This window comes from Hyaena hyaena, unplaced genomic scaffold, assembly GCF_003009895.1.
Source record: "Hyaena hyaena isolate Hyena2069 unplaced genomic scaffold, ASM300989v1 scaffold_43, whole genome shotgun sequence".
Classification (NCBI taxonomy): Eukaryota; Metazoa; Chordata; class Mammalia; order Carnivora; family Hyaenidae; genus Hyaena; species Hyaena hyaena.
The window spans coordinates 3,104,915-3,247,921 of record NW_024080675.1 but is presented as its reverse complement, the minus strand read 5'-3'; the positions used below and the strand labels follow the sequence as shown (position 1 = coordinate 3,247,921).

At 47.4% G+C, this 143,007-nt stretch overlaps 3 protein-coding genes across 8 annotated transcripts; 2 read left to right on the top strand and 1 right to left on the bottom strand.

Moving 5' to 3' along the window:
* Window positions 1-38,972: 38,972 nt before the first annotated feature.
* CAMK1G (calcium/calmodulin dependent protein kinase IG) lies at window positions 38,973-68,100 on the top strand. Of its 2 annotated transcripts, none has more exons than XM_039230110.1 (13): window positions 38,973-39,029; window positions 49,162-49,279; window positions 54,529-54,657; window positions 57,361-57,435; window positions 59,866-60,004; window positions 60,659-60,782; window positions 62,093-62,168; window positions 63,218-63,330; window positions 64,088-64,166; window positions 65,635-65,722; window positions 65,984-66,408; window positions 66,914-67,036; window positions 67,188-68,100. In XM_039230110.1, exons 2-12 carry the CDS (start codon window positions 49,191-49,193, stop codon window positions 67,002-67,004), a joined length of 1,428 nt encoding a protein of 475 aa, XP_039086041.1. In that variant the 5' UTR covers window positions 38,973-39,029; window positions 49,162-49,190; the 3' UTR covers window positions 67,005-67,036; window positions 67,188-68,100. The 2 variants fall into 2 exon arrangements, with proteins under 2 accessions (XP_039086041.1, XP_039086040.1); XM_039230109.1 differs by lacking the exon at window positions 38,973-39,029 and adding an exon at window positions 40,502-40,626.
* Window positions 68,101-69,009: 909 nt separating this feature from the next.
* LAMB3 (laminin subunit beta 3) lies at window positions 69,010-129,626 on the bottom strand. Of its 5 annotated transcripts, XM_039230073.1 has the most exons (27): window positions 129,586-129,621; window positions 115,687-115,976; window positions 113,260-113,365; window positions 110,067-110,570; window positions 107,047-107,360; window positions 105,601-105,666; window positions 104,684-104,838; window positions 93,729-93,843; window positions 93,118-93,191; window positions 89,157-89,348; window positions 87,466-87,529; window positions 86,862-87,055; window positions 84,857-84,977; window positions 83,937-84,125; window positions 82,156-82,311; window positions 81,603-81,799; window positions 81,183-81,294; window positions 79,909-80,287; window positions 78,580-78,740; window positions 78,242-78,462; window positions 77,760-77,957; window positions 77,274-77,418; window positions 73,128-73,335; window positions 72,557-72,698; window positions 72,015-72,191; window positions 71,138-71,291; window positions 69,010-69,523 (listed from the first exon to the last, which is right to left on the bottom strand). In XM_039230073.1, exons 6-27 carry the CDS (start codon window positions 105,626-105,628, stop codon window positions 69,387-69,389), a joined length of 3,519 nt encoding a protein of 1,172 aa, XP_039086004.1. In that variant the 5' UTR covers window positions 105,629-105,666; window positions 107,047-107,360; window positions 110,067-110,570; window positions 113,260-113,365; window positions 115,687-115,976; window positions 129,586-129,621; the 3' UTR covers window positions 69,010-69,386. The 5 variants fall into 5 exon arrangements, with proteins under 5 accessions (XP_039086004.1, XP_039086001.1, XP_039086003.1 ...); XM_039230070.1 differs by lacking the exon at window positions 113,260-113,365; XM_039230072.1 differs by lacking the exons at window positions 113,260-113,365; window positions 129,586-129,621 and adding an exon at window positions 129,510-129,522.
* Window positions 129,627-129,718: 92 nt separating this feature from the next.
* Window positions 129,719-130,707, top strand: G0S2 (G0/G1 switch 2). Its single transcript, XM_039230054.1, has 2 exons — window positions 129,719-129,861; window positions 130,009-130,707. The coding sequence occupies exon 2, from the start codon at window positions 130,027-130,029 to the stop codon at window positions 130,336-130,338; it is 312 nt and encodes a 103-aa protein (XP_039085985.1). The 5' UTR covers window positions 129,719-129,861; window positions 130,009-130,026; the 3' UTR covers window positions 130,339-130,707.
* Window positions 130,708-143,007: the final 12,300 nt, after the last annotated feature.

The following is a 143,007-nucleotide window of genomic DNA, read 5'->3' as shown; positions in this document are numbered from 1 at the left end:
CAAAAATAAATAAATAAATTTATAAATAAATAAATAAACAAACAAACCTGCCGTAGCTCACAAGTTGAGAAGAAATGACCCCAGCCACGGGGAGAAGAGTGTGAAAGGTTGTAAACCCAGCTAACCTCTACACTTCCCTCCAGAAAGTATAACGGTTAAAGGTGTGGGCTGTGGTCCTGTTCACCCTGGGCACTCGCACTGCCCCGCAGAGCAGTACGCAACATGTTCACGCCCTCTGATTTTGGCAGCTTTTCAGAAATGGAACATGCAGCGCCCAGTTCCGAGGCTTCCCTAGGGAGTCTCATTTTTCTCACCCATCCCTGAACTGATTTCATTTCCGGGCCCTTTTCCCAAGCTGGCCAGCATCCCTGGGAAATGCCTGCACTTGTCCATTGTTCCTTGGGAAATGCTACCCCTCCCTCCGTGCTCACATCAGCGATCAGCCAGCATCACGCACCACCGGGCATGTCCTCTCCATCGATGGACACAGTCTGGTGCCTTCTGCAGTTCTGGTTCTGTTTACACGTACTGAGTTTGCAGAAGCCTAAACCTTCTCTCTGATGCCGCTAAACTCTGGCTCCTCATTCACAACAACGCAATTCCACAACCATTGTTGTATCTAGGCAGCAGACACGGAGTGAGACTGCTCATTACCTGCAGAAGGGAAAGGTCACATGCACATACAACTCTCCTCTCCCCGGGGCCCTTGAGCTAAAGGTTCCCGTGGCCAGAAGTATGCAGCGCAGCAAGTTGCGCAGGCTGGGAGTGAGAGATCACCCGCGTGGTGATTTTCCCCAAGTCTAAAACACACAACAGGATCACGAAATAATCTTGACAGATGCCAATCCCTGATTCCACTTCTCCAGGCAAAGCAGCCATCCTACTCCCTCCCCAGTACGAGAGGGCACATCCAAGAAAAGATTTGGCTCCTAAGCTGACAGGTGGTAGCACAGGGCTAGATTTATTTAGAAATACCTAATTAAGCTCCAGAGTAAACTAGTCATCAAGGTGTTTAATTGGCAGTATGTGACCATTAGGAGCTAATTAAGTTGTTCCCTCACACTTTGATTAATGTTTACCATTCGGCCACTGCATGGCTGGGACAAGTTTAAGGAAAACAGAAGGCCCAGCTGGATGGGCCCTGGACCGAGGTCCCAGCCGTTCTCAGCACCGAGGCAGGGCCGGCAGATGGGCGGTGTGTGGGGCGCTGCATCTCCTTCCACAGCCCAAGCCCCGGAAGTTCCTCTAAATCCATTTAATAAGGGGTTATCGAGGCTCTGCTCCGTGCCAGCCAGTCAGGCAGAGAGGACAGCGCAGAGACTGGCTAAGCCGACGCTCAAATCCTGCCTCTGCCTCTTCCTACCTGTGTAACCAGGCACCACCTGGCCCTTGGGATTCCGATTTTCTTCTCTGCGGAATGAAGACAAGTAACACCTACCTCATAGAGCTGTTGATTCAAAATAAAAATCAGGGGCACTGGGGTGGTTCAGTCGGTTAAGCATCTGACTCTTAAGATTTCGGCTCAGGTCAGGATCTCATGGTTGGTGGGTTCCAGCCCCGCATCGGGCTCTGTGCTGACGGCACAGAGCCTGCTTGAGATTCTCTCTTTCCACTCTCTCTCTGCCCCTTGCCCGCTCATGCTCTACCTCTGTCTCTCTCAAAATAAATAAATTAACATTAAAAAAATATTTTAAAAATAATAAAATAAAATAAAAACCAGATGTCCTCAATCTTGTGTTCAAGACACTTCAGTGATTCTTGTCTCGGAGTAAAAGCTAAAGCCCTTACAGTGACATGAAAAGCTTTTCATGATTTATCTCCTTCCCTTTTCCCCCTCCCCCATTATTGCTCTATCTTCTTCTACTACTTTCTCCTCCCTGTCCTAGCTCTGGCCACACTGCTCTTCCCCTTTCCTTGGACACACCAACCAAGTCCTCTCCTGTCTCAGGGCCCTTGCACTTGCGGTTCCCACTGCCTATAATATCCTTCTCCCCAAATGTCCACAGGGTTCATACCCTCAGTCTTTGCTCAAGACAGCTTTTCAAAGAGACCCCCTCTGACATCCCTATTTCAAATTCCTACACTCTCCCCAACTAAAATAAAAAGCTGGTGAGTACTACCCCTCATTTCTATTTTATTTTTCCCATTTAATCTCATCTAACATGCAATATATTTCAAGATATTGTGCTTATTGTTTTGGAATGCTTAGCCCACTCTTATATAGAAAGTAAACCCTATGAAAGCAGAAAAAAAGTTTTGCCCATTTTGCTCCAGCTGCATTTCCATGCCTAGAACAGTGCTTGGCCCGTGGTAGACACTTGACAAAAGTTTGTTGAATAAATGAATGAGCATTAAATGAAATAAAGCCTGCAGAGTGCCTGGTGCATATTGGTGTAGTCCGTTAATACTCATTTCCATCTCTTGGCTCTACAGTAAGAACCGGACTCTCTGCCTCTAAGGACCTCATATCCACCGGGGGAACAACTCACCACACACACCTGTTGAACAAATAATCTTCCACCCACACCCCAACAAGGGAGCAGAGGAGTGAGGGACAAGAGCCCCCTTGTGGCAAGATTGAATTGTTGCCATCAACCGCCCACAGGACTTATGGTTCATCTGCTGTAGAAGTCATGCTCCACAGGAATTCAGACAAGAATGGCACACACTGGCCGCATGTAAGAAGCTTCTAGTCTTGGGCTCCACAAATTCCTTATAAAGGACAAGATAGTAAATATTTGGGGTTTTGCAGGTCATACAGTCTCTGTTGTAACCACTCAGCTTTGCCATTGCAGCCTGAAGGCAGCTGTAGAGAATATACCAACAAATGGCTGTGACTGTGTTCCAATAAAACTTTATTTATGGAGGCTAATACTTGAATTTCAAGTCATTTTCATGTATCACAAAATATCCTTTTTTTCTTGTGTCATGAAACATTCTTTTTTTTCCCCCAACCATTTAAAAACTTAGCTCACAGGTCATGCAAAAACAGTGGGTAGGCCAGATTTAGACTATAGTGTGCCCATCCCTGGTCTAGATAGGAAAGAGAAAATAAAATTCTGTTGCTTATCACTAAGGCTACAATATAGTGAAATCTCACAGTTGTTCACTGAAGTTGGGATTAACTAGGTAAGGACAGGAGTAGTCAGGGAAGGTGTTGGGGAAGAAGCAAGACTTAGGCCAAGCGCTGAGCTAGGGTTAGGAGCTGATAGACTAAGGGAAGGAAGAACTTCCTCAGTGTGAGCAGTAACGGTAGTAAGAATAGTAACGCTAATAACAATAACGGCTTCTTCCTCATAGAGAGGATATAGCAAGCCCAGCTCCTAGCAGTAACTTAATCTTCAGAGCTACCCTACTAGGAAGTAAATTTCTTTACCCCCGTTTTAAATGAGGAAATCAAGACTCAGAGGGCTAATAATTTGCCCAAATATGCACAGTCAGTAGCAGAGTCAGAATCTCAGCATAGGTTGTCTGCCTCCGCGCCCACCCTCCCTCCCTCTGGATTATTCCACACTTTGATCTAGATTCCCTCCCATTTCCTATGATCAGATGCAGCTCTGTCCCTGGTGTGCCTGTATTCATGTAAATAACCATTTCCTAAATACACTCAATGAAAAATCAATTACATAGCAAAGTGGCTGAGGTTTGGATAAACAACCTAATTGTTCCCTCTGGGGCTGCTGGCTGAGCAACCCCTACAGAGAGAAGAAAGAGAGCTAACATTTATTAAGAGCTCCACCTCAGACACTGAACATGCTTTCCCTTCCTCCTTGACCGAAATGTGTCAGATCCCCTCTGGCCCAGCCCCCACAGCATCCCAGGGCAGCTGCTGGTCTCTTACACCACACACAATAGGGCTAAGTGAGAACCCCATGTTCAAAGAAGACCTCTAACTAAGGCTAAACTCAAGAACTTGACCCACAAGGGTGACTTCCAGTTGCCCTACTCAAAGATGAATATCTAGCTGCCTTCCTCCAATTGACTGCATTATACCCCTCCAGGAAGGCCACTCTGCTTATACCCCAAATAGCCCCTTGGGAGAGTTCTATTATCTTATACTTAAAATTTTGCAATTAGACTTTTCTTCTTTTGGATCAGGACCCCATCCCTAGTTAATAGGCAAACATACCAACAAGGTGTATTTCATCAAATCTTATCAATTATTAACACTTTCCTGTGAATTCATTTTCAGAAACTTTCAACAAAACGGGTCATTCAAACTGAGCAATTGGCCAGAGGAGTTGCAGGATCTGGTTTAGGGCATAGTAAAGGAAAGCTGAAGACGGAAAAGTGGCCTCTGGCAAGGGATACCCTGAAAGGAAGATATGGAGTTCTGATGGACTGAACTTGCATGGGCCATTCTTGTTTGCTTGGTTTTTTTTTTTTTTCCTTTATTTCCTCCTTCCCCCCTCCTCCCCAGTTAGCTATTATCATCAGTCATTTCCTGGGAGCCAGATATGGTGGATAGCTGGTGATGCTTAAAGAAATAAGATACAGTTCTTACCCTGAGACTCACAAATAGTTACAACAGCATACAATAAGTGTTATAGGAACATATTCATCAGTGCTGGAGTAAAGTGATACAAGATATAGAAGTCTTGGGATGACGGAAGAAGCCATGAACAGGAAGTCAAGACACAAAGATTCTAGTCTTGGTTCTGTTGTATGTGTGTTTGCTGTATGACCTTGCATGAGGACCTTCCTCTCTGGGGACCTTGCTTTACTCATTCATTCATTCATTCATTCATTCAACTTTGTGCCAGTGTTGTGCTAAGCTCTGGGGATGAATACTGTGACTACATAATAGGTACTATTTCTGCTCTCATTGGTTTTGTAGGCTACTGGGGAAAACAGACATGAAAGAAATAATTTCACAGGTAATTCCCCTATAAAATAATGAAGTCTGGCTAGACCAGAGGCTTTCAACCCTGGCTGCAGATTACAATCACCTGGGAAATTTTAGGGAAGAAACTCAGTTGAGTAACTGGACATTACCCCCAAAGATTACAATTCAAACTGGGAGGGCTCTAGAATAAATATTTTTATAAGTTCCCAAGAGACTAATGTGCGACCAGGATTGGGAACCACAGAGCTAGACAATATCTAAAATTTCTTCCTGCTCTAACATTCTACCAGTCATTTATATTCTATGGATAATCTAAGACATATATTTGTATTTCTGTATATTTGCATGTGAGAGAGACAAAGGTACACAGAGATAAAGAGAGACAGAGACAGAGACAGAGAGAGCAACCAAGACCATGTAGCAGGTGGAAAGAAAATACAGGAGACCAGTGGGAAAATAATACACATCAACATTTCCCAGAGTTGGCCTGAGGAATGTTCAGTTGGATGTTTGTGCAGAGACTATTTGTCTACTTAATATTCTTTCTTCTTCAGTTATAAAACTCTGATTTAATTAGGGCAGCCATGTGCCCAGCTCTAGATTTCTATTTCCCAGCCTCCTTGGCAGCAAGCTGTGACCCAAGAGATGCCAATAGGAGTCATGGGAAGGAATTTCCAGGAAATCTGCTTAAGGAGGATATGCTCGCTCACCAAGGGGGCACATCCTTTATGCCCTTCACCTCTCCTCCAACTTCCTGCCTGGATCAAGGGTGTGACGGCCAGCACATCATTGGTCACCTGGAACTGTGTTGTGACATTGAGGATGGAAATAATGAGCTAAAGATATTAGAGCTGAGAGATTTTTTTAAAAAGCCTGGATTCTAGATTATATCATGGGTCATATTCACTTGGGGTGCCTACTTCTGGATTTCTTTCACTTAAAATAGAAACCTTACTTTGTTTAAATGACACAATGGAGATTATTTGACACTGATACAGGCATTCTATGGGGGGAAAAAGAGGTCCTTCAAATAAGTTTGGGAGACATTGCATATCACAGTATAGCTCCCCCACCTTGTCTGTCAGGACTCCTATTGGGGGCCCCTGGGTGGCTGAGTCAGTTAAGCATCTGTCTTCAGCTCAGGTCATGATCTCATGGTTTGTGGGTTCGAGCCCTGTGTCGGGCTCTGTGCTGACAGCTCAGAGCCTGGAGCCTGCTTCAGATTTTGTGTCTCATTCTCTCTCTGCCCCTTCCCCACTTGTGCTCTGCTTCTCTCTGTCTCTCAAAAATAAATAAATGTAAGAAAAGAAAAAGACTCCCATTTCACATTTGCCCACATTAAAGGTTCATAACGAAAAGACCTGTTCACTTTACTTAACCTGGTTCAGAACCTGGCTTTCCCCACCTTCCCTTGTCACAACACATACATACTCAAGCACAGTGCATACAGCATCTCTTAATATTGCATAACATTAAGATTCCTCAGCTCATTATTATTTGATAATCTCTAACAAAAACACATCAATACTCACCTGTTGAAATTCCAGAATACCTAGCATCTGGGCATCAATACCGAAACATTAGTCAAATGCTTCATACCAAATGTCACAGAGCAACCAGTTATGTGTTTTCTTGTCCATTTAGTTATTGGTGCATTGGAGAGACAAAGTCACAAGTGACCTTCTCAGAAACAACTCCAACAACCCAAATCCAAAATGGCCACCGTGAGTTTTCTCCCTCCAGCTGTCGATTGCTCCCAGCTCCATGATGTGTACTGACCTGTGTTTTCTCACTCTGGTCCACCTGGAAGGCTTCCAGAAATACAAACAAAAGTTGAGGCTGCTTAGGAACTAGCTTTCAGAATGAAGCTCTGTTGGGAAAACTATTTCTCTGGCAGATGTAGGAGAGTCCAAATCATCTGGCCATTAACTTCTCCTTCTTGATAATTAATTGTGAGTGTACACATAACACACAACCTGACCTATTCGGCCTTGGCATTTGGCTTGGCCATTTCAAGAGTTCCACAGAAGTCACCAATATTTTTCATACTTAAATTTCTGTAACGGCTAACAAGTCCTTTCATTTCAAAAGAAACTTAAACTGAAAAAAAAAAATCCTGTGGAACACTAACAAATCCACTAAAATTCTATATTCCTGATACTCTTTCCTAAGAACCAACCTTGCCAGAGCAATGGTTCTCCATCCTTTTACTTTTAACCTATCCATGTTTTTATATATAAAGTGAGTTTTTGTAGATGACATAGTTGGGCCTTGCATTTTTTTGTATCTTCTCTGACATTCTCTGTATTTTTTTTTAATGTTTTATTTTAGTTTTGAGAGAGAGAGAGAGAGAGAGAGAGAGAACACACGCACAAGTGGGGGAGGGGCAGAGAAAGGAAGACACAGAATTGGAAGCAGGCTCCAGGCTCTGAGCTGTCAGCACAGAGTTCAACGCAGGGCTCAAACTCACGAACCATGAGATCATGACCTGAGCCTAAGTTAGTTGCTTAACCAACTGAGCCACCCAGGCACCCCCATTCTCTGTATTTCAGTTCACATATGTAGACTATTTGTATTTAAAGTAATTATTGATGTAGCTGGATTAATATCTACCACTTTTTTACCTGTTTGCTAATTGTTGCTCATGTTCTTTGTTTCTTGTTTTGCCTACCTTTCTTTTTCTGCCATTTCAGTTTTAACTATTTTGTGTGATTCTGTTCTTTCTCCTCCTTTAGCATGTCAGTTATAATTCTTAAAAATTCTTAGTGGCTGCCCTAGACTTTGCAATATACATTTATAATTCATGTAAGTCTACTTTCAAATATCACTAAATCATTTCACAGGCAGTGTTAAGTACTTCTAAGAGAGATTCCTCCATTCCTCCCCCATCTCTTAAAACATTGCTGCATTCATTTCATTTAGTCATACACTATAATCACCCAAGGCACTGTCACCAGTATTGCTTTGAAAACTTATCTATTGGATCAACTGAGAATAAGAAAAATAAAAGACCTTATTTTACCTACTTATTCCTTCTCTGATGCTCATGCTTTCTTGTTATAGATCCAATTCCTGACCTATCATTTTCCTTCTCTCTGAGAATATCCCTTAACATCTTTTTCAGAGCAAGTCACCAACAATGAATTCCCTCAGCTTTTGTCTAAGAAAGCCTTTATTTCTCCTTTACTTGTGAAGGATAATTTCACTGGATATAGAATTCAAGGTTGGTGACGTTCTTTTCTTTCAACACTTTAAGTATGACACTGCCCTCCTCTTGTTTGTACGATTTCAGACAAGTCCATTTTAACTCTTATCTTTGTTCTTCTATAAGTAGGTATTTACACACTTCTGGCATTTTTCAGGATTTTCTCTTTACATTTGATTTTCTGCAGATTAAATATAACACAGAAGTGTACATTTTTGGATACTTATCCTACATATTATGAGCTTCCTGGATCTGTGGTTTGGTATCTGTCATTAGCTTTGAAAAATTCCTGGCCGCTATTACTTCAAATATTTCTTCTACCCCTTCTTCTCTTTCTTTGTGTACGTACTACCTTTTGTTCCACTGGATCAGTGTTTCTCAAAGTGTGTTCCTTGGACCAAGAGCATCAGCATCACTTGGCAAGTTGTTAGAAATGCAATAATCAAGCCCTCTTCCAGCCCAGACCCACTTACTCTGAAACTCTGGGGATGAGGGCCAAGAATGTGTTTAATCAAGCTCTCTGAAGAGGAGGGGGGAGGGTCCTTTTGCATGCTAAAGTTTGAAAACCACTACATCAAAGCAGAAAAATGAACACCAGGATATCAAAAAAGGGGTGATACAGAGAAAAGGGAAGTATAACAGCTGGAAACAATTAGTGTCTCTTAGAATTGTGCCCTGCTTTACCTCTCATTGGCTTTCTTATTGAGGTCGCTCATGGCTTAAAAGAGGCCTAAAGTAAAACATGGGACTAACTCCAAATGAGCTGCCAGCCTCTTTGCCTCCTGTAAGTCTGTTCCCAGCCAGTGGCTCCCAAATCAGGCTGCATATCATCCTGAGAGCTCTCAGTTAAAATGAACTCTAGACCGACTGAACCAGAATCTCCAAGGTTTGAAGCCCAGAAGACTACATTTTTAACATGAGTCTCTGGATTTTGATTCGGTTAGTCCATGACCTGGCAACAGAGGACCACTACTAGAGCCGCATACCTGGGCCTGTTGGCTGCTCTTCATGAAAGCCCTGCACAGCCCCATCTCCAAATCAATCCCGATATACCGTGGCCATATTTAAACAGCCACTGCTTCACCCTCTGTCCCTTCCTCTACCTTTCCTTTCTTTAGGTTGACCTGGGGTCTTTCACACCTTCAGAGATGAGCTCCAGAGCCAAGAGCTGAGTGCTAGGCTTCATGTGACACCCCCACTCTCCTTTGATACCATCACAGACAAGCCACAGTGCTCCCAGTGACATGGGATAAATGTCCTCACTGACCCCACTCCCACTAGAATGTAGCCCTTTCTCCTTCTTCCACATCCCCCAACCCCACTGAGGTCAGCCCTGTGGAAATGTGGCCCCACTCATAAGTTCCAATGAGTTATCCTAGTATAGCAAGTCCATAAAACTTGATCTTGCCCTAGACCCCAGTCAATATCTAGGGGCTCTGTTTTTACTAGCGGTATGTCTTCAGTCTGTTTTCTGGCTCCAGGCCCCAGGACAAAGGCTGGTACCTTGTTCCTTTCAAGAGACTGCATGTGAGGGCTGTCATGCCTGTTTACAAAGTGCTCCATCCCAGATCAGTGCTCCATTCCAAAGTCAGCCATTCCAGATCCCCAACACCCTCCCATCTGTCGGGACCCGACCCTGCCACTTTCCTGGTGCCAGTGGGCTCTGGAGTCGTGTGTACTGGGAGCCCTTGGGCATGGGTTGGGTTTGCACCAGTATGAGAGTAACTGGACCCTTTGGAACCTGGCCTGCCCCTTTTGATGGACTCATTCTAAATCTCAAGACTCCAAGCTTTCCTTCCTGCCAGGGGTGAGGGTGAGGCAAATGAGGCATCTGGGAAGGACTAGCTCCCAGGGTCAGGCAAGCACAAGGTCAGCAACTGAGAGCAAGTTAAATGTTATGCTCTACACTCCTCGCCCACCTCACCTCGTTCCCAGCCCTGCTTCCTGCTGGAGGTTGTCCTGAATGCTCCATGTCCCAATGCAAGACTAAAAGAGGGACACTGTCAATCCCAAGATCTCCATAGAGTCATTCAGCCAATAGTTCTTATATACCCCCAGGTTATAAGCACAAAGAGGCAGAGACCCTGCCTGAAAGGAGCTCAGCATAGTAAGAAAGCATGTAAACAAGAAATGATAACTCAAGGCTGGCTAGGACAGGTGCTAAGCAAAGGTATATGTGGAAGGGAAGAGGAGGTGAAATTAATTACAAGAGACAGTGGAGAAGGCTTCGAGAAGGCAGTAGTTATTCCTGGGCCCTGGACAACACACAGACTACATCTAGGGAGAGAAAATGGGAAGCTAACAGCAGGTAGAAAAGAGCACGAATCAAGGTGTGATGTGTTCTGCAACTAGCAGGTGGTTGGCATCATCAGAGGGTTAGAGACTTGGAGAGAACAATGGGAGATGAGGTCTGAAGGAAAGAGGACCAGATGGTGGAGAGCCCTGAATAGCCTGCTAAGAATGCTGGCTTCCATCTCTGGTACATGGAACATCCTGGAAGATTTTGAGGCAGGAGAGAAAGTAATTAGAATCAGCATCACAAATCAAGATTCAGAAGCTGAGGGTTATAAAAAGATCAGCAACAGGGGTGGGGGGTACCTGGGTGGCTCAGTCAGTTGAACATCCAACTTCAGCTCAGGTCATGATCTCATGGTTCATGGATTCAAGCCCCACGTCAGGCTCTGTACTGACAGCTCAGAGCCTGGAACCTGCTTTGGATTCTGTGTCTCCCTCTCTCTGCCCCTTCCCTGCTCACACTCTGTCTCTTTCTCTCTCAAAAATAAATAAAGATTTAAAATTAAAAAAAAAAAAAGATCAGCAATGGGAGAAGCAGTGGGGAAACTGTGTTAAGGACAGCCACTGAGCAGGGTCTGATTTTCTAAGTCAAGTGCAACAAGTGTCAGGAACTATGATCTGGGGGCTAGAAAAGTGGGCAGCACCAAGGAGCCTTCTTTGACAGGCTCCCATCAATCCCCAAGTACCAGCCAAAGCACAGGCCTCTGCAGAAAGGGAAACTAAAGCCACTAGCCCAGAGGCTCTGTGGGACAGCAACCTCCAGAGCTTCCTTTTGGAGACAGGACACAAGATGGTCCCGATAGGCTTTGTGGCCTGCTTCCTGGGGTGCTGTCTAGCTGTTTAAGAAGATCTCCTCTCTCCAGCCCAGGAAGCAAAGCACCTACCTCATACGGTTTTGGGTTTGGGATTCAATGGTCTGATCTATCAGAACCCCTAAAGAAGAATGCCCAGGTATCCTCCAAGCTCCCTCCCTGCCCTATCAGTCTGTGGTTTGAGGATCCCATGACTATTGGATGCAAACACTGGAGACTGGTTCTTGTAGGATTCCTTGCTGAAACATTCCTGTGTGTCTGTAATAAATGCACTCCCAATTCACTTCTCTCGAACCACCTCGGGAACTCCCAAACCCGGCCACTGTCTTCTCTCACCTGGACCATTGCTAGAATCTTCTGCCTGCTCTTCCTGTTTTTAGTTTTGCCTTCACTTTTCATTTCACCTTCTACAAGGAAGCCAGAGGAGAATTTCTAGTGCACCCAATCTTCTCAAGGCAAGTCCCTGCTTAAAATCCTTTCTGTTGCCTCAGTGGTGCCTTGAAAGGGCTCACTGGACCCTTCCTGTTGCACCCCCGCAATCTCTTCAGCCTTGGCTCTCGCCTGCCATCCCTCAACCCCCAACCTCAGCAACTCCAGTCCCCAAACTCCCGAACTCTCACCCACCTCTAAGCCTCTGCACAGACCACTCTCATTGCCTCTGCAGTGCTGGCCAATAGAAAAATGACAGAAGAATGCAAACTGGCCAATAGAAAAACGGCAGAAGAATGCAAGCCACTTATGCCATCTTAAGTTTTCTAGCAGACGCATTGGGGGAAAAAAATGGAAAGAAATGGATGATCTTATCATTAATAATGTATTTTATTTAACTCAGTCTACCCAAAATGTTATGGCTTCAACATGTGAATAAAGAATAAAATGTTGAGATCATTGACATTCTTTTTTCGGACCAAGTCTTCAAAATCTGATATGTATTTTAAACTTACAGCACATATCAATTTGGACTTGCCATGTTTATAAGTGCTCAACAGCCACATATGGCTAATGGCTGCCATATTGGATAGCATCAGCCAAGCAGTCTTCTTCTTCTCCATCCAGCGCACCATGCCTATTGTTCAGGCCCCTGCAGACAGAAAGGGCACTACCTCTTGTGACCGGGTGCTCCTCCTCAGTGCTCCCAGCCCGTTCCATCTCACACACCCAGTTGCTGAAGCCTGTGTTCTAATCCAAGATTGTAGTCTCCATGTGGGCAAGGACCATGTTTGTCTTGTTTGCCATTCAACTCCAGCACTGAGCCCCGCAGCAAACATACCCTGTAGCAAATCAGTGTCTGTTGAAGGAAGAATCATAGCTTCATGCGTCCCCACCCATCACTAGGAGACACTGAGATGCCTTGGACATTCCTTTAAAGATTTCCTCTTGCCTCACGCTCCCTTTCTCCATCATCTGCATGCACACATATGTGCACGCACACTCACCACACATTCACACACCTTTATGCTCAAAAACACTCTTGTCTTCAAGCACATATACACTCATATCCTCACAAGGATGCACACGTGCCATCCACCAGAACTCTCTCACATAGCCTCACATTTACAACTGAAGCATGCTCAGGCTTACACATGTTCACACATTCACAGTCCTGTGTAGCTGCACACACTCATACGCACATATACACACACACTTACATTCACAAACTTTGCAGAAGTTGATGGGAGGCCCAGAGAGGTCTTTTATTTGCTTGAGGTCACATAGCATGACAGGGGAGGGCCTGGAACTACATCCCAAGGTGATCAATACCATCAGGCAACCATGTTGCCTTTCACCGGACAAACAGGACCATACAGGGAACGAGTGTGTCCAAACGCATTAATAACGATTTCTGTTTGCCACCAGCCAGCGACTGATGCCAGAACCAACCATTAATTATGTTCCTGGGCTTTTATGCTATTAGAACAGCTCTCCCTGGCTGCCACTGCCTCACAGAGAATGACTGCTGATTCCTAGTGCAGGCAAAGCTTTGCTGACCCAGCAGTGGGCAGCTTGGGAATTAGCGCGCACTTTAGGACCTGGCACCTTATCATCCCAGAAGAGCAAAGGGCTGAACATCTCCACACAAAAAAATTAGATCACCCCCAGTCTCCTAGAAAGGACGCCAGGCTTATAGCCTGAGTGAGCAAAGCCATAGATAATGTCCCAGAGCAGTGGTCTTAAAACTGGAGCACACATCTGTGCTGTGTGACCTAAGCAAATAAAAAAAACATCTCTGGGCCACCATCTTCTGAAATATGCATGAGTGCAGTAAGTGTGGGTGCACATGGATGTGAGTAAGTGAGTATATGAGTGAGCATGAGTGTGTGCGGATGCCAGCCTATGTTTCAACATGTGAGACTTTGTGAGCATATGTAAGTGTGAGGGTGTGTTCGAAGGTGTATATGTATGTGTGTCTTGAGTGTATATGTGTGTGTGAGTGCAAGTCGTAAGCCTGAAGGTGTATGAGAGTGTTTGGGAGTATACAATGAGTGTGAGCTTATGAGTGTGTGTGCGTGTGTGTGTGTGTGTGTGTGGTATATAGATGAACAAAGACATTCCATACAATAGGACCTTCCAATGGGATTGCACATGTGGCTAATTTTAACAAATTCATGTTCTCAAATATTCTATTTCCTGGTGTCAAAGGAGTTTCCTTTTCTCATTCTGCCCCCTTTTTAACTGACCTTCTCCCAGTATTACAAAAGAAAGGTGTTTCCCTTATGCATTCCCAACCTTACTATGGTGTACTCTCCCAGGATATAAAATCCTTTGGGGCACCAAACAAAAAGGACACTTAAAAATATTATTTGGCGGTGGGTCTCCCTATTGATGAATGCAAGCACAATTAGCCCACCTTGGGACTTCCATTCCTTCCCTGTTTCACCCCTTTATTAGTCATGGGCTTTCATAGAAGAGGTCTTTAATATATTACAGAGTACGGGCCGAGGGCCTGGTGGCAATTTTCTGGAAAGGATGTCATGTCTGCATTCCTCAAGTCCTGTCAGAGAAAGCATTGCTTTTGACAGGGTCTGGGGAGAAGAAAGAAAAGACAACACTGTAAAGAATAATAAAGACTAAGAATGTTCTGGCCCTCCCCCCATGTTAAACATAAACAACCCTTTTAAAGGAACCAAAAAAAAGAAGAAAAGAAGAGAAAAGAAATCTTTAAACAGCATAGGTTTCCTAATTCTTTTAAACACAACTGAAACGTTTTCGGGGGCTACTAAATTTGACAAGTTGTACTGGATAAAACGCTCAGATAAAAATTTTATGTGATTACTTTTGAATGCATTATGCATTATTTAATAGGTAGTTAAAATCTACTTTATCAAATAACGAGATATGTATTCCAATTACAATCAATCCTTCGACCATTTTATCTCATAAAATGTTTAAACGTTTTTTTCCTCCTACACCTCCTATTAATCAAAAAAGAAAACTAAATGCTAGCTGCTAGACACATTTATTGTCAGCAATATATACCTTTCTCTTTCATAAATGTGTTGGAGAGTTTATCTCAATGTCCAATGAAATTAAAGGAGTAAGTTCCGTGTTTTCACTCAAGACTCTTATTTAATTACACCCAAAAGCCAACTCCAAAGTTTAGTACACACCTACACACATATTTACTAAAAAATGCTGTATCTTTCATTATGTTTTGTATTTCATAAATAGCTTATAATTTGGGCTGCCCATAACATTGAATTATGGCAAACTAAGTGATGAGAAACATAGATTTATTCTTGCTTTTATAACTTGTCATAAAACAGATTAATTACATTATATCTTTCATGATTTTAATCTTGACTGCATCTAGTAATCTTTCACAAGATTAGAAGTAATCCTTTTTAAAAAATTTTTATAAATGTTTTATTTATTTCTGAGAGAGAGAGAGAGAGAGAGACAGCGTGAGCAGGCGAGGGTCAGAGAGAGAGGGAGACACAGAATCTGAAGGAGGCTCTAGGCTCTGAGTTAGCTGTCAGCACAGAACCCGACGCGGGACTTGAACCCACGAACCGTGAGATCATGACCTGAGCCGAAGTCCGACGCTCAACCGACAGAGCCATCCAGGCATCCCAGAAGTAATCCTTCTTATGGTGGTTTTCATAATATTCCTCAAAATACACTGTAATGTTGATCTAAATTAAAAATTTAAGTCAGACTTTTTCTTAGAGCAGTAAGTCTGATTTGCAAACTGGTTTGACAAGGAAGACTGGCTTTGCTAAATAGGTTATGCACAGGCATTTTCCATAAATTGAATGAGCTAAATCTGAGCTCTAAGATTTGACAAAAAGGTACTTAAGCATGTAGTAAAATAAAAGCATTTTATTTTTTAAAAAATGGATTGGGAAAGCAGGATGAAATTAACAGTATTTAAATTTTCCAACACTGTCTTCATGAGTTGGACTAGACAAGGTGAAAAACATAAAAGATGTAATTAAAAGTCATTGAATACATTTTAGAAAAACTTTCTGGATATTTCAGAAATTGAGAAAGTAAATAGTTCTAATGATGGATAACAAATCCTTCAGGAAAACACTTTTTTCTGTCAACAAAATTGAAGGAAAAAATCATTTTGGATGATGGGTCACTGTGTGATTTGGGGCCCTGAACCCAAAGAGAGTTCAATTCATTAGTAAAGTTATCACAATAGGACATCTTCTGTTCCTATCAACTGTCCATATAAGCAAGATTTGTCACTGTTCACATCTATAAAGACAAAACAAAACAAGTAAGTTTTCCAAAGTAAGTTTTCACAGAACAGAAGTGATGTTGCTCTTTTTCTCATTCCTTAATAAGCAGTATTTATTATATAATTGGAAGAATCATGTTCATTTCATTGAGAAATAACATCCCAATACATTTTTTCTATTTCATTTTTGATTGGAAAATTGTTATACTTACGTTATTTTGATTATTTGTACACTTATAACAATGATAATGATCACTCATTCAAGAAGTAATTTTAACATTTGAGCCTTAAGGAGATATTTTAATATTAAAATTTCTCATTATACAAAACATTATGTGTGTACTTAACACTGCTGAATTACACACTTAGAAATAGCTAAGATTGATGGATGCCTGGCTGGCTCAGTGAGTAGAGCATGCAATTCTTGACCTGAGGGTGGTGAGTTCAAGCCCCGTGTCGGGTGTGGAGACCACTGGAAAAAAAATAGTTAAAATGGTAAATACTGTTATGAGTTTTTCACCATAGTTAAAAATAAATTTAATTTTTTCTGGCATATACATAATACTACATGTGTACATAATATTATTTCATACCTAATATTTAAGAAATGCATATTTGGTGACTGTCAAGTATGATGAAGCATGAAAACATACGACATTAGAATAAAATTCTGTGAGAGATAGAAGAGAAAGATGGGCTCAAGAAAGAGAATGAAATCAAATTTCCCGACATTAAGGAAAGAGTTTACTCATATGCTTTGTAAGTGGATGATGATGAATTTCAAATCACTGTGGACTTTAGTTTCCACTGAATACATTTAACAAGTGTTAATGGTTTCATTTTAAAGAGTCAGTATTTATAAATAATACTCTGAGGTTATATCTTGAAATAATTTCAACTTAGGGAGAAAACTGTAGATGTTAACTTAGGGATGTTTGAGGGACTTCTGAGATTTTAGGATCTGCTGGGAGACGAGGGACCAATCTGTGGGTCACTGCCTTTGGGACAAGATGAGGAGGGGTCCTGGCCACAGAGGCCACCCTGGGGCTTCCTGTGCGGTTGTGATTTTCTACCCTTGTTCTCCCCAGCTCGCTCCTTAAGGGCATTTCTTTTTCCTGGAGAAAGCCACGACTCTGTTGGCCAGTTTTCTAAAGGCATGGGATTGTTTTTGGCTAAACATTACATCAGCTATTCTATTGAACGGGAAATACAGTTGGGTCAGTTTTGGTTTTGTTTTTTTAATGCATGGACTGGATCATTCATTTAGGAATGAGAGGAGGTGGGGCCTTTATTTATTGAACATCTGCTATGTGCCAGGCTGTGCAGGATGCTTTATAGACATAATCTCATTTTCTAATAAGAATAATTAAGGTTACCATATTATTGTATTGACCACTTACCATGTAGCAGACACTGAGCCATAAACTTTACCTTAGTGAAGTTCATGAATCTTTACAATAACCCCATATACGGCATCTCCCATTTCACAGATGAGAATATGAGACTCAAATAAATCCTTCAAAGTTAAACAGCCAGTAAGTAAGAAAGGCTGATCATCATGTCAAAGTCCACACTTTTGACCTCAAGCCACAACAACTTAAAGTGATGCTCTCAGAGTTTAAACAAGTGGGCAAGTTCATAATTTCTAAGTTCCATGTGAGTCTGATTCATTCATTCCCTGTTTTGTTCCAGAGGCAAATCAAGGGACTGTCCCGGAACTACAAACACTCACATTTATCTAGAATTCTCCAAGTCCATTATTCGCCTTGCCTCTTTGCCAATTTTATAAAGTGGACAGAATTGATTTTGGTATGATTATTTTATTACAACTGATTTTTGCATTATTGTAATTATATAATTACTATCCTTCTCCCTTCTTTTTGCAAATAAGAAAACAAACCCGCTCAGAATCTTTTCTGACATCCCCCCACCCCCCATCCCATCAACATTCTCGGAATTCCTGATCCTCCAGAGCACTTCATACAGCTGTGGGAAGGAAGCCAAGGCAGCTGTTGTGACCCCAGGGCCCCCCAAGCACACAGGGCTCCCACAGCTGGACCAGGGTACAAATGCAGTCTTTCTTTCATACTTTTGGGTATGACTGAAGGCAAGAGCTCCTAACTGACTGTGGAGACCCTATTTGGCCAGTCTCACCCAGGGTTTTCAGCAGAAAGCCTTTGGGCCCCATCCAGGGGCAAAGGGAAGGGTATGCCTGCAGATCTTGAGGAAAGAGAGGTGTGTGGGGCTCACTCCTCACTGCCATTTCCTGAATAAGGGGGCTTGTCGCTTCACAAAAGAAAGGTCTTTGCTGCACTTCGCAAAAGAACCTGTTTTTACTAATTATGCCCCAGGCAATGGCAGGGGTGTGGGGAACAGTTGAACCTAATGTAAAACTTGGGGCTCCTGGGTGGCTCAGTCCATTAAACGATCGACTTCAGCTCAGGTCATGATCTCATGGTTCATAAGTTTCAGCTTTGGATCCTCTGTCTCCCTCTCTCTCTGCCCGCTCCCCACCCCCCACCTTTCAAAAATAAATAAGCTTTAAAAAAAACCACTTGCAAAATTCCCAACAGTGATCTGACTCAGAGAACCAGAGCTCTGGAGGAGCGTGCTAACGCTGAGAAAGGGGACCACAGACAGACCAGCAGGAGGTGGGGCCTCTATCCACAGGGAGCCCCATCTCTTGAGTTTCCTGCTGCGACTCCCAGAATTCCCCTGCTTACCCCATTTCCCTGTCCCCTGGAAGTGGTACATTGCAGCGGAGAAATAAATGGTCTCGTAGTTGTGAGTTTTGATTTCTTTTTAAAGGATTAGAGAGGAAGAAATAGCTTTTGTTTTCTTTTTTCCCAGTTGGATAAACATGACATCTGACCTGCAGGCTCACAAAACAACTTGACTTGCAGTGTGAGCTATTAGACAAGACAACAGCCTGGGGTATTCTCTCCTGGAATGGGGGAAGCCCAGGCTGTCCTTTCTTCTAGCATTTGTGGCAATCATCAGAAAAGAGCAGCTGTCAAAATCGCCTCCTGCCCCAATGGGGTTGCCAAGACGCCGCAGTCTTTATTTAATTGGTTTATTAATCTTACAACGCAGTATCAGCCTCTGTCTCATCGTGCCCCACTAGCTAACCAGAACTGGGTTTTGTAAATATGTTTAATTAAGCTCCAAAAGCCATGAGCCTTCTGTCTTCTTGGTTACACTCTCCCACCAGGCCAGACACCAGCCAGAAGTGAAATAAATGAATGGTCGTGTTTCCCTGTCCATTTGCTCCCACTAGGAGGTGATGAAGCTAGAGCAGGGCGCTCTGAGGGAAGAAGTGTCTTCCACCTCATCAGAGGTTTGCTGCTCCCCATGACTGGAGGACCACTATTCTGTGGAGAAACATGAATTAAGAGCTCCAGAGAGAGAAGAAAGAAAAGGATATCATTCAAGATTTTATATACAAATTGCTCCTTCTTCCAGCCGCCATCATTGTCTGGAATGAGACCTATCTATTGCAAACGAGTAGCCCTTTTCTATGATTCTTTGAACTCCTGGGCACAATGCCCCCACATTGGGGAGGGTGGGAATGTCCAGGGATGAGTCTAGGGAAGAAATGCATTACTGTATCTTCTACAACATCATTTTTGCAGCTGTTTGCACATCTGTCTCACCCAATAAACACAGTGATAGCAGGCAAAGACTAGTCTCTAGCTCAGTGCAGGGCGAATAGTAGACACTGAAGTTTTAAAAATGGAAAATAAGGAAGGAGAGAGAGAAAGGAAAGAAAAAAAGAAATAAGGAAGGGAAGAAGGGAGAGAAACAGAGAGGAGAAGCAGGTGAGTAAACGAGGAAGTTGGATGGATGGATGGATGGTTAGATGATGGAGGGATTTGGATAAGGGACTCCACTCATGATTACACAGATCCCATGGCTCTGGAAAACCAACCCATGGTTTTCTTCCTCAGGCTGTTCTTTCATTGGAATAGTCCCTTTCCTGGGAGGGTTCCCAGAAAGTGTGGTCAGAGACAGCTTATGTGAAGTCTCACAGCACACCACCAAATGTCAACAGGAAGAAAAAAATCCAAATCTGTCAACCAGTTGTTTTGAAGACAAGATGCTAAACAATCACTGCTGAGGCTATAGAGGTCATCTTTATATATCCATCTATTTTGTTTTTACTGAATCATGTCCACAGGGCACCGAGCACCCAGAATAAACAAAACTGCAAAATTAAATCTACCATCTGGACATTTCGAAACATCTGGATATCTGGCATCTTGTTGGCCTTGACTGGTTGTCTTATGGCATGGAGTTATAGCCCAGAGCAGCAGCCGGGCAAAGGAGGAGGCATGAAGAAGTCTGTTTAGAGTGACTGTACATTCTAGATGCCTGTAAACATCCAGATTTCAAATGCTCTGACCCCTTGTCAGGCTGAGTTCCAATTTTTAATTTGAAAAATATGATCATGCTAGAGACAGGGGTAAAGGAGAGAATATGAAGGAAAAGAGAAGGATGAAGAAAAGATGAAGGAAAGAGAGCAAGTGAGGAGAGGAGCTGGCTGGAGGCACATCTCTGAGCAGTGAGACCGGGCAGCTAGAGACAGGCCACGGTGCCACTTGGCATTTCTGGAAGGATGCTTCTTCCAGAGGCGCCGCCTAAGACCAGCTTGGGCTGTTCTCCTCACTCTGAGCCCAAGACCCAGATGGAAATAGCCAGAGCACCAGCTTTTCTGGGAGTTTATCTTACATCAGTTTTAGTAACACCCCACTTTTCCTCACGCCATATAAACAGAGAAGTAAGAGTGAATCTCCCCATTCTGCCGAGAAGGGAACTCAGACCGAGGAAGGGACAGAAGCTGTCCAGTGATGAGTGTAACAAGGGAAAGCTCTTTAAAGAGGAGGCTCCATGCCTCTGGGGACGCTTTCCAGAGGGAGATGTACAGAAGAGCCTGAACTGAAGTCATCATTTCCCGCTGCCCACATACACATCAAAAAGAGGCAAGACAAAGGGGGCAGACTGGAGGCTGCTTGGGAACCGGGAGAAGATTGGCACCACTTTAGACATGACCCCCGACGTACACACACAGCCACACATGCGCACACAGATGCCATATGTCTTTAAGATTCGTTTTCTTTTAAACCCATAAGGAGAAAACGATCCTCTCTGCGGGCCCTCCCCCCTTGCCTGCCAGCCTCACATCCCTTCTCAGTGGCTCCCTGCTCGCTGCAGTGTGTTTTTGTTTTCTGTACTGGGTGATTGATTATAGAAGAGCAAATTAGCTCCCACTGCTTTTAAGATGCATTTTCTCTCTTAAAGAGAGGATGATGTGAGCATCACTTCTCTCTCCCTGCTGCCTGCGGTGGCCCTTGGTGGCTGTCACTGCTGCTTTAGAAGGGCATCCTTGGAAGGGAGGAGGAGCGAAGCCCTGCCTCCCAGGTCTCTTCCTTCTAGGCCCAGGGCATCTCTCCAGGCTATTTTTACCCTTCTCTGTATCAACACATGTGAATCCAGCTGCCTAGCCCAAAGTAGACACTGTTGGATGAATGAATACATAAATGATGAATGAAGTATAAACACTAAGGTCTCAATGAAATGAATGTTCTCTCTCTCTCTCTTCTCTCTCTCTCTCTCTCTCTCTCCTTCCCTCCCTCCCCCACCCCCAGCTCTGGGTCCCATGGATCTTGCCACTCAATGTGCAGCCCCCAAAGCAGAGGCATTGGCCATCACCTGGCAAGGTTGAACTATACCAGACTAAACTTTGAGAAGCACTGCTATTTGGTCCTAAGCAGAGGCAGGAAGGTAGACAAGATGACCCCTTAAGATCCCTCACTACCTTATAGGTCTCTCAAATCCAAGTGGTATCAGATTCATATGGTTATGGAAGGTTTAGCTCAGGACTACAGACCCGGAGTGCTGGGTGGAGGGAGGGAGGAAGGGATTTCCACTCTTCCTTCTTTTCTGTCTAGCTCTTCCTGCTGTAGTGCATCTTCGGAAGTCCCAGCTGACAGATCCAGAGCACAGCATGGCTCTGCTCTAACTAATTGCCAACAGTTGGCTGTAGCTACAGATTCATTATTCAAAAAGGCTCGTTAATCTCCTAATGCCAGTATAGCCAGGGGCTGCTGATGGTGCCTGTCACCTGCCAGCACCCAGGTCCCAGTGGGGCACCCTGGGACTCTCTGGCAGTACAGCAGTAGGAAATACCTTCCCTCTCAGAAGGCTAAGCCAGTGCCTGCGGATACGGAGCCAGGCTGATTTAGAAACTGGTTAATCCCTGCCTCTGGCTGGGTGGTCCTCGGGCCCTGACCCAATGACTGAGGTGGGTGCGAGAACGGATTATAGTAATAGCAAGGGGAGGGTTATCCGGGACCTCTTGGTTGAGCTGAGATGCCCACCTCATAGCCAGATTGAGGAATCTGTCCCTTTTTCTCTTGGGTCTAGGAATAGGCTCTTAGTAAGCCTTTCAAAATGTGGTGCATTCTAGAGACATGGAAGAGGTGCATTCTAGAAAGTTCATGATGAAGAAGTCCTAAAAAGCTTTGGAGCATCTTGCCAAGTTTTGACTCAGAGGATCCAACATGCATTCATCCTCTGGTTCAGATAACATGATGTAAATGTTTTCCTGTTTTTCTCCTCTAAGTTCTGATTCTGTGGATTTGTTTTTCCAAAACTATAAATTTTTAAGAGAAGCAACGGATGTATTGTATCTTTCATACCTACCTCCTGGCCCTGCGAAGCCCTCAGCTACCCACCTAGACCCATGCCTAGATACAGGGGTATAGGAGAGAGTATGGGGGTGGGGGTGAGGGAAGGGGTGGAAGAGAACGAGGAAGACAAGACAGGGAGGGAAAGAGAGCATGAGAAGAAAGGAGCCGGCTGGGGGTACACCTCTGAGCATCAAGAATATGATGATGAAGATGCTTGATGAAGGTTGATGCCACTATTCACATCCAGTTGCTCTGGGTCCAGATGGGTGAGCTCCCCACCAGCCAGAGGGCTGAGGTGGCACAGCTTAGGGCTTGATCCTCTTTATTCTCCCAACATTTTAATTAAAAAAAAATTATTTTCAGGGGGCATCTGGGTGGCTCAGTAGGTTAAGCGTCCAACTTCGGCTCAGGTCATGATCTCACGGTTTGTGGGTTCGAGCTGCGCGTCAGGCTCTGTGCTGACAGCTAGCTCAGAGCCTGGAGCCTGTTTCAGATTCTGTGTCTCCCTCTCCCTCTGAGCCTCCCCTGCTCATGTTGTGTGTGTGTCTCTCTCTCAGAAACAAATAAATAAAACATTAAAAAAATTCTTTTCAGACAAAATTTGAAAGAATCATAGAGGAAATGCTAATTGTCTAACACAGATGGTGGGTATGTAGGTGTCCATCTTTTTTGCTGCTTTCGTTCTTCAAATGAACCAGACCCTCTGGCCTCTGTCATCTCCATCAGTATTGTCAAGGCAGATGCTAGCAAGCAGCTCCTCCCCAAAGTCATCCAAGTAGTTGCTAAGACAACACTGCCCTCTGTTGACCACAGGCTCTCACATCTCGGGGACAGCTCGGCCTGGCAAAGGACTCAGAAAGGGCAGCAGCGTCAGATTGTTCTACCCAGCCCTGTGCTTTGACCCTCCTGTGTCTACCCTTTCTTTGCCTAGGTGCCCCCTTTGTGCAGGTGGGACCCACCCAGGCACAGCAACAGGCACCAGGACTAACATCCAGCTAAGCTCAGACAATTAAATAATGTGCTAGGGCAGCCAGTGCCTTTGTGTGCTCATCTTTCTACAACCATTTACTGAGTATCTATCTGCTTGTTTGAGGCACAGCGCAAGGGCTGTGTGTGGTGCGAAGCCATAGCTCCACGCTGTGGGTAGATAACTTGACCACTTGGAGCCTCAGAGTCCTCCTATGAAATAGGGATCAGCCGCCTCTTTCTCCCCTGGGGTAAAGAAGGGCTCTAAAGCAGAGAGTGAGAACCAGTGCAATGAACCCAGTGCTTTCAGACACACCTGAAAAGAACCAGGGAGCACTCACCTTCTTAAAGCAACAGTGAACCCATTTCCAGGTGGTTTGTTGCCCTCAGGTAAAAACCCTAGGCCTTGGCATGTTCGATTTTAACCACCCTGAGGTAGCTGGTGCTTAATGGATCATCCCAAGTAGTGGCTGCCTATGAGGACAAGTCCCTGTGTAACTGGACCCCGAGAGAGCACTCAGGGATATCAGAGCAGTGGCTCTCAAACTTGACCTGTGCAGAGGGGAACTGGTAAAATCCAGATTGCCAGCTCCACCCCTCAGTCTCTGACTCAGAGCCTGGGAATCTGCATTCCCAAGAGGTCCCCCACATAAGTAGACCAGACTGAGAACTACCAGACTGGGCTGTGCTATGGTGATGACTCCTGAATTTCGGTGGCTTCACACCACAAAAGTTCATTTCTTGTTCATGCCACATAGGGCAAGAGTGTGGCTGTACTCCACGCAGTCACTGGGGGACCAAGGCTAATAAGTGCCCCACCATCTTACAGCTTCATCTTCCAGAACACCTGCCCTTTATAGCTGCTGTAACAAAGGAAGAGAAAGTGAAAAGTCATATTTGGGCTTTTAACCGTCTCAGCCCAGAAGTGACGACAGAAATCATATCCATTCACATTTTATTGACCAGAACTCCTCCCTTGGATGGCCTTGGCTGTGTTCCAGGTAGAAGTCACATGACCCTAAAAGGACAGGTGTATGGGACTTTGGAGAACCCTGGTACTGATGGACACACCACCCAGGCATCTCCCTTCTCACTCATGAGAACATGTGCAATCACATATAAACGGAGTGGTGGTTATTGGGGCCATATTTTCAGCCCCTTACATGTTGGTCATCAGGTGGTGATGGTGGTGGTGGGAAATAACTATTGAGTGCTCATATGTTCAGGAATCATCCTAAGTGCTTTTGTATATGAACTCACTTGTCCCTCACAGCAACCCTATATGGTAATCCCCCTTTACATTCTCACTGTAGAAATGAGGAAACTGAAGCGAAGAATGGTTATGTAGCTGTCGCAGGAGACACAGGAAGTAAGAGACACAGCAGGTGCTGTAACCCCACCAATCTGACATGAAAGTCCATGTTTCTAATGGACATTCTGCTCCATCACTGGGCGGTTCATTTTATTTTGTTTTTAATGTTTACTTATTTTGAGAGAGGGGAGCACAAGTAGGGGAGGGTCAGAGAGAGGGGGGACAGAGGATCTCGAGCCGTCTCCCCACTGACAGCAGAAATCCCAATGCGGGGCTCGACCTCACAAACTGCGAGATCATGACCTGAGCCAAAGTCAGATGCTTAACTGACTGAGCCCCCCAGGTGCCCCGGTTCATTTTATTTTTAGGAGAGAGTAGGGGAGACTGTACTGCGAAGACCTGGTTTCTGGATAAGTCCAGACCTGAATATTCTAAATATAAAGAGGTCTGCAGAGAGACCATCCCCACACAAATAGCTCTACTGATATACGAAGGAGTTGGCTCAAGCCAAATAAGTGAAAATGGGGTCCAGTTCCAAAAGAGGGTCCTTTAAAGCCTGCACTGATTCCCCACACTGGCTAGGAGACCAAGCAGGTTGTGTCTGGTCCTCTAAAGGAACATAATCTTCCCAGTAGCTGACCAGAGATCGGGAGGATGGGACAAGACATTTCTCCACTTTTCTCTTAGGATTGCCTCCCAGATCATACAGCTCCTCCTTAAATGGGACCCAGGAATTGCCTTACTCTCTCTTTTTTTCCTCTTTATCCCCAAAACCTCCCCTTAGCCCTGCTCTATGGGGAGAGCCACTTCAAGCTGTGGTGTCCTCACCCAACATCTGGGCATCTCTTGTCACTGTACCCTGGTGGATGAGGGACGGCCTCTCACTTGACAGTATCATACAAAGAGGCTTTAAGTCTTAGTGTGACTGAGGTGCAGCCCCAATGATTAAGGACTAAATCTTTCAGGTTTGAGCATCTACATGACATATAAGTCTTTCTGCCACTGATAGTGATAGGCTTTCAAAACTTCCAGGGATTAGGCTAGTAAAAACTGTTTTCTTTATTCTGTATTACCAAAGATGCCCCCCGACCCCACTCCACAAGAAACTGGGAAAAGAGGAGCTAAAAAAAATAGATATAGTTAGAAATGGAAAGAGAAAGATCTTACCCTGACACCCTGGATTCACTGAGTTTGGTTTTTTCCTTATGGATGGAAAGGATGGGACTAGGGGGTGGGGGTGGGGGGTGGAGGGGGGTGGGGGGTGGGGAATGGAGCAAAAGGGCCTCTGGCTGATCCATGAGTGACCAGCAGAGGGCGCTGGTCCTGTCCCTTAAAGAGTTTCAATTCCTGAGCTCCCACTTGGCCCCTCTTGATCATTCCATATTTCTGGGGGAACGTTAGGTCATCAAGAGGGATCTGTTATTGCAAAACACAGGATACTTAGTGCTTCAAAGAGAGTCGGTCTTTGGCCTCAAAATATCAGATTTCTTGCTTGGGGTTTACAATCCTCTCATTTCCTGTTTTTCTGAATAAAAGTTCAAAAACTTCTTGGCAGTGATTTTAAAACAACAGTTTTAAAGGCAGTCTGAAAATACTGGCTATTTTGTTTAGACAGCTATCAAAGATTCATGGTCAGTTATTCCATCCATCCATCTCTCTCTCTCTCTCTGTCTCTCTGTCTCTCTGTCTCTGTCTCTCTCTCTCTCTCTCTCTCTCTCTCTCACACACACACACACACACACACACACACACACACAAAACCATTCCCTCAACATTCAAAATTTCTGTTCACAACTCAAACCTATGTCTGCAGCCAGGGATGTGACTGAGGAGACAGACGACTGGGAATTTGCCGAGTGCTCAAGTAAGTTATTCTGTACTGTATTCTGTACTGAAGGGTCTGCAACCTGTTCAGGGGTGTGCTTAGCATTACCAAGGCATAGCTCTATCAAGTAGTGACTGACGCAATTCTTTCTGACCGAGTCACCAGGTGGTTAAAGGCATGGAAATGTATCTTTCCTCTCTTGCAAGAGTACCTGTCAAATGGACCAGCAGTGGGAACTGTGCGTTGAGAAACAGGCAACAACAACTCACTTCCCAGCTAATCCTGACATGTAAAGCATGTTGCATACACAGCTCCTGGAGGGCAACCCCTGGGCTCTGACTCCACACTGAGAATGCAAAAACAGGATGGAGGGTTTCACGCTGTCAGCAAATCTGCATCCTGAGAGGGCAGCAAAGGCAGACTTGGGGTCTGTAGCTCCCATCCCAGCTCATGTGCAAGGAAGGCTGGCTGGCCCTGATGCCTCCTTACTGCAGCCCTGTCCGGTACACAAGGTGACTTCAGGTAACCTTTTCTAGGCCATGCTCCTCCCATCTAATCAAAAATGTCTTCCCCAGGATCAAGTGCATTATGCCTAAGGATGACTGGCTCCTTGGCTCCCCTGCATGTTGACTCCTATAGAATAATCCTTCTGGTTTACCAAGACGTAGCCTGTTATTTCTGAACCCCATCAGTGAGCTTACATTGAGTTCTTTCTCGGGGTCTACTCAACCTCCATGCAAACAGACTTCTGGCAACTCCACCTCACCAGTTTCCCAGATGACCCCAGATATGTCTTTATCACATTCAGCATTTCTTAAGCATCTACTAAGTTCTAATTGTATACTAAGAACTAAGACTCTAAAGATGAATATGAGGGGCACCTGGGTCACTCAGCCGGTTAAATATCCAACTTCGGTTCAGGTCATCATCTCATAGTTCCTGATTTCAAGCCCCACATTGGGCTCTGTGCTGACAGCTCAGAGCCTGGAGCTGCTTTGGATTCTGTGTCTCCCTCTCTCTCTGCCCCTCCCCTGCTTACACTCTGTCTTTCTCTCTCTTAAAAATAAATAAACATAAAAAATTTAATATGAATATAATATGGTACATGTTCTCAAAGACTCTAACTGGGAAATAAGTCATCAAGAAGATATTTTCGACACGATAATCATATATTGAGTGACAGAGGCACATCAGTGGAGTAATAGGATGGTATGGGATCCTTCTTGTCTTTTCCAAGCAAGTCTTCTTAAGGAGTTGAAGACTGAGATGAGTTTTAAAGGTGAATAAATGTGGGATGGGTATTTCTAAGCAAAATAAGAGCACCAACACAAAAAAGCTCATGAAGAATAAAAAATAGCAAAGTGTGCGCAGGAATTTGAGCTAGATCTGCACTGTGCCACAGAGCTTGGATTTGATCTTGCAAGCAATGAGGAGCCATGGGCAGATTTTTAGATAAGAGTGACATGTTTAGATTTGCGTTACAGATCAATTACTCCAGCAGGGAGTGATTGGGAAGAAGATTGGGGATGGGAGGAGAACGAAACTACGGAAATAAGACCAAACTACGGAAAATAAGACCAATTCAGAACTCTTGCTATAATCAAGGCATAAGATGATAAAGTTAAAACATGGAGGAATGGAGCAGGGGCAAAATCAAGAAATATTTAGGAAGTTAAATCAGCGAGGCATGGAGATTTGCTGTCTGTTGAAGGGGGGGGGGGTAGGATAGGGAATCACAAGGGACTTGGGCTTCCAGATTCGCTGACTACAAGGATAGCACAGGATTCAGATGGAAGAACAGGTGTGGGGAGATGTCAGCCTAGATTTTATAGCTCCACTCCACCCCTAACCCTTTGCATTTATTACTACCCTCTTAGGTACAGTTTTACACATGCTGAATGCGAGGGGACCCTAGGACCCCTGGGGGAGGTGTTTATTCCTGTCCTTGAAGAATTCACATTCTGATAAAGAAAAAAGACATGTAGGATCCAAATTTGCCTAGACTCAACTATCTACAATCCCACAATCCATTGTCTACAATTCCAAAATCCAAAAAGTCCGGTATATCTGAAAAGAATTTTTATTACGTACACTTAAAGTAAGTTTATTTGATAGCAAAACTAAACAAAATTGGCTTCAGCTCACCACTTAACCCAACCCTTAACCACTTAATCAACTGTGGCCAGGAGTAGATTCTACAAAGACATGATGGCTCACACTGGAGTCAAGTAACAAGAAAATGAACATTCCCCAGCAGAAAAAGGGTGGAGGTGTGAACCCAGAAAGGGGATAGAATGCTGGGTAGACCCCACAGGAGCCATCCACTGGGCAATGGTCCAGGAGTCTGGCTTGTTGACTTGTGGACTCATGATACCCCCAGTTCTCTAGCTGCAATTGAGGCCTCTTCAATGCAATGCCACATCCACAGCCACAGCCCCATGCCAGGCTCAGAAGTCAGAATTGTCTTCCATAAGGAGACAGGATTCATGAGATTCAGCATCCAACCCTTCTCAGGGCTAATGCTAAACTCTTTGACTGATTTGCCAAATATTCATGCAACAAATGCTTCTCCCTGCACCCCATTTCCAACCTGAATTCCTGTGCTGGGATCTGTGCATTAAAACTATTCCCAGTGCCCAATTCCTCTGGGACAGGGGGACTTTCTTGCTTTTGTGTCCACCACCCCTATCTTGGGTCTAGAGTCTCACCCAGGTATCTCTCACCAAATCTCACCCCATGCTATCTTTCAGCCTGCTTTCCTGAATCCTAATTTATATGTGTTGAATGAATTAATAAATGTCTAGCTGCTGTATGCTAGGAAAATAAAGACAGTATCTACTCTAAGGGCCCCAAATTTATTGAAATAAATTAGTTTAATAATTAAAACTTTGAATATAATGGAAGAATGAATAAGGTATTGTCAAAATACTGTGAAAAGACTGAGCAATTTTGGCATGAAGGATTTCAGAGAGGAGGTAGAATGTGAGCTGTTCTGGAAGCATGGCTAGTAATCTACTAAGCAGAAAACAAGAGTGCATCCCAAGCAGAGGAAGGAGCCCATGCAAACGCATGTGGTGTGACAATCTCAGAACACTGGCTTCTCCTGGACGCCCCACTGCTGTTCCCTGCATCACACTTGTGATGTCCTCATGACCTCTTGTGGGAACATTGGGATGTGACAACTTGCTGACATCCCAGCTATTGCTCATCACTGCCCTCTCTAGATACCAAGCCCAATCTGGCCCATATCCCTTCCATTCTCAGCTGGCTTCCAGGTTATGATAAGGTCAACCTCACCTTACAGAGAAATGTACAAAATGAATGGCTTGGCTTGCTCGGCTTGTTTCAAAGGCCGCTACTTCCAAAGCGTTCTAGGGTTGTAAAAAGAATGGTGTCTGCCTTTAATGCTGATCTTTTCTTCTGTCTTTGGAGTCTACAACGCGCTAGTCCAGAACAATGGGAGAAATGTCTTCCTCTTCTTTCTCCCACACACCAGCCTGCAGGCCTGGCCCCCAAACATGACCCTTCGAGCAGGCTAATTCAGGTCCTCCAGACCCCAGGATCAATCAATAATTTTTAGTGCTACCAAGTACACTGGCCTTGCCACCACTGCAAGAACCTAAGCCCTTGTCTTCTCTGTGATTCTTTAGTGTGCTTGTTTTCTCCAAGGTTTGGAAAGCCTAGGCAGACCATTTTCTCCCCACTTCTTCCCACCAGCTAGGGGGAGGCCGAAATGCTGAAAGCTAGGATCAAAATGATCCATTACACTGAGTGTCAACAAGAGCCTGCTCCCCACCCCGTGCTGTGGACCCACCTCCAGTAGAAGTGCAGGAACTAGCCTTGAATTTGAAGTCTATTGTGTCTGTTCTCACAGCACTATGCTGAGCCAGAGCCAGGCCATTGTTCTCAGCCCACAGACCTTGCCCTGGAGACATCGTGCCTGCATTCTCTCCTTCCACTAGGTTCTGTCAATCCATCTCCGAAGGTCGAATTTGAACCATAGCACTGAGAACAGTCAAACAAGAGATCTGGTGTCTAAATCAAGCGATTTTTCCTTCCTCGGCAGCAAATCGTTTCTGCTAAATTTTACTTATCATCAGTTCTATTATTTAAATGTTCCATCTCAGGAACAACAGCAGATGAGAACGTCTAGCTAGTGATGTTGCTGGCAGCCTCGGGAGCCCTCTTCCACGTGCAAGCCTGGAACAGGGCAGGGGCTGGGAGGAGACAGGAAAGGAGTTCATCTGTCCTGGGTAGGTGTCTAGGGAGAGGAGGGAAAAGGAGGATTTTCTGGTTGCTATTTTCCCCAGAGACACTGGGGGTGACTATGCCCCCAAAAATACTGTCTATCTCCCAGGTCCTAGCATCCCAGTTGTCCAAGAGTCCCGGATGTCACCTTCCCATTATTAAGGAAAGGTTTTGTCTTTCACTACCTCCCCACTTAGACTAAGTCCATAACTAGTACATTCGTTGGACTCTCCTGGGTGCTAGATTGCCCAGGACCACCTCTCCTCCTGGCAAAGACAATTACCCCAAGAGGGAAGAGGACCTGTCACCTGTACACCATAGGCTCTTAAGGTGAGACCTCACTGGACACGGAAACCCTCTGTCCCGGACACCTGGGACATGCACGCATACTTGCCCATCGATGCAGACACTGCCTCTTTCTGGGCTCCGTGTTCCGCCTCCACCCTGCTCTCCTGAGCTGCCTTACTCTGCAGTGTCTCAAACTGAGTCATGTGCCCAAAAGGTCCTCTTCCTGAGTGCTTATCATCTTCCAGCCACTCCATCTACATGCTCTCATTTAATTCTCATGGTCCTCTTCTTAAGCAAAGTATTCCTTATGCCCTTTTGATGCATGAGAAATGGGTGTAGAAATGTTAAGGAACTTGCTTAGGATCACACTGCTAGTAATAAAGCACCCAAAATTCAATCCTGAGTCTGCTCTCGTGTCTGACTCAGGCTCTTCACGGTGGCTCTCAAAGATGTTTACATACTATAGAATTCCAGGGTCTATCCAGGAGTCACTTCTGAAGGTCAGCCATTCATTCAGTAGACAAAGTCTTCAACAGGCAAATCCTTCCAGAATGCCTGCTCTGCGCTGGGCACCATGAGGACAGAGATTGGCAGGTAGTGTCCTTAGTCCCGTTGGGTCCTTTCCACATGGAAGAGGGAGAAGGAGGCTCAGTCATCATCTCTGGAGAGTTTCCAGAAGGCTGACATCCTGAGGATGACTGGTGTGAGATGTCCCCCTCCCAAGGGACACTGGGCAGCAGAGGGAGGTTGGAGGAGGGGAGGAATGTCACCTCAATGCCTGGCATATTGCCCACTCCCCCATAGTAGACACCTGGAAAATACTTGTTCGTTCTTAGAATATTATACAAAAGAGCAGCAATCGCCACACAAATCAAGACTATGGAGAATTTTGAGGCAAGGCTTTTTTTGAGAAAAGGTTAGTCAGAAAAAGTCCTGTCAAGAAAAAGACCCATTTTCCCCCATTAGTCAGAGGGATGGACATAGTCACCAGGTCTGGACAGAATGCTGTCACTAGAGGGCAGTGGCAGCTTGCTCTTGGGAGTGAAGGTGCCCTGATTCCCTTCGCTCTCAAGAAGCCCAGAACAATCCTGCTGCATTCTAACTGCCCAATGCGGGGGCAGGACCTGGAGGTGAACATGTGATTTTCAGCAGGGGATAAGCGTGACCTTACTTTCCATGACTCAAACAATCCTTTCCTTACCTGTGACCCTGACAGTAGATAGACTCGTGGGGTGGATTGACATCATTAGCCCAATTTGACAGATGAGAACAGGAAGATCCTTGAGGTTTAGACTCTGGCCAGGTTGCCTGGCTAATAAGGACACTGTGGGAACAAATGCTACATTCCCTAAACCCCAGTTTGGGACCAATTCCAGGGCTTTTGTGAACGGAGTGAAGTGGGCTAAATTCTTCACTGAAATTCTCACATCATAATTTTCCCTTTGTCGGCCATTTCCTTTGTTATTTGTTCATTCCTGGAGGCTTAGGAAGAGACAGAAAAAGGAAATTAAAATCAAAGAGGACAATCAGGTACTTTGTCAGTAGCCTTGATAAAAGTTTGGAACATACTTCCTGCCAAGCGATACTCATGACCACCCACTCATTGCACTTCACCCCCTCCCATCCCCACTGTTTTTCAAGGTCACATGCTGGTGACCATGGAGAGTTGTGACTGATTCCTCCAGCCGTGGATAGAGAAATTCATGCAGATAATGTTGGGTACAGAGGAGAAATTTTCTACAATCTCTGCTGGGGACCAGAAGCAGGTTCTCACATGGGAACTGACTGGGTCATCAGCCAAAAATCTGAAGCCAGGCTGGTAGGCTTTGTCGTGTACCCCACTTATTCTTGGAACATGGCATATACCAAGATTGGGCTCATTTGGGAATGTGACTCAAGGCAATGGAGACAGTAGATCCTTTTAGCACAGAGGCACACAGCTAACACGTGAGGAGGGGATCAGGTGAAAATCTACTCACCTTATAGACATCCCACCTGCAAGAACCAATGTGATGCCCACCCAGGCTAGAGAGATATAGCTGAATGTTTGCTGAACCTCAACAGGGGTGGAGGAGAAAGATAGAAAGATCTAAGGACAGGGCACATGAAGTGAAAGAGTTATGGGAAGGAGGAGAAGAAAAAGAAAGTTCAGATGGAATGAGCTGACACATTCCTCCCTAGGTGGAGGGGCCACGTGGAAGTACCCAGAGATCCTGACTGAGCAGCCCACCTCGACACTCAACTCTCTGCATCCTCTAAAGAAATCGGAAGCTGCGGCACAAACCAGAAGGAATGGCTGTTTTAACATATTTTTTTTTGGATTCTGCATGTGTGTAGGGGCAGTGCATGGTAAACCCATTACCAATGCACCAAACCCCTCCTCCTTCCACTGTTAATAGTGTCAGACTCGGGACACACCAGAAAACCCTTCTTTTAGGTCTTATTCTGCCCTTTGATTTTTCAGACCCTTTGTGAAACATACGTTCCACCAGGTGATATGATAGTACGGAGGTCACTGAGGCATGTTTTCTATGCTTAGAGGGCTCGTCACTAATGGGTAACCCTAACATGTGGCAGACCAGTTTCACCCAGTGGAGCAGGGTGCAAGCTGTCTCAGAGATGACCTCTGAGAGAACAAAGAGTCAGCCTGTGGCCCCAGAGCAGAGTGATCAAGGAAGGAGACTTCTTAAAGGTCCAGCTCAAACAAAAAGATGAGCACATCACAGGCTGTGGCAACAATGTAGACGAAGCCGTAGCAGTGTCTATTCCTGGAAGTACTAGAAATCTGGTGTCTTATTTTTAAAACAAATAAACACTAAAGTAGCAAGTATTGCATTGATTCATGCCTGCATGCCAGCCTGTCTCCACCATCCTATAATTTCCATTTCCTCCTTCTCGCCCCCACTTTCTGTGCCCATTCCACTCTCTCTTATCCAACTTCAAATTGGAAACGCATTATGAAATGAGTGGTGTTTGTTCTTTGATGGCTCCTCTCCCCTCTTGTTACTCTGCCTATCATACATTCAAGGCCTTGGACAATGTTTCTTTTCCTGCTTCACCAGTTATATTTGGGGTTTCTTTCCCTCTTGCTCTTACTGCCCAGTGACAATGCACTTCTCTCTGTCTCTCCAATAGGTATGGCTCCTTTCTACTCCAGGGCCTTTCCACAAGCTGTTCTTTTGTTTAACTGTTCATGTAGTTAGTTCTTCTTCCTTCTGAGTCCTGTTTGAAAGTCACTTTCTCAGGGCTTGGTAAGGTCCCTTAACACATATGTTCACAATGCCCTAAACTATTCATAGTACTTATCACAATTGTAACTATCTTTATTTGTTCAAAATCTGACTCCACTGCTAGAAAGCAAGACTCATTAGGGAAGAAACTGTGCTTATCTTATTTATTACTATATGTTCAGAGCCCAAAATATTGCCCAAAATAGAGTAGATGCTTAATAAATATTTGTTGCAGGAATGAATGAAAGGATGGATGGACAGATGGATGGATGGATGGATGGATGGATGGACAGATGGAAGGAAGGATCGATGGATGGAGATTGCTTTCCCTTCCCTTCTCTACCCTGATATCTCCTCAGGTCTTGTTGTCATTTGATTATCCAAAAAGCTCAATCTGGAGGTCTAATCAAACATAAAAGAGAGTGCAGACCAGTGCTCTTTGAAAGAAAAAGAACTTTGTTCTGTTCTCATGAGCACATCTCCCCTGTCTCCTCCTTACCCCAAACCATAAGAGGACCCTTTACTTTGTTCAGTTGTGGGGTAAGCATGACCACATGGGAGAAGTGGAGGTGAGCACCCAGTGAGTACGCTTGGTCACTTCTCTGTTTGCTGACATCATGTGACAAACTTAGAGGCAGAGGTCATTTTAGGTGAGAGAAGGATGCTTCCTGGTGGGCATGGGCTCTTTCTCCTCTCCTCTTCCCGCTTAGTTCAGACCCTCGTCCCGTCAGGTCTCCGTGACAGCAGAGCCTCCCTGCTGACTTTCTAGCCTCTAATTTCTCCCAACTTCAGGCACCCTGACATTGGTATGCTGCTAAAATCTTTGCTTAAGAATCTACTGTGCAGATGGGGCACCTGGGTGGCTCAGTCCATTAAGCATCTGACTCCAGCTCAGGTCATGATCTCATAGTTCATGAGTTTGAGCCTTACATTGGGCTCTGTGCTGACAGCTCAGAGCCTGGAGCCTGCTTTGGATTCTGTGTCTCCCTCTCTCTGCCCCTCCCCCACTCATGCTCGTGCAAGCTCGTGCTCTCTCTCTATCAAAAATGAATAAACTTAAAAAAAAAATCTACAGTGCCTCCACTGCCTTCACAGCCAAGTCCAACGCCTCAGTCAGACTGCTCAAACACCCTCCGGGGCCACCCTGTTATTTCCAGCATGCATTTTACATATTCCGGCCTCTATTTCCCCTAATCCCACCCCAACCACCACATCTCCCACATCCAGTCCTCGTCACCCTTAAGGCCCAGGCTGGCTTCCATGACACTTTTCCATGAACCCTTTCCTAATGCCTCCAAGCCACAGCTCTCCCGCCGTGGCCCCATCTCTCATGACAGTACCTGATTCAGTTGTTGATTCATCTACAGTTGTGTTCTATGCCTTGCCTCCTCTCCTGGGCACAGAGTTGATGTTGAATAAATACTCGGTTGAATTGCTTGGTGGAGAAACCATAGAGATAAGGCCATTAAAAGGATTTGAACCAGGCAAAATGGCAAGCATGTGTGTGTGTGCACATGTGTGTATATACGCCCAAGTACACATGTGTTCTCATGTCCAAATCTCTCTTCCACCTCCCTGGAACACATTCCTGAATGAACGCCTCTCCAGTTCTCTAGCCACCTGTGCTACGATGCCAGCAATGGATCCTCTGTCCCTGCTCTTGGCCTCTGCTGTCCACCATATGGCCTTATCAGTACCTGTGGGGACACCTACCTTTGGAACTCAGCATAAAGAGCTAACACTTTATCCCATGGCACCCAACATGGAACCTATTTCTGCTACCACAGCTGAGAATTTATCTCTGGGTCCACAGCTCACCAAGGCCAGCAGTGTGAAGGTGGAGGGAAGGAAAGGGGAAGAAGAGAGAGGGTCCGTCCCAGGGAGCCAGTGCTGACCGGCAGTGCCTTGTCCAATTCAGACTTGTATCAGAGCACTCTACATAGCACAGACTTGGCTGATTCATGGGCTTGGACAGCAGTTCTATGAGTGCAGAGTGTGGGTCTGGTTTTGTGTCTCCAGTACCAAGTACATGGCCAGTGTTGATAAATATTTAAGGAATGAGCGCATGTACACCTGTACTGAAGAAGACTCCAGAGAGGCAGCATCCAGTTCCCCATGGAGATAAACTTTCTAACACATGTTGATGCCCAGGGGCATTACTTGACTGTCTCAGGCTGTGATAAACTCCACAGGTCCAGTGTTCAACAGGAGGAAGACAGCTCCAGGAAGGGACGCTGTACCCAGGGAATCTAAGCAGTGGAAACACAGCCTAAAATTCAAGGCAGAAAAAAGATTAAGGACCACATAGAGCTGTAGACAAAGAGTTTTGGGAATAGCACAGAGGAAGGAGTGGCTAGTTGCAGGGAAGGCAGGAAATCATGGTGGATGAGATAGTATTTGATCAGGATTTTATAAATCTATAGCATTTCCACAGGCAGAGAATGAGGAAAGGGCATTCTATATTGATAGACGAGCACAAGCGAAGGTCGGGAGCTTTTGGTAAAGTGGTGTGTTGGAAATCAGTGTCTTGTATGAAGGCTAGAGTGTCAGACTCAAGGGAGAGGGGATAGTTTTGTGCCAAATCCCGGAATGCCTTCAGTGATGGGCTAAGGTGTCTGGACTTTATTCTGTAAGTAATAGATCTTTTTTTTTTTTTTTTTGAGGTGGAAGCAATACATTTTATTGAGATATTTCCAGCAAGAATTAAAGTTGGAATGAAGGGAAAACAGTAACAGTCCACATTTATTGAGTGCTTATCATATGCTAGGCACTGTTCCAAGGAACAGTGACTCACTCCACCCTACCAGTATATGAATAAATTCATGAATTATCCCATTTCACAGGTGGGAAAACTGAGGCACAGAGAGGCTAGGTCACTTGTCCAAGGCCACATATCCTGTCAATGGACAACCCAGGAGTCTAACCTAGTAGACTTCTCCAGAGCCACTTTTAGGTATCTCAATGGACCACCACACTGAGGGACCAGTTAGAGCCTAACCTATCACAATAGTACCAGAGAGAGGAGGAGGGCCTGAATTAAAATTGTAGAGATGAAAATATGAAAGAGGGAGAATTTACTTACTTTTTGTGTGAAAAAGGATGGCAGGGAGTATCTATATCTATCTCTGTATCGATAGCTATATCTATATTCTTTATTCTATAGAATATATTCTATACTCTTTTACTTGCATCCACACGAAATACTGGAGTGATACACAAGAAACTAATAAGAGTGGTCACCTATAGAGGGCAGGGTGGGGGCGGGGAAAGGGTGGATGGGAAGTGGAGTGAGGTGAAACACCTTGATGTATATCTTTTATTTATTTTTATTTTTAATATTTCTTTTAATATAATTGATTTCTGACCCATATGAATGTGTTATTTGTTAAAAAAAATACAAATGATTTTAAAAAATGGAAAAGGCACAATTTAAAAGCTATTTAAATTCAAAGGAACAATTAAAAGTGCATAACAGCTGATTGGGTTTGGAAGGCAATGAAAGAGACAACACAATCAAAGAAAGTAATCGGACCCTAACTCGAGTGTTTGGGAAGATGGTAGCTCCACAGCCTGGCTGGGGGGACAGGGGGAGAGGAGGAGAGTGGTTTGAAGAAAGCTATTACACGTTCAGGACTATTTGTGGATGGAGGTGGACATCTGGATGTTCAGGTTAAGGTCGACAACCCAGATGGGGGTGTTGATTTGGGACATTCACATGATGTTGGTAACAGACTCTGTGAGAGGATTTTGAGATTAAGGGAAGAGTAGAGAAAGAGAAAGCAAGGGGCAAAGGACAGAAGTTCAAGGAAACTTCACTGAAGGAACAGCCCAAAGGAGGCTGAGGTGGTCAAGAGCGGGATGGAGAGGTGAGTACCGGGGAGCAGAGTCAGCAAGAGTTTCCAGAGGAAGGGGAAGGATCTCCTAAGGTCTAATGGGTTAGGACTGAAAAGAGGATAGTAGGTTTTGGGATCAGGAGGCTATGCTTCTAGAAACAGGGGAGAGAAGACAGATCAGAGATTTGCAGTGGGACCACAGAGGACCCCCTGCTTCTCTTCCCATTCTGTCAGAGACAACTGGATACAGAGGGATCTTCAGCCCTACATTTCAGTCAAAGTGGATATCCTATTGGTCGGGAAGGTGTTTTTAGACAACACCCCAGCAACTGAGTGGTTAAAGGGAAACTGAGGCAGGCAGTCCTAGAAAGGTTCTCTAATTTTCTGTTACCACCCCATCCAGGCCCATGGAAATCAGTAATTTGTGGTTTTGTTTTTGCTTTTTCCTCTTGCTCCCTCTCCATTGCACACATCAATGCAAACACAATTACACACACACACACACACACACAGAGGCATAAAAGGGCCCTTTGCAAAAGCATTTTTCTCCATCAGACTCAGTGCTGCTTGGAGGGAGGGAAAGCAAAGCAGAGGAAAGGCAGGAGAGACGCAAGCCACCTTAGCTACTTTTCCTCCCCTTTAAGGCTGCCTGGTTACGGTCCTGGGAAAGAAAACCCCTGCATTCCTCCCCTTTAATTTGGTTTATTGTTAACGCGCTGGAGCAGCTAATCCTCACAGACCTGTAAGAGCTGGAGTAGCAGCACCGGGAGCCCCCTTCCTTCCGAGTCTCCAGGTAAGAGGAACCTGAGTCTTTTCTTGGTCTTAGGAGGTTTCCTTCCTTAAGGGGAGGCATGTGGCACCTAGAGATGTATCTGAAGAGCCACCTTTGCAAGCAACTTGGGTATTTTATTCATTTCTGCCCCATTTCCAGTCTTGCCTGACTCTTGTGGCATCGAGGGTAAGTTGTAGCTGCCTTGGAAAATAAGTCTGACCGGGGGCCCAGGTAGAACCTCCACGCAGAGCCGGCTGCCACCACTTCAAGGTTGGCTTGAGGGGGAACCTTTTGCACTTCTGGGCAGGGAGAGGGCAGCAAAATATCTGTATCTGTCCCTCCTGCAATGCCTGCCTGCAGGCTGCATTCTAGGCACAATGCTCGGGGCTCCGTGGCTGGGAGGGGCTGTCCGTCTGCGGGGGCGGCGGGGGCTCCGGGCGAGCTTGCAGCCCTGCCTCCTGCTCAACCTTCATCTCTTAACCTCTCTGACCCCATCTGCCAAGGAGCAATGCGCGCTGCCTACCTGTCTGGGTTGTCGTGAGGATTGAGAGAGCCAATGGGCAGACAAGGCAGTTGGTAAACAGCCTGTGGCTCTGCACACCCCAGGGGCGCACCAGCCCCTCCTTGCGTGGGCCAGGGCCAGGCTCCAGCTCCTCGTCCCGCCGGGGCGGCGCAGGGATGCAGAACTCACTGCTGTCAGTCACAAGACTGCTCCTTCCCCTTCCCCAGGGGCGCGCCTCTCTGCCTTCCGTCTTTAAACTTCCCCAGCTGGGCTGGCAGCTAAAGATGTTAAAAGAAGGTCTGATGCCTCCACCACCCCCATCCGCACCGTGGCCCCTTCTCTCCACGTAACTTTGACGCACGAACATTAACCCCGACGTTCCCAGAGGCAGCTGCCCGGGCCCGCGCTGGTCTGGCGGCAGTGCGTGGCTGGCCAGCCGCTGGTCGGGAGCCCGATTAATTAATTGATCATGAAGAAAATCTCTGAGGAAGGGCACAGAGTCAAGCAGGTTTCTCCTGGGTAAGGAGATGATCTTTCCCAGATCAGAAACCGGAAACAGCCCGGCCCCAGGCAGTTCTTTTGACCCAAGCTTAACCCGAGTCCAAAGAGGAGCTCCAATACGGCCATAATACAAAGTGCTTAGTAATTCCTGGTCTGGGGACTGCGCTTTACAGTTTATAATGTGCTTTATAGGAAGAGCCCATGGAGCTGATGGGGCAAGTAGTGTTTCTTCGTTAATATGGATGAGACTCAAAGAGGCTTGCCTAGGGTTGCAAAGCTGGGTGTTGGTGGTGTCTAGTTAATGACAGTAGCATTTGAACCCAGGACTTCTGACATCACCAGTGACCTTTCCATGATACTACAGATAGTTATGGGGTAAGGGAGGGGGGGAGAGGTGTGGATGTGGGTGTGTATTAAGAGCACTCTTGAGAAAGATGGGACAAAACTTTGAGAAAGAAGCCTGAGGTCTGAGTGACAGAAGGTTTGAGCTGGAGCCAGGAGAGGCAGTAGATGGCCCGGCCTCAGTGCGTTTCTCAGATCATCCAAGTCACGTGTTCCCCAGGGGACTCTGTCAGGTGCTGGGACTGCATGAAAGCATCCCAAGGATGAAGCACGGTAAGTGACATCGGATAATCACCCCCAGGAGAGAGGCAACAGGTTTGGTGGTGGCTCTGATGGACTGGCGGCTCCCAGGCCAGCTCTGTCATATACTGTCTGATTTGGGGCGCTCTTCTCAACCTTTCCACCCATCAGCACTGTAGCTATCAAACTGGCTTCAAGACACCTACCCTAAAGGTGGCAGTGAGGCCCGAGGGAGGGGAGGCAGGGGAGATGCCCGCACGCTGCAGCTCCCAGCATTCAGCCGGGGAACGAGGGGAGGGGAGCCCTGGGGGGGGGGGGGGGGGGGCTGGGACAGGAAATATACCCACCCTGGGAAGCAGAGAGTGCCTCCTTCCCTCCCTGTCCCTCGCTCCCAGCGCTCCCAGCGAGTGCGGTGCTGTGTGCGACCTCCACTCCCCTGCAAGCCCGCCCTGTGAATGAGCTGCAGCATGAATGAGAGGCTGCCGCGCGCTGCGAGCAGCGCTACAACCTCAGGCGCCTTCCCGCGGTCACCTCCTGGGGGCTGGGGCCCAGCGGCAGGTGCCCCCGCGAGCGCTGCTGTGCACACCGATCAAGCCCAAGGCAGGTCCAGCAGAGCATCCTGCCACAACTCGCCCTCTGCACCCCTTCTGGGGCGGAAAGCATCTGGCAGACGCTTCGAGGAAGGAGCCCTGCGTCTGCACAGAGGGGGCACCTCTTGCACGGGTCTGGCTTAAGGGCAGCGTGTGGCAGACACCCAGTCACCACCATCAGCCCTGGAAACTCCTTAGAGAGGTGCCCCAGTGAGACCAGCATAAACCCTTCCCGGGCAACTTCCCAGTGTGGCCTCAGAGTTCTCTTCTGTTGGTTTGGTACCAGATGAAGTAGTTGGTTTGCATTTCAAGACCGTGATGTATGAAAAATTAGATATTTTAAAACACTTTAAAATCACAGTGAGATGAGATGCCCACACTGTGAGACGCACTTGAGAGCTGAGACCAGTTAGGGGGCAGCGGATTCACGTCTCCTCTTGTGTGTTCACCTCTATTTAAAGCGTTGCTTGTTTCCCTCTCCATACCCCTCACCCAATGCATGGTGTTTAATTCGTGTGCCTATAATGTGGCCCCGCTGCATGGCATTGTTGAAGCTGCAGAGTGATTCTGTGCCCACTGATGCCACAGGAGTGCTGAGAGGTAGAGTAGGGATCCTTATTCCTGTTCAGAGGATGAGGAAACTGAGGCCCCCGTGGGTCGGAGCCCATCAGGAACCGGTAGCACACCCTCCTCTCTCCAGTGACTCCTGTGTGTTGACCTCTCAGCCACTAAGTGAAGCCCTAGAGGGTGTCCTTCATTTATTTTATAAGAGGCACACAATAAACCTTAAGCAACATGTGAATTCTGGCTTGTCACTGCAGCAGGACGGATTTGGTTAAACGTAAAGGTGGAGTCCGTATTCCTCTCAGGTTCTGCTCTACCAGAAGTCTCCACGAGGCTTTACGGTCTGGAGTGTGGGCTCTGGAAAACTGACGGCCACCCAGGCACAGCTACATGTGTTCATACCATCATGAAGTGGTATGACTGAGGGCAGCAGGCTGACAGAAATTTCTTACGTTGCTAAACCAAATGGATAATGACTAAGTATCAGAAATAGCCAGTGTCCCTGATTTCCAAAGTGAGCTTTGGGCAACCCTGGGGCCCCTGGATGCTAGTAGATGTCACAAAAGGGAAGAGTTTCACAATCTGGTAAGTTTGGGGGATGACAGGTTAAATAGCATTAACCAAGTGTGTTTAATAGTCCTCAGAGCCTTTTGTAAGCTACTATGGGGCATGAATCTCTAAAGGAGGAGCAGCAAACCCACTTTGCACACAGAGAGTCTTCCGGGACTAATATTCTAAACACAAATTTCAGGGAACCTTAATCTATTCCAATCTCTTTTTACTAAGGAGAAATGTGGAAGCCCAGAGATATACCGTGACCTCCCTGGGGCTGCACAGCTTCTCAGTACCAAATCAAAACTGGAAGCAGAACTTGAGCTCTTTCTAATGTCCCTCTCAATCCAAAGGATGATACAAAGTCCAATATAGGCCAGAGCCCAGGAGACAGGGGATGGGAGTGGGAGGTCAGGGCAAGAAAACTTGCCAGCTTTAGCGTTTTAGCCCCTTATAACCACACAGTTTATATATTGCCATGACTCCATGTGCCCCAGCCTGGAGGCAGAGAGCACATTCTTATTAAAGATGATCCAACTGATAACCTCCCTCCCAAGCCCTGCAGGCTTTTCTGAGTCATGCTCCCAAGAAATGGAAAACCCTGTAAGCAGACCATAAAGTGGTTTTAGTGTGGCCTGATTGCACTGAGGTCAGTGGAAAAGCCACACATGGTCCCTTAGGAAGGCTCTGAGGTGGGCTCACCATGCCCCAGAGTGACTTATACCTGCTTTCTCAGAAGCCCCAAGTGAGAGCATAAGCAAAGGCACAGTGGCTCTTCCCCTAGGTAGAGCTGAGAGCCGTTATTTGTGGGTTGAAGGTTGCAGACTTGCTGTTCTGAGATCCCCTCCTTCCCTGTCCCCATCTCCTCTGGGCTGCTCCTGTCCAGTTTAGGAACCTTGCTGTGGCTTTGGGAAACACACACAGAATGGAATGGAATGGAATGGAATGGAATGGAATGGAATGCAATGCCTGGCATCTTGGGCTATGGTGATGGCAATGAGGAGGTCATCGCCTCATCTGCCTTAGAGTTCTGTCTGGTGCTGGCATTGTTCCTGTGACCAAATGGAGCATGGGAAGGAGAGAAGGGCAGGGATGCTCCATGAAAGAAGCAGAAGGGCACCTGCCTCCTGGGCTCACAGCCCAAGCATCTCTCAGCAGCACCTCATAAATAGTCAGGCTGGCTGCCACCAGGGATCACACAGCCTGTCCCCAGTAGCACCAGAAAGGGCTGCATTCAGAGACAGCATCCAGCCCAGGGCTGCCCTTTAGGAAGAATTGTTCCCTCTACAATCTCCTTCCCAGTTGTGTCCCCCAACAGACCAGGAAGACCATCTCAACAACTGAGGGAGCACGACCTAGGAGCCAGGCATTGCACTAGGCCCAGGGAAGACAAGGAGATCGGCAAGGTCTGGTCCACATGGAGTTACTTTCGAGCCAGGATGTGACTTCACACAAATAAACAGAAGAATTTCAGATTGTCATAGGTCTTGCTGCAATGCCCTAAAAGGAGCCTGGCTGAGAGAACGTTAGAGAGAGGCCCTACCCTCTTTACTTCCCCAAGTACAGGTCTTCTTCCTGCAGGTCTGTCTCTAAAGTAAGGTAAGGAATCCATCTTCCCACCCTGCACCACCCATTTTAAGTCCAACTCCCTGATCAACCCACCCCTGCCCCTGGGCTCTCCTCCTCCCTGAATCATTTAACAAACACAGGCTGGACCTTTGGTGTATGCCAGGCTCAGTACTAGGCACTAGGGATTCCAGCTGAGGAACACCTGGCCCCTGCCCTTGAAGCACTCGCAGTCTGGCGAGGGACACTCACACATCTGCGGTCAATCTACCACTGACCTCTGAACCGCTTTGGCTCTGGGAAACGAGCAATGTATGCATTCATTTGCCAGTTCCCTTTGACTAGTCTGTGGTTTTAGTTGTTTATTTATATGCTTATGCTTGGTCTTTCCATCTTGATTAGAAGAACTTTTAAACGTAGCTTCCTATCATAGAAATGTCCGTGTTTAGTGGCGTGGGTCCACAGGAGGTATGCCATAAACGCTTGTTGATTGAAGACGTGTAACCTCCAGAATTCAAAGATGGCCCCATGAGTAAGGTTGTTTCCTTTGCCCGGAATCATTTTTGGCAAAATATCCTTGAGGGTCTTGCCCTGTTGAGGAGTGGGGGTCACGGATGCCAACCCCATGGCGTCTCCTGAACACTTGTGAAATCTGTTGTAACTCTGCGGTGGCTGTTCCTGATCTTTGAAGCCAAGTGGAAGTCGTGGCCCAAAAGACAGAGGTGTTGGGAACAAATAACAGTAATATTGGGGCTTCAACCTTCTCAGCATGTGTTTTCTTTTCCTCTGAAACAACCTAGATTACAGGAGTCAGGGGAGAAGGGGGAGGACTTCCACGGAAAGAAGCAGGATGCGGAAACTATGTGGGCTGCCCCTCTAGGAGCCCAAGGTTAGACCTCCACCGCGCGGGGCACGGGGCCTGGGGATTCCTCTGAGGTCCGGGAGGGGCGGGAACAACCCGGGGTTTCAGAACCGGGCCCCGAGGTTTCCATGTTGCTCTGAAGATGGAACTAAATTGTTGGGATTGAGTGTATGGGAGGAGGGGTGGGCGGGAAAGATGTTTTCTTATAGCCTGACTTAGCTAAGAATACTATGTTTTTAAGCTATTTAAGAGAGACCAGGAGAGAAGGAACAGGGAGTACAGATCTGCTAGTGAGGTGGTAGAGCCTCCCTGAGAGAGAGCCGTCGTTCCACGGGGCTCCAGCAGGGGGAGCCATGAATGCCCAGCGGAGGGTCCCCAAGCTGGAAAGATTTTTTTTTAATAGTTTATTGTCAAGTTGGTTTCCATATAACACCCAGTGCTCATCCCCACAAGTGCCCTCCTCCATGCCCATCACCTCCCTCCCCTCCCCACCCCCCCCCCCAAAAACCATGAGAGACTCTTGAATGCTGAGAACAAACAGAGGACTGATGGAAAGAAGATTGTTGATTGGATTCTTACCCGGAAAAGCAGCACCCCCCAGCCCTGCTGGTCTGTGGAGGGTGGAGAGAGATGGAGAGGGAGACACACAGACTGACCCTTTTATTTTAAGGACCCTTTTATTTATAAAAGGACCCTTCAATTTGGGTCCTTTTAACGTCCACCCCTTTGCCCTCACCCCTTACATTCTTCAAGACTTCCCAGCTGCTGTGTATACAATAAGAAGTACTTGGTCCGACCCCAGATGCCAACCACTCTGATATGTGGAAGCTGCCAGATTTGGGGCTAAGAATCTGCAGCATGGTATCTGGCTAAAGATAGCCCTCTATTCTAATATTTCATCTTCCCCAAAGCAGTCTGCCAGTCAGGATTCATTTGTCTCTGCATTGCGGACCATGCCCTCCAAGTCAAGGGTCAGGCCACCCTGCACTGATGGCCAGGCTTCTTTCAGCTAGTGCCCGGGCCCGGAACTGCTGTAATCCCTCTGGGCTGCCCCCCTCCCAAGAGAAGCAAGGCTGCAAACGGGCCTGAAGATACCAGCACAAACCACCAGATCCACACTGGAATTTCCAAAGGCTGAGGAATTCATAACATTTCTCACAGGCATTTTCATAATAACAGCCACCAACTCAGATACAGCCAGGTTGCAAGTCTGCATGCAATACTGAAGTGTACAAAGAAAATGTAACGTCTTTATTTCCTATAAAATCCTTCTCGTGAACTCCCACTCTCACCAGGCAGCAATAAAAGGGAAATGGGGAACTTTAAATTCGAATTTGTTCACTATAGCATCTCAGGTTCGACAGAGTCTCATTGGGCTAACTCAGTTTCTTCCAGGGAAACACACAGCCTTGAGCAGCCTTGAGTTGGCTTCGTCTTCTCTTTCTCTGCTCAAGGGGCATTTTGTATTATAAGGTGTTTATTTGACTTGCTTGTAGGTAGGAGAAGGGGGCCTCAGACTCATCAGGGACCTCAGATCCTAGGTCTCTGGGATCTCACCATAAGATGACTGTTGACCTCTGAAGTGTGACTTGTCCCAAAGGGGCCTCCAGGCACCAGGCTGACACCCTCTGCTAAAGGCCCAGCTCCCAGCCATTTGCTTCCACCTGAGAAGCCCTGATTAAACTTGTTTCTTCTGGACTCCAGGTGACAAGCCCTCTAGCAGCTCTGTGTCCTTTCACCAGGGCCATGGGCAGAAGTGAGATGAGATATCTGTTTAAGGGCTGGTTCTAGAAGGTAGGGGATGAGTGGGGGAGAAGCCCTGATTGTAGCACTTGCCTGTGTCCAGGTGTAAGTACTCCCGCTGTGGCTAATTTCAAGCTAAAAATATGAGATCACTAAACACAGAGCCAGGGAGGCACACACAGTTGGCTGTCATGATTTGGAACAAGCTGGCTCCAGCCCCCCAAAGGCTCTGGGGAACTTCTGGAATCCTGGCAGGTCAGGCCACCCTGTCTCACTCACCTTCTCCCTCTAGGCCTGCCCCATGATTACCTCCTACCCTGTTAAATGTGGGAGGAAAATTCCTCCTACACTTATAGCTTCCCACCAGCAGGGTCCTGAGAAGCCCACCCATCTGTGTCACCCATCTCCCCCAGGCCTGGATGGGGGTTCTACTCCATGAAGGTGAAAGCACAGATGTGCACTTCAGGCAACTACACCCATCTCCCCCCATCTCGTTCCCTGGATCCACTCAGGCCAAAACTCTCAGTCATTTCCACACCTCTTCCTCTCTCGCAAGGCCTTCTCTTATGTCATATTCCTCTTATCCACAGGGGCTTAAGCCTCACATTTGTGTCTGAATGGCAGAAGTGGTTTCCCTCTATACTCTAGAACCTATTTTAGGAGAGGAGTCCTCCAGATGGGGATTACCAGGAATGAAAAGACATCGATTTAGCATCCCCCAAATACTATCTCTATTCCAACTGTTTAGTATATGTGAGAAAATGTGTTAAGTCTCTGTGCACACTATTCCATTTAACCTTCACCATAACGTAATGGGCTTTGTCCCCATTTTACAAATGTATTAATAGACTCAAAGAGGTTAGTAGCTTGTCTAAGGCCATTTAAGTAGTAACTAGCAGCAGTAGAATTTGAACTCAGGTTGACCTCCAAACCTCTGCTCTTTACCTGATGTTCAGATGGGGAGGCACCAACTTTCCTCTTTGTTCTGAGGCTATGGAGTTTAAATGGGGAAGGAGGGGCGTTGCCTAAGAGATGCAACCGTTAGACATATTTTCCTACTTCTTCGGCCCAAGGAGTATGGGAAAGGGCGTTCGTTGGCAGAAATGGTATTCACCCACCACTCCAGACGCTCATAGCCTCCTATAATAGAGCAACTAGGGTAGAGTGCCCAAAGGAACAGAGATCCCTCCCAACCACCCCAAGAACATGCTTCTCTCTAGTATTCCCTGCCTCACTAAGGGCACTGTCACCCCGATACCCCTAGCAAAAGCATGGCAGCCAGTCTAGACTCTCAGTGCTCTGTAGGCACATCACCTGGTATCGCACATAATTGGAACCCCAAAATGTATTCCAAGTCCACCCCTTCTCTCCCTCATAACCACTGTGATCCAAGCCACCATCACTTCTGTCCTGGACTTCTGACCCCCACCCATTTTCCATACATCAACTTTTACTTCCTCCACCCCATTCTCCACAGAGCAGCCTGACTGAGTGAGCTCTAAAATCAATGTGCAACTTAACTCCCCGCTAAAAATCCTTCAGTGTCTTGTGGTCTCACTTAGAAGAAACATCCAGTATCTTTAGCAGGATCTATAAGCCTTTATACATGGTGTGCCCCTGCCCACTCAATCACCCATGTCATCCGAAGATCCCCTTGCTCCAGACACCTGGTCCCTTCCATCCCTTCAGGCTGTTCCCACCCTGCCCCCATCTTGGCCTCCTGTATTTGATTCCTTCTGCTGAAATGCTCCTTCATATAAACACCCTGTGCTTGGCAGCTCCTTCACAAACTTCCGATCTCAGCTTAAATGTGCCCTGCTACATAGGCCTTCCCCTGACATTATCTAAAGATGACTGTCCCTGTTTTTCCCTCTTGCAAGCCTGAGGTTTATTCTTTCACGGCTTTCCCACACTTTGTCACCATGTACGTGGTGCCCTCCCAGCTCATTGTATGCCTCCTCTAGCCTGTGGGTCCCCAGAGGACAGAGCCACCGTCTGTATGGACCCAGCACCTGGTGCGTCATAGGCGCTGACTCAGGTGAATGGATGTGGTAACTCTGGAACCCTGATACAAGGTTAGGACAAGATTTAATTCAGGTTTTAGTAAATAACAATCTTCCCAGCACAGTACTGATGTTGTGGGTGTTTGGGAAGAAACAACGTTCCTTCATCCAACATTCATTTAGCCCAGAACAGGTAGGAGAGAGGTGGGAGTCAGAATGACTTGGAGAGGTGGCAGACCTGATACAACGTGTGATAACAGGGAATGGGGCTGACTCTGGTTTCAGTAAACACCTTGGCCATCACCAGGAAACCCTTCTGCACAGCTCAGATCCACCCAAGGTGGATATGCACGTGTTAATCCACACATGTGTGTGTTACTGCCCTTAAATACACATGGACAAAGTGGACTTTGCACTCCTAGACTCTCCACTCCTTGGACATGTAGCAAGTACAATGGGTGTGCAGTAGACATGCAACGCATTTGTGGGAGCCATTTTAAAAAGCAAGTGGAGAGAATGGTCTTATTTCTGCCAATTACAAGGTTTTGCAAAACCTTTTGCCAGGTTTTGCTCCTCATCCTTCTTTCTAGCTATTATGTGAAAGATGTGTTTTTGATTCTTTTTGCAACTTGTTCTCATCCTGTTAAGAAATTGTAGATGATCAGAGCCTTTCTCCCCTTCCTCAAAGCATCCCTGAAAGCTTCAACTCTGGAGGCGATGGGTCGAAAGGAAGAAGACTCCAGCTCCTGGAAGAAACAGACCACCAACATCCGGAAAACCTTCATCTTCATGGAAGTGCTGGGATCGTGAGTGTGGGGGCTGAGGGCCGGTGGGATGGCAGGGCTGCGTGCTGCGGGGACCCAGAAAAAGAGTTGTTCTGGGCCAGCTGCGGCTGACAAGCTGGGACTGAGGCCGCTGGGAAATCAGCCCAGCGGCTCGCAGGGAGGAGGTGGGGTAAGGCAAGGGACCGTGGGGGAGAATGGAGGACAGTTTCGTGCACTGGGGCCCGCAGGGAATACCAGCCCTTTACCTAGGTTCCATGTCCTGGCCCTCCCCCGGGGACCACCCCCCTCCCCCGCCCCTCTGTGTCCTACTTTTAGATCCCGGAGAGTGGGATTCTGGAGCATTTCCAGAAAGTCAGTGACCCTAGAATGTTCCTGGGCCCCCTCATCCAGCTTCTTCATTTCCTCCAGCAGTGAACAGTCAACCAACCTCAGTGTGTGCTGTAGACAGAAGAGAAGGGGCTTCTCGGCCCCAGAGAGCAGACGGGTACACATCCCGGAGTCAGCTCCCCACCACCATTGTCCCCACACAGTACTTAAGTGCCATGTTAGAAAAATAAAGTTCCAATGAAGCCCAAACTCCTACCAGCCTCTGGAGTGTCTGTGCCCTCCCTTCGACAACGATTACGTGGCTGGAGACACAGAGACAGTCTGTCTGGAGCTGACTCTCCGCTCGTCCCACCTCTCCCCTGGTGATGTGCAGGCTGTGACGCAGGCTGCCAAGGGCTCGGGCCATCGGCTCCGTAGCCCCAGGACCCCAGCCGGACTGCTAATTAGTCTGGGCTAATTGGGCTTCAGGAAGTGAGGGGCAGTTAGTAGGCTGTCCATTCAAGCAAGCTTTTCCTTTAGCCAACTTGGGCTAAGTTTAGCTCCCTCCGCTCAGCTAGGAGGCAGTGACCTCGTGCAATGACAGCTGCCCACACTCTCACTGTAGACGGAGAGGAGCCAGGCCTGGCCTGGACAGTTGGCCCCTGAGCTCTCCCTGCCCAGACCAGCATGGGGCTCTGTGCTCGCAGGAGGATCTCGGCGGTGGCGCTGGTCATCAGAGCCTTGGCCTTCCATCAAGGACCTTTGCCAAGACGGGGGTGGCTCCAGAGGGGGTTTTTGGCAGGAGAGAGGGACAAGACTCATGCATGAATCAGAAATGATTTGCCAACCATCCCAGAAATCAGAAGGAGGGAGAAAGATGCCCAGGTTGGCAAGAGCTTATTCACTGTTCGCTCAGACTTGGGCTGCAGGTCTGTTAGAAGACAGACACACACTCGCTCAGGGAGCTCAGTGAAGTCTGTCATCGTGGTGCTAAACCTAAGGTGACTGTGGAGTCACCAGCGGAGCTTAGCCCTCTAACTTTTTTGTTAACTATTTTTTTAAATTAATTTATTTATTTTGAGAGAGAGTAGGTGCTAGAGAGAGAGGGAGAGAATCGCAAGCAGGCTCCACACTCAGCACAGAGCCCAACACAGGGCTTGTATCACAAATAGTGAGATCATGAGCTGAGCCGAAATCAAGAGTCGGTCACTCAACTGAGCCACCCAAGTGCCCCTTATTCATCTAGCTTTTAACTGTGAAAATATCTAAATTTTTTTAAAAGTGGAATAATAATACAGTGAACAACCAATATACCCACTGCCTCAGTGCAACAGTTGTTAACATCTCACTATATTTGTTTTATATACTTACATAACACACACACACACACACACACACACACACACACACACACTGATTTCCCTGAACAATTTGTAAGCAGTTGCAAACTTCAGGACATGTCACCTTTGAATCCTTCTGTCTGCATCTCCTAAAAAGAAAGGCCTTTTCTTCTATATCCACAGTAGCATTGCCACACTCAAGAAAATTAATAATAACTTCCTATGATCATTTTAGCTCAGGTAATTTTTTAATGTTTTTTATTTGTTTCTGAGAGACACACACACACACACACACACAGCATGAGCAGGGGAGGGTCAGAGAGAGAGGGAGACACAGAATCCGAAGCAGGCTCCAGGCTCTGAACTAGCTGTCAGCACAGAGCCCGACACAGGGCTCGAAGCCACAAACCATGAGATCATGACCTGAGCCGAAGTCAGATGCTTAACCGACTGAGCCACCCAGGTTCCCCAGTAATTTTTGAAAAATACAGACTCCTGGTCCCGACCTACTACACTGGGATTTGCCGAGGGAGGGCTGGGCAGCCAAGACTCTGTATTTTAAGTGCTTCTGGTGGCTCTAACACATCCAGCCCCACCCTGGTCTGGGCAACTCCGGGGACCAGACAGGGGGCAAGTCATAGCTGTTGCAGCAGGTGGGGCTGAACAAAAGCTAAAGAGAAGCTTTTGTTCCAGAAGGGGGACAGGCAGCCCCAAGCTGCAGACCTCACTTAGTTACCAAGGTGAGGGGCTGACGGGAAGGGAGGTATGGGCAGAGCAGACTTCTCTGAGAGGGAGGTACCAGAATCTCACGACAAAAGCCTCTTGTCTCAAGCCCTCAGCTCTTCTGGAACAACCCACAGGGAGAAAGGCTTTTGCTAAATTCTGCCCAGAGGTCACCCACAATGCCAGGGCCCTAGAGTAGCCATACGGACACTGGGCAAAGCTGGTCTGTAGCATGATGTCACCCAGGCCCCGGTCCTCCTTCTTTCAATGCCCAGGAAGGGACTTTTCTCCTTGGTCCTCCCCCACCTCCCCCATCAACCAGTCTTCCAGCAAGAGGGGAGACACACTGTAAGAAGCAAACTGAGGCAGAAGAGTCTCAAATTGCCACAACACCGCACAAGCCTCGGAAGCGCCATTTGCATACACTGCAATGTAAATGGCACCCCCAAGGAGGCCTGAATTTAACCCCATTCCACAAGAGGACCCAGAGTGGAGATCAGCTTTGAAATCAGGGGACCACCCACATGTACAGGCGGAGAGGGAGAACTCTGGAATTGGGTCCTGGAAGGTCACAGCTGGAAGGGATCTTGAAGGCCATATGGTTCAAGGCTGTCATTTTACAATAGGGAAAGTGGGATCTAAAGATGAGTAGAATGCACAGATAATCCCAGTCCAAACCTCTCACCCCTCCTTCCACCCTTCCACCCATCCATCCATCACACATTTATTGAGCATTTTCCGTACATAACTAGGTATAGGACCTGGTACCCATGCACATTCATGGCCCCTTATTCCCTGTGTCATACTCACCGATGGTGCTGGAGCCTGGCAGCCCTATCCTACCTGCTGTCATGTGCCTCCAGGCCGTTTCTTATACCTCTTTCTCACCCCCTCCTGAGACATCACTTCCAACATTTCACTGGGCTAACTCTCATTCATCCCTACAAACTGAGTTCAGGGTGTTCTTAAGTCAGAGAGCCGTGGATTATGTCTCCTTAGCTACTCCAAGCAATCGCTTTGTACATGTTAGACAAAAGTGCCCTTTTTTCTAGCCAGCTAGCTGCTGGGGGGAAAGTGCGGTAATAATTATTGTATGAAAATGTACAGCGGTTCCGAGGTGAGTGGCATGTGCTGGAGTTGTGTACTCTGCAACCTGACCAGCCAGCCAGCGGCCCTGCCTTAAATGTTCACTGCCAGCGGTCTCGTGATACCCCAGCCTATTTGTTTGTGTCCATCTCTCACACCAGACTCTAAGCTAGACTGATACTAATCCGAGTGCCTAACTAACACTCAGATGATCTGTTCTGTCTGATAATCAAGCATGCATTGAATGTCTAATAACATCTTTCATATCTAGTGTTAATTGCTCATTTGTCTGTGTTCCTCACTGGTCTACAGGCTTCCTAAGAACAGAAACACTTACTTTTTAATCTCCAGTGTCTGACTCAGTAGGTGCTCAATAAATTTTGATTGAAGGGATGAGTGAATGAATGAATGAATGAGTGAGTGAGTGATTGAATGAATAGAGTAAGTTCTGAAGGCTCTGATTAACTCAATTCCAAGTGCAGCTGGGGGAAACAGGAAACTCAGACCCAGGAAACACCCTGTATTTTCTTTCTTTGTTTCTTTCTTTTTTAAAATACTATTTATTTTGAGAGAGAGGAAGAAAACATGAGAAAGCTGAGTGGGGGACGAACAGAGACAGAATCCCAAGCAGGCTCCGTGTTGTCAGTGCGGAGCCCTATATAGGCTCAAACTCATGAATTGAACTATGAGATCACGACCTGAGTTGGACGCCGAACACATTGAGCCAGCCAAGTGCCCCACACCAAGTATTTTCTAATGCAGATCCTCAAAGCCTTACACAAGCCTGACTGCTATGGGGCCTCGATTCTAAAATCCCCAGATGGCAGGGAGAGCATGGCTCAGCTGTTTCCTTGCGTAAACTCCACTGCCTCTTGTTACTACCAGGTGTTCTCCCTAATGGTATTCAAATAATAGTAATAACAATAATAGTGTCTGACACATGTAGTTTAACAGATGTCAGGAATGCTTTTAAGCACTTTACATATGTTAACTCATTTAATCTTCTAAACAGCCCTATGAATCAGATGCTATTGACACTCCCACTTTTCCGATAAAGAAACTGGGTAGTTAAGTGACTTGTCACCCAAAAAGCTGAGGTTCTCACCTGGGCACTTGGGCTCCAACATCCACTGCTAGCTAACTGCTGTTCCAATATCCTGGTCTCCAGAGGACCCCTGTCAAAATGAGAAGACTATAATTTGGAATCCTACCCTGTGTTTCCAGTGGGTTCTATCCTCTCCTTCAGAAAACCTTCCCAGACTGGCTGGGTTCTGTCTTTCATTCTCATAGATCCTACTGAATGAGAGGGTTCTCAGCCTCCTAAGCCTCTGGTAATTAGCTCAAGATAATTATCACCATCTAAAACTGAGAGGGGAAGGTTTTTATTTTTCCATCACTGCCTGAGCCCTGTCCCCAGTGCTACCTCCAACTGCCATTCCAGTGTGCCACACTTCAGCATGCTGGAAGAAGGCAAGTACATTGACTCTGCAGTGGTGTCTCTTTGGGTTGGCCAAATGGAGAAATCTCTCCATAACCAAAGTGGAGTCCCTGGGTGTCCTTCCCAAATTATGGAATCAGGAACTAGCACCCAGCTAGTCCTGGATTCTGTAGTAGAATCTTTTTTTTCCCAAGAGAAAGGACACAGGGATTGATGTCATATAGGCTCTACCCTCAGTACAGCTCCTCAGGTACCCACAGTGACAGTGGAGACGAATTACCAACCGCACCTTCCTTCATCTGCCCTTTGGTTTTGCCTCCAACAATGTTCTCTAGCCAGCCAGTACTAATTTTTATCTCTTGGTGTCTTCTTCTTAGAGGAGCTTTTTCAGAAGTTTTCCTGGTGAAGCAGAGGATGACTGGGAAGCTCTTTGCCCTGAAGTGCATCAAGAAGTCACCTGCCTTCCGGGACAGCAGTCTGGAGAACGAGATTGCCGTGTTGAAAAAGTGAGTGGGTCTTAGGAAATCATAACATTTCCTTCACAAATTACCTCTGAGTAGGACTGAAACTGGATTTCCACACCCAAAGGCATCACTCCCTTTGATTGCATTGATGTGTCCAGTTGATCAATCTGCTAAATTAAGCCAGACAGGTGCTTTGGCTGATTAGGAGGTGGGGTGGGGGCAGCAAATTGACTAGCAAACCAACTGGTAGCAGACCTGGTTTGTGCACGTAGACTAGAGAATAATTAGCTCAACGAAACAAAAATCATTTGAGGGCCAATAGCAGGAATAATCAGTGATTAAAGAAGCAGAAAAAGATTTGGGAATTGGTTTGACTTTGTACCAAAGCAAATGTAGGCTCAGAACTCCAACCGTCATGATAGAGGCCACGCTAACAAACCATCTAACTGTTTACAGCAAGACTCAAGCCAAAAAGCCTTGTGGAAACCCCATGATATGCCGAAAGTGTATTAGGCATCAGGAACACAAGAATAAAGCCAACAAAATTCCTGATCCTCAGAAGCTCACAGTTTCTGGGCAGAGACAGGTTCCTATAACAGACTCTAATCCCACTGGACATGAACCAGTAGTAGCAGAAGGCAAGGTTTGAAGAATACAAAGATTCATTTTGCCTATATGTGTATTCTTATGAGTACGGGCTGTTGGGTACATTTTTCAAGAAGAGTCACCTTGATAGATGAGTAGAATTTGATGGAGACAGGAGAAGCAATGCAGAAAGGGAATTCAGGCAGAGAGTAACAAAAACTGAATTGTGTAAGTGCAATGGATGTTAGGAAAGAGTCGGTATTAGAAGCCCCTGAAGTTAGAATAAGGATCATCAAGGGACAGGAGATGAAATCAAATGAGATATGATTATAAAGGGTCTTGGATACCATGATAAAGAATGTTGACTTTATTCCGTGGGCAAAGAAAAGTCATCGAAGGATTTTAAGTAAGAAATCACATGATCAGACTCCTATTTTAGAGCTATTCCTCTTAAACATGGTGGAAGATGGATTTAAGACTTTTTTCAATAATCTAGGTGACAAATAAGGATACAAGCAAAGGTAATAACAGGATCATGTGGCAGCAAGAAGATTGGATTAAAGAGAGAGAAGTGATTGGGTTTGAGATTGGCTGGTAAGAGTATAAAAGAGAAAAGTACTAAAAATGATGCTGAGATTGAGCCATTTGGTGGATAGTAATATCATTGCTTAGAGAACAAAAAGGATGTGGAGGCTTGAAGGAAATAGAAAGAAGTTTGTTCTACAAAATGAACATGTGTATCCTCCAATCTCTACGTGGAGGGTGCTGGAGATAGCAGTTTGGGTTCCAGAGAGATTAGAACAGAGAAGGACTGTGGACTCATGAGAGCAAGGACTATGGCAGTCTTTCTTACCATTGTATTGTATGATCAGTCCCTAACAGCATAGATGCTCAGTAAATATTTGTTCAGTAAATGAGCCATTGAAATATTAATGTTAGCATTGTCAACTTGTAAATGTAGTTGAATGCATCAGGTAACCACTGTAGGAGGTCTATGTCTTTAGAGATTAAACTTAAAGATGATAGATACTGCTTATTACTTGTTTACTATTCCCCAGGCATTTAGTACAAAATGTACTAAGCATTTTACATGCATTATCTCTTTTAATCCTGATATAACCCTATGAGAGAGATGTACTTTACAAACCAAAATGTGGGGCTTAGAAGATTTAAGAAAGCCAGACAAAGTCACCCATTTCATAAGTATCTCATCCAGATCTGAATTCAAACCCAATTGACTCAGAGTCCAAATTCTTAACCCCGATGCTGCATGGCCATGAGTCAAACTTCCTAGAAATGTTCCTCCTAGACAGGCATGCACAGAATTGCTGCCTACGAAGCCAAGCCCCACAGCCAATGTGGTAATTCTGCTTGCCTTGGCCCTTAAGTAATTCCAGGCAGAGCGAATCTAGAGCAAATTTTCCTAAACACAGTGTTATTGACATTTTAGACCATTTGGGGTGGGGTGGGGGGCTGTGCATTATAGGATAGTTAGCGCATTCCTGCCTCTACCCATTAGATGCCAACAGCCCTTCCCCCCTCCCCAGGCACAACAATCAAAAATGTCTCTAGTTATTGTCAAATATTTCCCCAGGGACAAAAGAGTCCCTGGTTGAGAAGTACTATCAGTAATATAGACATCCCACAGAACTGGCCCCAGAAATTAGCGTCTTCTCTGCCTCTTACAATATTCTGGAATGATAATTTCGCAACACCACTTCCATGGTTACCGATGAGGATGCTTAACTAACCTGATTCTCTTCCGCTGCACTCTACTTTCTTCAAGGATGTTTCCGGATACCCATTTTGTACAATAATCTAATTTGGTGTGGTCCCTTGGCCTTCTTCAGTTATTTTAAGTTTCTCTTTTGGCAGAGTTTAAAGAGATTACTGGAGTAGCAATAAAATATTGGTTCCCTGAAGGCAGGATGATCAATTATCCATTCAAAACTATGGCTTGAACACCACTCTGGGATCTTTTCTCTAGGATTTCTTTGTGACCACCTGTTTATTAGGAAGGCTTCATAAGGATGCACTCTTCCTAAACATTGTCATGAAAAGTCTCTAACAGAAATAAAAAGGTCCAGTGGGCTGGATGTCCATTCTTTGTCTGGACACCTAAACCACAAACCATTCACCATGACCCTTCCTTTTCCCCAGGATCAAGCATGAAAACATCGTGACCCTGGAGGACATCTATGAGAGCACCACTCACTACTACCTGGTCATGCAGCTGTAAGTGAAGGTGACCCACTTCCTCTACAGATGTCTCTGGGGGCCTGGGAGATCTAGAGAAAGCTGCTTGGTGGTGAGGGCAGTATGGTGATTTAAAAGATAAGATTAAGAATTAGCTCAAGAAGCTCTCAGATGCTAAGATTTCTCTCAAGTTACGTATGCCTCTGGTCAGGAACATGTTCTGTGTGGACTGAAGGGTAGAACTAGGACTGATTATTGAGATGGTCCATACCAGCATCGCCTCACCTGTTGTTAAAATAGTTTCTTTTTTTTTTTTAATGTTTATTTATTTTTGAGAGAGACAGAGACAGAGAGACAGAGCGCGAGCAGGGCATGAGCAGAAAGAGAAGGAAACACAGAATCTGAAAGAGGTTCCAGGCTCTGAGCTGTGAGCAAAGAGCCCAGTGCAGGGCTTGAAGCCATGAACCATGAGATCATGACCTGAGCTGAAGTCGGATGCTCAACTGCCTGAGCCACCCAGGTGCCCTTAAAATACTTTCTACAAGTCAGCTAAGTGACTCCAGTAGCTGTGACTCCAACCCATCCATCCTCCCCCCCTGCACCCCAGCCACTCCCCTCAGACTTTCTGGACCTTTCCACAATGTTACAGTTGAAGGGAGAATGGCTGGCCTAGCAGGGGACCCACCAGAACCCTTCTCTGGCGCCATGGCTTGTGTTCATTTTGACCAGTCAGTCCATCTAACTAACATTAAATGCTTTAATGCCACTCTAGGGTAAAATTACTGTGGGATTAGAAACCACACGACAAAGATTTCAATTTGATATTTGAAAAAAAAGGACTTTCTCAAAAGAGATTCATCCAAAGTTAAAAACAGGCTGTGACTGTGTGTGTCCATCTGTGGGACAGAAATGGTGTCTCCTTAGAAAGGTCTCCACATCATTGTCATATATAAATAGTTCTGCCTGAGAGTGAATGCTGTAGGAGTTGGTCGGTGCTCCTAGAAGTGCTCAGTCTTGGACTCAGAGAAACTTCTATTTATAAAGTATACACACACACACACACACACACACACACACACGCATGCACATGCACTCCACTCTGCTACCTCTGTGGCCAGATGCAATATTTTTGACTGACGGGCTGATTCCTCAGAAACTTTAATGAGTTACTTCAGGCCTAAGCAGCCTATCAACTCCAAGGCTCACCTGCGGCCCAGTGACTAGAGGGAGCAGGTAGTCGAGGGAGTGAGGTTGGGGATGGGGGTGCAGAAGCATTAACACATGAGCAGGGATCATGTGGCATCTTAATGAGGCCAATTCAACAGGATTAGCACACATTTAGACAGCTAAGGAGAGGCAGGGAAGTGGGCAGATTTAGATATCACTGAAGAGTTGTAAAGCCTACAAGAGTGTCAGCTCTAGGACCCAGGCCACCCTGTGTCAGGAATTCCTAGTTGTGCATAGAGACTGTCCTTCTCATGGGCCTCGAGCTCCTATAGCAGAGCCCAGAAATTCTCCTTCCTCCTCACCACATGGTCCTATGATGTGTGCATGTCCCCATCCAGTGTCATGGAACAGTGACGAGGGGGACAAGGACTATAAGAGAGTTGGAAATCCTGGCTCATGAAATGTTTATGCCAGGGAAGGCCTCAGGTGACCATTTCACTGTCTTCACATACTTGAAGAGATCCACGTGAATGGGTGGTATTCTTGCTCCGCGTGGCCCCAGTGGTGGAAGGGCTCTCTACTGGCAGAGGCTACAGGGAGTGGGTTTTATCATAATCTATAGAAATATTAAGAAGGTGGTGAAAGATAAAGCAGTCTGTCTTAGGGGGTAGTGAGTTTTCTGCCTCAGAGGTGTCCCAGGGTAGACTAAGAAACTTCTTGGCAAAGTAGTGTAGATGGCATTCAAGAGATGGGGGGAGAGGGGAAGAGTGGATCTGAAGCTCCCTGAATCCTATGATACCATACCATTGGGCTCTCCAAGCAGCACTACAGCTCCACCCACAATTCCGGCAGCGGTAGTCCAGTTTTCCACAGTGAGGACAGAAATCCGGACATGAGCACCATTTGTGTCATGTGTACACCTCTTTCCTCTTTTGCCTGATTTCAATCTCACCTCTTCTTTCATTGCGGTCCCTGTGTCCTCGGCCAGGAAAGTAGGCAGCTAAGAATGTGTCCACTAAGGGATTATTGGCTTCTTGCTTGACTCTAAACAGGGGCATTATGCACTTTAAGGAAGTGTCTAGGGAGAGGCAAATGGTTGGCCCAAAGAAATGACTCCCTCGTGATATCATTCCAGCACCCAAAGGAGGTAGTCCCAGACTAAAGTAGACCTCCCTACCCAGGCCATGGGCACCCCTGCCCGTTCTGCCACAGCTGTGTCTTCATGGCTACAGAGCAAACACACTTATGTCCCTTTGACCTGGAATAAGACCTGGATTCCTGCGCTTGCCCCTATGCCCACAGTGTTTCTGGCGGGGAACTCTTTGACCGGATCCTGGAGCGGGGTGTCTACACAGAGAAGGATGCCAGCCTGGTGATCCAGCAGGTCTTGTCAGCAGTGAAATACCTCCACGAGAATGGCATCGTCCACAGAGACTTGAAGGTGCCAAAGTGGGAGTCCTCGATGGGAAACAGAGGATGGCCCTTCAGGAAGCTGCGTGGGTCATGGGCAGCCTAAGCTGTGTAAAATGAGAGGGTTGGACCAGTACACTGCTGAGGCCCCTTTTGCTTTCAGATCCCTTAAACAAATCTTGAATGACTGAACAATCATTATTAATTTTCATCTCAGCCTCTTCCTGAACTTTGCACTAGGCCTCACCTGATTAGGATACCAAGATAATGCATGTGTTTCTTAAACCTAGCCACACTCAAAATCAAATGTAATAAATACTAATTAGAGGTCAACATTGCATCAGGCACGCACTAGACTTCAGAAAGATCAGAGACAATAACTATGGTTTGATTGCCTCAGAAAACAGTCTTGGGGTCGTTGTGGCCGAGGGGAGGGAGAGAGTAGTTCTTTAATGGCTACAAAGATGAGGAACATGAGGGGCATAAGCAAATTACAGGGTGCTTGATATGGGGTGGGGAGCTGCAGGTAGGAGGAAGGAGGGAAGAATTGGGGGAGATGAGCCTGACCTTGAAGCCAGGAACCCAGAGAGAAGCTTCCTGAGAAATTCTATATCGGGGAAGGAAAAGAAATATCTATTTCAGATAATTATATCTTACACTGCATGATATTGCTCCTCTCCCACAGCCTGAAAACTTGCTGTACCTAACTCCTGAGGAGAATTCTAAGATCATGATCACAGACTTTGGTTTGTCCAAGATGGAACAGAGTGGAGTCATGTCCACTGCCTGTGGGACCCCAGGCTACGTGGGTGAGTCTGGGAGCAGGAGGAAGGTTGACCAGTTGGCTGTGTTCAACCTCATGGATATTATTTAACAGAGAGGGGTGGTTATAGGAAGACAGGGTTCAACTTCAGGGGCTATCCAAGTAGAGCATTCATTATGAGGCTTACGGTAAATCCATGTATCTCTGGAACTGCCTCTGCTGCTCCTAAACCCTACATCTTTAAAGACACCCTACCCCTGGGCCCTTCCAACAGCCCCTGCCTATATTTGGCTCTCATTTTTGTAAGCAGACTTCTTGTCTTTGTCTTTCAAGCTAAACCAGGGGCAGAGACAAGATCACAAACCCAGAGGTCATTAGATTGCCAAGAGGTTGACCACTAGCCACCCCTTTTCCTTTTTCCCACATCCACAGATTACAACCCCCCACCCCAGTTGGTGGTATTCTATAGACATAGTGTTGAGTTTGAAGGTGAAGAACCTAGGAATGTCCCCCAAGTATATCCCCAAGGAAACACCCTAAGAAACTGGCAGAAGTGGGACCTCCTGTCTAAACAACAGGCTTTCAAGGCCCCCCAAAAAGCAAGAGCAGGCAAGTTATTGGGAGAAACCCAAAACTCAGTGTCCAGTCCTGCCCCTTCCCTCTTCACCACTCATCACCTGCTTGAGGATGGTAGTCAGAAGGAGAACTCTAACTTAAGAGGAAATCTGCTCTCACTCCCAAAGAGAGGTCAGTTAGTAGGTTTGAGTCCCACTGACTACAAATCTCTGGTATTGGAATAAATACAGAAGGTAGCCCTCTACTGCTCCCAGTCAGAAGAAGCCATGGCTCATTTTTTTCATGGAGCTCTCAATCTGATACGGATGACTAAGTCTTGCCCAGGTATGAGACAGGTGGGACAGTTATCATCTGCACTCTAAAAGTTCCTCATTTAAGAGGGAAGACTCAGTTTCTGCCCTCAGGGAGATTCGAGTCTAGTGGGAGAGAGAGTGTCCCTACTTGACAGAAGCCCCCATCTGAACACAGACACACAACCCCAGCCCTAGGATACCCCATCTGTGTGGGGAGACATAGACCTACATCTGATGGGGGCGATGTAGCCGTGGATATTCCCAGTCTGATGTAAGAGTCATAGGCCTTGTCTTGGGGATCTTCTGGGCTGAGGGAGGAAGATGCAGTCTGATCCTTGCCCTAGGAAAGTTTGCAGTGACACAGAAACATTGCCATTCCAGGGCCTTCCCTAAGCCTCTTCCTGACCTTTGGCCCTCACCCCTTACCCCTCACCCCTCAGCCCTCTCTTCTTGTACCAACTCTGACTCTGCCTTTGGTTTGCTGTAGCTCCGGAAGTGTTGGCACAGAAGCCCTATAGCAAGGCTGTGGATTGCTGGTCCATTGGCGTCATCACTTACATATTGTGAGTAGAAGCTGTCATTGGCTCAGTTCCTGGGAACTCTCATAATCTGCTCATCCTTTTTCTCTCCATCCCTATCTTAGCTCCTCAAGCAACATCCACCTCTGACGCATGTGTATGTACATATGTGCATGCACGTGTGCGCGCACGCACACACACACACACACACACACACACACACACACACACTCATGCACACAGCTCAAAACGTTTCTGTCCTGGTATCCACCAGATTATAAAAACAGAGCTCAGTGTGAACCCACTGTTGAGCCATATGGTACTCTCTGTTCCTACACCCCCACCCCCATTTACTCTATATAAATGTGTTGAGTCCCGCTCTATGGAATGAGCAATGAAAAAGGAGAGGCCAAGCCAAGCTTGGAAGCCAAGTGGGTACAATGTTCACATCTTGGATTTCTCTCCTGGCAAGTCAGCCCAAGGCAAAGTGATGGCCCAAATGAACCTGTTCCTCTCCACATATTCTTGGGCTCTTCTTTACTAACTTCTCATCAGCCATTCCCCACCATTCCTCATCTACAGCAGACAGACTCCACTCTTAGGAATATTACCTGTCATTTACCCCTTAGTGTGGATTCAGTTCTCTATTTCCTAAGCTTATGTTGAATAACTACTATCATCATTCATTTACTTAACAAATATTCATTGACTGTCTATTCTGTGCTAATAGCCTAAATAAACCCTCATGAAACATACATTCAAGCAGACATTCTATCATCCCTCTTAAAGATTTATATATATATATATCATCTAAGTGTCAGGGGAGGTAAAGGAGAGGTGGTAAGGGGGTTGGGGGAATAATGGACAAAGGGGCCTTCTAGGGCAACCTGTTCCAAGCTTTGGCTCCTGCCTAAACACCTGATGGGATCTGCGTCACTCTAGAATCAGAGGCAGATCCGTGTCCTGTTCATACTGCTGGTTGGAGATCCTTAGCTCCTGCCTGTGTCTACATGGGCATCCAGGCAGAAGTGAGAGGCTGGTTCATGGAGACTGGGGTTAGTTAGCAGCATACCTCCTTCCGTGTTTCACTGCAGGTTGTGTGGGTATCCCCCCTTCTATGAAGAAACCGAGTCTAAGCTTTTCGAGAAGATCAAGGAGGGCTACTATGAATTTGAATCTCCATTCTGGGATGACATTTCTGAGTCAGGTAAGGCTAGCAGGTGTGAAGGACAAGATAACAGGCTCAAGGCAAAGGGTGCCAAGAGAAAAGAGCTTAACAAAAGATGACAGTCCTGGCTCTTGAAAGTCCCTGGGGAAACTTCTAGAACAAGCTGCCAGGGAAAGTGGAGAAATCGTCATTTGGCTCAAAGGCCAAATAAATGATTCGCATCTAAGGTTTAGGTTTTTGTTTTCTGGAGGCAGAACCACAGCATACCTGGTAAAAGAGGGAGGCTAGTTTAGATGAGGGGCCAGGAGGGCAGAGCCAGGCACAGGAGAATGTTCCAGGAGTGGCAAAACCAAGGCCAAGTTTTTCCTTTCAGATATCAAGACTGAGAGTATGCAATGTCTGTATGTGTGAGAAAAGGCAATCATCACATGTTGTGGGGCCCATTAAGTGGCGATGCTGGGACGAGGCAGCATTCACATGTGTGCCCACGTGCGGGTGCCAGCCCCTGAATGGTGCAAACGAACACACTCGTGGCATGCAGGCACGTTGGTGCCTCATGACAAGAGATGTATCTGAGGTGCTGTGTGGGCGAGGCTACGTAGAGCCTCTCTTTCGTGGTTTATGGTGGGTTGTTGTTAGGTGGCTTGGATTTTTTTTTTTCTCTTTTAAGACTCTTAAAATTACCTCTTCGGAAGATTAGCTAAAGATGCATTCATTGCCACCCACCAGCCCGGAAGTGAATTTCCATCAGTCACGAAATCTGGCCCTTAGTTGTGTCTTTGATTGCTCCCCTTAGCCAAGGATTTTATTTGCCACTTGCTGGAGAAGGACCCGAATGAACGGTACACCTGTGAGAAGGCCTTGAGGCACCCCTGGTGAGTGAGGATGGGGTGGGCGCTGGACCCTAGCCTTTTGCTTCCCCAGATACCATGATGACTCATTCATGTGGTGTTTCCCGAGAGTCTGCTTGCCCTGAGCTCTATACTCTTGCAGCATCCAAGGAGCATAGACGTGTCTACCTGGTGCAGCTAGAAATGCAAACAGCATTTAGTGAAGTGGGTTCTGACCCAAGCGTGGCAACTGCATCATCTAGTCAAGAACAGGAGACACACGCAGCCAGGCACTGTCATCAGGACTAGGATGCAACCCTTAGTACCAGCCGTGCCAGAGGCACCGGCCAGAGGCAGTTCCCCCCTGTCCTTAAGAGCATGGGTACGAGTGAGGCGATTTGTGATGAATCACAAAGCAGCCAATCAGTAAACTCATAAATTAAGTCTTGAAATGCTTGACTTTTTTTCGTGCGACAGCCCTGCTCAAGATTCTCAGTAGCTCCCCACTTCCTACTACAGCAAGCCTAGATTCCTTTGCCTTCCCAGGTTTTCCCCATTCTGGCCTGACCCTTTACCTCCGACTTTATTTCCCCAAATTCCCGACATACCCTCTCTGTTCCAGAAAGGCCTAAGAGCTGCATTTCTCTTCCTGCTCTCCCCTCCCCCAAATACCAAGCTCTTTCCAACCTACACCTTGGGTCATACCATTTTCACCACCTCTTGCCTTGTATGCAGCATCCTTCAGGATCCGGAGCAGTTTCTGCCCTTCCCTCATGTCCTGGCCCCTGCAGGCCACGTACCCCTCCTCACTTCTCTTTATCAGTCACACAGCTTATGTGAATTGCTCTAGTTTGCGGCACGGAACAAGGCTCCACACCTACCCTTGAAAGCCCCAGGGATCAGGGCAACATCTGTTACTTCTCTGAGTCCCTAGTACCTAGAAAGTACTGTGCACGTGTCTAAGTAACACTTAGGGATGGATGACAAGGAAAATGGCAGCCTGTATGGGGTGGCCTCCTTCAGGAAGGCTTCCAGGAGGAGATGGGTTTTGAGCTGATGGAGAGGGACACCCCAAGCACTCTTTGACAAGGGCTGGTAAGCCTTTTTGTGAAAAGCGGGCTAGGAAGTATCTTCTGACTGTATCATCTCTATGGCAACAACTCAGTCTGCCCTTATTGCACAGAAGCAGCCATAGTTCATACCTGAATGAACGGGCAGGTCTGTGGCCTAGTGAGACCTATTTACAAAACTGGACAATGGGTAGATTTGGCCCACAGGCCATAGTTTGCCGACCCTGCTAGAAAACAAGATTTTGGTTTTGCCAGAGCACAGGCCCCCTAATGACCTGCCCATGGGGACAGGGGAACCAAGGCTCCAGCCCATTCCTAGGGTGGGTCACCCTTCTTCTGAGTTCACTCGGCTTAACGAGGACCTGCATGCACAGCTCCCTGCCCAACTCCTGGCTGAGTTCCCACAGCCGCCCACTAGCCAGGTGTCCCTTCTACATCTACAGGATCAATGGAAACACAGCCCTCCACCGAGACATCTACCCATCAGTCAGTCTCCAGATCCAGAAGAACTTTGCCAAGAGCAAGTGGAGGGTAAGTCGCCCTTTCTGGGAGGCAGGCAGGCTCTTCAGGGCCCCTGGAGGCTGAGCTGGGGCAGGACTCAGCTCTGGGGCAGAGGCTGAGCTAGTGGAGGGGCTGTCCTTGGGGCTTCCCAGCAGACACTGGAGCACCCTGGACCCTCTCTGAAACAAGTGGGCACATTAGCTTCAAGGAGCCACAGGGCAAAGGGAAACCTTGAGCCCCGCGGCCCTCTGGAAACAGAGGTGGCCAGAGGCTGCTCTTGTGTGTCCTTAGCAAGCCTTCAATGCAGCCGCTGTGGTGCATCACATGAGGAAGCTGCACATGAACTTGCACAGCCCAGGCATCCACCCAGAGGTGGAGAACAGGCCACCTGTCACTCAAGCCTCAGAAGCCTCCAGGCCCAGCTCCTCTGAGATCACCATCACCGAGGCGCCTGCCCTGGACCAGAGTGGCCCACTTCCGGCCCTGCCCCAGCTGCCCTGCCAGCACAGCCCCCGGACTGCAGCGCCTGGTGGCAGGTCCCTCAACTGCCTGGTCAACGGCTCGCTCCGCATCAGCAGCAGCCTGGTGCCCATGCAGCAGGGGCCCTTGGCTGCTGGGCCCTGCGGCTGCTGCTCTAGTTGCCTGAGCATCGGGGGCAAAGGGAAGTCCTCCTACTGCTCTGAACCCACACTCCTCAAAAAAGCCAACAAAAAACAGTACGTATTTTCAGCCAAAGACAGAGGCCTAGCCCTGCTCAGGCAAAGGGGCTGAAAGACCAGGGAAGTGGCTCTGCAGGGTGGGAAGAGCTCTGGGTCAGGGGTCAAGGGAAAGGCCTCCGGTCTTGTCCCTCTCACTAGCTGTGTGCCTATGGACAGACCAGGCAGGCTCTGTTTCTGGCTCGCTCATCTGTAAAATCCTACCCACCTGCTCAGCCTGCCTCACAAAGGTCCTTAAAAGTTTAGTGAAGCAACTGGAATGCTAAATGCCTGCAGAAAACTGGGCACATGTGAGTGACAGGCACTAGATTCCTTGACTTTCCAGAACCACTATGTTGTGGGGGAGAGGGGAGTGGGGCTTCGTTGTCATCCTGGTCCTTTCTGCAAGGGCTTATACTTTCCAAACCCGACAAAGGGAGGCCCGAGTAGAAGCCGCAGTCATGGAGAACTGCCTAGCTCTTCTTCCTCAAATGCTTCACAGCCTGCTGCCTCCTTTGCTTTACAGGAACTGTAAATCAGAGGTCATGGTGCCAGTCAAAGCCAGCGGCAGTTCCCACTGCCGGGCGGGGCAGACTGGAGTCTGTCTCATCATGTGATCCCTAGAGTCCACACCTGTGTCAGTTTTCAGGTGAGACGACCAGAGGCGGGAGGGCTGGGGCAGGGGGCTCAGGGAGTGTCTGGCCCGGAAGGAGAGCCCCATCACAGAGTCTGAACGAAGGGATCCAAGGGGCACCAGAAGCCGCAGGCCCACCCCCACCCCGAACCCCTTTCGTCCGCAGGAGAGATGGTCATCTCTTCTCTATCCTTCCAAACCCGGAGCCCACCTTGCAGCGGGAGGAAGGCGGAGCACGTGGAGCAGGGCCTGGCAGGAGTGGTTTATGGTCACGGTCATAAGCAGCATGCCGCCACCGCCCGGGGCAGACCCTCACGGAAGGCCCAGCACTGAGCCCCAAGACACGGAGGCCCCGTTGAAGCTGTGGGCAGGAGGGCGGCACCCACCCGTCCCCAGGTCTCCCTGACCTGCCTGCTCTGCGCCCCCACACCCGCGTGCTGTGGCCCCGTGCAGTGTACTAGGTAGCCCTCGCCTGGGTCTGTGTTGTTTGTGATGAAAAGCTCCATGGGCTGGCCAGGCTGTGTCGCCTTCTCCGAGCAAAGCCATATGGAACATCAACCCAGACTCCCGCTCAGCACATACTCGCCCCTGCCTCCCAGGCCTTTGTCCTCAGGGCCAGAATGGGCTCATTAATGTAGTTGCTTGCCCATCTGCATGAATGACAGGCAGCTCTGTGGGCCGCCTGCAAGCTCTCCAGTTCCCATCCTTGACTCTAGGATTAGCTCCAACTGGGCTGAGACCCAGCCAGCCTGCCCTGGCACACTTCTGAACCACCTCCCTCCCTGCCCCGGGCCAAAAGCAGCCCCACGGCCTCTAAGGTGAAAAAGAAAGAAATCAATGATTAGGTAGTGCAAGCAATCCTTTCCCTGACCACGATGCCCCATCTGCACCCAATGAAGTACAAATTGGAAGTTGACTGTTTTCATTTCAGGTGGTTAATTCTCTCCCTGCTTCTGCTCTTCTTTCTCTCCCTGGAAATTGGGGACATTATTCTTGTCCCTCCCTAGTTTTCTTGGACCCCGCCCCCTCCAGCTTCCTGCTCGGTGTTGTGCTCAATAAAATGAACATATTTTTCTCTATGAGCCTTCATTTGGTTCTTCTCAAAGTCAGCAGTGGCTCCAGGACTTCTGAACCCATGCTGGGTGGAGGGCCTGGGGTCTGGCAGGGTGGTGGCTGGGGCAGACGGGGAGCATAAAGTGTGCCACGTACTTAGTGACATGAGTTTTGCGTACTAACTCATTTACTCCTCAGAACAACCCTCGGGGTAGGCTCTGTGGTCCGGCTCCAGCCATTCATTCTCCTAATGACTGTAGTAATGATCATGAACTGAAAGCCCAGCTCAGCCCTGCCCTCTGCCTCATCTGTGGCCTTGGGGGAGTGACACAGCCTTTTGTGCCTTGGTTTCCTCATTTGTCAAATGTTAACGGCAGCATCACCCACATCGTGAGATAATGCAGCCGATGTTTCTAGCACGGTGCCCAATAAATAATTACTGTGATTAATAAAAAGTTAATGTAGGTAAAATGCCTAACACATTGCACAAGCCGTGGATAGCACACCAACGTTCATGCCATTTCCATATGTACCACACACACACATACACAGACACACAGTTACACATCCATTTGCAACTTCTCTTTGAGATCCCAAGAGACAGATTCTGCCTCTGCAGCTGGGTGAATTTGGAAACAATACTTCCCTTCTCCGGATTTCTATTTCCTCATCTGTAGATGAGGAATGGGATTGCTACTCAAAGATGAAAACAGTTGGTCAGGTCTCTCAAGGATGGCATCCACTGGGTCCTGGGGCAAACCTGAGTTTGGGTGACGAGCAAGCTGTCCTGAGCAAAGCAGGCAGCCCATGCTTCCTACACCCTGGGCATGAGCACAGGGGCACCCAGGAACCCCACGTGAGAGACAGAGACAAGTGACAAAGCTTTACTAGATGGGGAGACAGACCGTTTTATGAAACTCTTTCAACCTGCAGACTTCTTTCCAAAGATTTTTATTGGACTTTTCATTTGTACATCATTTTTTGTTAAGTTTTTGTGTCCAACCAGGACTCAGCCTCAGTGGAGGATGAAGGGCATGGGCGCTGCCCAGCTAAGCTCCCTGCATGTGAGAGCTCCGCTCCTCATCACAAAGGCATGGCCACCTCCAGCCTCTCTGTCTCTCAAATGTAGTTTCCCATCAGCTCAAGCTCAGCTGCAGCCCAGAACAGTCTTAACAGCTGCACCCCAGGGGTGGTCCATGCTGTGCTTTCAACTGTGTAAAAGTCTCTTGGAGCTGGAAAGTATTCCAACCCAGTCTGTCCTCCAAAAGTAAAGAGGGCAGACGAGCAGGGCCAGGGACTGGGAGCTGGCACGTCACTTACAGGTGGCATAATAGAGCACACGCCCATTGATGTGGTCTCGGATCTGTTCCACGTGCTTCTCCAGCCCCGTCAGGTCTGCCGAGCGGAGCTCAATGGCCTGGCTCCCCCGAAGCAGCTCCAGCTCCATGTCTGAGGACAGACGGGACAGCAAGGGGAGAGGAGGCACTGGTGAGATGCCAAAAGACGCCCAGCCCTTCTCCCACCCACTTGGAGGCAGAGCCCACAGGAGAAGTCACCTGTGGGGGAGCCTCATCACTAAGGCAAGTTATCTCCAGCCTCCTGGCTCTCCCCGCCCCCACGCCCCCATCCCACTTTAGAGAAACCAGACCCAGGAAGCCCCTAGCCTCCCCCTCTGCTCTCGGCAGAGCAGTTGTCCCAGACTCATGAGGGAGGTCACTGGCATGACCTCACTGGCATGAAGATTACCAACCTACTACTACTGGACTCAGACACTACCATCCCACCGATGGTCCTCAAGTGGACACCCGGCTGGGGGACCAGAATTTCTCCGCACCTTCCCTCCCCGACGTACCACCCCCAATAAACCTTGTCCTGCTCCCCACCCAGGTCTGTTCTGCACACTGCCACCGGATCATGCAGAGGATGTGGAAGACAGCCTGTCCCTCCTGTCACCCCAGGCAAGAGGCCCCTCTACCACACTCCTGAGAGCTGGCACCCAGCCTCAGCCTGAACTTCTCTAGGAATAGGGAGGGAGCACATTGCCTCACAGGGCTCCAACCTCAGGCAGCTCTAGCTGTTAAAATAGTCTTCTCATGAAGCTGGAATCTGACCACTTCTTGCTCCCACCCAGTAGTCTCAGGTCTGTCTCCTAGGGCTATGGGAATGTATCTGCTCTGTCTCCCACATGGAAGTCCTTCAAATGTCTGAGGCCACATCTTCTCAGATTAAATCTCCCTAGTTCCTTCACCCATTCTTCATCTGATATGATTATGGAGCCTTCTGTAACCCCCAACTCTGGTCACTCTTCCTCTGATATGTGCAGGCTTGTCAATATCTTTTCTGAGGCTATAGAAGCCACCACTGAACACCATCCACCAGGTGAGATCGCACCAGCAGAGTGAAACAGGGCCATTACTGGGCTGACATTCAGTCAGTGGGCACCCATATGGACCTATGGATTGATCAAATATTCCCGTAGGAATTATGTTCCCTGGTCTTCTCCCCCAGTGGAGGCCACTATGCATGATCTTCCCCCAAATCCTACAATTAAAAGTAAATTCCTGGGGTGCCTGGGTGGTTCAGTCACTCAACAACTGACTTCAGCTCAGGTCATGATTTCATGGTTTGTAGGTTTGAGCCCCATGTCGGGCTCTGTGCTGACAGCTCAGAGCCTGGAGCCTGCTTGGGATTCTGTGTCTCCCTCTCTCTGCCCCTCCCCCACTCACTCTGTCTCTCTCTGTCTCTCAAAAATGAATAAATGTTAAAAAAAAAAAAAATGAATTCCTGCAGACAGGTAAATGCTTGCTCCATCACTACAACCTTTCCTGGTTGGTAGATGCGTGACCCACCTCTACAGGGCAGGACACGTCTTGTGAGCATCTGCATTCCCCAGGCCCCATCACCGTGCCTCATAGTCCTCATAGTCCTAGGTGCTCAGGAAGTGCCTTCTGGTCTCGCCCTCTCATCACTGCTCACTCTGACAAGGGTGGGCCTCAGAAGCCAGGGGTTGGGACCAGCCACCTGGGATGCCCAGGAGTCGGAGCCCCAGGACCAACCCCTCACCTTTCATCCTGTCCATCATCTCCATGGTCTCCCCAAACAGCTCCTCTGCCTCCGTCTTGACGCTCAGGATCCGGCTGCCCTGCTCCCCCAGCGTGGGGCTCCGACCCAACTGGTCCTTCAATTCAGCGTATTTTTGCTTTATTCTCTCAAATCCCTGAAAAAAGTCAAACAGTCTCAGTGTCACCATCACCATCATCCAAAGTCCTAAAGACCTTTGGCTAACGCACTTGATACCATCCAGATCAACACACAGGCACGAGGCACCTCCTGATACTCCCCAGAGGGTTACTTTTGACCAGGAAAACCCTAGGCCAGGAACCATGTCTTAAATTTCTTCTGTATTTCCCTCCTTCCAGCTGCAGCTCCTGTCACTTCCTGCCTAACTTCCCACACGGTGCCGGGCACTTAGGCGCCACGTAGCAGTATACTTGGTCCTGGGACCATGAGAACCAAAGTTCCTGGTACACTGGAGATCCAGACCAGGGGTTTTCTGATCACCTCTCTGACATAATCCTGACAATGATGGGGCCCGGCTTAGGTTAAGTCAAGACTGCCTCTCTGGGCTGGGTAGCCACGACAGGAGGACAAGTTCTGGAATGGGTATCAATGGACCTGCTTTGTGGGTGAGCTTTGGGCCTGGACAAAGTTACCCCTCCATCTGTAAATGGGGAGGGACTGGATAGATCATTCGCAACACCCCCAAACCAGCTTCTGAAAGGTGGCCGGAGGTAAAGTCCTGAAGCCCTTCCTGATGATTCTAGAATGACATGTTGGAATTGCTTTCGAGCACAGGGTCTCACAAAGCATACCGAGTCCTCTCCTGCTCTGGACCCTCACCCTGGCTGGGCTGCCTGGGATGAAGTGTGTCTGCTCATACCTCCTGGGCGCTCAGCGCCTGCTGTTCCGCGCCTTCTGCGAGCTGCTGGGCCTGAGCGGCCTGTGCCCGCTGCTGCCTGGCCTGGAGGCGGAGCCCCTCCAGCCGTGCTCGGAAGTCACCCAGCTGCGCCGTCATGCCGGCCACCAGTCTTTCCGCTGGCCCCAGCACCTGCTGAACCTTTGTGGGGAAAGGGTTGTGGTGGGTCTCACAAGCCGGGGCCTCGTGCTCCCCCTGCCCAGCTCGTCAGGCAGGGATAACTCTCTCCAACCAGGATGCTGTACTGTCCCCCTGCCGATTCCCTATCTGCCCCCTGGGGCCCCTCCCTCTCCAGCTCAGCTGCCCCCTGCCGTCACTGCAGCCCAGAGCCCACCCCTGGCCATCTGCACCCAGCCATAGGACCAGGAAACCAAGGGCTCAAAGCCCAGAGCCCATAGTCCTCCGTCTCTAGCTCCCCATCCATGTCACTTTCTGGCACTTTGTATGCCTTATGCCTTATGTCTCTTCATTCCCAAATACTGGGGAAGAAAGCCACACCCCCTCACCTCAGCAACTCTTTCCTGGATAAGCCGAAGGGAGCGGCTGGTGCCCTGCATGGTGTCCTGAGCCTCCTGCAGTGCCAGCGTGCCCTGGCGCAGGTTCCCCACCACGTCCTCCACCTGGCCCTCCACCACGTGGGCTCGGCTCCTGGGGACCGAGGAGTGGAGGAGAGAGAATGAGTGAGCTCCAGCAAATGAACAGGTGTGTGGCTCAACTTGCAGCGGTTCAAGAGAACATCCTTCCCAGCCAAGAGGAATCAGGGAAGATTAACCCAGTAGCTTGTCCATCCCAGGGCCCCACTGAGCAGACATGGCATGAACGTGAGTGTTATGTCTGAGATACCCTTCGGGCAGCTTCCACTATGGAAGACAGCGTCATGTGAGTAATGTTTACCGTGGATGCTGTTTATCACCTCACCATCCCCCCCCCCCACGGCAAGCACCCCACCTGTCCCCCAGCCCTCTGCACCCCTCAGCATATACAGATTCTCTTCCCTCTACCAGCAAACAAAGGAGCTGGGGAGCACATTACCAGGCCAACCCTGAGCAGGGAGAAGCTCGGGGCCCAGGGCCGTACCTGGCCTGCTCAGCCTCAGCCTGGAGCCTGCGAGCCCGAGCAATGTCCTGCTTGGTCTGAGACAGCACCAGGTCCACATTGGGTAGCCTGGCCGCGATGGCCTGGATCTCATTCATCTTCCGCAGGACTGTGGCGGAGTCTGTGGGCAGCCACAGGGCCAGCACGGCCTCGCTGACCTCCTGGATGGTGGCTGCATCGGTGTCGGGGTCTAGAAGACAAGCCGTCCATCAGACTGGTGGGGGCCTAGCCTCCCAACGATCAGGGGTTTCTCCAGGCCAAGCAGCGCCTTGGGAAGCACCACGGTGACCTCTGGGCCCTGGCTGCCCACCCAGCTGCCGTGCCCTCTCAGGCACACTCAGGTGGCCATTCTCAGAGTTTCGGGAAACGCTGTGGGCAGATGACTGTGGACACAGCTGTGGCAGCTACGTGTCTGGTGCCACAGGAAACTGCAGACTGGCGGGAAGGAGGCGGTGCCGGCCAGCTGGTGCTGCACAATGCCTGGAGCACAGATATCATCAGCCCTGAACTGGGGAGAGCAGCCAGCAGCCAGAACTGCTTCCTTGGCAGTAAGGCCCCTTCCACGGGCCCCTCCTCGGGCCAAAGCGCTCATTTTCACAAAGGCAGAGAAATATTGCCAGGTCCTTGCTCAAACGTCACCTTCTTGGACAGGCCAACCCTGGCCATCCAATCTAGTGTCACCACCTTCACCCTATGCCGACGCCCCTTATCCTCCTTCTCTGCCTTATCTTTCTCCTTAGCATCTATCATTTCCGACGTGCCGAACCCTTAACTCACGTCTCTGGTTTTCTATGTGTTACCCTGCTCAAAGCTCCATGATGACGGGGGCTGGGTGTTGTCTGTATCCCCGCCCCCGCCATGGCCCCTGGCCCCTGGACGCACTTGGTGTTTACAGAGTGAATGAATTGCTGAAAGACCTCCAGACCCAGGCCTCCCCTATACTATTCAAGCAAACTGGGACAAGTCAAATGGCTTCTCTAAGCTCAGTTTCTAGATCTGTGAAATGGAAATAATGATCCCCAACCTGAAGGGATGAAAAGAAACAATCAGCAAGGGTCTTACAAACCAACTCTGGGTCAGGGAATAAGGTCAGAAGTAGAGGTACCATCTCCTCCCTATCGGTCCCGTTCACTTTTACAGATTCCAGGTATTGACGTGGGAGGAGAGGGAGCACCTGCCCACGCAGACGCTTTGTCCTGGGACCTGGGGCCAGCATGTGGGGAACTGAGACTGCAAATCAAATCAGACTCAGTCCCTGTCCTTACAGAGCTCAAAACCTAGTGGGACAGACAAACACATAACAAGGAGGGCCAGCCTGAGAGATGAGGGTGAGCATAGGGTGCTCAGACAGCCCCTGGAGGAGCACCTAACCCTGTCTGATGGGCCCGAGGAGAGGGGGGATCAGGGGGGTTCCTGGAGAGTGGGCCATCTAGAGGATTCTCATAGGGGGAGTAGAGATGAGCCAGGTCAGGAGAGGTGGGGCAGGTGAGCAATCCAGGAAGAAGTAAAACATTAAGAAAACAGTGTGTGTGTTCATAGCAGCACTCTCCACAATAGCTAAAACATGGAAAGAGCCTAAGTGTCCATCAACAGATGAATGGATCAAGAAGATGTGGTTTATCTATACCATGGAATACTACATGGCAATGAGAAACAATGAAATCTGGCCACGTGTAGCAACATGGATGGACCTTGAGGGTGTTATGCTGAGCGAAATAAGTCAGGCAGAGAAGGACAAATATCATATGTGTGCACGTATAGGGGGATTAGGAGGAACTTGACGGAGGAACAAGGGGGAGAAGAAGGGCGGAAACGGTGGGGGGAAGGGAGAGAGGCAAACCATGAGAGACTCTTGAATGCTGACAAAAACTGAGGACTGAGGGATGTGGGGGGGAGGGGGGGATGGGCATAGAAGAGGACACTTATGGGATGAGCATTGAGTGTTATGTGGAAACTAATTTGACAATAAACTATTTGTAAAAAAAAAAAAGAAAAAGAAAACAGTGTGTGTGTGCATGTGCATGTGCGTGCATGTGTGCGTGTGTTTAGCAGTTCAATAATCTACAGTGTGGACAACAATGAGAAGAATCCCACCTGCATCCCCTCCAAGCTGGACGCCCTTAGGCAGGTTACTTAACCACCCTGTGCTTGGAGTCCTCTGCTGCAAAGTGGTAGGCAGTCACGATTAAATAACCTAATACCTGTGAGGCACTTAGACCAGTGCCAGGCACTTAGTAAGAACTCAATAAGCCAGAGCTATTTTTGTTAATTCCATTTGAAAACCTGGGAAAGACCACATGTCCCCCTTCCTCCACGGACCTTCCACGCATCCCACGCACCGACCCTGTGCACAACACTGGTACTTGAGCTTCCCACACAGTGCTCTAGAGACCAAACCAATTCCTGCAGGCACTGCGGGAACCATCCGGGGCCCTTCGCAGGGGCAGGCCTCTCCCACGCCCTGTGCCTTCTGCTTGCCCCTGGTCCTGTCAAAGTTAAAGCACTTGACCTGAAGCACACGTATAACATAGAAAACAAAAGGGTCGTCGCAGCCCAGTGACTCCCTGCCTGTTCATGGGAGCCTGGGATGCACCCCAAAGAGAAAAGTCGTACTCGCCTCCCTACCCCCTAGCCGGGGCTGACATCATTCAGCCTCAGTGGGATCTGCTGGGGGGAAGATTTCCTTATCTGTGAGTCTGAGCCCCAAACTTTGGCCTGCCCCTTTATGCATGTTCATCTCTCTCTCTCTCTCTCTCTCTGTCTCTCTTTTCTTTCTTAATGTTTATTTGAGAGAGAGAGAGAGAGTGTGTGTGTGTGTGTATGTGAGCAGGGGAGGGGCAGAAAGAAAGGAAGACAGAGGATCTGAAGCAGGTTCTGTGCTGAGAGCAGAGAGCCAGATGCAGGGCTCAAAACTCATGAACCATGAGATCATGACCTGAGCTGAAGTCAGAGGCTTAACCTACTGAGCCACCCAGCGCCCCTGTCCATGTTTCTTGAGCACCATTTCCCTACATCCATTCCTCCCCATTCTGAGGTTCCCTGGGAGTCTGACCTCAGCCTGGCCTCAGGCACCATGGCTCCCAACACATCCTCCCTGTCTCTCTCCCACCTGCCTGTCTGAAGGAAAGGCACTGCAATAGTAGCAAGAAGTGGCCTGTTGTAACACCAAGCCCTCAGCTCCTATTAGCTGGGCTCCCAGCCAAGCAAATTCCCTGGCAGGGACCAGAAAGCTAACAATATCAACTCGTATTCCTGAGGCAACTTTAATTTTTCAAAACACATTTTACATCAGTGACTAGATCCCCAGTAGTGCATCTACGATCCCAGTTTGCAGAAGTGAAAGGTGAGGCAAAGAGAAAAGCGACCTGCTCAAAGTCACAGGTTTCCTGGGTCCTATCCAGGAATCTCTCCACTCCCGGGGCGCCAAAGAGGGGATCTGGTTCATTTATTCATTCAACCAACAGGGGGTCTTTTTCTGTGTCTGGCCTTTCTGTGCAGTGACACTGAATACGGCCAGCAGCTGTCCCTGCCCTCCTGTAGTTTAGAGTCCAGTGGAGAGACAGACCTTATGCCCCTAGACAAATGAATTCAGCAACCACAGGCTCGGAGCAGAGTGATGAAGGTCAGATGCAGGGGGCAGTAAGTGGGGTGGGGACCAGATGGGGTGGTCAGAAAAGGTGCCTCTGATATTTAAATTGAGACCATGAGGGATAGAATTGGCAGCCTCAGAAAGAGCACTCTGGGCAGAGAACGAGCAAGTTCAAGTCTCTGAGGTGGATAAGAGTCAGCCTGTTCAAGGACGGGCAGTGAGCAAAGCAGGGCACATGCAAGGCCACACCCAGGAGGTGAGCAGAGGCCACAGTAACTCCAAGAATGAGGGGAAGCCAGTGAGGGATTTGAAGCATTTTTCAAAGATGTTTTAGGTTGTTCTGTTGAGCGTGAACTGTAAGGGAGCAGGGGTGGGGGAGGGAGAACAACGGAAGGGCTGTGGCGGCCATCCAGGTGAGCGGTGGGCACCTGGCCCAGGTGGCCTGGAGGCCAGGGAAGGAGGCGGCCAGCTGATACACTGCATCGGGCACAGGGAATGGAGGCCATATCAGGCCACAGAAGAGGAAGAGCCAGGCTCACCTGACAGGAAGTCCCGGACTTGCTGGATGAGGAGCCTCATGCGCCTGACATCTTCCTCCATCTGGGAGCGGCTGGTGCTCACCTGGGTCTCCAGGCGCTGAGCGTCTGACTGCACCTTCGAGGCGGCCTCCTCGGCGGCCCTGATCTGCCAACACACACTATGGGTCAGCAGCTATCAAGGCCCCACGAGAGCCTCTCAGCAGCCCTCAGGGATTCTGTGGACACCCACTACCCAAGATCCACCAGGGAAACATCTGTCGCTAACCTGGTTTGGCTCTGGAAAGAATGATGTCGGGTCAGGTAAAAAAACAAAACGATACAAAACATTGGCCCCAAACTCTACCTCTCCCTTGCTGTGGGGCCTCAGGTCACCTAACATCTCTGGGCTTTTGTCTCCTGGCTGCAAAATAAAAACTGCCTTGCCCTAGGGACTCTATCTCCTTAGCCTTTCCCCACGTGTGCCCACCCCACCTTGGCTGCACCCACCATCTGCCTGGTCTGCTGGAGCTGGGTGTTGAAACCCTGCAGCTGCCTGGCCACCTGGCCCGCCGTCCGGAAGGCCCCCCCAGCTCTGGGGAGGGCCCCTCTGCAGTGAGAGCCACATGCCGTGCCGTTGTCTCGGGGACACAGCTCTCCAGGGCATGCTCCTGGGGTACAGGCCGTCTGCCTGGCGCCCCCACAGAGCTGTGGAGAGAAGGAGACGTCAAAGAGGGTACCCAAGGCTCTTCAGCAACCACTCCTGTCCCACACCCAAGGAACAAACTGCCAGACATCTCCATGGCAACCAGGCACCAGAAACTTGTTTCCTTGGCAACCGCGGAGCACACCGTGAGGGGCCAAAGATCAGGGTGGGTCGGGGGAGTAGGGCAGGGGCACACTGCCCTTGTAGGAAATGTATGGCAGCAGCTGGGGCACGACAAGCTGGAGCAGAGGGATCTGGGAAGTGGGGCTCCATTGCCACGAGTCACCTTGTTGATGGTGGGCGTCAGATCAGGCAAGGAAGCCATCCTCCGGCTCAAGGCGGTGAGCTGGGGGTCTCTGGCTCCCGCTCCTCCCCCCACCTGCCGCTCCAGCCTCTCTGCCTCTCTCCGGATGTCCTGGAGCTGGTGGAGCAGGTGGGAGCCCTCAGAGACCCGCTGCGCGGCCTGGGAGGAGCGCTGGTAGGCAGCGGTCAGCACCCGGAAGGCCCCTGTGGGAAGGCCAGGGGAGAACTGAGGAGCCTCTGGCTCGACCTGGAGGCCTAGACGCAGAGGCGATCCAGAGCAGAGCCCGGGGTGGGGTGGTGTGGTGGCGGCGCCCTCCTCACCTGAAGGATCTGCACTGCTTATCCTTTCAAACTGTTCCTTCTTGCTCTGATACATAATGAGGAGGCGATTGAGGCTTCTGTCCAGATTCTCCAGGTCTCCCAAGAGGGTCAAGGTCTCGTCCGGTAAGGCCAGATCAGGCTTCAGGCCCTGGAGAGTCCGCCTGGGACGGGAGAAGAGCTTTCGCTAAGATACGGGAGAGGCTACCTCCCCAGAGCCAGGCCAGCCCCTCGGAGAAACCTCTCTGAGTCAGGAAAAAGGCAACAGAATGCAGACCCTACAGGCTGAGGAGGATTCTGCAGGAGAGAAGCACAACCCCCCAACCCCCCATCCCGCAGCAGCAGATCACAAGAACCTCTCCTTCCTTGACTCGTGTGCCTTTACATTCCCCGGCCTGCTCCACCTCCCACAGCTGGCTTTCCCCCTGAGGAGCATCACCTCAACCTGTTCCTCCCCAGCTCAGCCACCTGCGTTACCTGCTTGCGGGGCTCCCAAGTCTCTCCTCTGCAGCCCACCCTCCCCACGAGCAGCCATAGTTGTGACCCACTGGTCATCTCCACCGAAAAGGGGTCAGGATCCACCAGCCCTGGCCCACAACCATTGAGCTTTCAGAGATTCCTCTCTCCCAAACCCCTTTGCTGGTCTACCAACCACTAACTCCCACAAGCTTTGCATTCTTTCCCTACAGGCTTTGCTCTGGCATAGAACATCTTTCCACGGAACACCCTTCCATGCCTGCCTTTCCAGTCTACCAAATATGTATGGACTCACTAGTCAAAGTTGATACTTAGGTCAACTGCACTCCTGGATGGCTCTGGGCACTGAGAAAGTCAACTAGTGCTCGGGGAATGCAAACTAATTATAGAAACTTCCAGAACCAAACCTTATAAGAAGGCACCCCTGCTGGTAGGAAGGAGGTGTGGGTGGGACCGCTCCCATTCCAAAGGCAAATACAAGTTATTTTTAGAGCCCCTGCCTCTCCAATGCCCTGCACCAGGGTGACTAATCCAGAGCTGACTCTCCCACAGGCAGCACCGGGCACTTGAAAGAACACTGGGGCTCCTGCCTGCACTCTCAGCTCTGCCCCTCAGTGGCTGCATGACTCTGTCACATCACCTATCTGTGCCTGTCTCCCCATCCACAAAATGCAAGTAATAACACTCACCACACCAGCCTCATAGGACTGTTGGGATAGTTCAAAGAAAGAGCATATGTGGAAATGCGCTGTCAGTTGTACAGGACTGTACCAGTGGAAAGAAGGACCAGTGTGGGCCACTTAGGTGAACCCATGTGATGTAATTCAAAGTGCTTGGCAGGGGAAGGGAAATCACCTGATGGAGAAGATGGCATTGGCCACCTGGGACACCTCCCGCTCGGTGACTGAGGCACTGCCGAGAATTGCGTGGATCTGTTCCATCTTCCTTTTTGCATCCATGATCCGGGCAGTCATGCCAGGATCCTCCAGACGCAGCCCGGGCCGCAGGCTGGCAGTGGTATTGCGCAGGCCGCCGAGGCGCACGGCCTGCCCCCGGAGGTCAGCCTCATAGCTCTGGAAGCAAGGGTGGCAGGCCACACACACAGGGAAGCGGTCACAGTAACCTCGTTGGCATTGGTCACAGCGGGGTCCGGTCAAACCGGGACGGCAGAGGCAGCGTCCTGTGGCCTTGTCACAGCCTGGGCCCTCTGTTCCCCGGAAGTCACAGTCACAGGCTAAGGCGGGGAAAAAATGACGGTCAGGGTTGGGTGTCAAGAAAATAAAGGCACCTTGTGGGGAGAGCCTGAAGCAGAGGCCTAGCTTCAGGCTCAGTCCATGTGGCTTAGAATAATAGACCGTCAAGGCCAGAATAAAGTCAGGGCAATGCCAGCCAAGAAAGCAAGCCCTCACTTAGCAACTACTATGCACCCGGCACTGCTCTAAGTCAGACACTCACTGACTCACCCTTGAACTCGCTTTAACTTCGCAGCCACTCTGTGACAGAGTTAACCTCCCTTATTTTCCCGCTTGTATAGATGAAGCAACAGGCACAGAGCTATTAAGTGCACTGTGCTGTCAGGAAACCGAGGTCTTGGCAGAAACCACCCGCTCCAAGTGGCTCCGTAGGACAGAGGCCACGCTGAGAGCAGAGCTGGGTCTGCAGGCTCTAAGTTCCACGCTCGCTCGTGTGGCTGCTTGTCAACTGACTCGGGGGGAAATTTATACCTTTCCCTCAGGACTCACTTTCTCCATCAAGGAGGGAACTCCTCCCCTCCCTGCCCCTCCCCTGGAGAGGACTTCTGGGAAATGCTGTCTCGGGCAAGTGGGGAGAAAAGCAACCCTCCTGTCATGGGGACAGGGGGGTGGCCTGACGCCAGCAGGCTCTGGGGTTGGGAGGCTAAGCGGGCTGGCTGGCTGGAGCAGCTGTGGGGAACTTGTGCTCTCACGGAGCTGCCGGGACCTACACCACCTGTCCCAGTACCGGATATCCTCCCAAACCACAGACCCACCCGGCCGCCCCCCACCAGGAGCCCGCCCCCCCGCCAAGACCCCGCCCCCGCCAAGACCCCGCCCCCCAAGAGCCCCGCCCTCCCCGTTGCCTCAGCACCGCCCCACTCAGGAAGCACCCACCTCGGCACCCCGTGCCTGTGTCTCCATAGGTCCGGTCGGGACACTGGCGGAGGGCTGCAGCGCCGCAGGTCAGGCCGCCAAACCCTTCTCGACAGGGGCACTGGCCTGTGAACTGTGAGGGAGAGCACCGTGAGGGAGCCTCCCAGGCAGGCCTGGCCTTGCCCTGGTATTGGCGACTGTGTCCCAGATCCCGGGTCAGCACACTGATCGAGTGTGCCCCCAAAACAATGGCTCCCATTCAAAGACAAGCTCTGAAGGCAAAACCCCGAATGGCCCCGCAGGTACGACGAACGGGGCGTTGCAGAAGGCTCAGAGCCACAGAGGGAGGGAGATCAGACAAGTGCGACTTCGGAAAGACCCAGAAGGGCAGTGCTGGGGGGAGACAGAGGCTGGTGGGCAGGGCCCCTTTCCTCCTTGTACCTGGTTGCACTGGGGGCTGAGGGAGTTGTGAGGGTCACAGGCACATGGCTCACAGCCCCGGCCGCTGGCCAGCTTCCAGTGGTAGGGAGCGCACTGGTCACATTTGGGGCCCACCACGTGCGGTAGACACAGGCAGCGCCCACTCTCCTCATCACACGGCATGTCCCGACGAGACCCCAGGATGTTGCAGTCACAGCCTGCAGGAGGGAGGGTACTGAGCTCACAAGGCAACCGAAACGCGCCCCCAGGGGACACCCATCAGGAAGAGGACCCAGCCCGGGGAAAGAACCAGGCACGGTCATTCTTTCCAGATAACCTGCCTGACTCACGAGGTCCCTGCGCTTTCCTCCCTGGCACCTGGCAGCTTGGCCACCCACCCTCCAACCCCCTCCCACTGGCCGACTCAGTCCCACCTTCTAACCCCGGGCCTGTGCTGCCACCTGCTGGAGGCCCGTGGCACAGCATCTGGCTCACACCGCGGTGAGGCCCGTCAGCACTGTGGTGGCGGGTGCAATCTTCCCGGTGAAATCCCTGACTGGGTCCCCCTACTCACGGTGGCAGCCCTGCGGGTTGGCATAGGTGAGTCCTGTGAATCCCGGCTTGCACAGGTCACAGCGCTCCCCCTGCACGTGCTCCTTGCACACGCACTGCCCAGTCACTGGGTCGCAGGGAACCCCGGGCACTGCCCCATCAGGATCACACTCGCAGGCTGACACACAGAGCAGCCACCACAAGAAGAAGAAAGAAAAAGGCAGAACGTTAAGAGCAGGCTGTAGAAGCTAGACTGCCTGGTTCACATCTTTATCCCACCACGTACTGGCTTACAACCTTACAACCTTAGTCAAGTAACTTGAGCCCTCTGTGCCTCAGTTTCCTCGTCTGTAAAATAAGGATCATTATACAACTCTCACAGGTTTCCTGTGAGAAACAAATGAGTGAATGAGATGCAGATGGAACAGCGCTTGGCCCATGTTAAGTACTATAGAAGTTTCTGTTGTCATTATTTACCGAATGACTGCTATATGCCAAGTGCTGACTGTGTACCCATGCATGTTGCCCTATAGAGTCCTCAGGATAACCCTAAGAGATGGGAGCACACTGAAGGTCACACAGCAAGTCACTGTGGGAAACAGAAGTCAACTCTTTCCATAAACAAATAATATCAACAGGAAGTAAGCCAGCTTCTCCAACTCCCACACCTAGACCTCTGGCAAGCTTTTCAGAATGCAGATTCTTCCTGCCTCTGAAAAGTCTATCATGATTAACCCTGCCTGATTCAGATTGCTTCAGTCCATTTTGCTCTCTCATGTACAACCTCACTGGCCCCAGAGGACATGCTAAGTCACTCCCGGGTGTTCAGTGCATGTGTTTGTTCACTAAACATCTCCTGAGCCACGTGCCTGCCGTTGCACGTATGAGACATGATCTCCGCTGTGGAATAGTTCTCAATATTGGGGGAAATAGAAAACTACGGAGCAGGCCACAATATAACATGGTAAAGACAATAACATATATATATGGACCAAGTACTTAGTCTGCCTTTTCCAGTGATTGAAACAGTGTGTATGTTTCTTGACAGCAGGAATTATGTCTTATATTTACTTTTGTCCCTCCTGTGTCTAGAATAAGGGATACACAGGGGCATGTGGGTGGCTCAGTTGGTTAAACATCTGCCTTTGGCTCAGGTCATGATCTCAGAGTTCGTGGGTTTGAGCCCCACGTCGGTCTCTGTGCTGACAGCTCAGAGACTGGAACCTGCTTCAGATTCTGTGTCCCTCTCTCTCTCTGCCCCTGCCCTGCTCACGCTCTGTCCCTCTCTCTCTCAAAAATGAACATAAAAAATTATTTTACTTTAAAAAAGCACACAAAACAAGTGCTACATAATGATTAACTGACTGATTGATTGATGATCCAGAGAAGTGAAGTGATTTACTTAGAAATGCCCAGCTAAGTTAATATAATTGTGGGGCACCTGGGTGGCTCAGTCGGTTAAGTGTCCAACGTGGGCTCAGGTCACGATCTCATGGTTCGTGGGTTCCAGCCCCGTTGGTCTCTGTGCTGACAGCTCAGAGCCTGGAGCCTGCTTCAGATTCTGTGTCTCCCTCTTTCTCTGACCCTCCCCTGCTCACTCTCTCTCTCTCTCTCTCTCAGAAATAAATAAAACATTAAAAATTAAAAAAAAAAAAAAACAACTGCCCACAAGCCCTGGCAAACAACCAAGTCTTCGTGCTTCCTGAGGGCTGTGTGTCCCCAGGGCCACATGCTCTGTCGTGCCCAGAGAGGATGGGGAGTAATGGGCGGACGATACCCTGGGTCCCCAGAGCCCCTACTTACGGATACAGGTCTCTTGAATAGGAGCGCCAGGACGCCTGTTGCGGAAATAATGCAGCTGACACCGCTCACAGTTCTTGCCCTCGGTGTGGTGCCGGCAGTCGTCACACACACCTCCGTGTGCCCCCTGGCTAGCGGCAAACACAGCTGGGTCGAAGTGACAGGTCTCAGAGTGCCCATTGCAGTCGCATGCTGAAAAAGGACATTCACAGGGCTGACTGTGGACCAGCACCACCGCCATCCACAAAGTGCATTCCACGCTATCGCACTAGCATCTCTTGCAACTCTGCAGCATGTTCAGGTCTAGGAAACGAGGAAACTGAGGCCCGGGGAGGCTTGTGCGACTTATTTAAGGTTATATGGCCAGTAAGAAGGCAGAATAGCATAAGAACGCAGGCCTCCTAACTCTCAATGTGGAGACCCACCCAAAAATCATGTCTGTGTTGGGCCAAAGAGAGAGCCCATTGAATAGTTCACCCCAACCCTCCCCGACTGCCACCATGGATCTCCTCCTGGGCTGCTGCCTCTCTCTGGGCTGGGGACCCTTGTCTCCCTCCCTTCCGCAGAGAAAGGCCCTGACTATAGGGGGTCCTGTGAAGCAGGGAACCAGATTAAGTCCTACACAGGACAAGACCAGTGGAGGGGACAGAAGATAGAGGACCTGAGGTTACCAGGAAGCCATATGGCATGAGAAGGAAGGACCAGCCTTGGTCCCTTCAGGCCTGGCTGAGGAGAAAGCCTGGTTAGGCAGAGGGCAGTTGCAACCTAAACTCTCTCCATCTCCACAGAGCAGGGAGAGCTTACACTACAGGGGTGCGATTAAGATTAGATTTAAATAATATCCCAGGTGAGACCATTGAGGCCCAGAGGGGCCAGCACCCCACCCAATCACCACAGGGGAGGAGATGAGTTTGGGACCATACGCTGGCATTCATGGGGGTCCTGGTCATCTGCAGGTCTCCAGGGCCGATTGTTGTAGAAGGGCGCACAGCGTTCACAGTTGGGGCCGGCGGTGTTGTGTTGGCAGACGCAGATATCGTGGACCTGGAAAAGGAGCCACCAGCCATCAGGAATAATCATCAGAGGAATGTGCCAGTGATGGACCTGCCCTCTCCCCTCTAATCCTCCTACCCACAACTCAGGATCCAGTTCAGACCCCACCTCTTCCAGACTTCACTTGACTCCAGGGACCCTTTCAGCTGCCTGCTTGTGTGTGTGTGTGTGCGCGCGCACACACAGGCTCAGATACGTGTACCTGCCCTCCTGTTCTAACTAGGTTTTTAAAAAGCTCATTCTTTGCCCTTGGACATCTCCATGATGCCCCGTCCAAGTCAGCACCTGGGAGGTGCCCAGACACCCTTACTGGTAAACTAAGTTTCTAGAAGCTTGTGGGCCCTCTGGAGATTTATATTGCAGCAATCTTTGACTACGGCTGTTTGGCTAATGGGACTGCTGTGATAAATTGTTACCAGACTTATTAAGATATAAAACTAGAATAGCAATTGTGTGCTCATTGTCTTCCAAATGGAGCCCCACACCCTCAGCCTGGTGTTAAAGACTCGTATCATGTTTGCCTCATCTTCATTTCCCACTCGGACAGCACGGCCAAGCGGCACCTCCAGCCGCATCCTGTATAAGCCCTGCTTTCCCCCACCTCTCAGCTGTTACTGAGGATTTTCTTCCTGCTTGGAATTCCCTTCTTTCTCTAGTCACCAGTACAACCCGGCCCACTAGAATGGCGCCTTCTTCACCAGGCCTCCCTGGTTCCACTAATTCTGTGGATCTCAGCCCTGGGCGCAACTCCAGAATCATGTGGGGAGCTTTTTTACAACTACCACTGCCAGGTCCAACTCAATCCAAATCTTCGGGACAAGGCTCAAGCATGGGTGCTTTTCAAAGTGGTGATTCCACTGTGCAGCCAGATTTGGGAGCCCCTGGTGTGCCCCGTCCCTCCCCTACATCCCACAGCACACTGTACTGGTCATCCATCAGCAATCAGGTTCTGCCTCGGTTCTACTCATTTGTCTCCAGGCCCTAATAGATGACACATTCCCAGAGCTGGTCTCCCTCTGGCCGACGCTGCAGCCCTGGGTAGGGGCTGGCCCAGAAGTGGGAAGGATGTGGCTGACCAGAGTTCACTTCACCTGTATTTCCCTCTAGGCCCTTTTACATGATTTCCTCGTGACTCTCCATCACTAGGGTGAATGAGCTCCCATGTGTTAATACAAGAACTGAAGCTCCAAAGAACAGAAATGACAGCTGCTTCTGCTTCTGGGGCAAAGTTTTCTCTCCTCTGCTGACATTTCCTGTGTTTGGTTTCACAGAAAAACCCCCAGGGTTGCTAGTGAAGCTGGAGCTTCCCTCTCCCATCCCTGATGCATCTGACTCAGTAGTCAGATGATCTGGGGTACACTCAGCATCCACCTTATCTGTTCTCTCTCACCTTGCCCCATGTTCACCACTAGATGGGACTCTAGAGTCCCCAAACCAGTGGCTCTCCACCCTGGCGGTGCTGAGAACCACCTGGGAGCTTTAAAAACCAATAATAAACTTGGAGTATTTGAGGATGGACATCTGGACACATTCTTTTTGTTTTGTTTTGTTTTAGCTCCCCAGGAAATTATATGTAGCCAGCACTAAGCAGCGTCTCCATAAGCGCCAGGCAAGACCCACAGATTTGCTTATGTGTAACTGAAAATCAAACCATTACAAACCATTACTAAAAAACCATAAGGCAGGCGTAAAGAAGTGCTACAAAATTCTGATCTTTGAAATGATAATTAGACTATTTTTTAACTGTTCCTAAAATGTTAAATACCCCAGATCTTAAATTTAGTGCCCTCGTTGTTTTATAAGAACCCCAAGAACATCCTTAGTGTGCTTTGGTCTTGCTCTCTCCCCTCAGCCCTTCCCACCCGGGGCTGTCACCTGCACGGTGGTGGAAGGTCCAGCAGAGGCTCCAGGCTTAGGGGCACAGCGGTCAGCGTGGCCGTGACAGAAGCAGCTCCCTTGTAGACGCAGCTGGGACACTGCGTAGTAGGCACTGGGGGCGTGATAGCCTCTCTGGGACACGGGGGCCAGCCTGGTGAAGTTGATTCTCAAGTTTGTGATTTCTCCCAGCTCTGAGAGGGGGCAAACAACAAGGAGGGATAGGGTTGGGGAAGGGAAAAGGAAGAAAGGAAGTTAGAGGCAAATAGAGTCTCCAAGGGCAGGACGGATAAGGAAAGGAATTCTGATCTCACCATCTAGTCTTCCCAGCCTCCATAAGGTTGGTTATATCAGGGGCCATCCTCCTCAGCCCTCAACCCAGCAGGAAAGACCCCTGAATTCAACCCAGGCCTCCTGAGTCTGCCACACAGACTGATGGAATAAGCAGGGTGAGTATTAAATCCAACCATATTCACAGAAATAGGAAGGACCAGGCAATATCTATGCCCCAAGTTCCAACCAACCAACCATGGCAAGTCCCAAGATCCAAGTTTTGTTCCCCACCCACAGTTCTGCCACAAACAAGGGAAGTTACCACACTGACCTTGAATTTTTTTACTTTGAGTTGCTGGAATCCCAGATGCTAAATCCATAATGTTAAGTTGAACCTACAGAGACAAGGAAAGGGAAGGCCTGCAGAAGAGGTAAATGGGATGCCCAGCGCCCCTTTCCACCAATGCTCCATCCCTGTCAGACTGCTCTGAGGCCCTTCTCACCTTGAACCTGAGTAGACCATGGATATGAGGCCTGCCAACAGCACTGAGGGAGTGAGGTGATCACTGGGCCCTGTGTGTGTGTGTGTGTGTGTGTGTGTGTGTGTGTGTATGCGTGCGGGTGCGCGTTTGTGTGTATGTAGACAACCGAGCTTCTCCATTTAAAAATACAGATATCCCAAGAATTTCCTGATTTCCTTGGGTCAAAAATAATGGTAAGATATACAATGTACACATGAGGGTTTAGGTAATGCTAATTTTCCAAACACCTAGAATGAACAAGAAGGTCCAGGGCCCAAAGATTCATGGATGTGGTGACTACCCTCTAGACAACCCCATTTTCAACTATGCTTTTCCTTTTTAATAAAAACCATTCAGGGGCACCTGGGTGTCTCAGGCAGTTGAGCGTCAGACTCAATTTCAGCTCAGGTTATGATGTTGAGGTTCCTGAGATCAAGCCCTGGGTCAGGCTCCACACTGATCATTGAGCCTGCTTAAGGTTCTCTCCCTCCCTCTGCTCCCCCCCCCCCACACGTGTGTGTGTGTGTGTGTGTGTGTGTGTGTGTCTAAAAAAAAACCAACACGAAAAAAACAAAAACAAAAAATCCCATTCATTGTATGGGACTTCATCTGCATATTCCAGAGTTTTCATGTCAACCTTCCATGGATCAGGAAAAAGTCCTGTGTTCAGATCTGGAGTCTAGGGACTGTGGTTAACACGCATGCAGGTTCTGCTGTGACCCAGGAGGACTTGCTCTGGGGAAGGAAAGAGGCATCACCCACAGGGAGGGCAGCGCTCTGAGCACTGGGTGCCCTGGAAAACAGCTCTGAAGGCTGCTGCAGCCTGAACCAGAGAAGGAAGGATGGAGAACACAGACGCCCTCCAGCGGCAGCTGCTGGGCGGTGAGGGGAAAGGCAGAAAAGAAATGCAAGAATCTGACCCCAAGTGAGAGGCGTAGAGTTGGGGAGAAAGTTCTGAGCTGTTTCTAGAAGCAGTTTCTCCGTTCTATCTCCGGGTTTAAGTTCCAGTGACCCAGAGCTATGGCTTTTACCTGAATTTTCCCAAGAGTCAGATGGAGGGATTAATCTGAGAAGGCTCGTTCTGGTGTTAAACCTTACCAAGGTGAAATCAGAGATCAAATTAAATGTGTGTACTTTGCACACTTGAATCCAACAACCATCTCAAAGTCCTTGCACTGAAGCAGAGTGCATTTTACCCTCTCCACCGTGGGGATGTGCCAACGAGCTGGGAGCGGTGGCTATGGAAGAGGGCAAGAGTGCGGGGTTGGACTATGCAGGGCTCTCGATGTGGTTTTGAAATATTCCTCCTGAGTAGCAAACGGGACAAACAGCAGATATTCTGACAGTGGCCAGAGAGGTCATTATTGGAGGGAGCAGAAAAGACAGCAAGGTGCACTGACCTCTTCTCCAGGGGCTGGGTGACCGTGTGAGCAAATGTGAGATCAGGGACCTCCCCTTCCCCAACAACCTGTGCCTATTTTTCCGAGTCCCCTCTACCTACCTTCCCCCCATCCAGGTGCCCGTTAGGCCTCTGGGGCAGGGACTGACACCGAACATCCTGCCAGCTCTGAGGCTGGCCCTGGCGGACCCGGGGGAAGACGGAGGCGCAGTCGGCAGCCAGGTACTGATACACCTGCCAGTTGTTACCAAAGTCCGCGGAGCGCTCAATCAGCATCCCGGCCGGCAAGGGCCCCTGCAGAGACACAGTCACGGTGGGGGCCTGAGTGAAGAGACAGGACCACTGGAGAGACACCATCGCCGAAAACGGCTCCTAAAGATGCACTGGCGGTCCCTGAGAATCACAGCGAGGGAGGGAGAACGGGGCGAGAAGGAGCAAGTGGGCTTCAGGCATCCAGGTCCAGTGGCAGACATCCTGGCCAACACTGGAAAGCCCCATCGGATTTTCTCCAGGGGAACCGTGGAAAGTGGGAGAAAGGTGACCCATGATCCCTAGCTCAGCCCACCATGCAGGTCGTGGGGCCAGAAAATCCTCCCACTGTGCTTCCCACAGCCAGCTTTCTGGGCCCTCCAAACCTCTCTCCCCATGTCACTGGAGACGTCTTCCTAGATGACTCCCTGACCCTGTCACTCCTGCTCGAGGCCCCTCAATGGATGTGCAAGAGCTAGAGAGAAATGCGAGCTTCTCGGTATAACACATTGTGACCTTCCTCCCCATTTCTCGTGACTTTCAATGCTGCCTTCATGCTGACGGCTCCCAGCCTGGACCATTTCCTCCAAACGGACCCACATCAGGCCCTGTCTCCAGCTTCGGCACACAGCCCTCTGATGTCTCAAGTCGGTGCCACCTGATTTCCCTGTTCACTTTCACCTCCACTCCCTCCCGCCATACAGACAGAATGTCCTTTTTAAAGCATAAAATGGACTGTGTCACTCCTCTGCTAAAAAGCCTAGAATAGCTTCACACTATTCTTTTTTTCCAGCTTACTGAGATCTTATTGACACATAATATACGTAAGTTTAAGATGTCCAATGGGGTGGTTTTTGACAAATGTACAAACTGCAAAATGATGACTGCAATAATTAATGCGCCCATCCCCTCACATAATTACCATTTTGTGTGTGTGGTGATAACAGTTAAGCTTTATACTCTTAACCACTTTCAGGTATACAATAGTGTTGTTAAGTACAGTCACCATGCTGTATATTAGTTTTCCAGAACTTACTCATCTTGTAGTTGGAAGTTTGTAACCTTTGACCAACCCCTCCCCATTTCCCCCACCCCCGGGGCCCTTTAGATTCCACATGTCAGTGAAAACACACAGTGTTTGTCTCTTTGTCTGACTTATTTCACTTAGCAGAATGCCCTCAAAGTCCACTTATGTTATCACAAAAGGCAAGATTTCCTTCTGTTTTTATAGCTGAATATCCCCTTGTGTATAGATATATAGCTAGAGATTACATTTTCCTTGTCCATTCATCTACTGACGGACACTTGGCTTGTTTCCATGTCTCGGCTATTGTGAATAATGCTACAGTGAACATACGGATACAGATATCTCCTCGAGAGAGTGACTTCATTTCCTTCCGATATAGACCCGGGTGGAATTGCTGGATCATATGGTAGTTCTATTTTTAGTCTTTAGAGGACCCTCCATATTATTTTCATTAGCGGCTGCACTAATTCGCATTCCCACCAATGGTGCATAAGGGTTCCTTTTTCTCCACATCTTCGCCAACATGTACATCTTGTCTTTTTGATACTAGCCGTTCTAACAAGCATGAGGTGATATATCAGTGTGGTTTTGATTTGCATTTTTCTGAAGATTAATGATGTCGAGCATCCTTTCATTTGCCTGCTGGCCATCTGTATGTCTTCTTGGGAGAAATGTCTACTCAAGTCCTTTGCCTGCTCTTCCTGAATAATTCCAAACCCCTGACCAAGGGTGAAGAGGTCCTGTCTCCTCACCTCATCTCATGTCCTGTGCACCTCCATCTCTTCAAGCCGTGGGTCATGCCACATTCATTTCCTCCTCAGAGGCCTTTGTTCAGGTTGTTTCTTCTGCCTAGAATGTTTTTTCCCCAGTGGGTTCCTTCTCACTTTTTGTTCTCAGCTTAAATGTCACTTCCCCACAAGATTTTTTTATACCTATCTAGCATGCATTCTTCTGCCCACACTCTGCCCACCCTGCCTCATTCCAGCATTTTCTTTGTTTCCTTCATAAATATCACCACAATTTCCAATAATTTATTTGTTAGCTTCCTGCATTTTCTTCCACTCCAGGGGCCCAGGTTTCCCAGCCTTGACACTGTTCGTATTTGGAGTGTGATAAATCCTTGCGTGGGCTATCCTGATCACTGTTGGATGGTTAGTAGCATCCCTGACCTCTACTCACGAGATGTCAATTGATGTGTAAGTCACACCCATAGCTGTAACAACAAAAAACGTCTCCAGAAATTGCCAAATACCCCCCAGTTGAGAACCACTACAATAAACCATAGGCCTCACTGTCTGTCTCATGCACAGTTGTCCCCTCAACATCTAGCACACAGGAGGCATTTAGTCATTTGTTGAATGAATGGATGAATCTTTAATCTACTTACCCCCTCCCATTTATGTCTGTAAACTCATCTCTCACCAGCTTGTAGCCTTCCACATCCTTCCTTCTTATCACCTTATACATATTTTCTCCTCTAGACTCTATGTGCATTCCCTTGCCCCCTCCCCAATTACATACCTTCTTGCCTCTTGCCTCCAGGTCTTTGCACTTTATGGTTTTCTTTTCCAGAAGGAACTATGTCCTTTACCTGGTTATCAGTGGCTTACAAAGGTTCATCTTTCCTGGGTACATTCTGTGACTCACCCCTCCAAAGACAGACCAAATTGGATGCCTCACTCTGTGCTCCCCAGCACCTCTTCCTAATCACAGTACATATCATGTCTTCTCATTGTTGGTCTTTTGTCTCCCTAACATACACTAAAGCAATGTAACAACCATGATTTAGCTTTATTCATCTTTTTACCCCTAACATCTGGCAGCAGACCTTACGTATAACCAACCAGTGTTCAATATGTGCGTAGCAAGAATGGACAAATGAATGAGAGAGCAATGGAAAAGCAATGTGACTAACTATACCCATCCAAATGAATGTTGCCCTTCAACGCTGTCACCTTTAGAGACTGGGCATTTATTCAAGTGATACTGCCATTTCTCAAAATACTTTTGACCTTTTCTTGAGGAGAGGATCTCAGAGTTAACCTTCTGAGTCAAGTTAGAAATTAGATCCTATTGCTTCTTATTCGCAGCTCATTTTAACTTCTGAAAATGATTTCACCCTTCCTGATCTAATCTTATTAACCAAGCCTGATCTTTAAATTTTTGACTATTTCTATAGAAAGAATAAAACTGAATCTTCACTGGGAAAAAAAAATGCCCTGTGAGAAATGAACAAAAATGTTCCCTCCAAAAGGAGTATCTCAGGATGCTAGTCTACAAGCAGAATCCAAAGTATTCTGGGAAGTAATAGTGAATGAGTAGATTGTCCAGCAAGAGGCATGTTTCAAGAGCACATGTTTCATGAGGATGGGCCACTTATTGGCTATTTGTTAAACTCAATCTCATCAGCAAAATTATTAAACACACCAAGAATACACAACTGCATAATAATTGACCAGGCCAAATGGAATTGGGACTTAGCAGAGCCAAATTAATTAGACGGGATGAGGATGAGGGACGCAGAAAAGGAAGTGGATATATAACCACTGCAGGGCCAGGACAGGAGGGCCTGGAGGTGCCACTCTGCTCCCAGGAGTGGACTTCTGCTGTCACCATGGTACAGACTCAAGGTAAGTGTCACCTCAGCCTATGGAAGTGGAGCCTACCCACCATATGATGCCATCACCCTAAGCCAAGGGAGACAAGGACACTGTGCTTCTCATATGCCCAAGCCCACAAGGCCCATGGTCCCCCTCTCCCATCCACCGCCATGCTTAGGAAGCACACCTTAAAATCCATCATGATGTCTTGAAGCTGGAACCTCCTGTCCAGATCCAACTGCAGAGAGACAGGGTTCACGTCTGGAAGGACAAAAAGCAGAAAGTTTAGACCAGAGAGATTCTATCTTCCCAGCCCTGAAGAAGGCCCTGGACTCTACTAGCTCTAGGAAGTCAGAAACCTCAATCCTTCAATTCTCCTCTTGGAGAGGAATGGTACCAGCTTACTTTAACTTATATTTCCTATTCAAGATCCTATCTATCCTTGGCCAAATTTCCTTCCCATCATCTCTTGATGACCCTAATACACTAAAGGATTTCAACTTGTCTGTTCTACAAGCCCCATTCCTTCAATGAGCTCATTGTAACTAAGTGGGGTGAAATAAAGGCATTTCTCTCTCACTCTTCTTATCCATTTCTTGACTTCCAGTAAATTCTTCTATCTACAGCATTCAAAAGATCTCAAATACAGAGGGAGTGGGTGCTGCCTGTCCACCACACATGTCCCACCTCCATAAGAAATGCCTGGGACACCCCCAAGGGTTCCCAGACACCCTCCGGCCACCCCCATGCTGTGGGAGCCTCCACCAGTTTAGGCCCCTATAGGTGGCTAGTGCTTACCATTCTGGGATTGCCACCAGCGCATGGGGCCCGAGGATGAAACCACATTCTCCACTCGGTGACCATTGTAATTGTGAGGCAACCTGGAGTCACATTTGCAGCATTTCATCCGCCACTGAGGGACAGGGAGACAACAGAGCCTTGTGGGTGGGGTCCAGGGAAGACTCTTCCCTATGTCCTGAGAGCCTAGAACATTTCCTCTGTGAAACCCCACCTCCAGGGATTCACTGATTTCATTTATACCTTTGGAAGGATTAGCCTCTTAAAACAAGGCTATTGGTCATCTTTGAACTTAATTCTTTCATCTCCCTTCTAACACATAGAGAAGTGAATACTAAATAGGCATTTCTGCCAGGAAAGAGATGCGAGGTGGCAGCAAACTCTGGTACAGAACATTGCCTCAAAGAAAAATTTGAAAAGAGTACCAGAAGCGAAAGAAGAAAAGATGAGAGATTCATTTTAATTTAGCATCTTCTGTGTGCTAGGTACAGGCTAGAGAGTTTTAGATCTCATCTGACCTAATCCTGGAAGACTAGAGAAAACTGGGTTTCTAAGCATCAGGGAGAGGGGACACAGCAAAAAAGGACAAGGGAATTTGGAGTTTCAGCCCTAGCTCTGTTACCCCATTTTCTAGGCTCAGTTTTCTCCTCTGCAGATTGAGTGGAGGTTGGAATAGAGTCATTCAATCATTCAGACAATACTTGTTGAGTGTGTACTATGTGCTAGACCCTGCTCTGGGCCCTGTTTCGTGAACAAAATGAAGACTCTGCCCTCAGAGAGCCAACATTCTAATAACATTTGGATGATCTCAAAGGCCTTCCAGCACTGACATCTGAGACTTGAGGACCCTTCACAGATTTGGCATTCCCTACCCATAGGAGAGAATCCAAGGGCACCCAACTCAATGGAGCTTTGTAGGTAAGGTCCCAAGGCCAGGAATGTTGCGGCCTTGGGGCTGAGGGCAAGAGTTCTCGCATGAAGATCAAGGCAGCCAAAAAGGAAACAGCCTCACTGGGGAGCTTCCCCCAAAAATCACACCTTCTTTGGCCCGCCCATGCTCTGGAGTAATACAAGAGACAGAACTGAACCCCGTGGGTTCCATAGCAGGCGGGGATCACCAAGCAAAAGAAGAGAGCCATAGAACATGGCCCTTGTTCTTTAAGTTTGTGTGTGTGTGTGCGCGCGCGCACGTGTGTGCCTGTGTGCATGCACACATACCCCCCCAGAGACAGCACAACCTTGTCCCAGCTCCCTGATGGAACACAAATCAACTTTTTTTTCTCTGAGTAACCATGGTACCAAATCTTGTGCTCAGAGTAGAGAACACTATTCAAAGGGCTCCATATTCATCCACAAGTAGAAGCAAGGCTTGGACAAGAGCCTCCTTCTGGGTGGGGACAACCGTATCTCCAAACACCCATGCCTCTGCTTTCCCCTAAGGCCTCCACTCACCAGAACCAGGGGAAAGCTCTGGCTTATCCAAGGTCTTCCCGCTCCTGAACTTATGCCCTGCCCAGGGAAGGTGATAAGCCAATAAGGCTGATGTGATGTCTTAGAACGGGTAGTGTCTACTTGGACTGATTAACCTGACAGGTTAGTCCCAAAGGGATTGAGTTAGTATGCTGAGCCTGTGCCTGGGATTATGGGAACTCTTTGCCCAACACCCATATTCCCTCCCCATGGCTGACAAAGTTTGGGACAGTGCAGAAGGAGAAAGGGAGCCAGGAGTCCTGGCTCTTGAAAACTCTACTTCCCACCCCACTTTCCAACTCTCACCTCCATATGAGAGAATCGTCACCCATCCTGATGCTCGGAGGTTTCCTCATCATGATCAAATGTGTTTTATTAAACTATAATTTTTTGGTATTTAATGTTTAAATAATGGCTGGCCGTGTGCCCTATATGGAACACTCAGTGCCCCATCCATTCCTTGCCCAGCTACATTTTTCTTCAGGGTACATATCTCCACTTGAAATGTTGGGTTTTTATTGTCTATTTATTTGCTTATATTGTTTGTGTACCATCTGCCTCCTTCTGCGAAACATGTATACTCCTGAGGGCTTCCTTTCCTGTATCCCCAGTACTTAGAAAAGTGCCCAGCACATAGTAGGCCTTTAATACTTAATGAATAGCAAATATTCAATGACTGCTAACATTTTAATTATTACTAAACATTCCCTTCCTGCAGTCAGGGAGTTTAAAAGGAGGGTGGGGAAGAGAGGAGGTAATAGAACATCAATATTATGTGACAGAGAGCCCACCATGGGCTAGGTACTGTACCCAGGCAATAAGGAGTATTATTCCCATTTTACATCTGTGAAAGATGAGGCTCAAAAAGGCTACTGAGTTTTCTGCTTGACTGATGGCCAATGTGGGACCCAGCACCAACACCAGAGAGGGTCCCTTACCAACTCCCCCTCCTCTCCCTCTTTCCCTCTCTCCCCCTTTCTCTCTCCCTTCCTCCATCAATGTTACCGTCTCGCTTCTGCTAGGAAACAAGGTGGGTCCACAGACATCACGGAAGCATGGTAAAAGGTGACAATCTCTGTCTCACTCAAAGGGCTTGGCCTGATCCCGCAGCTGACCATGGGGGAGCGTAAGGTGGAGAAAGCGCTTTGGGAAGAAAGCTGGTTTCTCAGGCTGACCCAGCTCAGTTAACACAGAAACTGTAGATGTGTCAGTGGCTGAAATAAATACCTGAGCACTTAAAATAATCCTTTCTGGGCAAGAGAAGCCTCTTGCTGGAATCTGACTCTCCTCCAGAATCCTATTTTGGTCCCTGGCAGTGAGCATGCCCTTCTCCCCACTCTGCGCAGCCTCTCAGGGGCAAACTTTTCCACTCCCCATCCTCCGTCTGCACTCAGCACATGTCCTGCAGAGAGACAAGGGCCAGCTGCCTTCCGCTGCCTGTCACCAGAGCTCTCTCCTCAGCTCTGCTGGGACCCGATCCCAGCCTGTTCCCTGGCCAAATGAGCACCAGAAACAAGGCTCTTTCTTTCCTCAGGCCCGGGGCACAGGGGCTAGAACAGCTCAACCTGGAACTGCGGAAATGACCTTCATGGTCCCAAAGGATGAAATATTATGTAACTATTAAAAAGACTGGTCACAGGAAGTTTTCAATGACATGGGTAAAATGCTTGCCTTATAATGTTTTGTGAAGAAAGACAGTTGGGTATAAATGTGTATAGGTCATGATCAAATATATATGAAATATATACAGATATTTAAAGGAATATAATATAAATATAAATACATATAATATAAAAGGAATAAATATCTATATTTAAAGGAATAGAAAGTGTTTGGGAGGACATATACCAACAGATTAGGTTGAACCAGATGAAATGACTTCAGCCAATCTGACCTACAAAAATGGCAACCACATGCAGCTTAACCTAATATATCTGCGTAATAGGATAACAGGGAACTCTTTTCCTTATATGTTATTCTTTACTAATTTTAAACTTTAGCACGTTGGATATATATTCACTTGTATGCCCAGGAAAATAGACATTATTATAAAATTAAATAAATTATTAATTATTATAAAATCTCCAGGGTGTTCAGTATGGGCATTTTACTCTGCCTCCTGGCCCAGTCTTCAGAGTCAGCTGGGGGTAGCCAGTGCCCGCTCCACTTCCCGTCCACGTGTGCAGAAACTGATGGAAGATCAGATACCCTCGTGGACTTAAAACCTACGTGCTGCTTCTCATAGGAACATAGCTAAAGGAGGGATTTATTACAATCCTTAGAGACAGGCTAAGCCAACAGGCTTGGGCCAGGTATTTTAAGTAGCTCTGCTTGTCAACTAGCGAGCTGGATGGAGCTGGATGGAGACCTGAAATAGAGCAGCTTATGGCAGAAGCCCACGTGAAGATGAGCTGCTTTCTCTTTTCCTCTGTGCCTCAGTTTCCATTTCTATCTATTCTTGCATGCCTATACGAGTATGTGTATAAACATCTGTGTGTGTGATGATCAATGCGAGGTTCTTCCCTTCATGTGTGTTGGGCGCTTCCATCTCTCCCAGAGGTGGAAGCTCTCAGCTGCGGCAGCCTCCCTCCGGGGTCAACTAGCCAGCGTTCTCCTGGCTGCACTCTCTTAGAGACGCAACATTATTATCAGTTCAGCCTGTCAGGCTTCCAGCCAGTTTGGCTCCTACTTGCTCTCCATCTGGAAAGGTTGGGCCTCTTCCCTCATCCTAGAGCTTTCTAGAAGCTCAGCAGTCTGACGGGAAGACAAACCCTCCCAGAGAGCTAGGGGGAGGGCAAAGGAGAGAGCAAGAGCTAGCAGGAACCTGGATCACAGTGGAAATGGGTGGGAAAAGGAAGGTAAATGCACAGCGAAGCTCTGTGCCTTTGTAGAACACAGAGCTAACTCTAGGGGGAAATAGGAAAACAGCCTCTGGTTTTCATGGCCCAGCTCCCTCCCATGGGCAGGCCAGGGGCTGCCTGTGTCTATCTAAGGAGATATCATCAGGGTCATGGCTGCCAGCCAGGGCCTAAAGAAAGGAAGCTGAGACAAAAAAAAAAAAAAAAAAAAAATCCAGCTGCCTGAAAGAAAAGACATTCTCTCCACTTCAGCTTCCTCATTGTTAATATGCAGGGGTGGAATGAGATAATGAAGTTCCTTCTTGCTCTAACATGCTATTAGAATTCTTCTCTACTCCAGCTTATCTGCTCAGAAGTTTAAAACACTCCAAGCAAGAATGCAAAGGAAGGAATAAGAAGAAGAAAAAAAAAAGATACTGACCAGATGCCATACTGGAGCACTACTCTTCTCAGCTAAGTGCGCAGAAGAAGAAACCTTTAAGCCCCTTGGTCAGCAAGGCCTCCATTAGACCCCACTGGGATCCACAAGCCTCAGCCTTTCTATGTTAATGGATATTGCTGGTAAAGGTCAAAACTTGAATTCCCCTGTGGTGCTGAGTGGGAGGAAAGCTCTAGTTCTATAAGGCACTTTCAACTTCATCTTCTCTTATCATGAAATAACATCTTCACCAAAGCCTTAAGCATTGCCCTTATCACCATCCAAAGTAAGTTCAGTAGGCTGACTTTCTAGAGCTGATTAAAGATGATGTGTACCATACACCCAGAAATTACACTGCACCAGGCTCTCTCCTGAGCACTGTGCATACATTATCCCCTTTCATCCTTCCAAAATCTCTGAGGTAGGCATTTTACATTAAATGATAGGTATACTCATTTGACAGATAGGGAAGCAAATCTTAGAGTTAGGAATTGTGTCCAAGTCCATAAAACTGGGAAGAGATGAAGCAGGGATTTCTGTCCCAGAGTATCTGCCTTTAAACTTTCTATCTCTGTTCTGATTCAAGGGGCATAGTCATGACTTGGCAACCACTGCCTGGAACCAGAGTTGGTTGTCAGGATGCTCTCTCCTTTCTTCCCTGGGAAGGACAGCCTCAGCCCAGCCTGGATCTTTCCAGAAAAAGAGATATTTCCCTAGGCCTGCGTTCAGAGAATTCCTTTGCCTGCCTGGACCTCTGCAGGCTCTGCCAATAACAATGGTTCCTATATTCCCCAAGGACAAAGAAACAAAGTAGGCCTGCAAAATGTGGCCCAGAGATTTCTAGCAACTGGAACCCCAAAAGCAATTGGGTGAGAGGCCAGGTCAGCAAAGTCTGAGGCCACCCTGGTTTGTCCACGCCTTCCCATCATATCTTTCCCTCCTCTTCTGTCTGTTTAGCCTGCAAGATTTACTTCCCAGGCCATAACAACCTGGAACCCAGAATCTCACATTCTACCAACCCAAGTTTTTCTCCCTTCTGTTAGCAGCACTGTCCCCCAGTGTCCCTATTCATTTCCTTCTAGCGCTCAAAAGTTACCCATCCTGGGTTTTACGTTCTTGGAACCCTTTTCAAGGGTTAGCCACAGCTAATTTTCTGATAGGCAAGGCCTTCCTGAGATACAAATGGTTGATGATATGGTGCCTTTCCCAAGAGTGTTTATATTTTAAACAAGGAATTCAACAATGCTTCCACCAAAAGAGTGATTCCCCAATGGCAGGAGCTTTGGAAGTTTCAGAATGTCTGAGAGCTTCTGGGAAACAGGAAGGCAGACATTTTGGTTAGAGACAGTCTCAAAGTCTTCTATGGGAAGAGGATAAGGATCTCAGAATATATATGAAGACATCCTCTACCTACACATTAGCTATGCCAAAGGTCAAGGAAACAGACAATTGTCAAAGAAAGGCAGTGTTTGTTGGGGTGTGTGCATGTGGGTGTGGGTGCACTTTCATGCATATATGCAAGTGTGTGCCTGTATGTGTGTGTGTGTTGGGGAGGAGGGGATGTGAACTGGCTACTGCTCTTCAGCTTGTTTCCAAGAGATAAAAATGACAGCTGTTTGGTTTACACAGCTAATTAACCTGAGGCATGGACTGTGTAAAACTGTTATTAAGGCAGCTGAGTAATTAAGTTTTCCCCAGAAAGAGAGGGAGTGGGAGATAAATAAAGCATTTAGGGGAGCAGACACAACATTGGAGGAAACATTGTCAGAAGCAGAAATCAGGGCTGGGAAGCTTCCAGACAAAACCCACTGGTTTCTGGGGAGCCTGCACCAGCTCAGAGATGACCACAGGGTATGACTCAGCCCCTGCAAGTACTTGCCTGAGAGAGACCATGATGAACCCAAAGGGTCACACACAGCCCAGCCATCTCTGAGAAGGCAGAGATGCTAAAGCTAAAAAAACATAAAGGCCAATTAACCCAACTCCTTTATCTCATAAATGGAGGAATGGTGGTCTAGAGGGAACCCATGGGTTAACAAGGTTCCAACCCTAATCTAAGTGTCACAGCCAGGATCAGAACCAGAGAGTCCTCACTACCAGTCAGGGTGACTTCACTGACCATAATTGTCTCCAGATTCTCCAGCAGTCCCCTGCAAATCAGATTGGCAGTGGCCACCTTGAAAACTGAGTGGGCCAGCCCAAGGATGGCTTGATTTTGATAAATATGTGAGTGTGTGTCCTAATCAGGGAAGAAATGCTCAAGAGTATGATTCACAGATGAGACAGCCTTTGCACACAGACACAGGTGCCAGGAGGCAGGTGTGTAAGGGGAGAGGGGATGGAACATTTAGCATCTTGCAGACACCAGCCACAGTCACTTTGCTCACTCCTTTATACAATCCTCACAACAACTTATTGGAATTGGTGCTGTCATTACTCTCGTTTTTCCAACAAGGAACTGTGCTCACGTAAAGCACAGAAGCAAACAAGGATAAGGGGGCAACACGGACGTACGCTGAGCTTTAGGGAACAGTGAGTTTACCCAGAGGTTAGCTAGGAGCTAGAAGAAGGAGAGCAAGGAGACAGGGCCATTCTGGTAAGGAACAGCCTGGGCCCAAGCCTGGATAGTTAAAGGGCAGTCAAGGAAGGCAGGCCCAGAGGGGCAAAGTTGGGTGTGGGGTGTCATAAGGCAAAGCTGGCCAATTCCTATGTCCATTGAAAGGGATGTCATATGGACCCCAACATCTCAGAAGCAAGCTCTTGAGGCTGATGGGATTTAACCACTGAGACCAAATCAGGCCAGAGGAGGTAGGATGCCAACAGGCAAAGACTGGCCCACAAAAAAAGAACTAGACTCTGAGACCGGGAGCTGGGAGAGACAATTTTGGAACTGGAAGGAATCCCCACTCCTCCTGCGGCTCCTATTCCACTGAGCAATCCCCACCCCAGGGTGGACAGCAGGGGAATGAGCAGCGCAGAATGTCCAAGAGGCATAAATCTCCAATGCGCTTGCATTCATGCCACATCAATGGGCAGGCAGCAGGTGCTGGGTGAGGCTGTAATTGGCTCAGGGCTTGCCATGTCACAGAAATAGAACAGAGGCACTAACCAGAAGCTTCGACTTAAGGCAGGTGTGTATATCAGGGCAGGAGCTGGCAGAAATGGGTGAGGGGGGAAAGGGAGGGGGCAGGCACTAGGAATGCAGCTCTACATCATGTCTCGTCTCCAGCCAGGGCTGGCCAGTACACCCCCATCTCTAACTACTCAGAAAACTTGGCACCTGTGTATTTCCATCATAAATTTGGGATCTCAGCACACACCCAAACCCTCCCAATAGCTCACAGAGATAACAAGCACCACCACATGAAGTATCATGAAAATGAATTGAGATAGATTATATAAAACTCTTAGTATGATGTCTGGGCCACATAATATGTGCTTAATAAATTACAGCTGCTAAATATACCATTTGATAATAGAATAAATTAAACTTAAAAACTAGAATTGGAACTCAGCAGTTAAAATACTGATTCTTAATTGTAATCACATAGCCACCACTGCACCCAGTGTGGTTTTTTAAATTATTTTTTTAATGTTTTATTTTTATTTTTGAGAGAGAGAGAGAGACAGGGTGAGCAGGGGAAGGTCAGAGAGAGAGGGAGACACAGAATCCGAAGCAGGCTCCAGGCTCTGAGCTGCCAGCATAGAGTGACACGGGGCTTGAACCCATGAATAGTGAGATCATGACCTGAGCTGAAGTCGGATGCTCAACCAACTGAGACACCCAGGCACCCCCCAGTGTGTGTTTTTAGTGTGCATCTTCACAGTTGTCACCCAAGAGCCTCTAGGAGGTGAGATAGGTTAGAGAGATGAAATGAGAAATGAAACAAGAGAGGAGTGGAAGGTAGGGGGATGAGAAGCTGGTTTTCAGCAGTCAACTCATTCCCAGACAAAATTGGGGCCAGGAGCAAACCTGAAGACCCTTTCATCTAACACTCAATCCTGGAAGAGGAAGTAAGTCTTAGAAAGGGGTAATATCTCGACCAAGATCACACCACAAGTTAGTAGCAGACCTGGGACTACCCACTGCATTCAAGATGCCCTATCCTCTAGTCTTGAAAAGAGGTTGCATGGCTTTATCCCCCCTTATAGAAAAGGAGGGGAGAAAGCCAATGCTTCTCAACTTTCACAGCAGCAAAATAGCTGAGATTTATCCATCCCCAGGGTTGCAAAAGTCTAGACTTCTCTTTTGCAAGCACCACTTTGCTCTCGGGGGAATGCTTAAGAGCAGGGAAGGGAGTTGGCTCCCGGGGGGCATCTGAGAGAGGCAGAGGTCAGGCCAAGGTGAAGCCAAAAGCCCAAGGCTTTGGGGACATAGGCTGTCCAGACAGGACTGGGGTTGAGGGGACGTGCCAGGACGGGGGCTCTGATTTCTCCTTGCTTCCCCTTACAGAAGGCAGGCCAGCTCGAGGAAGGAGGTCAGCAGAAGTCTCCCTGAAATTTTTGGACATGCCCTAGTGGCACAAGATTTTGAGGGTGTGTAGGAATGGGGTGGCTAAAACCATTCTGTTGCCTAGAAAGCTCAATGTTGCCAGACCTCCTGATGCCTGTGGAGTAATCTGGGCCCACAGGGAGTACTTGTCTTATGCCGGCCATCTTACCCAACACTGTCAAACACTGTTCCTATATCCAACTGGGTGAGCAGAAGAAACCACAGTCATCTCTGCTCAGCACCTCCAAAGCCACTACCCAGTACCATCTGTCATTAAAAGAGAACACTGGAGACAAGAAGGCCAGTGAGGCTCACAGGTGGTATCAGATGCCACCTCCATCATCCCAAGGACGAGGACAGTTTGGAAAGAGGAAACCACAGGTTCTTTGTGAACCCAAGTCTCCTTCATGGCAATCAATCTCTCTAATTCCCCTTCTCTCTGTGTTTCTCTCTTTCTCTCCTTTTCTGAAAAGACTAGAGACTCAGGGAAAACCACTTTCTCACCCACTCCTTTGTCCAAACCTTTGTCTTTGGGGCAGAAAATGGCCAAATGAGACATGCAGCTGGGAAACAAGAAAATGTTAAGTGATGAGGCATCAAGAATGTTCCCCACTTTATTAAAGATAAAAGAAAAGAGGGGCACCTGCGTGGCTGAGTCAGTTAAGCGTCTGACTTCAGCTCAGGTTATGATCTCACAGTTCATGAGTTCAAGCCCTGCATTGGGCTCTGTGCTAACAGCTCAGAACCTAGAGCCTTCTTCAGATTCTGTGTCTCCCTCTCTGTCTGCCCCTCCCCTGCTCATGCTCATGCTCTGTCTCTCAAAAATAAACATTTTAAAAAAAATAAAAAGAAAAGAAAGCCAAAGTTTCTACAAAAAAGGTCCACAGGCACGTAGAAGGAAAAAATCACAACTCTTTGGAAAACTCAGTTGCCTAATCAGGCGATGTTAATTGACATATAGGTCCTATAGTTTGAGCTTTGGATTTGTTCAGCTTGTATTCCGACTTATCAGCTGAGCCTCCAAGCCTCCTTTCCAGCCTTATCACTCCCTGGTCTATCCTGCTGACTTATGTCCTCCAAGAGCAGCTGGGATATTTCTCATTTTGCCTGACTGCAGCAACAAGGCTGAGAGGTAAGTTGGCTCTTCATACATGACAGTTGCAAAACACAGAAGGTAAACTCCAGTTTACAATCATATATTGTCCTGCTAGCTCTGTTCACACTCATATCCCAAAGCTGGCCAAAGAGATGGTGGCAAACGAGTGACCATGGAACAACTTATTTCATCCCTTGGCAAGAACACAACCCAGTGCACACATCCCACCACCTATGCTCCATCAGCCTTGGCTTCATCCACCACAGACAACAGGTTAAACTCTACATACTACAGGATCAATACTCATCCAATTGTCTGTTCCCAAGACCTGAAAACCTGTCCTGCCCATGCCCAAGGACTGGGGAGAGACTTCAACTTTATCAAGCAGAAGAGAGAAAAGAACCATTCCGCTAATTTTGAGTACATTTTCTCTTGCCCAATGAAGGAGAAAATTCTTTAGAGGCAGTGATCTGGCCTTATATGTTTCTTACACTCTCCACAGGGCATGGGGCTGGGGCTATCTCAAGTACACTCCAGGCAGTCTGTGAACAAATGGAAGACTCATACACACGCCCCCATCTGGCCTTTTCCAGCCCTGGAGGCCATGGTGGTAGGGCCTACCTCGCCATAGTGGGTACAGTAGGTCTCAGGCTTGGTCAGTCCACAGGTGGATGAAGCACGGAGAAACCGGGTCCTCCCAATGAGCAGGTCCCCAACAGGTGGATAGCAGGCCCCGCGGGAACAGACTTGCTGGGCACACAGGAGGTTGGGCAAGACTGAAATCACAAGGGTTTTGGGATGTAGCATAGAGAGAGGAGGGTCTGCCAGGCCACCCAGTATCCCCCAGGGAAGCATAAATCTGCAAGACTAGACCTTTTTCCTCATGCATGCTCCCACTCAGTGGTGGCAGTGAGGGGAAAAAAAAAACCCCTGAGTTCATGTTCTATAACCCATAACTTAAAAAGGAAAGGAGGGAAAACACTGGCAACCAACACCCTGGATGATCCTGAAATGTGGCATCCATATGTGGCTTTTAGAATCAAATTGTAGGCACATACTCAGCCACCGGGACACACTCCTCAATCTCTTCACTTGCAGCCTGGCCTCTGTCAGCAACCAGGGCAGTGCTGGCTGCTGGCCATTTGTGCAACACCAGGAGATGCCCGCATTCTTTCTGCTCCTTTATCTGCAAAGTTGACCCAGCCACACTTAGTGAGTGTCCAGCTACAATCCACTGTAAAATCAAGCCATGATGGCTCTAGAACCAGCTAGAGAGTGAAAGGCTGGGAAATTAGCTGTGCTTGGGGAACCATGAGCCACCCTCAGGTAGGAATAAGAAGACACTTAGGGACCTCTCATCTTCCCCAAAGGCCCAAAGGAGCAGGGAAACCTCATGGGTGCCCCAGTAGACAGGCGCTCCGAGCTCAAGGACTACAGGGTGACAGATGGTGCTCTCACTTTGGTAAACTATCCTCCTATCCATGGCTGTCACCTCCCGCGATATAATAGGGCCTAGAAGGATGGGGATGGATACTTACCAAAACACAGGAGTAGGAGTGGCCTCATTTTCAGCCAATGGGGGGAATCCCCACAGAGGACCTCACCTGGGACAGAGCAAAGCAGCTTGGATAAAACAATAAAATCCCTGAGGCACACTAGCTCCCTTTACCTAGGGTCTTGACCTAGGATACTTCTGAGCAGCAGGTATATTTGTAGCCAAAAGCTTGGAAAATGTCAGAGCCCTGGACCCATGTCCGAGCTGGTGTGTGTCTCACAGCACACTCTGGGAAAATGCTGTCGCATTCCAGACTTCATCTTCCCTCTCTGAGACAGAAGGGAAAGAGGGTTGGCTCTTCCCTGCCTGCACAATCATAAGGACAATGTGCAGAGCAGAAAAGGGCTGGGCCCTTTGCAGAAGAGGAGCTATAGAGGCCTTGTTTCTACCCCAAGAAACAGAATTGGCCTTTCTCAGGGCTTGGCCCAACATCCAGGTCCAAAAGTGAGTGGGTCAAAGTGGCTGAGGGCCTGGAAGCAAGTTCTCTCTGCCACTGCTATGGTCTCCAATACCACCCAGGCCACCCTAAGGTTGGGACTGTGATGGTCACAATTCTGGGCTAAGCAGGTAGCCGGGATGTGATGGGGAGAAAAGGGAGCCTGGCAGAATTTTAAAAGTGAGTGATGATTTCATATAAACTGGAAGCAACTCAAAATGTCTCCCATTTTGGCCCCCAGGAGGCTGTGCAGGAGAGAGGCCCCAGAGTGAGGATTCTGGAGGCTGAGGCTGGACTCAAAGGGTCCCTCCGGGGGACAGGCAGGCCTACCTTGCGGAGGCAAGTCCCACCTCGGCTCAGGCAGTGCTCAACTCTGCCCTGGTTTGGATGCATGCCCTGCTCCAATGACAGCCACAAACTCCTTTGGCTGGGGTGGAAGAAGGAGGGGGTGCGGGGCAAGGTATGGCCACAGAGGGACCTGGGGACCCTCCTGTGATCTTTAAATCACACATCCTAATGACTCAAAATCATGCTTTCCAATCCTCTGGTAGAAGATTCAGGGGCCCCAGGAGGAGATGGGTGGCCTGAGGTTGCATAGCTAATCATGGCCTAGAAGGGAGACCTGTTTTTCGGTTTTCATCCAGTGCTATCTCTGCCCTTCCACCCCCCGCTGGAATCCCCCACAACTAGGCATCGGTGTGGCCCTTGGAAGAGCTCTAGCTGGGCCAGCCCGCACTTTGCACTACTCTTTGTGCTCAGCCCCGATCTGAAGCTGCTTTTTTAGGTGTCACGGAGATACCTATCAGATGTGAAAAAGCAGCCCAAACAATGGCAGACATTTAACCTAGCCTTTGGAGGTGAGCTTGCTTGCTTGGGTGAGCTCCCAGGAAGGACTGAATCAGGCCCTGCAGCCAGGCCCCAGACACCCTGCGACACAGACAGCCCTTCCCCCACGTCTGGTTCCCACTGGGCAGGTGAAGGCAGGTAACATACCTGGCTCCGTGCTGCTGCTCTTCTTTCTCCAGATGGCCTCTAAAAGCACCCCTTGAATGTGGGGGTCTCGTCTCCTGGCTCCCAGTTTTTAAAGAACAGCCTCACCTCTGGAGACTCCCTGGCTGGGCGTAGCCCACTGCAGGGCGGGCCTCAGGAATCTGGTGGCTGGCACGCCCATCGCCGTCACGGCACCCCCACCCCCTAGGACAGGACTGGGCAAGTGGGTTGGTCTCAGAGGCCTCACAGCGAGCTCATCAGTCCCTGGCTGCCCATGGGTGTCCGAGGTGGGGGTGGGGGGTGGGTGAAGGGAGCCACTGCAAACAGAAAGCACCAGGCAAATGTCAGTGACTCCAGGGAGGCAGGGAATGGCCCTCACAGTGCACTTGGCCCCCAAGGCTATAGGGGTCAGCTTCCTCTTGTGTCCTGGACCACCCCGACAGAAGACCAAGCAGAGGACACAAAGGTCAGGGCCGGTATATAGGGTATTATTGCCCAGACCTGTCACTGGGCTACAAGGGGAGAAGAACTAAACATCCAGGACCCTGGAAAGCACCAGACCCCCTCCCAAGGGGGAAAAAAAAAGTGGAAAATCCCTGCTTCTTGGGGAATTTACAGGCCCTTTAGGCTCATCAGCAAGGGGTCAAAGCCCACGGAAAGATTAAGGGGAATAAACAGGAATAAACTCTAAATGCCTCCCCTCCAGCTTCCTCTGCAGGCTGGCAGGGAGCCCCAGGACAGGTAACTACCTGTGAGTCACTGCCCCCAGCTCAGTAACGGCTGGTCTCCTGGCTCCACCCTCCGAGGGCAGGAATGCCAGACTGCAGGGCCAGGAAACACACCTGACCACAAGTGGTAAAAGGAAAGGCTAAGCACAGCTAGACCCACTTCCCCTGCCCCTGCTCCCCGCACCAGGCCTGAGAACACAGCTTCCTTTGTGGGATTCTGGGTGTACCCCTGCCTTAGGGCCCCTGGGCTGAGGGCCACTGTAAATGGCAGTAATAGGCCTAGACAGAGAGGTTGGTCTCAGAGGATACTCATCCCCCGGGTTAGGGTCAGAGAGGGCTTTTAGAGAGATCTGGAAGGTCACCCAGCCCATATCTTGGCACTGCTGCTCTGGCATTGTCTTGGAACACTGTTGCCTCAAAGTTTCTATTTAAAGAAGACACTTAACTATCCAGTCCAGTCTGTCAGTGTCTCCTAAGCAAGAAGTTCTCTAGTTTGAGGGTTAATTCCAAGAAATTGGTTTGAGAACCCTTAAGGGGAAAATGTAGGATTTTGTGGATTAAACTTGGCATTTCTACCCCTTAGGTTCTAATTTGGTCCAATAAGCTTAGGTGGCAGGGGAAGTACTGTAATTAGCAAATGCACATTAAGTTATTTATTCACATAACAGACACTCCAATAACTGTTAATGTCTTGATCCCTGTAAGATTGTCAGTGAAATCTGGCTTAATCAACAAGCCAGAGTCAGCACAAGCTGGCCGTACTGTACAAGTCCCTTCTTGGGTCAGCCTCTGCAATAAGAACACAGAGAGATCCCCATCACACCCTCCAGAGAAAGATCCCTGCTGATGCCCACCCCACCCCCTGCGGCTTTGAGTCCACTGGCCTGATCTGTATCTCCCTGCTTCTCCAGCTCCCTGAACTCCAGGCTTCCAGGAAGCCTCCCCACTCCTGGAACTGCCCCATCCCCTGCCCACCACCAGGAAAGAGGATGTGACAAAGAACTCATTAATAGTTAACCAGCAGAAGGAGCAGGTGTGGCAATTCCAGACTCCCAGACGAGGCGGGGCAGGTGTGTGGTGGGCCGCACACTGAGTGGCTGGGGCCCTTCAAATCCCCCTCCTTCTCCTCCCTTATGAGGCCAGGAGCCTGGATAAATAAGCCTTTAGCATTTCAGACTTCACAGGCTGGGGCAGGCCCCAGCAGTGGTTTGGCTTCACAGAGGGAAATGGCAATTGCTCTCTTTGGGCCCCCCACACACTCTGGGCCAAATCCAGGACAGTGTTCCTGCAGATGCCCAGAGTAGCCCCATCAGCCTCACTCCTCAGGGATACTGAGCACTCCTCAGTAGGGATCTAGAACCCTCAGGATGGCAGACCCCTGGGCACAGGCTTTGAACTTTTAGAACTCAATTTGTTCAGAGACAAGAAGTCTAAACTAGAGCCAGAAGCTGGGTTAGGACCTGGCCAGGGCTAAAAGCAGGTGGGGGCATCACTACCATGCCCCAGCCTCCCTCCTCTGTACTCTTCCCTCTCTCCCTGCTTCCCTTCATCCTGTTCTGGAGCCCTCACCACCACCACCCCTCCCACCAGCCCTGGCTCATTAGAACTTGAGCTCAGGAAAATGGCCACTCAGGTTAACCTTGACTCCTGTTTCTCTTGCACCCACATCATCCTATCAGGAAATGCTGTTAGCTCCCCTTCCAAAGGCAACTAGAACCAATCACATCCACCCTCTTGGCCCGAGCCTCTCTTCCTCGGACTTCTGCAAATCCTAGAACGTTCCGCTTCTTCCTCCTGACTGGTCTGTAGTAGACCCTCCTTTGTTCAGAACCCTGCACTAGCTCCCCATCATGGTCAAGGTCAAAGCCAAAGCCCTTAGAGAGAGTCTATGAGGCCCTACGTGATCAAAACACCCCCATAACTCTTCTGTCTCTGCTACTGCTGCCCCTCACTCCTTTCACGCCAGGGGCATGGCCTCCTAGCTGTGCCTCCAAACCACTGCGCTGCTTCCGTCCTAGGGCTCTGCTGCCTTGCCCTGGGTGCTCCCTCCCCCTGAACACTGTTCCCCTGGGTGTCTGCAAGGCTAACTGGTCTACCTCTCTCAAGTCTTTGTTCAAAGGCTACTTTCTCAATGACTTTGACCACCCTATTTAAAATGCAAGCGAGCTCCCTGCCTCAGCCCCAGCCCGAGCCCCTAGCCCTCCCAAGCCCACCTACCCTACATTAATGGTGGGCTGGGCCTTTCTGGTTGTTGTGTGCAACACTTACCACCTTTCCACCAACTATATAACTTACCTGTTAATCATGTTCATTTTCTGACTCCTTCCACCGGAATGACACGTCGAAGAAGGCAGAGATTTTTGTCCCTTTTGTTCACTACTGTTTCCAAGTGCCTTGAAATAGTGCTTTGCACATAGCAGGCGCTCACTCTTTGTGTAACGAGCAGGTTCACACCGAAGTGTAAGCAGGTGATACAGCTGAAGGAGTCCCCATGCACTGTGGGTCTATTTGCATTCTCAGAGGGGACAGTCTGGGCCTCTTGTCACCAGAATGGATGGCTTATAGTGGAAATTCCTGTGGTAGTCAGCTGCAGACAGGGGAATCTTTTTGGAGGCACCTACCCCCAGACTACAGAAATGTCACCACGTTGATGTAGGCAGCATCCTGTGTGCTTATCAGTCATTCCTGGCAATGTCTCTGACAGGGTGTGGGGGTGGCATTAGAAGCTCCAGTCTCCACTATCCATCTGTCAGGCTCAACCCGTCCAAATTGTCAGGGAGATCAGCCAAGATCTGATCACTGAGAGATCAAGGGGTAGAGAGCAAGGAGAGGAGGGAAGGAGAGGAGGGAAGGAGAGGAGGGAAGGAGAGGAGGGAAGGAGAGAGGGAAGGAGAGGAGTTTACGGTGGATAAAAGAGCCTGGTGCGGGCTGTGAGCGCTGAACTCAGGTACTGGTAGGAAGAGGCACCAGGTGACTAAGGCCCAGGCACCACCTGAATATAGTGAGTCACAGCTGAGTCTTCGTCTGTGGGACAGGGTAGGCTCCAGGAACAGCCCTGGGGGGTTGCCACGTGACTCAAGCTGGCGTGGCCCTCCACACCTGCACAGTAGCTCAGCGGCCCAGACGTCGGTCACTCTTCCATGTGTCTCTCCAAGAACCAGAGAGAGAGTCTGTTATGTTACTGAGCACAGACAAAAGAACCCAGCCTCAGGCAGAGGACGGAACAGGAGCCTGGGCTGTGTGTCAGGGGCTGACTCTATTCCATGCCCTTCTTTCTCCCCCCCCCCCCTTGTCTCCTCAGACTGAATGTCTGCCCAAAGGACAGTGGCACACATTAGTATGGGCCTGACATTGGGGAGAAATGAGGCAGTCAAATTAAAATAACTACCACTAACATTTTACCTAGTGCTCAGGGTGTCCCAAGCATTGTTCTAAACCCTTTACATGTATTAAGTCACTTAATACTCACTACATTTCTATAGAGTAAGACACTTCATCATTCTTACTTTGCAGATGAAGAAAATGAGGCACTTTTTCAGGAACCTGGTTCCAGCTAGTAAGTGATCATTTGAACCCTGACCAGTTTGCTCCAACGCTCACATTCTTAACCATCACTTAGAGCCTAACACCACCTAAATTCCCTGTCTTTCCCTTTGCTTAATCATTGACCAGAATTCACCAGACTTTGAACTTCATGTTTCCCAAACCTAATCAAGACCCAACATCTCTGAAAATGTCTCTTTGAGCTATTGCTCCAAGTCTCGGAGGACTGGTGTTAGCTGGGGACTCCTGAGAAGACATTGATGCTATAGGAACATCCAGAACAGACACCATTAATGCCTTCCTATTTGTTTTCCACGGTGACAGCCTCTCTTGCGAGGGCAGAGATGAGGAAGGGGCTGGCATCCAAATCCCCCATCTCAGAGGCTCAGGCACATACCGGCAGGGTTTCCCCGCCATGCTGACAGGGAGCTGCTCTGACTGAGGACGTGAATACCCTATAAGGAATGGAAAGAGAGAGAAGGTAGCTGGAAACACATCACAGTGACCTAAACATAGTGTATATGACAGTATGACACAACTTCCGCCTCACCACAGGAAGGGGGAATCCCCTCCCCTGGAGTCAGGCCCCTGGGTCACCTCAGCTCCTTCTGTTCTGTCTCCCAGGGCACACCCCTAAATGCTCCACCCTTCCCTACTGAAGGGTACAGCCCAGTGTAGCCTGTAGCTTGCTGGAATAGAATGCTGGCCCATGGCTGACCCATTGTTGGCTGGCTTACCAGAGAAGAGGGAAGAGTATGTTGGCATTTCTCCCACCTGTACTGCCCTCCCAGGTTCCTGACCTTCCTCTAGCAGACAAGCCAGCTCATGACTAAGCATTCTTCACCCCAACCGACTCTACCTCTGCTGTCCAGTCACTGTCCTCGGGGTATTAGGTTTTTGAGACCTAAATTCAATCACTGTGACCTTTGGCTACAGAGACACCCACGTGGAGCTGCCCATGTGGCCATGGCCCAGCCTGAGAGGAGAGAGACAGACACCTGAAGGGGGCAACATACAGCCACGTGCCAGGTCAGAAGCATTTGAGGAAGCCACAGAGGAATGGCTGAGAGAGACGTGGGCATTTGCCTCAGGAGATCTTCTCCCTGAGCTAGCAGAGGGCTGCAGAACAGGGCTTTAAAATTCTAAAAACGACCCCCAAGAGGGCCAGTAGGCCAACAAACTAAACATCCAAATGTTCAAATTGGCGTTCGTCGACTGAGTATGGAGAAATGAGTACTTTGCAGTTTGAGGGGGAGGGGAGCATGGGTGTATATGACTTCACGTCTGGAATCTGCCCCAATTAAAGGCTTTTAATCAGCACCTCCCTGCGGTGTGTGTGGCCACATAGGGTCCACGTAGGGACTGGAGCATATTGGAAATCCTGGACCCAGCTCCAGCTCTGCTACTCAGCTAAAGCGTAAACTATTCATCATTTGAGAATAAAGGTGTTGGATTTTACTGGTTCTCAATCCAGGCTACCCCTCAGAACTCCTTGTAGGACTTAAGCTAGGCCCCACCCCAAAATGTAATTGGCTTGCAGAGTGGCTGGGGCATTCAATGTTTCTGCATCTCCTCTGATGCTGTCTCCAGCTCCAGAATGTTCTGCTCTCGGGTGGACAGCAGTTAAAGCCTGGACCTCAGGGTGAGCGAGGTGAAGGTGAAGGCTTGACTCTGTACCCCACTCCACCCCCTCGCTGTGTGTGTTTGCACAACCAAAACAGTTTGCCTGCAATGGGAATATTAGCCATCCGCCTGGTGGATCCTCTTAAAGTTTAAAGGAAACAATGCAAACTTGTGCCCCAGCTAGGTGTGTCCTCTATAAAAGACGTCTGTACCCACGTGTGTATCACATGCAGATGTCAAGGACGATGATCAGCAGAATCTGCAGTTGTTCTTATCAAAATGCAAATATCACTCCCATCCAGATATTTCGTAGCTCACTTACTGGGCAGCAGGCCATCCATGGAGGCCCCAGGGCCCAACCCAAAAATCTGTGCTTTGTGCATTCCACTCTGTTCCTTAGGGGCTGCAAATTCCTCGGGAGCCATGACCTGCACCAGAAGGGAGGAGGAGACACTCTGGGGGTCAACAGAGCTAAGCTCCCAAGACCAGGGCCATGCTCCTAGCATTCCTGCACAGGGAAGAAGGGAGGGAAGGGGTGGGGGTGTTTACAAACAGAGGGCAGAGGGCAGAGGAGCAAGTGTAACGATAACAGACATACTGTTTTATGGCCATCAAGATTTAGTAAAACCAGAGTCCAACACCTGATAAAGATAGGAGTCAAAGTTGGTCTGGGTAGATGTTTTGTTCTTAACTCAGGGCTGCTGCCTAGCAAGTCTGAGGGTGATAGATAAAAGGCACTTTCTTTTCCTGGGGACTTTGTTTTACACAGATCAAAGCCAGGGCAATATCCCAGCAGACAAGGGTGATGAGTCTTTCTTTATCCAATCTCATTCCTTCCCCTGAAAATGTGAGTCAAAACTGACCCCCTTCTGATCTAAAATATTGATAAGAGATTTAAGACTGATAAAGAGGGAAAAGTTGATGGGATGCTGTTAAGTGGGGGAGGAAGAACTTAGAAAATAAACGTACATAAAATCTACTTAACTCTAAAGAAAACTAATATTCAGGGGCACCTGGGTGGCTCAGTTGGTTAAGCGTCCGACTTCGGCTCAGGTCATGATCTCACAGTTTGTGGGTTCGAGCCCTGCATCAGGTTCTGGGCTGACTGCCAGCTCAGAGCCTGGAGCCTGTTTCAGATTCTGTATCTCCCTCTCTCTCTGACCCACCCTGCTCACACTGTCTCTCTCTCTCAGAAATAAATAAAACATTAAAAAAAAAAGAAAACTAATATTCAGAGAGAAGACAGGGAGAAACTATCCATGTTACAACATTTCCTGTCTCTCTCTTCCTTTCTTTTAAAAAAAAAATTTATTGTTTATTTATTTTTGAGAGAGAGAGGTACAGAGTGTGAGCAGGGGAGGAGCAGGGAGAGAGAGATTCAGAATCTGAAGCAGGCTCCAGGGTCTGAGCTGTCATCACAGAGCCCAACTCAGGGCTCCAACTCATAGACCATGAGATCATGACCTAAGCCAAAGTCGAACGCTTAACTGAGCCACACAAGCTTGCTTGCTTGCTTGCTTGCTTTCTTTCTTTCTCTCTCTCTCTCTCTCTCTTTCTTTCTTTCTTTCTTTCTTTCTTTCTTTCTTTCTTTCTTTCTTTCTTTCTTAGAGAGAATGAGTGTGAGCAGGGGAGGGACCATTAGGGGAGGGGCAGAGAGAGGGAGAGAGAGAACCTCAAGCAGACTCCACACCCAGTACAGAACCAGGTGCGGGGCTTAATCTCACAACTGTGAGATCACAATCTGAGCAGAAATCAAGATTGGGACACCTAACCAACTGAGCCACCCAGGCTCCCCTTCCTGTCTCTTTCTACTTCTCTACATGCCCTTGTCTTCCATAATGAACATATTTTACTAGAATAATCAGTAAACATAAAGTAAAAAGTGTCAGGGTGAGGACAATAATTTTTGTTCATCTACAAGTTATTAATCCACCCTCTCTTTGCTCTCTCCTCTGCCCTGAACCACTATACCCACCGCATGCCACTACAAATTTTCTAAATCATTGTAGATTTTGTAAGATATGGCTTCCCCTTCTTAGGAAAGATTGTTTCTTGGGGCTGTTAGAGTTCTTATGTCAAGAAAGCCCTTAGCACAGTTGCTCAATAAATGTATGTACCAATAAACATGTAAGGAAGGACCGACAAAAAGAGAGGGAGGGCAGACAATGTAACAAGTAACAGACAAGTTCCAGAACATTATCTTCCTGCTTGTATGTCTTAGGACAAGTCAAAAGAAAGAAAGAGTCAGTTCTGGTTTATCTATATTTTGAGGGAAAAGAGGAAGTGAAGATAACTAAAATTCCCACCCTCACCCAAATTTGCCTTTCCCATGCAATTCTCCCAGAATAACATACCTAATTCTGAACTTCCCCACTGCTCACTCAAAAATTTGCATACCCAGCAGCTCCCAGTGCTCAAGCATAAATACACATTTGTATTCCTAACTGTGATGTTGCGTCTCTTTATCTGATGTGTGTGCACCGTCCCCAATGATCCTTGTAGCTAGCACTGCCAGATAAAATACAGGGATCCCAGGTAAATTTGTATCTTAGATAAATAAGGGACACTTTGTCACTATAAGTAGAACCCCAAAGATTTCATGAGACATACTTATACTAAAATAGGATCCATTATGTATCTGAAATTCTCATTTTACTGGGCTTCTCATATTTTTATTTGCTAAATCTGGCAAACTTACTCGGAGTAGATTGTTCACTCATGGCTTCCAGACTTTTCCTAACCTGCTCACCTTCCTCTGGAAGTTCCTCCATTTGTTGGCAATCATCTTAAGAGACGATGCTTAGAAGTGAACGTGGGTGTCCTGGTGTCCAATGTCTGACATCATGGCAGCATGCTCTGGGCACGAGTCCCTTGATCAAAGACCTCTCTGGGTCAAAGACCAAGAATTAACAACAGTATAGAGAACTAAAACATCTGCATCATCTGGAGACTCTGTGGATGCTTCCCTGGACATTAGAGGTTGCATTTATTCCTTTGGTTAATACAGAATACTCCAGAAAGAAACAGCTTTGTATTTCCCTGAAAGAAGAGAAGGGAACAAAATATTTTTTCTACTCTTGCTATGTATAAGGAACCATTCTAAACACCACATCTACAGTATCTCATTTACATATCCTAGAAGCCCTATAAGGTGGCTCTTTAAAGGAGATATTATTTCCCTTTTTCATAGCCTCAGCATTATTAGGTAACCTGACAAGTTTACGAGGTGTTAGAGACTGAATATGTCTGCCCCTCCAGATTCATATGTTGAAACACTAACCCCAATGTGATGGTATTAGGAGATGGGGCCTTTGGGAGGTAATTAGGTTTAGATGAGGACATGTGGGTACAGTCCCTATAATGAGATCAGAGACCTTATTAGAAGAGGAACAGACACCAGAGGTCTGCCTCCACTGTGTGAGAACACAGTAAGGAGACACCTGTCTGAAGCCAGGGAGCCAGCTCTCACCAGGAGCCCAATTACTGGCACCTTCACCTTGGCCTTCTGGCATCCTAGAACTAAGAGAAATAAAAGTCTGTTGCTTAAGCCACCCAATCCATGGTATTTTTTTGAGTAGCCCAAGGTGATGAAGACACAGAACTAGCATTTTAATCAGGTTATGCTGCAGTAATAAACTAACCACAAAACCTCAAACATTTATTTGTTGCTGGTACAAAGTAAAATAGGAGACAATGGTGAGGGGAGAGGTCCTCAGTCCTCTTAGCCACTCAAGGACTTCTGCCATCTTGGACACATGACCTTAATAATCATGACAGCAAGGATAGAGGACCGTGGAGAAGCTCTCCTGTATTCCATGCTTCAGCTCTAAAGTGACACAGTCAGTTGGCTTACAACTTATTGGCCAGAAGTGCTCAGAGGGCACCTAAGTGATCTTCCTCTGTGCCCAGGAAAGGAAAATGCAGTAGGATCTGGTGAATACATAGCACTGTCTACCACAACTAGTATATGTTGAAACCAGAATCCATCAGCATATCTTTAAGCATCCAAAAATCCATATTCTTTCCACTGCTATATTGGTCCTCCCAAGATTAAGGGAATCTGTTTTTGACAAAAAGGAAAAGTCACATGGGATAGTTTGTGCAATACAACGCCTCAAGGAAACTGATAGGGAAAAAAATGACCTTGGTGAATATTTTAGATTTGCAAACCCTAAAGCATCACAATAGTACCCCCTTCAAAAACCTGAGAAACAGCCAGTGAGATAGAGGATAAATATCTATGGGACAGGCAGGTTGCTCTAAGGCAGGTTCTAGGAGAAAAATCACTGGGGGTGGGGGTGAATCTTCAAGGGAAAGTTCTGATATGTTGTAGGGTGATTAACCATTGTAGTTTTCCAGGATTCTCCTTGTTTTTGCCCTAGAAATTCTATGTCTCAGAATACTCTTTTGCTTCAGACAAATGCTTGCTCATCTGGTTGTACATCAATACTTTTTCTCCCAGACAAGTTTTGAATGTGTCACATCAGGAGGCTCAGTAAACTCTGCATGAAGATGTGCAATGGTCTGAGAAAGTGAGGTTGGCTCTGAATTATAGAAAAACCTTAATCGGAATAGCACTTTAGAATAAGACCCTCCCACAGGAAAGAACTCATGAAGCTTCTGTGTGAATATTGGCCATCTTATCAAAGCAGTCCTCTTCGAAGACCTGGGGAAGGAATAGTATGCCAGTTCAACTTTCATTCTGGAGACTCTACTCCTGTTGCCGGAGCCTGAAGTACAGGAGGCTTTTCCCAGCCAAATCACACCAAGGACCAATATAGAGCTTATAGACACATTAACATCTCTATCTTGCCAAGTCAAAGACTGTTAAGATCATGGTCTGCATCTTGAATGTGCGCCCTTCTTAAGAGGAGCATGCACATACATACACATGCACAGATGTAGATACACACACATGCCTTTGCACTTTTTCCAGTGTACACTTCATCTCATTAGCGCTGACATAGTGCTCCCTTTGCTGAGCTGGATTTGGTATGCACTTTGACCTGTACGCTTTCCATCATCTCTAGATCAAAATACCAAGTCCACAGCCAGGCTTTCAGGGTCCTGCTGAAAAACCTGCACATTTGACCTTATCTCACACAGCCAACCTTCCTGCAAGTGCTCTGATCCACGCCATTCCATTCCCTTGACCATATTTATGCTCAAGTCATCTAGCCCTGCCTGTGTGCATGGCCATCTCCACCTCTTGTGTTCTTGGATAAATTCTAAATCCAAAACTCAGATCAGGTTCCTAGATCAGTGATGACTTCTCTGCTATTCTTCATAAATCCCTCCCAAGTTCCAGCACCAGACCTTACTTACACAATTCAAGCAACAATCAGAACTGTTCTGTTTGTAAATCCCTTCTATGTCAAATTTATACATTTACAGTTATTCAACTATTAGTTATTTTGTGATTTGTCCCCAAAATTCAATTTTAAACTCTTTGAGGACAGGAATGAATGACACTTAACCATTCTTTTTATCCCCTAATTAGTGCATAGTCCAGTGTTTGCACATAGTAGGTGCTCAAAAACAGATATTGATTTATTAGTATGGATCCATAGGACAAGGGAAAACCTAACCAAAAGTGTTGGAAAATATGTTGCCGTGAACATTGCAACATAACTCCCTTTTAAGACAACATAGAGAGAAAATAATCCTGGGAAAAAAAATTTTTTTTTCTCCTGAGTACTAGAATCTGGGAAAATTCATGATGAGCTGATCTGCTGATGAACAAGCTCCAAGGTCAGGCTTCCTATTCCATCCACCAAGGCTGGTACTTGGGGAGAGAAAGGCCAGGAATCAAAATGGCAGTATTTTTGGTCTGGAAAACTGAAAGACATCTGTGGTCAGGCTATGGAACCAGGCCACTCAAGGCGTATTAGACCCAGCTTTTAGAACAGTCAGAGGCAACAAAAGGAATAAATGTGGGTCCAGGGGAGAGGAGGGCATAAATGGAGAGAGGTTCTTAGCACGCAAGAACTCCTCAATATGTTTTAAGGATTCTTTGTCACTCTCAGAGAATCAGAGAACACATGTAGCCTAAGGTCTGTCAGTCCCTGTTTGTCTTTGTTCTGCCAAAGATAATGTATCCCACTGGTATCTGTAGACCTATTCCAAACCTGAGCCAATGAGTGCCAAGCCTAAGACACTACGAAACCCCTTCCCACAATGCAACGGGGTCTCTTGAAGTCCATTGACTAGGCACCAACAGTGTCCTGTTGTCTCTCCAGCTGTCCTGGGGGCCTGGGCTTGGATCAGAACGCTCCCAGCAAATCAGTCTGTGTATATAACACCCCTCCACCCCCAGCTTCTATCAGCTCCTCATCCTCAGAGCCTGGGCTTTTCTTCCAGTTCTCCTCATCACATGTCATCAGACGCTTCTGACTTTTGACCCAGAAACACAAAAACATCTAGAAATGTTCATTCACAAAACAAATATTTACTGAGCACCCACTGAGCCAGGCACCCAGTGATCGGTAGTAAACAAGTCAGACAGAATCACTATCCAGAGGGAAACTACTGTCTCATGGGACACAGATGCTAAATACATAATTACCAAGTAATTTATTAATTATGTAACCAGAGTGATCTCAACTTCCTTAGCCATCCAAATCACCCTTTCCTCTACTATCCAAATAACCATAATGCTGACAATTCTAGGGAGATGCTAGCAGATAATACAAGTTCATTCTAGTTGCTGTTTGTCCTCAAATACCCCTAGCTTTCTTTTAACCATCTCTCCAACCTACTTTGACCCCCAAACACAAACACAGTCCTTCTTCCATTCCCCAAAGTACAAAACATAGCTGTTGAGTTTAAGAAATTGTAATGAAAATTTGGAGGTGACACAGGGAAACTACAACCTAAAAATAAATACTAGTTTTCATCGCCCCCAGAATCCACCAAACATCATGGCATGCTCCTGCTGCTCTAAGCCTTGGCCATGTTGCTGGAGCCAAGCTCCTCCCTCCTCGTAACCAGTCAGAGTCCTCCCTTTCCAGAAACTCACTTCTCCCATCCCACCCCATAAAGCCAGCCTTTTGCAGGGTAGCAACCCAAGGTGGCCCATCTGCCTTGGTATTAATCTACCCACTGTTCCTTGCCATACATCAGCGCACATTCATTCGTTCATTCTGTTCATATTTTTTGAACACTTATTTTATACCAGGCATTATGCTAGATAAGGACAAACAAGACAGCAGCAAAAAAGACAGACAAGAGGCAAACAATAAACAAGTAAACCAAAGGCTAAATCTGACAATTACAAAGTTCAACATTTTTTATGAAATATTTTTAATGGCATGATATAATAGATGAGGATCTCAGGATATTGGCAGTGCCACTTTAGAAAGAATAAATAAGACTACTCTCTCCAAGGAGGCGATCTTTGGGATGAGAGTTAGGACTGGACTCCCAAAGGGAGATTAAATATGTATTTAAGGTGCCAGCAAAGTAGAGGTACCATTTCTTTTGAAAATTTTTATATCTAATATTTTTTAAAAATATGAAAGTAAACACCTTGGGCAAAATTAGAAGGCTATAAATCCCCAATATATATTTTAAAATTTAATGTTATTTTTATTTACATGGGCAGGTGGGAAACTCAATCTTTTCAGGGCTTAGGACCTCTAAAGTCTTGTTCTAGCCACAGGAGAGACTAGAATCGCCTGCAGGAATTTAAGGTAGATCCACCTTGGAGAACTCCCAGGCAATGATGGCTTTTAAAGCCTCCCAAGATGGGGCACCTGGGTGGCTCAGTCAGTTGAGTGTCTGACTTCAGCTTAGGTCATGATCTCGCTCATGGGTTCAAGCCCCACATCAGGCTCTGTGCTGACTGCTCAAAGCCTGGAGCCTGCTTCAGATTCTGTGTCTCCCTCTCTGTCTGCCCCTACCCTGCTCATGCTCTGTCTCTCTCTCAAAATAAAAATAAACGTTTAAAAAAATTAAAAATAAAGAAATAAAACCTCCCAGGATGATTCTAAAGTGGAGCCAGGGCTGAAAACCACTGACTTAGAGAAATATTATAGGTAGAGAAGAAGAATCCTGGTAGGACTCCGGAATATCCCCAGCATTAAGAGCAGTAATGTACATATTTGGCTGCACACTGGAATCACCTTTAGAGCTTTAAACTTTACTGATCTTTGGGTCCTACTTGGCAAGACTTCTGATTTAATTGATCTAGCCTTATCTTCAGAAACTTTAAAAGCTCCCCAGTGATTCTAAAGTATGTTCAAAGTTAAGAACCACTGACAGAAGAGAAAGATGTAATGAAGGAAATCGGGGAAGAAGAAACCAAGGTGAAACAATGAAGAAAAGGAGAGTGCAGTGTCCCTGAAGCAAAGAGAAAAGGCATTTCTAGAAGGAAGAAACAGTTATTATCTATTGAATGATAAAATCCAGTTCATTCAATAAATATCCCATTAGATTTTGGTGGGGTGGTGGTAATGGAAGCCAGATGGATGTGGGCAAAAAAGAGAGTAGTTGATGAAGAAATAGATACAGTGATTGTAGATAACTGTTAATAAACAGTTTTAGTTATAAAGAGAAACAAAGAATACAGGCAGCATCTGTAGACAGAATTGAGAACCACTTCCCAGATGATTTCCTACAGCTCCATGGATTAAGACCCAGTGCTCTGGGTGTATAGAACTTTCTGCAGTGATGGAAATGTTCTATACTTGTGCTGTCCAATATGGTAGCCACTAGCTACTTGTGGTTGTTGAGTGCTTGAAATGCAGTTCAGGTGAATGATGAACTGATTTTTTTTTTTTTTTTTTTTTTTTTTAGTAGGCTCCACACCCAGCATGGAGCCCAACATGGGCTTGAACTCACAACCCCAAGATTAAGACCCAAGCTGAGATCAAGATTTGGACACTTAACCAACTGAGCCATCCAGGTGAGCCTGAATTTTTAATTTTATTAAATCAGCCATCCACACAATATAACCTAATCACAAGCGGTGTGTGTGTGGGTACTATCCCATCCTATTATTAAGTGCTGGGGGGTTAATAGGGCTTATACATCAGAGGCCATCTTAAAATTCTGCCTACTTCATTAGAAATGAGTCCTTTTCTGGGTCATAGGGTAGTTCTAGTTTTAATTTTTTGAGGAACCTCCATACTGTACTGTTTTCCAGAGTGTCTGTACCAGTGTGCATTCCCACCAACAGTGCAAAAGTGTTTCCCTTTCCCCACATCCTCACCAACATCTGTTGTTTCCTGAATTGTTCATTTTAGTCACTCTAACAGGCCTGTCCATTGACTGATGAGTGGATAAAGAAGGCGTGATACTACAGGTACTACTCAGTGATGAAAAAGAAGGAAATCTTGCCATTTGCAACAATGTAGATGGAACTGGAGGGTATCATGCTAAGCAAAATAAGTCAGTCAGAGAAAGACAGATATCATGATTTCATTCATATGTGGAATCTGAGAAAATCAACAGATGAACACATGGGAAGGGAAGGAAAAATAAGACAAAAAACAATGAGGGAGGCAAACCATAAGAGACCCTATAATACAGAGAATAAACTGAGGGTTGCTGAAGGGTTGGGGGTGGGATGGGTTAAATGGGTGATTGGTATTAAGGAGGGCACTTGTTGGGATGAGCACTAGATGTCATATGTAAGAGATGAATCACTGGGTTCTACTCCTGGTACCCCAAACCAGTCAGATGCTTAGCCAAATGAGCCACCAAGGTGCCCCTTCAAGAAATGGTTTTGGATCTTATTGCTGCCCATATGTTACCTAGGGAATGTGAATGACCTGGGCTGGGATAAAGGACCACAGGAATTGCTGACATGAGCAGGGGGCAAAGACAACGGAATAATGACTGAATCAATGACATGTATTGATTGCTTCATTTATGCCAGGCTGCTAAGCCCTTTCCAGTGCTCTAGCTCATTCAGTCTTCATCACACCTCATTTCAGAGGTGTTATCATCACCCCCACTTTACAGATGAGGAAATGGAGGCTAGAGAAGTTAAGTCACTTGTCCAAGGTCAGACCCTGGTAAGAGGAGATGGGTCTTAAATGAACCCAAGTTTGTTTGACTCCAGAGCCCTATTCTCTTAAGTCTAGCTGGGATTTGAGCTTGAGAAAAATTCTCTGTGCTGATTCAACTTTACAAAGTAGAACAATGTATCCAAAGAGGACATCCAGATGGCCAACAGACACATGAAACGATGCTCAGCATCCCTCCTCATCAGGGAAATACAAATCAAAACCACACTGAGATACCACCTCACGCCAGTCAGAGTGGCTAAAATGAGCAAATCAGAGAACTCTAGATGCTGGCGAGGATGTGGAGAAACGGGCACCCTCCTACACTGTTGGTGGGAATGTAAACTGGTACAGCCCCTCTGGAAAACAGTGTGGAGGTTCCTCAGGAAACTAACAATAGAACTCCCTTATGACCCAGCAATAGCACTGCTAGGAATTTACCCAAGGGATACAGAAATGCTGAGGCATAGGAGCACATGTACCCCAATGTTCATAGCAGCACTCTCCACAATAGCTAAAACATGGAAAGAGCCTAAGTGTCCATCAACAGATGAATGGATCAAGAAGATGTGGTTTATCTATACCATGGAATACTACATGGCAATGAGAAACAATGAAATCTGGCCATGTGTAGCAACATGGATGGACCTTGAGGGTGTTATGCTGAGCGAAATAAGTCAGGCAGAGAAGGACAAATATCATATGTTTGCACGTATAGGAGGATTAGGAGGAACTTGACGGAGGAACAAGCGGGAGAAGAAGGGCGGAAATGGTGGGGGAAAGGGAGAGAGGCAAACCATGAGACTCTTGAATGCTGACAAAAACTGAGGACTGATGGATGTGGGGGGGAGGGGAGGATGGGCATGGAGGAGGGCACTTTGGGGATGAGCACTGAGTGTTATGTAGAAACTAATTTGACAATAAACTATTTGTAAAAAAAAAAAAAACAAAGTAGAACAATGTAATTCAGACACAGTATTCGGGCAGTAGGGTGCTGCTACTCCCAGCACATCCTACATGGTCCAGTAGATAGGGGCTTTGCTTGGCAACAAGCCATGAGGGACTAAAGCAAAATGTCTACCAAGGGTCTGTTCATCAGTGTTGATTTGTCCAGATCCTGGGATCCCAGGAACAGGCTGGAGGAGTGCCCTACAGTAAGCCAGTCGCTGCAATGTCAGACACTATGTTGGGAGTAGAAGGGAAAGGTGAGGAAGCCAGAGTGGAAGGAACCAAGCCAAGTTGCCAGGTCTTGGGCAATTTTAACCCCAAGGCTCTGAGCCAAGGACATGCCACTGTGCCTAAAATAACTTCCCAAGAGAGTTTAATAATTGTGTAATCTCTGTGTCAATACTGACTTTCAGGACAACCTAAATAGTATTGATTAAGCCCCTACTATATGTTAGCACCATGAAAGGTACAAAGTTCTGGACTTCCACAGAGAAAGAGCAAGCCCATAGGGAACAATGAGAGAGCTGTATAAAACAATACACAATGCAGTGCCAACCCATGCAGAATGAGCCACAAAGGCAGCTGAAATTCACAGAAAGTAGAGATCAGGGTGTGCTGGTGGCTTCTTGGAGCACATGTACTGAAGGAAGGAAGGCAGAAGAGAATAAGAAGAGCATTTCAGGTAGGAAGAAGATTATGAGCAAAGGTGAGGCAGCCGCAGTGAGAATGGACTGGGCTATGAGAAACTCATCTGTGGAGCAAAGGGTCCTTGTTGGGGAAGAATAGAATATAAAGTTAGATGAATAGGGAAGGATGGATCATAGAAGTCTCATATTCCAGGAATACCAATCAAGTAAATCCAATATGCAGAATCCAGGTTCATGTAGGCAATGAGAAATGATCTGGGATTGAAACAGGCAATTAAGAATAAAAGTCTAATTTTAGGAAGATTTATTTGGTGGTAGTGTTTGAAATGGATTACCAAGGAGAAGACTAAGGACAAAGAAGAAGAAGGAGAAGGAGGAGGAGGAGAAGAAGGAGAAAAGAAAACTGTCAAAACCCAAAAACAATGGGGTGCCTGGCTGGTTCAGTAGGTAGAGCATGCAACTCTTGATCTCAAGGCTGTGAGTTCAAGCCCCATGATGGGCATTGAGCCTACAAGAAAGGAAGAAAGGAAGGAAGGAAGGAAGGAAGGAAGGAAGGAAGGAAGGAAGGAAGGAACAAAGAAACAAAGAAAGAAGAAAGGAAGAAAGGAAGAAAGCAAGCAAGCAAGCAAGCAAGCAAGCAAGCAAGCATCCATGCTTCTTTGAGCATCCACTAAACATCTGACTGCATACAAACTTAACAGACATAGCCCCTTGCCTGCCAGGTCAATGGAGAAGACATTAATTAATCCCATAGTTACCTATTAAGGTCCTACTCTATGTCAAGGATCATACAAGGCTCTAGGGACACAGTGAAAGGCAAAACAAAGTCCCAGCCCTCATTGAAGCTTAGCATGAAAGACAACACAAAAGCAAACCAACAGTTACATCAATATAAAGTCAGGTACTAAGTGTATGAAGAAAATAAGTAGGGAATGCTGGGATAGAGCCGTCAGGAAAGGCCTCTCTAAGAAAACAGCACAGGATTTCAGGCCCAGAGAATGTAAATGGGTAAAATGGAGATGTCGCTGCTAGCCACAAGGATACCGAGGTGACTTCGTTTATAAAAGTGCAGAGACTATCAGGAGTCTTGTTTAAAGTGTGATAAAAGCAGGAGATCCACACAGAAATGTCTAGCCTCTAGAACTCTAATCTACAAAAACAGAGAAAGATAAAGGTTAGAATGTAGATTTAAAAATCATCCATTAAGGGCCTCCTGGGTGGATCCATTGGTTAAGTGTCTGACTTCAACTCAGGTTACGATCTCAAGGTTTGTGAGTTCAAGCCCCGCATTAGGGCCAGTGCAGAGCCTGCTTGGGATTTTCTGTCTCTTCCTCTCTCATTCTGCCCCTGCCCCACTCGCTGTCTCTCAAAATAAATAAATAAACTTTTAAAAATAAATAAATAAAATAAAATATGTTATTCTAAAAACATATAAAAATAAGATAATAAATAAAAAATAAAATAAAAATCATACATTGGTATTTGAGAGATGAGAAACCTCTCTAAAACCAGAGTACCTGAGATGAAAGTAACTCTAACAACTGAGTGTAAGATTTACAAATGATTTTATTCTGTCTTCTATAATGGATGATCCTCTCCCTCCTGCCTCTGGAATACCAGGGGTGGGCGGTGACTTTGGTAGGCAGCAAGGAGCTGGTAACAAAATAATACTACTAATCATTGAGACTCATATACAACCAATCATCCAAAAGCCTTGGTCTACGGTTCCTTCAATGTCCAAGGCACAGTTGTTGGTACAGCTCTATCCCTCTTCTGCACTTATCACTAGGACTCTCTGTTGTCCCTTTGTGATTGTTACCTCTGCAGATGGTTGTGGGTGTTTTGTTTTTTTAATGTTTATTTATTTTTGAGAGAGGAAGAGAGACAAAGCATGAGTGGGGAAGGTGCAGAGAGTAAGAGGGAGATACAGAATCCAAAGCAGGCTCCAGGCTCTGCACTGACAGCAGAGAGCCCGATGCAGGGCTCGAACTCACAAACCATGAGATCACAACCTGAGCTGAAGTCAGATGCTTAACCGACTGAGCCACCCAGGCGTCCCGGCTCTGGGTGTTTTAATGTTTGGGAGAATGGGATTTGGAAAGCAAAATAAACAAAAAATTTTTTTAACTTTTTTTTAAATGTTTATTTATTTTTTGAGAGAGATGGGGTGCAAGAGGGGGAGGGACAGAGAAGAGAGAGAGACACAGAATCCAAAGCAGGCTCCAGGCTCTGAGCTATCAGCACAGAGCCTGACATGGGGCTTGAACCTATGAACCATGACATCATAATCTGAGCTGAAGTCGGACGCTTAACCAACTGACCCACCCAGGCGCCCCTGTAAACAAAAATTGTTTAAGTTTATTCATTCATTCATTCATTCATTCATTTAGAGAATGAGTGGGGAGGGGCAGAGAGAAGGAAAGACAGAATCCCAAGCAGGTTCCAGGCCATCCACACAGAGTGCTACGTGGGGCTCAAACTCAAGAACAATGAGATCATGACTAGAGCTGAGATCAGGAGTCAGATGCTTAACTGACTGAGCCACCCAGGCACCCCCAAAATAAACACATTTTAAACTAGCTTTTCCAACCTTCCTAGAAATGGCAGAATTAAATGTTAGGATAGTCTCAAGGGTAGGGTGACCAGCTCTCCCAGTCTACCCAGTACTTGCCCACTTTCAAACCTGTTAAGTCCTGCACTCAGGGAAAGTCTCCAGCCCTAGGCACACTGAAATGATTGATCACCCTGTAGCTGGTCTGGCCCTCGGAGCTATAACCTGTGTCTGACCTGCGTGATGCAACACAGGCTTTACATCTCTAAAGTGACATCAGCACAGTTAAAGCACATGCTTAGTTTCCCAAGCCCTACCCAACCCGATACTCTAGAAGTTGGGTTCTCTTGCTCCACTAGACAGAGAAGCTGTCAGAAATTCCTAAACATGAGGTGGCCCTGGATTCCTCAGCCTTTGGTTCCCACCGTCTCCTACTCAGGCCCACCTACCACCTAAACCAGAAGCACCAAATGCACTGGGCAACCCCAATCCATATCACCTGCGGCTGTGTCTGTCCCCACCTGGCCGCCAAGCTGGTGGAGTCTGGGGGTTAAACTCAGATTATCAAAGGTGGGGTCTGGGGGTTAAACTCAGATTATCAAAGAGGGGAAGAGAGGAACTCATCTGAGATGGTGACGTGTTCTACCACAGCAAATCACAAGAAAGGGGAACTGTAGGTAAATTATTGTCTGCTGACCTTGGAAGACATGCGGTTTTCGTCTTTGAGTTACGGAAATACCGGAACTGCTTACCACTGAGTCAATTTCGGAGTTTTGGGTCGAAAGCTGGGCTGAGTCACCTTCAGAGAAGAAACCAGGTGAAAGCTCTGATATTAAGGTACATATCATACACTCTTCCAGAGGCCACAATGTTTGGAACACTCACAAATCTTAAGAAAGCTCATGTATCATTTCTGCCAGATTATTAGAGACTTCTCCAAAATTATAAGGAAGATTCATAGAAAATGCCAAGATTGATATTAATCTCAAATTGGTCCCTTGTTGCAGAAATTTCCTGACTGGCAACATTAAAAGAACAATAAGCACAGGACACACCCCTATTTGGCCCCATGTCACCTTGACTGCTTGTGTGCAGACTAAAACGTAGAATTTTACAAAAGCTATTTAAGTAACCTTGTCCAATCTGCATGCAGAGCTTATTACCTGAAATACTAATAGCCAAGGCAAAGGGTAGTTATTGTTGCCTTTTTTAACCAAATTGGGAAATTGCCTCAGTCCTTCCCCCTGGCCCAAAAAAAGGATTACTGTTAAAATTTGCAAGACCTCAAACACTTGATCTCTGAAGCCTCCCTTTACCCAGTCCCTCCTCACAGGACTCGGCCTATGACAGGCTGTTGCAAGATTGCATCACTGACCTTTACAGTTTTCTGGCCAGTCTGATTTCCCCCTCCTCCTCCTAACCTCTCCCTTCACTGCTTGCAGCCCTTTGGCCCACTTGCCTCTGCTTTTCCCCTCTTGCTAGCTAACTCTGGTAAATGGATAACCAAAGCTTTATCCTTACACCCTCTACTCCAAGGTGATGATGTTTTCACCGCAGCCAAAATGTATCTTAATCTCCTCACGCTTGCTTCCAAGAGTGCGCGCTCGCTCTCTCTCTCTCTCTCTCACTCTAAGTCTTACTTAAGTAATCTCTACTCCTAAAGTCTGGCTCAAACTCACGACCCTGCGAGTAAGAGTTGTGCCCTCTTCTGACTGAGTTAGACAGCCCCCCCACCCAAGAATTCTCTCTTTAGCTCTTACCCAAACCATCTATTCTAACCCTTCTGCCCCTATTTCCATAAGCTGAACTGGCACAGTGGTATTTCACCCCCAGACCCAGGGAAGTGGCAAATAATTATTGAGAGCATAAACTATTATGTGCATTCCAGACCAGCAGAGGAAATTTACCAACAGCCCCTTCCACCTTGACGTCACCTGGCCCCCAAACTGCACTTCTCGAGGAGGAGTGGGGATCACTGGGTTCCATGGCAGTTCTCTGACACAAACAAAGACGCATCACACATCAACTGCAATAAAGGACACCCTCGATACATAGTTAATCTATCAAGCGACCCTAGCAATGCAAGCACCTGTGAATAAAACCAGTCAGGCCGGAAAGAAACACAAGCACACGCGGAACTTGGAGACCCGTTCTGTTCCTTACCAGGATCCCTCCCCAAGCCTTCTCCCCTCCGATCCCACACCTGTGGGAAGACATAACCCTTAGGAATAAAAACTAAAGATTTTCCGGTTGGGTAGAAACCCCACCCCACCTCAACCCATGTCCTCCGAGGGGTTCCTCTCGGGCCGCCCCAGACAAGGGAAGCTGTGCACCCACTCACACTACTTAAGGAAGAGTCACGTCGGAAATGCACGCGATACCCAGGGTTCCGGGTCCTCCTCACCCTTGTGCGTACCCGGAGTGAGACCTCCTGCCTCCCGGCCGCCCCCCACCCCGCACGCCCACCAAGGTCTCCCCCGCCCAGGACTCACACCGCCCGGGCTTGCACTGCTCGCGGTCGCCTCCCCTCGGGCCTTCCCGGCCCCTCCCCCTCCCCGCCCCTGGCCCCCGGAGCCTGAGAGGCGGGTCTCAGAGGAAAGATATAAGCGGCCCCGGGACGCTGCCAAGGTGCCAGCTGCGGAGTCTCCACCTGGAAGAGCCGCGGCTGCCCAGGAGGAGAACGCAGGGGCCGGCCGGACCCCGGACGCGCTGACCGCCCCCCGCCCCCGCCTCCCCGCGCTGCCTCCGGCTCTCGCCGCGCCTGCCAGGTGAGCCCCGCGGGGCAGAGCGGGGTTGGGCAGGGCCCCGGGCGGGTCCCCCGTGCTGCGGGACACGCGAGAGAGGGGTGCTCGGGAAGGCTGGAGCCGTCCTAACGTGGCTGACCGGCCCCCTTCCCTGCGCCGCTCCTCCCGCAGGTCACCCCCGTGCCCGAGATGGAAACGGTGCAGGAGCTGATCCCGCTGGCCAGGGGGATGATGGCCCAGAGGCCCAATCGGAAGCTGGTGAAGCTGTACGTGCTGGGCAGCGTGCTGGCCTTCTTCGGCGTGGTGATCGGCCTGGTGGAGACGGTGTGCAGCCCCTTCACGGCCGCCAGCCGCCTGCGGGATGAGGAGGCCGCGGTGGCCGAGCTGCAGGCCGCCCGGGAGCGGAAGGTCCTGGAGACCCGGGCCCTGCTAGAGAAAGGCAGGCAGCAAGAGGCCGCCCTCCGCAGCCGGGCGCTCTCCAACCGGCTGCACGCCTCCTAGGACCCTTGGGAGCTGGCGGAGGGAGGGGACAGATAGCCTGAGCGTGAGAAGAGCGCGCGCGCGTGGGGTCAGGCCCAAGTGCGAGAGAGCAGGAGTCCTGTGCTGTTTGGACTTGCATCTGAGAAGCCACTGACTTCTAGAACTGAACTACCACACGGATCCACCGAAAGAAGTTTGGGATTGAGTTTTGCTGCTGTGCAGCATTGCAGGAGGACACGTGCAAAACTATGTGTCTTTGAGCTATCTGAGTGCACCCACCATTTGCACTAGGGTGGAAGGAGGGGAAATGCTTTTTATATCATTATTATTATTATTATTATTATTACTACTACTACTACTACTACAGTGACCATCATTTTGCATTTTGAAATAAAAATCTTTTTTATACTGTATCTCAGTATATGATTCCGTGAGCATGTTTCCCTGTGTGCACAGGTAACAAGAAGGGTGAGCAAGCTGGTGAAGGGGCGTTAGCTCTGTGGGGACAGCAGCTCCCTGAAGGTGAGGCAGCATTTCCTTCACTGTTAGGGACCCTGATATTCATATTACATGCTTGTAGGTGTGCTGAGGATTTAAGTTTCACGTTAGGGGTGGCAGGAGAGAAACTTTTGTACCTCGCAGCAGACTTAGCATTTTAAGATCAGAAGACAAATCAACTTCTGAGCTACAGTACACTAATAGATACAGATTAGCTCTAGGGTAGAAAGGCTATTTGCCACCTCACACCTGACCAGAGGCTCCTATGACTGATAACTTTCTTCTATTTTTTAAAATGTTTTTTTTTTTTTTTTTTTTTCCGAGAGAGAGGGACACACAGAATCCGAAGCAGACTCCAGGCTCTGAGCCATCAGTACAGAGCCCAAAGCAGGGCTCAAACTCAGGAACCCCAAGATCATGACCTGAGCTGAAGTTGGACACTTAGCCCATGGAGCCACTCAGGCACCCGTCTTCTAACTGTATCATAATAAAAGGGAAGGGAATGAAGCCCCAGCTTCCTAGCTGGTAGGGATAGGGAAAGTAAGTTCCCAAGAATGGCTAACTGGGTCTCTAACATTAGCCAACCTTCCTCCTTATCAACTCACATCATAGTAAGAAGCTCTGGGTTAGAAAGAGAAAAGACTGGTTAACACCTATCTGAGTCCTCTTCCTCCAGGGAAAAAATATAATCTTGTGATCAAGGTCCTTATCTTCCTCTTCCTCTTTAGTGTTGGTTGAAATTATCAAGTCCTGAGCAAATCATAGGTTCTTAATAAATACTTGATTGTTCAAGTAATCTATTTATGAAGTTAGAGCACTGATACTCAATGGAACAAGAAGTAATTTTGTCCTGTCTCCCCCCTCCCCCGCCCAGGAGACATTTATGGTTGTCTGGTAGGGAAGGAAGGGCATTACTACTAGCATCTAATGGTTTAGGGCTGCTAAACATCTTATAATGCACAGGCCCCCTTGCCCACTACAAAGAATTCTCCAGTCCAAAATGTCAATAGGGCTGAGGTTGAGAAACCCCTGGTTAAAGGCAAGGAAGAAAAAATGGTTTGCTTAATAGTTCCAGAATCCAGGTTTTGAGGTGGTCTCGAAAAAACTATGGTTGTCACCAAATATAAGTCTCTCTCCCAACACAGGGACAAAAATGGTCCTTGGCCCTATCCTGATTGGCAACTTTATCATCAACCTAGGAGAAATGACAGAACGTATACTTACCAATTGTGTTGCTGATGCAGAGCTGAGACAGTGGAGTCGGGATTCAAAACGACTCAACAAAGTTAGAACCATGCACTGAAGCTAACCAATTGAAACTGAACAGGGAAGAAGAGAGAGTACAGAATTAATTCCAAAAATCCAGTTGCATGGCCACAGAATTGTAAAGGTTTATTCTAGCAGCAGATCATGTGAAAAAGACCTAGGTGTTTTCACTAATTACCAGCTCAATATAAGCTCAATATAAGCCAACAAGGGCCTGCTGGAAAACCTACCATCTTATTAGTAGCAGAGGAATGTCATGAAAAGGGGGCACAGAGGTTTTGTTTTACTTTATAATCTGGCAGGCAGGAAACCAAAGAACTTAAATAAGATTGCCTGGATTTGCTTAGGTTTGCATTCTGACTCCTCCATTTGCTAGCTTTAAGACCTTGAACAAATTACTTAAAAATTCTCTGCTTCAAGGTAGTTAAGTTCCTTCCCCATCTATGCAATTGTGTCTTCCTTGTGGGATAATTTCACTAATTAAATGAGATAATGCATGTAAAGTGCTTACAGCACTACCTGGCTTACAGTACGCTTACAGCCAATGAGAGTTATTATTATATTTCAAGAGACACCTGATAAACAAAAACCTTAGACCAGAGTGACTTAGGGATAAAAAATCCAGAAACCTTGTCACCTACAGAACAATTGGATAGACCACTAGAGAAGTTACAATACAATACTGTCACATAACAATTGCCTCCAAATATTTAAAGGGCCGCCATATTGATCCAATAAAGTCAGTAAAATAGATTTATTTGATGTGGCTTGAAAATGCTAAAAGTAGCAAATAGAAGTACAAGGAAGCAGATCTTAGGTCATTAAGAAATCAGAATTGTCCAAAATATGAATTTCTTTGTGATGTACCTCATTACTTAAAGCATGCAAGCAGAGATTGGAAATCATCTGCGAGGGATGGTATAAACTGGAAAGGAGATTTCTGAACTTGGAGGGAGATTAGTCTTATGACCTTTGAGGTCCCAACCAATTATAAGATCCTGGGATTCTGTTTAGTACAATCACAAAATAGAGGATGTATTTCCTGTTCCAGCCTGCTTCTCTGAACCCATCCCTCCCCCACACCACACACACTGTCTCTATGTTTCCAGTGTCTCTGTGTTCTTTTTCTCAGCATGTCGCCAAATATTTTCCTTCTTGCTGGATGACTATCAAAAATAATGAATTTAATTCCAAAAATAAACTATTTCTTGATTAAGTTATCCAACTAATGCTTTTGCTTCTTAGGAAACACCGTAACCAGTGGTTGAATCTCATGGTTCTCAAACTTCATCATAGTGAAACACTTATTAGTCATGTTGCTCTTTACAAAACACCACAAAACTCTGATCTATTAATATAAGTAAATATGTAATTTTATGTCGCATCAAATTTCAACTTACATTATGTTCTAGTGAAAACAAATAGTTGGTATCAACTGTGAGAATATTAAAAAGTTGCCACAGGGGCACCTGGGTGGCTCAGTCGGTTAAGCATCTGACTCTTGGTTTGGGGCTCAGGTCATGATCCCACAGTTAGTGGGTTAGTGAGTCCAAACACTACATCAGGCTCTGCGCTGACAGCATGGGGCTTGCTTGGGATTCTCTCCCCTATCTCTGCGCCTCCCTGGCTCTCTCTCAAAATAAATGAATAAACTTAAAAAAAAAAAAGTTGCAGGGCACCTAGATGGCTCTGTCGGTTAAACTTCTGACTTCAGCTAGGTCATGATCTCGCAGTTCATGAGCTCAAGCCCCACATTAGGTTCTCTGCTGACAGCTCTGAGCCTGGATGGAGCCTGCTTCAGATTCTGTGTCTCCCTCTCTCTCTACCCCTCTACCACACATACTGTCTCTCTCTCAAAAATAAATAAACATTAAAAAAAATTTTATGTTGCCACATTCTTTGGACAAGTTTGATTGTTCCTATAATCATGGTATCCAGAATCTTTTAATCTATTGGCTCAATCAATGACCACCCACCTCAGTTAACACTCTTTTACAAAGCCAATCAGTCAGTGATAGTCCCTAACTTCTGAGGGTCAACCAACCAGTAACTGACTCACCCCATAAATACATTTCAGAGTGCTGGGCAGTCAACAAGTAAATATACTTCTATATATGATGTCAGCCTACTTAAATGTGGGGAAGTGAGCCAATCTCTGAATTTCTTGTTTCCCAAAAGACAACACATGGGCTTACTGGGTTCATTGTACCCAAATTCTATCTGTCCTTCCTGTCTGCTGCCAGCTGAGTCAGTTCCAAAAATAATCTGAACTCCAGTGGTTTCACTGACTTCTCACCACTTATATGATTTATAACCAAGTAGATCTTCATATAAAATCGTTAGACCACAGTGTTTGTATAATTTGATATTTTAGTTTACAGGTGTACATGCTAGTTAATAATTATATCTAGGCCTTCGTATAAGGTCATTAGACCTTTGGTTTGGGAGATATTCCACTGGATAACAATTTTTATCATTAAACTGCTTATTCCCCTGCTGCTCCTTTTCCCTTTGTTTTTGTTTGTCTCTGGCATAAAGTCTCATCTTAGGTGTTTTTGTTTTGTTCTGGAACACCTTATTTCTGATATACGTATACGGGAGTGTTTCATAGGGAATGGCTCAATAAGCCATCAATCCAGTCCAAGTTGGCCTAAGGGATAACAGCTGGAGACCCATTAGATGGATGCCTAATTCAGGAAAAGGCAATTGGCCAAACTTAGCTTTGGGTCCCCTACAAAACTTTCACGAGGGCACTCTCTGTCCTGTCAACAAGTGAAAGAAGGTCACTTTTAGTCCGTATTCCAGAGTCAAACATTGTCAGGTCATTGACTGCTTGGCCCTTTCCTAACCTTTGCTTAGAAAGGGCACCCAAGGTATCATTTAGGGGCACACACTGTTACTAAACAGCCTCTTTTGTCTTTCCTGGGTTGTTTTACATCAAAATTGCAACCTCCTCTTAAAAGAACTCCTGCTTCGCATATAAAACTACACTGTGATCTTAACTCTCCTGCTTCCTTTGATAAAGGACAAAAACTTTGAGTTAGAATAACAATGGCCATCATGAAGGAACTTTTGACATGTCAAAATTAGTAAATTAATTCATTTAAGAGGAATCCCAGAATAAATTAATACACTTAAGATGATCTCCAGAAATCTAAAGAGTCAGTAGTTTACTTCTTTTTAATTGGTATGCTGAGGCCTAAAAAGCAAAATTCTAACTCCAGCATGGTCTCTCTCAAAGACTCTGATACCTTCTGAAACCCACTCTCATTTCATTTCTCTCTCTACTCATCTTTACCTGACCTTCTATATAAATCATCCTTTTATCAGGTTTTTCTCTGGGGGAAAAAAAGCCATCATGTGTAAAATCGCTAAATTTTAGGCAGTCCTAAAGAAGTTGGGTGAACCGTTTTAAGGGCTGTGTTGTTTGTTTCTTTTGTTTTTTGATTTAAAAAATCGAATTTTGGGGACACCTGGGTACCTCAGTTCATTAAGTGTCTGGTCCCTCAGTTCGTTAAGCATTTGAATCTTGATTATGGCTCAGGTCCTGGTCTCATGGTTTGTAAGATCAAGCTCCACATCTGGCTTTGTGCTGACAGTGTGGATCCTGCTTGGAATGCTCTCTCTGCCTCTGTTTCTGGCCCGCCTCTGCCCTCTCTCTCCCAAAAATAAATAAATAAAAATTTAATAAAAAATAAATGAATTGATTTTTTAAATTTTTTAAATTATTTTTTTAATGTTTTATTTATTTCTGAGAGAGAGAGATAGCATGAGCAGGGGAGGGTCAGAGAGAGGGAGACACAGAATCTGAAACAGGCTCTAGGCTCTGAGCTAGCTGTTGGCACAGAGCCTGACGTGGGGCTCGAACCCACGAACCATGAGATCATGACCTGAGCCGAAGTCTGATGCTTAACTGACTGAGCCACCCAGGCACCCCATTGATTTTTTTTGTAAAGGAGCTAAATTTAAAACCTGATCTGGAACCATATTAAGAGATATAATTTAAAAATTTCCTAAACCTAGTCAGGGAGAAATTTGTTAAATAATTCAAGATCTTATTGGGTACTTATTACTCTGGATTACAGATCTGTACCAAGTAGTTCAATCAATTGTTAGTCCTTCAACTGTAGAAAAATATTTAAAAGCAGTAGGGAAGAAAGGAAAAATTTAAATAACTCAGCCATGTAAAATGAAAGAAAAAAGTGCCTTAAGAAAGCAAGAAAAAATAGAAAATACAGTACAAAAGACAATTCCAGAAGCCTTTCTTTTAAAGGTACATTGGGCAAAGTAAAGTTTAAAATTATAAGTTAAATAAAAATGAAAACAGACTTCAAGAAATTTTCAGAGTATTCTGGAGTAGACCCAACAATGGAAGTAAAGAAGACATGTCTTTTTCAGTTCTTTTTTCTTTCTCTTAGGGCTCAAATATAAATTAGGGGATTTAATGAGAGATAGAAAATAATCCCAAATGTCCAATATATGGCTAAACATTTTCAGAGAGCCTTAGAGGGCAAATAAGCTAGAAATCAATAGAACGTATGGTTTGCTAGATTAAAAAACAAAACACTGTTTCCTGAAAAAAAAAACAAGTCAAAGAACCCTTCTATCTTTTAAGAATTGAGAACCTAGGGGTGCCTGGGTGGCCCAGTTGGTTAAATGTCTGACTCTTGATTTTGGCTCAGGTCATGACCTTACCCTGAGCTGACAGTTTGGGATTCTCTCTCTCCCTTTCTCTGCCCCTCCCCCTGCTCAAGCTCACATTCTTTCTCTCTCTCTCTCTCTCAAAATGAATAATCATTAAAAAAAAAAAAGAACTAGGAGCCTATAGATAAGGATACTTAAAGTTAGTGCAAGCAAAACCATTGCTGAAAGAACCAATGTTCCATTTTGACTAAGAAACAGAAAGATGACTATCCAAAATCTGTACAGTGATGCTGCTCCAAGAGAGGCATTAGCACCCAACAAATTTTATTAGCATCCAAAATTCCTTTAAATGTATATACCCCCAAATCTCAGAGACACCACTGTTTGTGCCAATCATACTCTCCATCAGGGCGAGGTCTAGCTTGGCTAGCCCTCCGTTCCAGCTCCTACACTAGTGCCCGGCATAGGGTAGGTGCTCATTAAATATATGTTGAATAGTGAATAAATAAATGGATAAAGAAATTGAACTTTAAAAAAAAACTTTAATGTTTATTTATTTTTAAGAGAGAGAGAGACAGAGACAGAGCATTGTGGGGAGGGGCAGAGAAAGAGGGAGAAACAGAATCAGAAGTAGGCTCCAGGCTCTGAGCTGTCAGCACAGAGCCCAGTGCAGAGCTGGAACCCACAAACTGTGAGACCATGTCCTGAGCTGGAGTCAACGCTTAACCAACTGAGCCACCCAGGCACCCCAAGAAAGTGAAGTTTTTAATTAGCACACTGTTGTTCATGTTTATTCCAAAAGAACAAGACTTCTAAACTGGGGTATGATCCTTCAACATTAATTGGTGTGAATCAGGCTGAAATTATTGTGGAATAATATGGGGATATGTGGAAAAATATGTGGGATCTCGACCCCATCGAGATCTTGTTGCAGGTTCCTGTCTTCCCCTCTACCGTCTACACTCTGCTCCTGCTGATGTGATCACCATAGCCGTTTATGTCACTTAGAGGACTTCCTAAGGAGTTTATAATTGAGAAATGTGTAAACACACAGGTCTCACAGAATACACTGATTCTAGAGGCTCTCCTGGTGGGAAAGGAAATTGGTCCAAACCCAGTTCTTGTTTCAGTACTTTCCTCTGAGGCAAAGCCAGGAATGTGAGAGTGAGCTTTTGTAAGGGTGGGACAGGGGTTCTGCCTAGTGTGCTTCTGGCATGTGGAAAGCTAACAATAGTAATGGATAAGTCTCCAGGGCAACCAGGACCACTTTCAATCCTTCCCACCCAGGGCTGCTCTGCCTGTTGGGGAGCCCTGGCAAGGACTGACCGGCTCTGGCTTCCCTTTGGGGCTCCACTCCCAGTGCCTCCTGGCTACAAGCTCTGTCCCAGCATAAGAGCCTTCTTCCTTGGCCTGGGTTTCACCTTCTTGTATCAGGTGGCAGACCAGCTGGTTCCAGTCCCGAATCAGGTCTTCTGACTCCTCCCAGAAACCAACCAACTTCAGAGCAGGAAATCCTGCCCCTCCCCAAAGAGTGGGAAACCGCAGAGAAAGAGAGAGATGAAACAGAAGGGAAAGCAGAGGAGGAGGGAAAGGGAGAAAAGAAGCAAAAGGAAAAAGGAGATCAATAAAAAGAAGTCAAACTTGGTTGAAACCTCAAGGTAAGACTTTTTAAAATCACATTATATATAATAGCATCACTATTTGTATCACGGCCTCGTCCGTAGTAGGTCCTCGAAAAAACGCTGTTGAAGTAATTCATCTATTAGAATAAACTGGAGGCTAGGCTGAAGAGAGATTTCAATGTCAAATGCTGGTCAAAAAAAAAAATGCCCGATGCGATTTGAAATGTGTAGGAGGGAAGATATGATAAGATGCAGATGGAATCAGGCGTCTGTTACTGGCACGGAGAGCATTCTGATCATTTTGGGACAGAAAGTTAAGTTGGAACAAAAAGTTGCAAAAATAGTTTTAAAAACTCTGCCTGTTCTTTTGAAATCATACAAAAATTGTGGGTCGTAAGCATTTAAAAAAAAAAAAAAACTGGCTTTCAACCGATGACAGAGCACAAACACCAGGCTGTATCTTGGGAGTTGCTGAGAACGCTGATATCTGCATTCTGCATCCGATCATCAGCTCTTTCAGGATTATTAATATTGAAACTGGGAGCCTTGAGGAAGGCTCATTTTGTCACAAGAAGTCTTGTTCAATGCACCTAAGGAGGCCTAAAGTTGTCAATCAGAATTCTCCACGTGCTGTTCACCTATGCCTTAGCCCCAGTCCAGCCTGACTGCTCAGGATCCTGACACTCCGAGCCTTAAATAGGCCTGTTCAGGGAGAATTCAAAGGCAAAGGCACTTCTTTTAGGTCAGTTAGAGAAACCCAGAGAAACCCGACAGCAACAGGAAATGCCATTCCCTACCCCCAAGTGTTTACCCAAACCCTCACTTGCCATCAACAGACAGTACCATCCAGAAGGTTGTAGTTGACCAATCCAGTCACTTGGAGGGATTAATGTAGCTGGACTCACGGTCTCATGTTTTGGAAAGCATCTATAGGTAATGATGATGTGTTTTCACAACAGTTGGCTTTTAAGAGTCCACACTCCCCCAATCTTTCCAACAGTGTGTAACATTTCAAAGGACACATTTGGAAGTTTTTGATGGGGGGTTCGTTTTGTTTTGTTTTGTTTTGTTTTGTTTTGTTTTGTTTTGTTTTTGGTGTCAGCATTTTTCTTTGGGGTTTGTGTGAGTAAATCAGCCCAAAGCTGAAAGGAGAATGGAAGAGGTAAGGAGAGATGAAAGAATCTTATTTCTGCCGCTTGCCAAGATTGTACAGGAATTGCCTTTCCCTCTTCATGATATATTAAAATATTATATGATATGAAAATAAATGATACGAAAGTAAAATCCAAAACTCCTCCCTCCCTTGTAGTATCAGTACAGCTAAAACCTCCCTGCATCCAATTTCTAAGCTGGAATAAATCTTAAAGGTAATCTAATTTAATTCCTCTTGTTTGCCAGGTGAGGGAATTGAAGCCAAGACGGGGAAAGGACCTTGCCCAAGGTCACGTATATGTTCATGGTGGAAAGGAGACTAGAACTCATTTCTCCTGGTCCTGCCCCAGGGCCCTGTAAAAAATCCACCCAGACTTTATAGGAAGGTGTCCCCAGACACCCAAGAATTAATAAACACTGCATCTGCTGATTAAAAAAATATTCAGTTAAAAGATGCTCATGTAATCCTTGCCTGGCAGAAATGGAAAGAAGGAAAAGATTTTCCTAACAGTTAAGCTTTTCCAGAATCTGTTTTATAACTGTTAGGGGACTAGAGAGAGAGTAGAAAGATTTGAGGCAGGTTTGTCAGAAGACAACCAGAATATTTTAAATTCCTACCAATGACCCAGCATTTTGTATACTTTATATCTTTATATAATCTCATAGTGGCCTCATTTTACAAGTGACATTTTCAAAATTTGCTCAGATTCACAGAGGGAATGGGATATTATTATTTCTGCATCTCTCATTGGTAGGCCCAGGGTCATGCTCCAGAGTAACATAGATATTTATAGTTCAGTGACCATTAGACTCTTACTTGAGCCACTCCCCAACGTAGACCCTTGCTCTGGCCATTTCAATCTACTTGAGGTTCCTCTGACATGTCATGCTATTTCTAGACTCCTTGCCTGAACACACACAGTTCCCTCTACTTGGAATGTCCTTCCCCCATCTTCTTCATCTCCGTCACTTGTATTTATCCTTCAACACTTAGCTCCAGGGCCACCTCCTGCCAGAAGACTTTCTCACTGTCCTGGACTGGTCTGGACACCCTACCTCTATATTCCCATAGAACCCTTTGCACACCTCTATTATAGAATATTATTATGCTATTATGAACTTTGATTTACTTGCCTACCTTCCTTATACTTAACTATAATTTCCTCAAAGGAAGATAGCAAACATTGCTCAGCTTTTATATCCCTGGCACCTAGCACAGTCTGGGCATATATTAGTGCTCAATAAATGTTTTGTAGTGGGAGGGGAGTGGATGAATGAACAAATGAAATATTTCCCCCCATTTTCTTCCATTAAAATTATTTCATAAAAGTCTCATTTACATGCTTTTGACTCTTGAGTAACTCAGGGGGAAATAGAAGATGTCACTGCTATAAGCTTCTCATCACATCAAGCCTGACAGGCTACTCAAAAGAGCTGTTTAGGGTTAAATGTGGCAGTTGAACAAACATTAATTTCTGCTTCCTGACAAAATGCACGGATCACGGTAGAAGAATTTGCATCCTATCAACCACAAGGACAAAGAGAACTGGAATAGAAACAGCAGATGAGAGATGTCAACACACTTTGGAAGATGAAAAGTGGATGGATGAGTGATAAGTGACTTAGCAAAGTGGTGATTGTTGAAGCCCAAGTATCCATGATGGGAAGCCCACAAGAGGCCCCGAATACATGAGTGTCTCAGGGATCAGGGCGCTGGGAACCTCAGTACACAACCAGAGAGATGAGGGGAAGGATCGGAGACACTCCAGATTCCCTCTCTTGCTCTCCAATGAAAAAACAAAGCTTATTTCCTGGAGAAAGTAGCCCAAGAGGCACCAGGCTCAGGGACACCAGGCAGAGCAAAGGGAGGGGGTTAGGCACAGAGCTAGAAACAGAAGGATTACAGAAAGATTCAATACTGAAAGATGAGATTCCCCAGCCCCTTATCCTGGCCCAGCTCCCAGAACACAAACTGCGCAGTTTACCCCTGTCTCCATTCACCCTACTCCAGCCCGCACTATGCAGAAGAATTCATGATTCCTCCTTGTACAAAGTGCCTGGCCAAAGAGAGAAGACTATAGACACTGACAATGGGGTCCACCAACGAAACTGCCAAGCACTCTCTGGATTATTTTATAATAGAATCCAGCTTGGCAAATCCTGCCCTTGCACGCAAAACTTCCAACAGCCAAGGAATGGACTCCAAGGATCACCAAGCCTGGAATGAAAGCCTCTGGCATTGAAGATGGAGACCCCAACATAGCTAATCCAGAGAGCCGAAGAAATTGTTAACAACAGCCATGGCAACATTAAAATCTCCCCAGGGATAAGGGAAGACAGTGCATCCATGAATAAAGATCAGGAAGCCACTGTTTTTTAAAAATACTACAGAACAAGAAAGAGATTTTTAAAATAAAAATACAACTAGAAATTGAAAAATTAAAACAAAGCACCAGAAGATAAAATTGACAGAATCCCAGAAATAGGATAAAAAGGGAAAGAGATTAAAAACAAGACAAAAACAATAAGAAGCCTACAGGATCAGTCAAGGAGCTCTGACATCTTCCAATAAGAATTCCAAAAAGAGAGCAGGAGAAAATGGAGGGGAATACATTAATCAAAAAGATAACTTCCCCAGGGGCGCCTGGGTGGCTCAGTCAGTTAAGCATCCAACTCTTGATATTGACTCAGGTCATGATCTCGCCGTTCATGAGATTGAGCCCCATAAAGGGTTCTGTACTGGCAGCTCGGAGCCTGCTTGGGATTCTTTCTGTCTCCCTCTCTCTCTCTGCCCCTCCTTCATGTACTCTCTCTCTTAAAGAAATAAAAATTTCTTTAAACATCAATTAATTAAAAAAATTTTAAGAGGATAATTTCTCCAAAATTTCCTGTGATGAAAGATTTGAATTTCCACATTGAAAGGATCCCATTGGGTACCCAAAACAATGAACAGAAAAAAGAAAACCCTCTCCCCAAAGTAGATTTTTAGAAATGTTAGAGCCACAGGAATAAAGGGATCCGAAAAATTCTAGAGAGAAGAAAAATTAGTTTGTAGTCCAAGGATTAGGAATCCAGAGAGCTACGGCCTTCTCAGTATCAACACTGGAAGCTAGAAACTAAAAGGCAATACCGCAATGTCTTCCCATTCCAAGAGAAAATAACTTTCCATCTAGAAATCCTTACCCAGACAAACGATGAATCAAGAGAATGTAAAGACAAGCAGACAGAACTGTCACACTGGGGTTTATGTGGCCAACGTCTGATGGATGAATGCCACAAAAAGATGTTTAATGTGAAATATCACTCCTGTATCCAAGGTCTCAAGAACATTTCCCTACCATTCACAAGGAAGTGAGCCAAGAGAAAAAAAAGTCTGAGTTTCCTGGTGGATGGCAAAGGGAATGTCCCAGAGAACAGTCTATCAAGCTCCTAGTCCAGATTGGAATAGAATGAGTTGTGGCTCCAGGAGGGATGTCTCCAAAGAAAAAAAATAAATTATCCAATGAAT

Bases quoted from the DNA above. Each gene is read 5' to 3' on its own strand.
- CAMK1G (XM_039230109.1), top strand. The intron at 54,658-57,360 runs GTGAGTGGGTCT...CCTTTTCCCCAG, and splicing joins GAGATTGCCGTGTTGAAAAA to GATCAAGCATGAAAACATCG. The intron at 62,169-63,217 runs GTGAGTAGAAGC...GTTTCACTGCAG, and splicing joins GGCGTCATCACTTACATATT to GTTGTGTGGGTATCCCCCCT.
- LAMB3 (XM_039230074.1), bottom strand. From the start codon at position 105,628: ATGAGGCCACTCCTACTCCTGTGTTTTG. The intron at 84,126-84,856 runs GTATGGTCCCAA...GTCCTTTTTCAG, and splicing joins GGACCCCCATGAATGCCAGC to CATGCGACTGCAATGGGCAC. The intron at 81,800-82,155 runs GTGAGTAGGGGG...TCCCTCCTGCAG, and splicing joins CAACCCGCAGGGCTGCCACC to GCTGTGACTGCAACATCCTG.
- G0S2 (XM_039230054.1), top strand. From the start codon at position 130,027: ATGGAAACGGTGCAGGAGCTGATCCCGCTGGCCAGGGGGATGATGGCC.